Source organism: Chrysoperla carnea, chromosome 1 (genome assembly GCF_905475395.1).
Source record: "Chrysoperla carnea chromosome 1, inChrCarn1.1, whole genome shotgun sequence".
Lineage (NCBI taxonomy): Eukaryota > Metazoa > Arthropoda > Insecta > Neuroptera > Chrysopidae > Chrysoperla > Chrysoperla carnea.
The window spans coordinates 71,876,710-72,020,888 of NC_058337.1; the positions used below are offsets into that span (position 1 = coordinate 71,876,710).

General features: G+C 29.0%; 1 protein-coding gene across 1 annotated transcript; it reads right to left on the reverse strand.

Annotated features, from left to right (window-relative positions):
• Positions 1-22,300: 22,300 nt before the first annotated feature.
• On the reverse strand, positions 22,301-92,470 carry LOC123290736 (dopamine receptor 1-like). Its single transcript, XM_044871032.1, has 4 exons — positions 92,435-92,470; positions 86,873-86,963; positions 23,385-23,694; positions 22,301-22,349 (listed from the first exon to the last, which is right to left on the reverse strand). Exons 1-4 carry the CDS (start codon positions 92,468-92,470, stop codon positions 22,301-22,303), a joined length of 486 nt encoding a protein of 161 aa, XP_044726967.1.
• Positions 92,471-144,179: the final 51,709 nt, after the last annotated feature.

The window sequence follows — 144,179 nt, forward strand, 5'->3', positions numbered from 1 at the left end:
AGAGACAAATAAACAATATTATTATTGTTTATTATTATTATGAAAGTACATACAACGAAATTTTTTTTTTCCAAATGAAATAATATGAAACAAAAGTATCCATTGAGGGATGCGTATAAAAGTTAATAGATTTTTTTGACATGAAACATGTAAAATTTTGTAAATATTTCTATAATGCATGTTTTTTCATCTAGCAGACGTTAAAATATCAATAAACAACATGGTATGTTTAACATTGTGTCCAAATGTTACGAATGAAACTTTTGAATAAGAAATGCAAGAGTCTTTTGTCCAATGAAACTGAAAGACATATTACTAACATCTAGGTGACAAACAGTCTCTTTGTATAGAAGAGAACAAAAATTTTTTTAAATTTTTTATAAATCGTTGAAATAACTTCATCCTAGAATAACAAACTTACGAATTCTCAATAATTTTAATCTCAAAGCGGAGTGAAATTAAAAATTTGTCTGGCTTCGTACTTGAAAGTCGAAGTTTTTTCAAAAACTCAGTGTTATTAATGGACGGTGTATTTATGAATAAAATGAGTTCTATAACGTTTTCATTGTATAACAAAGACCTCTTCTCACTACATGAGCATGCCTACAATAGTTCTTTGCTCCTTAATTAGATGAAAATCGGTGGAAGATCACCATGTTAAAATCTGACCGGTTCATGAATCGTTTGAACCATTTTTGGGCACTATCACTGTTTGAGTAAGTCACAATCAGATATTTGATGATTGACAATGTTGAAATGAAAAGTTAACTATTCGGTTTTCTTTCAGTAATTTTCAAACGTTTTATTTACCTGTATTTTACATTTAGATTAAAAAAAATCATAAAAATTGCTATTACGTCAATTTTTTTCACGGGAAGGTTGAACAATATTGATCTAAGACACTTTGAATTGCTCTAACAGTTGAGATGGTGCAGTCATTTTTATACCATTATGAAAAGTAGGAAGGCGATCACAGGCATTTTGAATAAAATTTAAAAAGGAAAATGCATAGTATTTACCGTAACCACCACATTATTTTTCAAAAAGCCTCCTTGTTAACAGATTTTATTTTTTATTTTATTATTTGATAAGCGCTGGGAAGAAAAAACAATTTTAATTTCTATATTCGTAATTCTCAATATTTTTATGTTCCTTTAAAAATATTATTATCTCTAAATTATTATCACAAATTTCTTTCTTTTAAAACTATCACAGTAAGCAGTCATAAATGACTGACTGAGTCATCACAACTTATAACTGCCTTATTTATCGAAAAAAAATGAATATCCTAATCAAGAAAATTCTCGGAAAATTATTTATAGGTGTTTACTCACACATACTTAGAGTTGGAAACAAAATATTTTCTTAATATTGTTTAGGATTTCTATTGTCTATAGCCAACTTAATTAAGATCTATTTACTTCTGAATATTTCTATGGAAACAGTATCATTTAGGATGTAAAACAATACATATATATAGCAGAGAAAGTATTCATAATGTTGCTGTTGTATTCTAGAAAACATGTCACTGTAGAATTATAATATGTATTTGTAGGGAATAAGTAGACACAGCATTATATCAAGAGCCATCACGAATAAAAAGTAACTTCTAGCTAACTTGGTACATCGCTGGTGTAAGCGAGGCTACCTTTTTGCGTTTCTAATCCGTTCAATGAAAACAAAATGACAGATTAAATTCAGCGAAATGGCTGTTTCAAAACAAGATATTTACTAGAATGTTTTTTGTTAAATTTTTGTTGTAGCCGCTTTAAAGAACATTTGGTTAGTGGTAGATTACATCGCATTGTAATCCACCTTGCACAGGCGTGTAAGTAGTAACGAAATAGAGCCAAACCATTCTTCTTAACGCATTCGAAAAGAATATGTATATTTTAGATAATCATACATCTAGATAGTAAAGTATTCATCGAGTTGGTGAATTCACATACAAAGCGACAAGTGACGGACAACATGCAAATAGGAAATAAATTATATGAAAATGTGATCAAAAATTGAAAAATATATGAAATTATGATTGAACCATAGCTTTTTCAACAGTTAATAGTAATTTCATGCAGTTCAGTTGATACTCGCATGCTACTCTTTGCCCATTCTTTTGTGTTCAAATTCACCAGTAGTAACAACTGTATTATAAAATTTATACTATTAAATATTATGTTTGGTCCTTTAAAAGGTTAATAAATATCGAATTTAGCCATTTAAAAGGCTAACCGAATGAGCTCTTCATACATATACAAAATATTGAAGTTTTTGACAGGGCATGTTCGTAATTATTATGTCATAGGCAGCCGCTTTACATAGATTAAGTTGGTATAGCTTTACTTTTTTTCGTGCTGGTTCTTGGTTTATATGTAAAACGTTTTGAATGCCTCCACAATATAGACCGCTCAAAATGCATGAATATATGAAGTAAGAGAATCAACATTATCTAAGCCAAATTATAGCTTTTGATTTGTACAAGTTTTCATTTGCAAAAAAAGAGGGATATCGAAAATCGACGAATTTCTACGTTTTTCTGCAGATTTTTACAATTTACTCAGAAGCTTTGCATTTTAGAGAAGAAATAGCTCAGTCCAAAGTTGACGGACATCCTATCGTTTCCTATCAATTCGTATATTTTGAAATATTTTAATTTTCGTATTTTTGCAAAAATTTACATTTGTATACGATTTTCCAAGTTTTTATGTACGACAACTTCATACTGGTCTATTTTTGCTTTAAAATGTATAGTTTTTTATTTAATTTAAAAAAAATTTCAAAAAAACGTGGAAAATTGTTGGTTTTTCCGAAATCATCCTTTTTATTTTCTGTGCATATGAAAGTTTTATACAAGTCAAAACCCACAATTTGAAATAGGTGGCACTGCTGCTTTTTTACCTACGAAAACCAGCCATATTTCAACTATTTTGAATGGACTAATAATGATTAAGTGAAAATGAATGAAGTGTTTGTTTGTTTGTTTGCTTGTTTATTGTGTACACATACATTGGAACTGAACTGTTGAATTGATGTATGTATGTTGGTGTAGATGATTATTTCATGAAAGTTGGTTAAAAGGGTGTTATTGTATACAATGTTTTTGTTGTTAGAGTTATGCGTGCGTAGCAGTTGTTGACTAGGATAGATTTATAATACAAAACCCCACAATATTATGGACGAGTTTTCAACGCAAATACGATGAAATACAATTTTTATATACATTATGTGATTTTTAAAAAGTAGCATCAATAATATTAAGTAACGAGGAGCCATATGGAATCACAGGCAGTATAAAATAACATATAGTTAGTGTCAGTGAATAGTGATATAGATTATAGTAATAGTGATAGTGATACCTGTCTACATGGAATTATTTTGCCATGTATAATATCTCCAATTGTTATACTTTCATTAAAAGTTTTTTCGCTTGATTTACTCCGTTAGGGAATAAGTTTTGTCGCTTCACAACCGAAATAAATTGAATCCAGGTGTTTTCGTAATTTTAATCGCCTTCGAAGTTCAATGAGCCCTGGATTATACATATATACAGAACCAATGTATTAAACGAAAGTTTTTTTAACGAAAAATTTACCAAAATTTTAAACAGCTGTAACTCGCGAAAAATCATCGAATTTTGAATCGCAAGGTCTCGTTTGTAAACTTCTACTTTCTAGTATTGGAATCTATTTTTTATGTCTCATTTTCAAGAAAAATAAACAAGCTTTCGAGTGGTCTTAACCAATTTGTAGTAAAAGAATTTTTTAAAATTTTGGTTCGTTTATAAACTTTATATAAACTTTGGGCATAAGATTTCTAGCAATTTCAACCCTCGGTACAAAGAAACAAAGGATGATAACAATTTTTGAGCAATAGATTTCAAAACAAGAAAGTTTCCAAACGAGCTATTTCAATTCGAAATTCGATTATTTTTCGCAGAGATACAGCGGTTTGAAACTATGGTAAAATATATTTAAAAAATTTGCCTTTAATCTTTTGGTTCTGTATATTTCAGAGACTGGCATCCGTATTTTTTATCTTTTCTCCAGATTAGACTTGATTTGATTTATTTGTGTTGTAAAGATACTACAGAAGAAAATGTAAACGATTGTTTAATTACATCTGATTCTGGTTATATTTACATGCATGCGACACTTCCAACAGCGAACGTAATAGTAAAATGTACAGTACATTTTCTAATTATTTATTCATTACCCTAATCCTAAAAGCATTCCTAAAATCACATTTCTCTGTTCCTGAGTGTATGTATGTGTTTATATTTATACGATGGCGATATAATCCTTGTCTCATCAATTTTAATATACAGGTGTTCTATAATTGACTGTAAAATACTGCACTTTCTGAATAAGTTTATCAAGACGAACGAAAAAACTCTTTTGAAGCCAATTTTTGAAGCCTTAGTTCGATAGATATGCATTTTTATTGTAAAAATAAAAAAATTCACAGGGCACTTAAAGTCAATAAGCTTGGTAAAAACTATAAAATAATTAAATTTGACAGTTTTTATGAGTTTAAACAAACACAGTTTTCTGTCTTTATCGTCGCATTTAATTATCAAATTATCTCATTTATTTTAAAATTATTAATGTCAATTGTTACAATTTCTACTTTAATATAGAAAGAATAACTTTAATATAGAATTTAATATAGTAGATATTTGAGTTTGCAAAATGTGTGACCCGTATTTTATTAATTGATTCTTGATCAGAAAAGCTGATCAATTAATGTTTAAGATGTTGCCAGAAACCCTATTGTTCCAATTTTTGTATATCCACATCAAATGCCCCTATTTTGAGCCCTGTATAGCTAACCTAGCTATTTGAGCCCTTTCACGTAAAATGCCCCTTGTGATTTTTTCGTAAAGTTCGTCATTTTCAAGTTATTGACATTGAAAAATTTTTTCCAGATTTTTTCGAATTTTTCTAAGGGGTACTCCTTAAGAAAATTGCAAAAAATCGCGAATTTTTTTTTTTGCTTTCGACATTGATAGAATTCATTAAATAAGATAATTTTGACAATTGTCGTTAATCATCAAAAAAGTTTGATAATTTGATAATTAAATGCGACGACAAAGAAATAAAACTGTTTATTTCTTAAGTCATATATTTTACAGTTTTTTGGTATTCCCTTCCATGCAAACAAGTGCACGTTAAACAGCCTACGTACTTTCAATGCTCTGTATAGCAGTATATCGAGAATTGACCTAAGATTGAAATATGGTAAACGGCTTTTTCGTTCGTCTTGATAAGGTAATTCAAAAATTACAAAGTTTTGCAGTCAATTATAGAACACCCTATATGTCGCATATAGTGTATTTGTTTTGCTAAATACCTACTTAATTACAAACTAAAGCACACAGGCTAAGCGAAGGCAAGAGGAGTTAGTAGCAAATATAACTAGTGTCCTCTCATTGAACTCTGTTGAATTAACTTCAATAGCAGTGCCGGATTAAGCCCATCGGGGGCCCTAGGGCAATAAAATTTTCGGGCCCCCCTTTTTTGAATAATTGTAAAATTAATCGTTATTTGTGTATTCATAGCATTCGTACAGCCTATTCATATGATTCCAAGGTTATAAACGAAATAAAATGAACAAAATAATTTTTTCTGTTAAATTATATATTTTCTGATTTCAAATAATTAACAATAAATTATAATTATTTCGAAATTTGAAAAAAACAAGAACATGAAATTGAAAATTTTTGTTCAAAAATAATCATATCAGATTTTCGTGGGGGCCCCTGCCCGTCGGGGGCCCTAGGCCATGGCCTAGTCCGGCCTAATGGGTAATCCAGCACTCTTCAAAGTATAATTGTTTTGTTGAAGATAACAAAAGATTTTAAGGGTTTGTTATGATCACTTGTTTGGAATGTACCTACAGAATATATAAAAAGGACATAGTTGCACAATATTTCTATAAGTAAAAATAAACAATTGCCTGAGTTAATTGTTGAAATACCATGTATAGACAGTGTTGATTATTCTGTCACATTACACATACATACATGTCACAAATATATAACTGATATTCTCATATAAAACATACTATACAATTTGCGCTCTCATGGGTAAACAGTGATGTTTACGAAAAAATGTTTCAAACAAAAGTTTTTACTTTTTTATAAGAAACATTTTTTACATTTAAACTTTTGTTATATCTCTATCGGTGTATAAGATGGGTTCTACGGACCCAAGACCCAATTGACCTATGTTGCTCCTTTACAAACTCGACCTCACTTTTTACGTCCTAAGCACGCTATAAAAATTTTAGCTTGATATCTCTTTTCGTTTTTTAGAAAAGGTGATGACAGACGGATAGACGACAGACGACAAATAGACAGACAGACAACCGGAAATGGACTAATTAGGTGATTTTATGAACATCTATATCAAAATTTTGTTCATAGCATCAATATTTTTAAGCGTTACAAACTTGGGACTAAACTTAGTATACCTTGGTATATATCAATACACATGGTATAAAAATTATGTCGGACTCGTCATAATAAAACTACATACAAACACAATTTTCTCGCAAAAAGACTGAAGATAATAATCCAATATATACTAATGATTATTTGGGTATCTAAGCACAATTGGAAATTAATTACATTTTAATAAAAATCAAATTTTTTTTACATAATGACCCTTCTTTTCAACAAACAAAGTAATATCTACCCAAGTTTTTACTTACGTTCATATAAACATGTCAATAACATGTTTTTTCATCGTTATAGGTACTATTTATTTATACTTTAACCTTTTTTTCTACCATCAACCAAAAAAAAGTTGATTTTCTCTAAACCATGTGGATAAGAAAAAAAACAGGGTGAAAAAAATTTTTATATATATATATATAAATATTTATCCAATATAATACGTGATTCAACAAAAGGTAGAACTTAAAATCGAAATCAAATATTCAGAAGAGCCTTAGATATATATATATAGTACACAGTTTTTTTTTCTTTATTTATATAAAAGTCAAAGGTAAACTTTCAACAATTTTCTTACATTATACACACTTTTATTTGAATCATTTCCACACATAAATAAAGGAAACCTTTTTTTCAGTAAAACGGTTTGTAAAAATTTAATGTTATAAATAATTTTTAGTTGAATTGATATTAACATTTATTTCCATCAAATACTTTGTCTAATAAAACACGTAGGAAATTCGTTAAATATGAAAATATTCCTATAAATAAAAAGTCGGGAACAGACGTCCTCCATAGCTAAGGACACATTTTCCTTTATTAGATGCGCTCTTCTTTTTTTATCTGGATTTTTGCCTTTACTTTAGATTTTACTTCTTCCTATACTTAGCACCAACTTAATAAATTCACTTAATTTTCGCAGTGTTTCAAAATCGTTTGCGTTCAATAAGGTTGCTATCGTTGGATGCTATCAGATGTTGCCTTCGTATGTCATCCAATCACTGTAATCACAAAACACACCTGCCCGCACTTTTGTACCTATTCGAATCTTCCAGATCCTTGCATCGAAGCGGAATTGCATCCAAAATTTTGGTCTATTTAGCACTGTTCTGATAATGCGCAAGTTTTTGTATAAATAAGATTTTTATATTGCCCATAATAGTAAAACTGAAGAATTTGTAAAATTTAACAAGCACCGCAACTTATATTGTTTGGTATAAGGGAATAGGCGTGTATCCTTCTAGTATCTAGAAACGTCAAGTCTAACAGAAACCTTTTGATGGTATTTCGCCCAGTCACTGTAGTGAACCTCCTCAGTCAGATATTGTAACAACAGAAAGTGCAACAATGCATATTTTAATGGTTTTGTTTCACTTTTCCACAACGTAAAAAATATTTAAATGCGTGGATTTTATTTTTACTGAGATAGGCATACAAACTGTTTCAATTAATGCAGCACAGTTTGGTGCTATCCTACGTATTTGGAGATACCACTTGCAGAAAATGAAGCATATTTAATTTGTTTCATTTTCGTCGCCATAATATATGCTCCATATTTCACCATAACAATCCATACCTATAACAATCTGATACACCATAGTCTTCAAGACCTCTTATTGTAAGTTTTTGCGTAGTACATAGATACGCCTTTCTAGCCTTGCAATCTTCGATTTTAGTTGCACTAGAACATTGCTATTTCAGTTTAACATCACTCCTCCTCAGTATATGCGGTTATTAGTCACTATAATACTATCACTGTTTAACTGCCATTTAAATTTATTTGTCTTTTTTGTTTATTTTAGTTTATTTCATAGTTGCATAAACAGTATGGTCATGAGCGACTTACAAACAATATTATAAAATACATTATATTTTTGATAAGCAACTGGACAAGTCCATTGGAGCGGTCTTAAGTGGATAATCAGCCAGTATGTAATGTATTGTTAATTTTGCGTTGCATTTTGAGCACTTGTTGCAAGCCTACTCTTAGGCGGGCTATTATTGTTTGAATTTTGGCCAATGTGTAATCGTTGACTGCGTTTTTAAACTCATCAGGTGTGGCTTGCTCACTTTTTATTAAGGTACCATCAGTTGCAGAATATAATCAAAAGACACTTAGTTATTTTGCTCCGGCAGTACAAATAATTTACCTTTAATAATTCATTTTATAATTTCTTAGTGCAATGATGTGAGGAGGACATTAAATTGATAAAAAATTGTATATGAGTATTGTACATATTGTACATTTTGTAAGTATTTGTTTGTAGATATATTTATTACTATAAATTGCTTTTTAATGTAATATTAGGAGAATTTAATGACCACAAATACAAAAATTATATTTTTATGTGATTTAAATCAATCATATACAGGTGTTTCTTATGGAGTTACATGATATATAAGAGAAAGTATATTCCTTGGTTTTAATAATATAAACAGTACGTTTGTGTACATATGTCTAATTGTAGTTGTGTCCATTTAGAGTGTTATTATTTTCCTTCAATGTGCCATTAAATGTTGAGTACAAAAAATAAAAATATTCATCAAATTTTTTCACTTCCCAGAGGAAGTTTATGTAATGTGGTTGATTTTGAATATCTCCAGTTTTACATATTTCCGCGGTTTCAAGGCCACAATATCCGAATATTAAACCTTTTCAATGTGTGTGTGTGTGTGTGTGTGTGTGTGTGTGTGTGTGTGTGTGTGTGTGTGTGTGTGTGTGTGTGTGTGTGTGTGTGTGTGTGTGTGTGTGTGTGTGTGCGTATGTACGATTATCTAGCGTGAACCAGTTATGACATTAACACGTTACTGAGCTGATTCGACGCGTAATCGCGTATTTAAGAACTGGAAGAGTTTTCAGCAGAATTAATTGAGCCGTTTTTAATGGTAACAAAAAAACTGGAAGAAATTGAATATACAGAATATGAAAAGTGGATAAAACACACCATTTATCTATGGAGATAATGATCTTTCCAACATAAGCTGCAGTACATGTTTAAAGAATAATCTGTGAAGCCTAACAAGATCTTTTTTTTAATGTTTTAACCTCCTCTGGGAAGTTAGTTGTGTGGACTACAGCGATCGTACTCACACGACTCCCGTACTACGCCGACTATGTAATGCCGATTTATTTTTTTGTTAATATTTAAACAGTATCTATGATGTTCCCACGATTTTTTGTATCCCACTTTGTGGAAATATATAGGTCAGTTTTGAAATAAAGAAAATTGACGTTTTAAATGTGTTTCGAATGTCAAAAAATATCGTAAGCAAAATTCGACTCTCTTCTTTTTCTATACGAATATTTTCAATCATTATGTAGGATACATTCAAGCGAAATTGGCTATAAAGTCAGATATAAAATAAATTTCGAATTTTCGTGAGTATTAATGGATATAGAAAAATGTTTCATATTGATTGGTTTTGCGGAATTTGATTTTAACATTTTCACTATTACCCAGAAAAGTACTAGCTAGAAAAGTATTGTATAAAATTATCAGGAATTCTATAGATTCTCTCCATTGTATACGACACAAGTAACATGTTTACTAAATATTCTGTCATGTAACATTTAAAGGTATAAAGATGGGAAAACATAAAACCAATTACATTAAATATTCTCGTATTGTTTGCAAGAACAATTCATTTCTTATCCTTAAATGAAAATACGTGTGAATATTATTACACCTTCCTTATGATGAAAATAGACAATAGAAATATCTCTTTTGTGTAAAAAATTTAAGTAGATAATGATAAAAAAAGCATATACATGAAATATAAATTGTCATAATATAGTAATAATATATTATGTTTAATTCACCAATGTCACAAATAAAATAAGGACCTTTTATATCATTATTCTTATTATGATTATTGGGTATGTTCCGTAATATTCACCAGTATACTGGCCAGTGCTAATGACGCCATAAATCGACGCCATACTGACGAATCGTGTCTTTTTCAGACGCCATTATTCCTTCTTAATGAACAATAAATAAATAAATTTCTTGCACAAACACTTGGTGAACACATGTACACTATCATTCCCGGTTTACCAGTACAATATGGCGTAGTATACCAATATGGAGTCGATTTCTGACGTCATGAGCGCTGGCCAGTATAATGGTGAATATTACAGAACACACCCATTCTATTTAGTTATTTATTTTTTTGAGCTTTATATTTCGTATATATTTGTCTGAATTTGTGTGGAATCTACTAAGGAATAAAACACACATTATATTTATTATTTTTTGATCAAATTTATGTATAAGAATAATCTTTTATGATAAATTACTTGTTTTATGTATGCTGAACGATATGAGAAAGTAGTTAGTACTTATTTTTTCTATCGAAAGTAATTATAGAAAGCAGAAAGATTTGATTTTTTTTATGTTTGTTTGTAATGGACAAACTCAAAAACTTCTTCCCCGATTTTAAAACTCATGCAATTGTTAACATTTGTGCACAAAAAAAAAGATAAATGCAATGCAAAGGTGTAAAGTTTTTTTATTTTTCTATGATAAAAAATAACATTTTACCATACTTTTAAATTCATTTTTGTTTTAATTTATAGTGATTAAGTCCTATTTAACAAAATAAAATAACATATTTTGGAATATTTGGTTTAAAATGAATTACTTGATCTATCTCTTACCCATGCAGTAATATTAGGTAGGCCAGAGGCTTCCCAGGTATTAATGAATGGTTCTTCCAGCATTAATTACAACATTTCAACAATCAAACCATACATTAATAGTAATTATTTTATAATATATCACGTTTTTTAAAAACTATTATTTCCCGTTAATGTGCTGTGCTGAGCCTATAACCAACGAAATAATATGAGCATTGAATATACATTAAGGGAAATCTGTCTTTCTTTAGCCGCATATTATTTATGCATTATTCCTTCTGTCATTTGTCCTAATAAAATATTGAGTTGAATGATAAATTTCTGCTTGTCAAATGTTCAAGAAAAAAGGGAAAACAAACAAACAAAAACTCATAAATAAAACATAAGGGACTTGTTTATATACAAAATATATAAATAACCTATAAATTTTATTTTTAATATTACATAGATATTGTTATCCCATTGAAGAGCAATGGTTAAAAATTTGTACACATGTTATAAGCCTGAAGGTCAATCAGGATATTTATAAGATTTTTAATTTCTATGTTATTGCAGAGTTATTGTAACGAGTCTCAAAATCTTAATAAAATTTCGAACATAGATTTACAATTTACGGTCAAAAAATTATTGTGAACATTTTTATACAGCTATAAAAAAAATGTGACAAAATGGAATTTTAAATTTTATTATAACATAAGTGGATAAATTTAGATGAATTGTAGATATGCCATTTTCATTTACATCTTATGAAAACTTTTATTCACTATTAAATAATGATTAAAATAAGTAAATAAAATAAAATAATAAAATTATGATTTAATAATTAATAAATGAAATTACGATTTTTCCCTCATAAGCAATTTTTTTTATAAAAAAAACATTAAAATTATTTTCTACAAAATTCGATATAATTTTTTTTTTCAATTAGAGGAGAAATAAAAATTATTATAATTTAATTGAAATTTTTCAATGCAACGTTTTGATTGGTGGACATTTGTTTTAAAAATTTGTTATTAATTTAATACAAAATTTAATATTGTTTTTATTTCGTTTTAAATAAATATTTATGTGTATGTTGGTTAATAATTAAACATTAAACATACAAACTTTAATAAGCTATGTAAAACTGCATCAAACTATGTGAAACTATATTATGTTTATATCAATCACTAATCGAAATACTGAATTTAGTCAGCTTATCAACAGTACAACAAAACTATAATACTACAAGATGGCCCGGTGAATTTCGTTTCACCTACAATTTATTCAATTGTAACTATTGATAAGCGATTATTAATCCTTATTAACCTGCAAGTACACCCTTTGCTTATCCTGCCCGCTAAACACAAATTTTCTGCATTTGGCCCAGCTGAAGCTATTACTATCTCAATAGTACTTATTCAGATACCCGTTCACAATTCTAGATAAATATGATAGGAGCGCAAATACATATGGTAATGTAATGCATTATTTACATGCATTTCCACCGTTTATTGCATTTAATAGTTTGTCTTAAATTTTCTAATGTTCCGCTCAACTTGCTTAATTCTTTCTTTCATAAAAACCTTCTTTTGACATGAATTAATACAACGAAAAAAGAATTGCGAAATGGTTCCATCCGTTCTCAAGTTACAGCGAGAACAGGAGAAATAGCGGTTCATTTTTAAACATATAAATTGCCATTTTACACCTGCCATTCGAGCAACAGCCTTAAATCACAAGCGTTTAAGCTTTGGCCTGATATACTATCGTTATATATAATTAATAGTAAGAGTAAAGGTCCATTAAATTTTCACTGTTTCCCTTGATAAAATCAAAAATGTCGACATTGTTCGGATCAAAGGCAGTCTCAGCAACACTTCCTTCAAATACCTATCTAATTTCATATAATTTCTAGCTATGTTATAAAAAAATAAATAAATAAATAAATATTAAAATGGGCGGCATATTAGATGACGTAATAACAAACTAAAGATAAACCATATCTTTGTTATAACAATATCATTTAGAAAAACTGCAAATGTTATATTTTTAAAACAATTTACTTCTGAATTCAATTATCAAAGTCTTAGATCTATGTGTCCCAACTTATGAATCCCAATAACACACGAAATTCAACGAAATTAAGTAATAACTTTTGAATTTCAAGCATTTTGAGAATAATGATGTTGACATTCTGTATGATTGAACAACATAAGATTGATGCCGAAAGAAATCTTGTCTTATAAAACATTAGCGGCATGAAATCAAAACCTTTGTAATTGATCAGTGGGAAGAAAAGTGTTAAATACAAAGGGATGGGATTCGCTGGAGGAGACCTATTCATATAATTATTAAGATTTGGATATTGAATTTATATTTTCTATGCAGTGGGGATGTGACTTTTTCATTACCTGTAAATTATTAACCAAATCGAACAATCAATCCATGAACTGCATGATAAATTGGTAATATAGATACAAAATCGATTAGTTTTCTGGAAATGACAAGAACAAAGATAATTGGAAATTAGGCGACTTTGGTATAAAATTTGAACGACTATATTTAACTGTTAGGAATAATAGAGAAGTATGATTATTTGCATTTCTTTATATCTATAGAACTAGAAAATGATATTCATTGAAATCTATTGTAACCAGAGCAATATTTAGAAATCGATTGCCTAGGATATTTTTTCCCAGCCACGTAAAACAATACCAAATAATTAAATACAATACAATTTTTTTAAAGTACATTAGACGGATGCACCGACTCGTGAAAGTGACATGATTATGGGTATGCCAATTTCTTTTTTCTCCTGTTAACTTAAATTTCCGTCGAAATCCTTTAAATTCGTCGAAATTTAAAAAACAGAAGTAGTATACCTTAAATTAAAAAAAAATAAATAATAACTGAATTAAGTTTACCACGTAAAATTATAAGCTAGTGATCTAGGTTTCAAAGAAATATTCGTGATACTAATTAAATAACAATAATGTGTATAAAATTTTTGCTGTAGAGACTGGGCGTCAAGGGACGGGGCCATTTCAATGAATATTGTTACATTCAAACCTACATATAGCGATAATATTATATTAATATATTACTAAGAAACATAAATTATCAAGAAGTGTATTTATCAATTGAATTTCGAAAAACTCATCAGGCAAAACCCGATTGTAATCATTTGTAATTCAATACACAAATAGTCACAAAATCTCCCACCTTTAAAAAAATAATTTTAATATTAAGTACACTGTCAAAAGTTTATATGCAAAATTTTGGTAATATTTACTAGAGATTCCGATAAATTTTTGTGCATAAAGTTTTTTGAAACTAAATGTTGAAGAATAATTTTTTTAAATTTTTTTTTGCGCTTCGCGTATAGCCTATTTACGACTACTATTTATAATAATAATGAAAATGGCTTCGTTAATCAGTTTTGTAGCATAAAATTTATTTTAAATTTGAAATAATTTAGTTAAATTAGTATAGTTAATTTAACAATTGTTAGTTAATAAATTGGAAATAAGAGTCAGCCAGCCTTTCAATAGCAAATTTACGTTTTGAAATTATTATACCATGTATATATGAAATATACATAGTATATTAAGTTTCGTCCCAAGTTTGTAACGCCTAAAAATATTGATGCTACGAAAACAATTTTGGTATAGGTGTTCATAGAATCACCTAATTAATCCATTCCCGGTTGTCCGTCCGTCCGTCCGTCCGTCCGTCCGTCTGTGGACACGATAACTCAAAAACGAAAAAAGATATCGAGCTGAAATTTTTACAGCGTACTCAGGACGTAAAAAGTGAGGTCAAGTTCGTAAATGAGCATCATAGGTCAATTGGGTCTTGGGTCCGTAGGACCCATCTTGTAAACCGTTAGAAATAGAACAAAATGTAAAAAATGTTTCTTATAAAAAAATAAAAAACTTTTGTTTAAAACATTTTTTTGTAAACATCACTCTTTACCCACGAGGGCGTTAAATAGGTGCAAATTTTATAGTATGTATTAATATAGAAATATCAGTTGTGTGTGTGTGTTGTATATTTAAAAGTGATTATCTTTTGTTGTTTACGTGACGTCAAAAAAACAAACGATTGCACATCAACACTGTCTATACGATTGCGCATCAACACTGTCTATACATGGTATTTCCACAATTAACTCAGTCAATTGTTTGTTTTCACTTGTTTTTTAAATAAATTGCAGTTCATTCCAGAAGAAATAACAATTATACTTAGCGCTTAACATATTATACGTTAAAATGGCGGTGTAGGTATTTGTGTTCAGGTGGGATTGCCACATTGTATATGATAGTTTTAAAACATGATCACGGAATGTGAAATAAATTAACTACTCATTGAATAGTTATATTTTATGTGGGTTATAATAATGATCCGAGCCATCACAGGTTCAAGTATCATATTTCAATTAATTTTTCAACCCTCAAAAAATTGTTTTGGGTTTTCTGTTTGCAGTTAATAATCTTTATTTATCAATCCAACAGCACTTTGAATCTATGTAACTTGAATTCCAGACAATTATTTGAATATAAAGAAGACAACAATCGTAAATTATAATATGCCAATGAAAAATGAGAAAAAAGAACATAGTACCTATAGTATTTGAAAATCGACAATCGACAAGTCAACGTCAAAATGGATAACAGATTTTTGGTCGTATAAAAACGTTCTTTCTATCATAATGACAGTATAAATTACATTAAAAAAGTGTGGCATCATGTTCACACATAGCACCCATGTCTGTCATTTATTTCGTCGCTTTTCACATCAATGTGATAAAGATAGCAAGCCTTAACAGAATATAGTACAGTTCAACAGTTCGCGATAATCTGAACACACTGGAGTCTGGACAAAAGTAGTAAAATTTCTTTAAATCGTTCTTAAATACTAAGCTTTTATTTTTAGTAAAAATCAATTCTTCAGGCTACCACTATAGGAATCATTTTGAAATCTAAATAATTGATCAAAATCTCGCTTTCAAATCAATAATTTTGATTTTACCGTAGCTTGTCAAAATAGTTATTTTATTATTGAAAGATTTTTGAAAGTTATTAATTTTTGAATCAAAAATTTTAAAATATTTAAGATTTTATGCAATGCTCGGAAAGTGCAATACAATCATCATGAATCATGAATATCATTGTGAATTATCTAAATCAATGGATCCATTGCTGAAACTAAAACAAATTTCTCTTCTTAAATCTTTTAAAAATCTAGATAATTTGTTTTAATGTCATTTGGCATTGGCGTTTGGTGTACTAGTGCGTATACACGCAATTTACTCAACTTTAAGAAAGCCAGCCAAGGTTTATACAGTAGCTCAAGGAGGTATCCGAATAGCTAATTTATAGAATCAAATATAACAGATAATAATGAGTACATGGATAACCGAGCTTTGCTCGATATTTTTTTTAGTAAAAAAGACAAATTTTATCACTAATATAAGAATAGTTTTATAAATTTAAATTTGAATGTCACGGTAATGTACTTTATTTCGTTAACTAGGATATACGTATATATCACAACGCTTCTCCAGCAAAGTAAGCTTAGTTGACGACTAATTGCCATCTAAACTAAGATATTATCGATACCGAATACCCTCGTTGAATAAAAAAATTACAGGCCTTGCCCGTTGACTAAAATTTGATTTAAAAGTTGGCAAAAATTTTGAGATTGTATGCTTCAAATTTATGAAAACACCTCAAATCAGTTGCAGTGGTAGAATGAAATACACAAATACGTTCACAAATTTTATGACAATTTTTTCTGGGTTACATGTTAGAAAGAAATTTAAGTCAACCCGATTTGGGTTAATAAACATAATTAAATACAAGTAAACGATTATCATATGCCCCGTGAAAAGTATTGACTAATGCAGAAAGATAAAAAATTTTTTTTGTACGTATTTTACCAACCTACGTCTTAAGATACTGGTCTAATATTAGATAGCCTGGACGAATGAATACAGTGACCTTTTTATATCCTTTAAAACTAGAGAGTAGCATGTCTGTAATACATAAAAATGTGTCTTATAGTAATTTTGTTCAACTTTTTGTGAAAATGTGTTCATTTTAATAATTTTACAAAAAATTGGACATTTGACTTCATAATTATACCATGTTTATATGAAATATACATAGTATATTAAGTTTAGTCCCAAGTTTGTAACGCTTAAAAATAATGATGCTAGGAAAAAAATTTTGTCATAGGTGTTCACAAAATCACCTAATTAGTCCATTTCCGTTTGTCCGTCCGTCCGTCTGTGGATACGATTACTCAAAAACGAAAAAAGATATCCAGCTGAAACAGCGTACTCAGGACGTAAAAAGTGAGGTCAAGTTCGTAAATGAGCATCATAGGTCAATCGGGTCTTGGGTCCGTAGGACCCATCTTGTAAACCGTTAGAGATAGAATGTAAAAAATGTTCCTTGTCAAAAATTAAACAACTTTTGTTTGAAACATTTTTTCGTAAATTTTATAATATGTACTATACTTGATTATCAGTTATGTATGTGTCACATGTTTGTATGAAATCAACACTGACTATGCATGGTATTTCAACAAATAACTTCATTTTCCTCTCAGTATACTAATATTTATGTTATGAAAACAACAGAATAAAGTTATTTAATCTATATATATAAAACAAAGTCGTGTTAGTTACACTACTTATAACTAAAGAACGGCTGAACCGATTTAGTTGAAAATTGGCAGGGAGGTAGTTTAGAGCCAGGAGAAGGACATATTATTATCCCGTTCGACAGCATTCCCGTGTGACTTGACATGAAACGTCAGTCACTATAAAACGTGGTATAACAAAAAAGAATCAGACTTGGAATAACAAAACGCAAATGACAGCTATGTAATTATGCAATACTCAATGAATTATGACTGTTTTACACTTAAAAAATTGAAAACTTGGCATATATTTTAGCTGTGTAAAACAATCCTTTCGAATGTTATGAAAGGGGTATAAGTCAGATCAAGAGAGGTGGAAGATAAAAAGCGGTGGGTTTTACTTTTAAGTCCAGTGAAACGGGCGGGTATTAAGCTAGTATCTTATAACTAGCTTATTTTCACTCCGGGTGACGAATTCTTATGGTCGGGCAGGAAAATGAAGTTTGGTTTTGGATATCTTTTGTACTATGCAACATTTGAACGTTAAAAATTCCTAATTAAACAAAGAGACAAGTCTCACCATAGAAATTACATAGAAAGCATTGTTTTGCTAAAATGAGGTGGACAACCATCTTTGAATACTTAAAGCTTCTTCGTTTTTTTATCACTTTTAATTTCACTTTCAAATTTTGTTATGGTAGTATCAAGTCTAGTTTTAAATTTTTATTAGTATTATGGCAAATTCGACATCAGGCAACTACCGTATTATAAAGTCTGGAAATGTATATCGAGGCCAGTGTTAGAACTTCTATAAGTTCTCGTGATGCCATAATAATTTGTCTGAGATTTGTGTAAACGCGTACATAATTATGTACCCATAAACACGATATTTCGGGAGGATAAAATTGTTCACTGCAAGAACATCAAGATTTTCCCTCCTAGCTTCTAAACTACTTATCAAAATTTGACAAATGGTATCGTTAAAAGCGTTTTAATCATCTGCTGGTTGTAGGCTCTGTGACGGCAAATTAAAATGAATATGGCGCCCTTTAGAGTGTGAAAAAATAAATCCTTGAAAACTAGAAAAAAAAGACAATTAAAAGATAAAAAATATAAAACAAATCGTAGGAAAACACAGTCCGTAGAATCAAGATTGGAAAATCATATAAATTTAAGACTTTATCTGTCATAAAATATAATAGAGTATAATAAAATATATTTATTTAATGATATATGAAATTAATCTTTATATTTAACACTAACGGCAAAAAAATTTTAATAAAATAATATTCAAAAACTAAAACCCACACTACTAAAAAATCACGCTCGCAAAAATATGAAACCAAGTTTGGTGTAATTAACAAGAACAAATTATAACAATATTTGGTGTAATTTACTAGATAATATTATTGGAACACCGTTCTGTGGAAAAGTTTTTAGTCCTAGAGGTTCCCTAACTACTACTTTACCAATCATAACAATTCAGATGAGAATGGTTTCTTGTAAATTACACTATACTTTGTTAGAATGTTTTCTCGTAAATTACACCAAACCTTGTTTTTATTTTTTAGAGCGTGATTTAGTAATAGTCGGGACTTTAGTTTCTTAACTTTATTTTTTTATTCAATATGATTGATAAAATAAATTGATAAGCATAACCATATTTTATATAATTTTTGTTTTAATTTGAAGTTTCAGACCAAATAAACTTCGAATGAATCGATCGATTAAAGATATAATAAATAATAAACCCACATTATTATGACCTCCCTTTTTATGGCAATTTATTATTTCAATTCCAAACATATTTACAATTACATTTTTGATGTGGGTGGAGACGGTTACTTCGTTCCTATCCGCACTACCGCTCCCTGGATTCGAACCCGCAACCTAATCTATCAAATCTAAATAGTCCTACATTCTAAATCTAACGTCTAGACCGCTCGGCCATTTAGACTCTATAAAGATAAAAACCAATAAATAGTATTAACCATATTAAATTTGGCCACGAACATGCACAATCCTATTTAATCCTTCTACACATTTTAGTTATAATTACGTACACTAAATTCAAAGTTTTTATCCCTATACAGTGGATAACAAAATTCAACACAAGGTATTGTTGTTTAAATTGTTGTTTACTGAAAATTAAACAAAAGAAAATAACAACTTTTCAATGTAAAAACAAATACATATCCTAATGATAGATTGTGGGGTAATTAGAGGTTAACTTGATCTCATTAATTAAAACAATGCCACAACAATTAAAAGTTCTCGTATGAACAAGAAGAAGACGCAATCTATTATCAGCAGTAATGAAACAAAGTGTTCTACTACATAAAACGACATTCGATGGATGGATAGGGAATGGATGGATCATCATGATTTAAAATAACAAATTATATAGTGAAAACTTTCCCTGGGGATATAATACAATCCTTAACTATTATATGTATATATATGCCACCCACATACATCACATACACCGTGTATCAGAATTACTAGTATCTAAGTTACGTCCGAATTAATAATTCCAGAATCCATAGAAAAAAGGAGGCATATTTTTGAGGGGCAACAATTCCCTTACTTGGTGCTTTTTTTCTACATAGCAGATTTTTTTTTTAAATAATTAATTCCCTTAATCGTTATAATAAATAAACTTTTTGAAACTTAAATAGCTACTACAATTTTACCAAAACCATCATTTATTGTAAGTTTTTAAAACTAATGATATAATACTAACCCAAATAAATCTGGAAATGAGAGCAGTGTCGGGTAGCAGCTACTAATGACCAAATATTCATTAAAACCTTCGCACTTGCCGTGAAAAACTTATCAAGTGAAAAACTGATCTTATTAGGTTTTAATCATTTCAAAAATGTATTCTAGTTTTATTGGCCATTCAAATAGTTAACTTTTCTGTCAGAGGTATCTTAAAGAACTATCATCAAATAAAAGTTAAAATTTTACCATTTGACTATTTGATAAAAGGTTTTTGATCCCAAAACATTTATGAATTTGGACTCATATACCTGTAAAAACGAATTCATGAATTCATCTAATTTGAGGTATCGGAACTTGATTTAAATACATATATGATATTTTGGCAAGCTCACTGAGAGAGGTATATATTTTATAAATTATCCTAAAGCTACATGCATTAATATTGAGACACTCTATATAAATTATCTTTATATGTAGAAATGGTTAAATCATTAAAATAAACAGCATCGGATTTAATAATATGACTTTTACAATTGTTGTTGAACATCGCTCTAAGTAATTAAAGTAAATGAGAATTCCAGCAATTTTATTACAACAAACTAATTATTTTCGTTTGTTTTAAAATTGAAAATGAAACGTGTGTGGTTTTTATATTCTTGAGAAATTGAAAGATTTTCTCTTCTTCTCAATAAGACGCATGCTAATAACGAATGCTTAGAATGAGATTCACATGATCGTCAAATCAAACTTACGTTTCATTTGAGCGTTCTTGGGTCATCGTACGTTAAAAAAAGCTGCTTTATTTTTATCGCATATCATAGCTTTTAACAAAATGTAGTTAACACAAGGTTAGGTAAGATACCTTACCTAAGAGTACTTGTATGTCTTGAATGAAACAAAAAATTTAACTAAGAGTATTTTTATGTATTGAATGAATCAAAAAATTAATGACGAATCAAATTTTTTTTAGTTCAGTGGGCTTCAGATCTATCGCATTTTTTAAATAATTATGCATGAGTAAAAGAGTGAATCTAAAAAAATTGCATTGTGTCGGAGAATCAATTATTTTCGTAATAAAATAAGAAAAGAAAAAGTTAATCAATTGACACCTGTCTCCTGACAATTTCATATCAAAAATTTTCCGGGCCCATATGAATAATTAATTAATTAAGCTTTTTCGACAATTAATTTCAACCGCTAAAGACAATTACCCAAGTATTTTTATCACTTGACAAAGTATTTGAGCGAACATAAAATAATAATTTTTTCTCCAAAATTATATTTATTTTAAAAACGCATACAGTAGTAATGAAGCGTAAGATGTACGATTCATGACTAATGGTTAAAAGGTACTTAAAGGCCCTCTAGGTGCTTAGGCCAGTTTGTTCCAACACAAAATTTGTATTTGACTTATATATAAGTACAAATATTTCCTTTTGTAAGAGTAGTTTCGTATATAAATCGACATTTTGAATAACTTTTGTATGAAAAATTATTTTATTTAACTCTTTGATGTTGAGATATTTTGTTGCTGTTTATTATGAAAGGACCTTTTACACTCTTGAAAAATTTTTGATGGTTACATCTTCATCAGCATGAAATTTCCCTTGACAGCGCATATTTTTAAGGGTTAAGTTTTTGTAGCCCGTTTTTGTTTTTTTATTGCTTTATGAAGAAAAATTTTTAAGCCACATCCAATACCTTGATGATAGTACTTTATAATGTAAAAGTACTTTAATAATATGTTTGGTAGGAAACATTGTAAACTACATGTTCTGCTTGTATTTAAGTATCTAGAAAATTTCTTTTAAACAAGAAAATTATTTGCAAACTTAACGAAAATAGTAAATCTTCAACTAATACAGTACATATAGTAATTTACTTTTCTTTTCTGCGGCTTGCATTCTAAATCAAAAGAAATGATAAATTTTATAACAAAATGAAATCACGTACGAAAACAATTCTTTTGTATTTCAATGTGAATAAAAATTAAACTAAAAACAGAATGCCTTAGTTACAAAATTCGAACATTATTCACGCTTCGAATCAGGAATAGAGAAGCTAAAATGCACATAATAATTTTTTAGGGTGGATTTGTAACTGTAAATAGTTGGATTTTTCTTAAATGATTTACCGGATTCTTAAAGCATGTAAATAGCAACTAATTATCATTTATTCACTTTTTGGATTCGATTTTGAGTTTCTTAGAGAGTATAAACAGTGTGCATTACTGGAACATAAATGGCACAAAAGAACCTTTACTCCCTTTCCAAGATTTTTCCAATTATACCCACAACAAGGGGGGGGGGGTAGAAAAATAAAATTTTCTGCCAGTAAATAAATGCACAAATAAAAACAATGATCAAAGCGGTTTAGCTTGCAATGAATTATTTTCTGCGCATGCGAAATTTGATCAGAACAAAAAGAACACCATACTCTTATTTTGCCAATTGAAAAGTATTTGGTAAGCTGAATAGGTTTGGTGTTGGTACCCATAATATGCTTTCCATAAAATGCTTCTGTCTGTAAATTTTTCGCTTTTGTCTTTAAATTTTTCCGTTGATGACAAACAGTTCCAAGTTTTCAGATCATGGAATAGAGCCTGGAAGAGAACTAGAATATTTTCAAGAAATTATAATAGCAATTACGGTGTAATTGTGTTCCACTGTTAGTCAGTTTTAAAATCAAAAACACTTGTACGGATTGATTGTCATACATCAATTATACTTTATATCAATCAAAACCCAGATTTAAACAAGGATATATCCAAAAAATATATTAAATATATCAAATAAGATAAATGTCAAATATCCCTCAAGAAAATAATTACGTGAGTTTCCTATTTCTAATACCAAAATTATTTTAGAAATTGGGAAAAATTTTCAATTTATTTTTAAATGCAAACTATTTCATCACCAAAGTACAATAATTCACACTCACCTTAATGGATCCTTAATATGTATGTAACGATCCAGTGATATTGCACATAAATTTAATATGCTTGCCGTTGAACACATCACATCGAAAGCAACCCACGTATCACAAAATTGTGCACCAAATATCCAATATCCTAATAAATCATTAACCCCAGCGAATGTCATTACTAACGATGCAACAAATAAATCTGCGATAGCTAATGACGCTAAAAATAAATTACCAATACGACGTAAACCGCGATCCGTATATATTGCCACACACACTAGTATATTTCCCGCTATCGAGAAGAATATTAACAACGAGAGAAATGTACCTGCAACAGAAAAAACAAAATTAATTCAAGTCGGTCCTGTGTTGAAAGAGGGAGACGGAAATATTAAAAAGTGATTAATTAAAAAAAAAAGGAATGTCTTGTCGTGTTTTTTTTTTTTTGTTAAGTTAAGTGTATATAAATGTTTTTTTTATGATGCGAAAAGTTATATTAATTGTTTGGTGTTAATATGACAACGCTTTGTTTTAAAAATCCATCGTATCGCAAAATTGTTTTTTTAATCTTTGTCCCATCATTTAAAACTTGCTCGTTAGATTTTAAAAAAAAAAAAAAAAAAAAAAAAAACAAAAAAACAAAAATAACAAAAATATGCTTCCGTCATTATAAAAGTCAATTGTGCTATGAAACAATTTTAAAAAAAAACTATAAATATAAATTGAGATTAGCTCCAAATACTTTTTTTTTTTCAATATTATCTTCCAAATAACTCATTTAAATTTATTTGCTTAAAAGTATTAAAATTAAAAATTGATAAATTTTTCCCTCAGAAAAACATAAAGGTACTACTGTCAATGTGTGCTGACAAGAAACAAATAACAATTGAATCAGAAAATGACGAAGCATTTAATGTTCATCATTCGAGTGAAATAATCTCAACATAACATACTTTGAAGAAACTAATAGATTTCGTGGAAATGATAAATTTTCACAATTGAAAAACCACAACCAAGCTCTTTACATCTTTTTCCGATAATAATCATTCATTCTTAATTTAATGTCAATGATTAATAATACTCTTAGTAGTCAAAACAAATGAAAAAAAGTTATATGTCTTATTACATATAACGTTCTAGAAAGGTTCTTCAAAAGATAACAGCATTGCTTTTTCGCTGTTTTAAGAAAAACCTATCATTAATCATTCTTAAGAAACATTTTTCACACATATTATATTATTAGGTAGCCCACATGTACCTTCATTATATACAGCATAAAAGCGTAGGCTAAAAGTTATTTCAACAATTTGAATGCGCTGTATTCTGAATTTTTAAAAGAGATAGTATAATGCATTTTCAAGTATCATACCATAGCTATTAAACCTTATTATGATGCGAATCTGGATTTTTTTGAGTTTTTTGTTGAAATTTGTTGAAATTTTTCCGAATAATTCCTTTTTCTCAAAATTGAGGCTAAGTACCTTTAAAATTTATCATCCTTTTTATGATCATAAGTTACCTTTTTTTTTCAGAATTTCATCTCAATTCCTTCATTTATCGAAAAGTTATCAGAGATTGAAATTATCAGGTTAGAGCGGTTTTCTTGAGATTATGAGGTTATTTTACTATGTTCAGGGTTCGATGGACAAGGTCGATGCAGAAATTCCGGATCGTTACGGAACTGGAAAACTCCTTCTCTGTATTTTTACAAAACAGGAAACCTATTTAAAAAAAAATAGTCCTTTGCAAAAATTTATCGAATTCATTATCAAAATCCGGTAGATTTATTCAACTAAGTATAAAATTATGTGAAATTCTATTAACATGCAAAAGAATTATATAATTGATAATTAATAAACTGTTATTAATAACAGCACGGCTGAGATTATCCTGGCAGAGATTATCTACATTCCTAAATTATTTATATTGCTATTTTTTTCTAACAGGTACGTACATTTTTGAATATATCAAAAACGGAAAAAGTGAAGCCAGAAGTAAAGGAGAACACACGTGGCAAAGTATAAGTAGGAAAGCACGAAAACCCAGTGAGCCTGGACATCGTTTAATCGACCACGATAAAAGTTAACCTAAACAGACGATGGAGAGATGCATTGGTTTCACTTAACGGTGGTTGATTATAAGAATAAAAACAGAGGTGAACGGTAAAATTCCAAATTAAGGTCTTTGTCAAATCTTTGAGATAACTTCAGCCTTTATTGCTTTATTATAACTAATGTGCAGAGAATATAACAATTTAATTATTATTAATTTAGAAAAACCTCATGACATTAACTATTTTGATACAAGTATATGTACAATTGTTTAGTTTTTAAGCCACTTGGAAAATTGTTGCCCTATTGGACAATCCTACTGAGCAAGACTCTATCAATTTTAATTAGAACCCTTTTATAGGTCACTTTATAAATATAGAATATTAGTACATGTACAGCTTCGCCATAGTTATGATTGTTAATAATATCCTATTTATAGTGTTTATCTACGATTAAAAAATTAGGTTGGCGTTATTTGGATATATGGCATATTTTTGCTTTGTTTTGACAATCGATAAATTATTTTGAAAATCAAATAAAATGCCTTTAAATAGAATGTAATAACAGTAATATCAAAAGTATTTTTAAGAACACATACAAAACAAGCAAAAGTCAAAATTACAAAATTTATTTTAAAACTACATATGCGATTATAGGACAAAATCTACAAGAAAACACTTGTCAGAAAATTTCAAATATCAACAACTCAGGAGGGAAATATTTTTAAATAACGAAAGGAATTAGCTGACAAAACTTAAAAGCACGCTTTAAACGCAATAATACAAAATTTCTACAGAATAAATAAATATATCAACGCATTCTATATTCGTTCTATAATATTTTTATTCAATGAAAATGATCAGCCGGATGACCTAATGAAAAGTTCATTCTTTTACTAATGCGGCGCTGACATCTTAAAAATATACTCGGATAACATGATGTTTCTTTTGTTCAAAATATAGGGTCAATTTTCATTTTTGTGATTTATTGGCCTACATAAGCATCGAGCGACAGTACAAAACCATTTGAGTTTACAGTAAGTGGAATGGAAGAAATCTTGTTTCTTGGAAAAATACCCGTTTTTCGTTTTGTGTTAAAGAATAAACGATGAGAATCGAGACTTTGTTTTTTGTTTTCTAATATTCATATAACATGAATTGAATATCTAAAAATACGAATTGAAAAACTTGTTGTACCAATAGATTATCAACAAAACAGTAGTAACACAGGTGTATGGAATCCACTCACTGAGTAGGTAAATATTGACATAGTTCCATACCTATATATATATATAATTTATTTTTAGTTCAGATGAAAATGAGTTTATTCATAATATTGATTTGTAAACAGAATACATATCATATCATATCATACTAACTACATACGTCAATTTCAAACAACACTTTCAGAATGATAAACATATAATGATTTTGTTGAATAGGTAAAGTAAACTTTACACTTATTTTAACAATATATAATAATATTCATTTATTTCATAACAAAGTGGTCGCCCATCTTTTTATTCAATGTATTTTCAAACAAATAATATACGAAAAAAATCAAAAAAAATCCGTAGGCAAAAACTTTGAACTGAGTGAACCTACATTCAAAGTTAAACGTACTCTTTTCCCCTAAGACAATTGATAATACAGAAATCTTGTCGTCTGAAAATACGAGGTATTTTGCGTCAAATTAGGTAGTTCTGATTTTTTGTAGACTTGTTTATGATGTTGGTATAAAGAATAATCTAAGTTCGTGACCTCGAGACCTGAACGCAACTTTGTTGAAAAAACCATGAATATTTTGCTTTAAAAAAAAGTGGCTTTTTCACATTTTTGCGATAAAATTTTTGAGGACTAGTTTTTGACCTTTTCAAGACGTTTTTAAGTCGACTAAATTTGTTAGAATATGAAACTAGAATGAACTTTGTAGAAACAATACTTTTCGAGAAAAAGCCAATCCAGCCCAATTTATAATCCAGCTTTTCGATCATATTTTGAAAATTTTGACCATAAAAGTTTATTTTTTAACACCTTTTCTAGATATTTGAAGTAGACTAAATTTGCTACACTAAGATACTAGAATCGTCTCAATAGACCCAATAGTTTCCGAGATAAAGCTGTTCAAAATTTATCATTTTTTCTAACTTCGCAATTTTAGCTAAATTGCAGAGAATAGCCAAAATCAGAAAAAAAACGGAATTTCTTACGGTTTTTTTTCCATTTTTGACGCCAAAGTTGCGTTTGACGCTCGAGGTCACAAAATCCCTTGAGCCAACATCATAAACAAGGCTGTGAAAAATCAGGGCTATTGGATTTGACGCAGATTGTAATGTATAAAGTCACTGAATTATGAATACTTGCATTATAAAAGCCTTTTTTTTCTTTCAGTTTCTAAAATTTCGTACGGTTTTTTCTCGCGAAGAATGACATTATGAAAGACATTTAAAAAAATAAAGAATTAAAAGGAATCACATTCTGAAGTACTCTTGAATTGGAAAATGTAAAAACGAAACTTATATAGGATGAATATTCACCTGCTCGATTGTGTTTTATATTTAAATCCAAAACGAAATTAATTTTCCGAGATTGATTTAAGCGACCCCGATATAGCTGTAATGTATGTATACAAGCATTGCTCGTTTAAAGTAATAAGATGGTTGTTTAAAGTGGAATTCTATTTATTAAAAAAATTAACGAATTAACAACAAGCATTTATAAAAAATGTTTTAATATACCATGTGTGTATCAACCATCTTGGGATATAAATATGTCTGTAGTATGACTGAATACATAATACATCCGTTTAGTAATGCATCTAAGCGAGAGGTATTATATACATGCATTGAATTATTTGGAAGACACTTGGAGGTGGGAGTATTTTAGTTACATAGTTAATATTTGTATGCAACAAATCTCCCACTCTCTGCATGCATACAACAGCCTGTCGTATCTTATCTGTTTATCGTATCTGTAGTCTTACAATACATGAATAATACCTCTCGCTTAGATGCATTAGTAAACGGATGTATTCAGTCATACTACAGACATATGTATATCCCAAGATGGTAGTTACACACACGGTATATACACTTCAAATGAGTGTTATTGAGAGAATACAAAGTTGATTTTTATCAATTTTTTTTTCACGGTACATAATAGTATAATAAGTAAAAGGAATAAAACAATATTATCTGATATATATATTTTTTTTTGGGAATTTTGGATATGAGTGGAAGTAATGGGATTTATATTTAATTATGATCTGTTTCATGATCATAATTAAATACAAATCCCTACAATATTTTATTAATTCAATATTTTTGAATTGATATTCATAATTCACAAAATTACAGTATTATTTTTAAGTAAAATTACCGAGATAGAATAAATTGATATATTATCATAACATTTTTTCGAAAATCGTTAGCTTTTGGAAAAATGTGGCACTGAATGCTGTAGCCAAAAGTTGTCAAGCGCTATAGACAATATTCGCTTGTGTATGACCTTGAAATTCTAGTTTCAAGGTCATTTGACCTTGATCTTCAAATATCCATGAAAATTTGCCTGCGCTTAATAGTTAACACAGACGAATGATCTTTATTGTACTTTCGATAAAATGCAATAATGATATATTTTTAAGTATCATTTCTGAAAGCTAATGATTTTCGAAAAAGAAAATAGAAAATGTCTGCTATTTATGAGGATTAACTTTCTAGTTAATATTCTAGGATCTAAAATGATTATTCTCTAAAGCAACCCGGAGAACTAGTTACAATCTGATATCAGAACATGAAGTCCACAATTGAACTATGTTGCTTTTGTTTAAGTTATTTTATGATGGGTTAACTGAAATGCGAGCTGTTAGCCATAATAGATTAAAATGGCCCATCATGTATAGGTAAAGTATAGTAATAGTGGAAAAAATAATTTTCAGGTTTTTGTCATTATTCCATGTTTTGAGGATATAATCAAATTCATTAAATCAAATATTTCATAAATAATAAAAGGAAAAATATAGTTTCTTAGGATAATTAAAAAACAATAGAAACAAGTGAAAACAAACAATTGACTGAGTTAACTGTTGAAATACTATGTATAGACAGTGTTGATGACGCAATCGTTTGTTTTTTGATGTCACGTAAATAAAGAAAGATATTCACTCTTAAATAACCTCATAACTGATATTCCCATATAAATACATACTATAAAATTTGCACCTAATTAGCACACTCGTGGGTAAACAGTGATGTATACAAACAAATGTTTCAAACAAAAGTTGTTTATTTTTTTATAAGAAACATTTTTTACATTTAAACATTTGTTCCATCTCTAACGGCTTACAAGATGGGTCCTACGGACCCAAGACCCGCTTGGCCTATGTTGCTCATTTACGAACTCGATCTCATTTTTTACGACCTAAGCACGATATAAAATTTCAGCTTGATATCTCTTTCCGTTTTTGAGTTATCGTGCTTACGGACAGACGGATAGACAACCGGAAATGGACTAATTAGGTGATTCTATGAACACCTATACCAAAATTTTTTGTCGTAGCATCCATATTTTCAAACGTTACAGTTACAAACTTGGGACTAAACTTAATATACTATGTATATTTCATATATACATGGTATAAAAATAATTTTCCGTTTGCCATTATTTTCATTGTTCTTATCAATTAACGTTACGTTTGCGACAATTACTGAATATTGAAAACCCTTTTTATATTAGAAAAATATTTTTACAAAAATAAAGATAGTAACATTAAGGGAGATGTAAAGTAGAATAATTTTTATTTACAGGAAAAAACTTTAAAACACTAAACATAAATAAAGGACTACATATTACGTTATTGTAGAACATTAAAACCAGCGGCCACCAAACAAAACAAAAACACACGTAATAATACATAATAATATATATAATGCATTATTTCATATTATTATAAATGTTTATAAGGAAGATTAAATGTGCAACAAAATAAATAATAAACTTTAAGAGATGGTTGGTTGTTCATTCGTAAACATTACCAACCGTTTTGTTCCCTGTACTCTGTTCCACATCGAGGCATCACTTGCTACTTCTGTTTCCCTATTTATTTTAACAGCATCCATTATTATTTCCTTTACAAACATGTGTTATGTAATAAATTGTAGTTCCCAAGTATTTTATTATTGTACTTTTGTGCTATTAAATGCATTGCAAGTTACCGGAGGATATAATGATAAATAATGTTACGTATATCGATTTTTATTTGTTTGTGAAAACTTCAAAAGACTTCGTTTCTACCTAGTATAGTATAGACATTAAGCCACCGTTTATTGAAAATGTTTCGGGAAGACCTTTAAGATACAATTTTCCAATGTTAAAATTTCAATTCGATTCAAATTTACTCGGAAAAAATTAATGCTTTCTTGGACTAATAGTCTGAAATTCGGATAGTTTGTGATTACGCAGGTTAATGTTTTCAAGCAATTTTAACTTGCCTGGTTATTAACACCGTTACGATCGATTCATAAAGTATTTGAATGGAATCTTATTCATTTTTATTATGATCGGAGTAATTTAATTTTGCGGGGCTTACAAAAACGTTGATCAGTATTGAATAAGGAAGTAAACAAAGCATATTTTTTCAAAGCTTTGCTATTGAAACATATGCCACTCAAAATGTACAGATTATTATCAGTTTTTTGTATCTCTTAGGTTAGTTATACTTGCTGAATATGTTTGTCTCGGAAATAAACTAGTCTCTGAATCAAACAGTCCCTAACGAAAATTGAGTTTATAAATTTTACGCGTTGAAAGCGGTAAACGCAAAACTGTAAACAACTAAATTGTTTCGTATAACAATACGTTCGAGAAAAAAGATATTTTGAGTCAAATGATTTTCTGTTTTCTTAATTTCGCGTAGGAGTTGAATACGCCGGAGCCCGCATAGGTGCTTACTCAATTCCTTGACACAATTGACAGGTCAATATTGTCAATTCCGTGAGGATATCAAAATAAATTTTCATTTATGTTCATTGATAATATGTTTCAAACAATCAAACAAATTGATTGAAATGTAAAAAGTTCCTGGTCAATAATAAAAGATTTATTTTGTTGCATCAAAACTAAATTCATTTATCCAATTCAAATTTAGTGGACTCAACTCCATCTCAAACTCAACTTCAAATCCCTCGCGAAGTTGGTTTTATGAAGCTACATAGTTACTTTGATTCCGACAGACTGGTGTGAATCATAATTCTAAAGACTGGTATTCAAATTTGTCAACTCCGCGCGGAGTTTCCAAGGTTTCTTTAATTTTTCTCAGTGTGCGACCTAACCAACAGTACATAATATGAAAAAATAATTGGATCTTTAAAGAGCAGTAGTCCACCTTACACTAGCTACCATACTATTTGTGTCTGGACAAAATACGGTTGAATAAGAAAGAACTTTACGTATATAATAATTGACAGGTGCCAAACATTAGTGTCGATATTGAAAGGATATTTCTATCTTAATTTACAAAATTACGTGATTAAATGAGAATTATAGTCTTAAAAATACAGTTAAATCTGTATCTCACTACCAAGGTGTGTTAAATAAATTATTTCTTAGTATTTAAATGAACATTATTTATCCCCAAGTTAAAATCAATGCAATTCTTGGTTGCCCCCTTTGGACTTATTTTGTTGGAAAAAGTTGCAGATCTGAAATAGATCTCTCTCTATGATTATACTAGTTCAGGGTTTGACCCTTTGTGATTTTTTGCCAAAAGACTTGTATATTAGTACGAAACGTTTGTATATTCTGTATACACACACTTGCAAATAGAATAAATACATAAATACACCAATAGGGTACATATAATTGTTGTTACTGACATAGAACACATAGAACAGGAACCCAGGTTCAAGGCCCGACTTCTGTGTAATTTTTCGTTTCTTTATATTTGTTCAAATTAATTGATGATAAAACCTCTTTAGACAAATTCCAATTATAAAAACTTGTCAACATAGAAATAATTAAAATATACAACAGTTAAATGTTACATATTCTCTTGAAATTTTATTTTACTCGATATTTGGCATACTTATCAAGGATCGATGACAATACAATAGATTAATTAACAATAGATTCAGCGTATTAAGTTTTAAAACTTTAGCAAGTCTTCCGTGATTTTGCACCAAGAAATGCGAAAACCATCAACAATGATTGAAAACTATAAAAATTGGAATAGGTACTATGAAGACATTTCTCTGTAGCTCTTCGTGATTGCTTACATATATTTATAATATCTACACAAACATTTACAAGTGGTTGTTTAATTAATATATTCTGTATTAAATTTTGATGGTTTTTGTACATACTAAAATATCTTCATTCTGTACAGTCTTACAGTCTACAGTACACTACAGTAAATATATTATTGTTTATATTATAATGTTCATTACAAAAGGGAAACATTTCACCTTGAAGTGGTCGTCCAATATCGTTGTTTTATCAGAATACATCATCTACTTTGAGCTCATAAATACATATAAACTAACAGACATAGAAATTGGACCAGCCTAATGAGTGAGAGAAAATTATACAATACCACCTAATCATGTCAGGTGCAGAGATTTCAAAATAATTAGGAAGCTTAATTTGTAAGGGTCGAAGGAAAAAGAAAAGATATAAAAGGTGCGACATTTTAATCTATAACAGCTACCTTAAACAAAAATTGTGTAGTTTGATGGGGGACATCATGTTCTGACATCAGATTAGACCTAGTTCTTCGGGTTGCTTTAATAACCAATTTCTAAACAGTAAGAGATAGAATAACATTCGATAATTGGAGGTCAAAGTCATGGATACTGGTGTATTTTTTCTATTGCCCTTGACAACTTTTGGCTAAAGCATTTTTCCGCAGTTAGTATTCGTTTTTTCTTTCAAATCAATGACAAAGCTGACGTTTTTCGAAAAAAATAGTTAATATTAAAAATGTTAGTTTTTTTATGAGGATCAACTTTTTAATTTAAAGTGTTATTCTATCTCTTACCGTTTAGGGTCTAAATTGGCTATTAAACAAACCCGAAGAGGCAAGCCTGAACATGATGTCCCTATCAAACTCTGCAACTTTTATTTTAAGGTTTTTTTTCGATTGGTTTTTCAATAGTAATTTTTCAATTTAATGGGTATTTTTACTTGCACTTTGCCCTTTCAAATCGAGTATAGAGTATAATCATAGTATTTGAAATTAAATTATAATTTTAACCATTTTTATCTGGAAAGCCGCTTTTATTTATAAATTTTTTTTTTCACCAGTGAATATTGAAGAGGATTCTTAAAAAAAATAAAAAGTTTCACGTCTATCAAAGAATGTTTAAAATTTGTACGTAACAGCCTTAACCACAATTAATTAAAAAGTGACTAAGTTTCGCTGTTCGTTAGTATATTTTAGCACAACGGCAGGCTTCTCTTTGTATAGAGAATATTGTATTGTATCTGCTCCGTTCTCTGTATGTATGACCTCTGACCAAAGCACGATTCAGAAACAATAGGTACAACAACGACTTGTAATACATCCTTCTTAAAACATTTCGAGATGTGTTTACATTAATTACTTGTATTTTCAATAAGAGGTTTCTGTATTGAGTGATTTAGTATTATTGTATTGTCGAATATTAATTAATTTGACCTTACATAGAAAATTAATTACAGTGGTGTAATCGAAAATTTTCCTAACATGGGATCGAAATTGATGTTAAATTTTAACAAACGAATACTGACCTAAATGATGTTTATCAATCTAAAATCCTTCTTTCAGATTTTCCTGTAATAATTTCCAAATTATTTAAAAAAATTAATCACAAAAGATTTTAAAATTATTCATTCAAGATGAGTGAACCTAATTATGCTGGTTGAGAGGTAAAACCCAAAAAAGTGTTACAAATAAAAAGGACCCCAAAATCAGACATATAGGTTACCTAGAAAACTAAAACTTTTTTAATCGATTCAGCTTGCCCTATATTTTTAAAATATACAAAAATGTTTTGCAATCAATCTATTGGGTATTTACAAGAAATTCATTTTTCGATCTTCTTAACAAAATATGAAAAAAACCGTTAGCGAGATGGCAAAAAGTGAAATTAAAATTGAAATAAGCCAATAAATATGGATGATATGGGCATTTTAAGACAGGTATTAAACAGAGAGATCCGATAAGAACAATGACGTCAGTGTGTCTATCAGCCATATGCTATAGCATAGCTACATATGGTATACCATAGCTACTCCATGCTAAATTCTGTTTTGCTAGAACGAGATAAAAACAAAACCTTTATGGCTTTTATCTTGCTTGTTTTTAACAAAGCAAAAAAAAAATCTTTCAAATACCCAGTTTGAGTTATCAGAAGTTAAACACAATAGAGAACAAATTGTGGGTAATGTGCGCACATATTGGGTTGATTCCTAAATCAGAATTATGTCTTTTTTAAACTAATATTACAATTAGTTAATTCATAAAGTATAGAGTTAGAGTAACTATAATATTTAATTCTTTAAACAATAAAACAAGTATTTGACTTCTAAAATTAATACTTTAAATTTTCAGAATTGCCAATGCACAGATATGCAAACAGTATCGTGCAAGAAAAAATTAAAAAAAAAAATAAATAAACAAATTAAACCGAAAATTACCAACACAACGCTCAGAAATATAAACAGCAACGAGAAGAACCCTGCTGAAAAAAAATATATTTTTGGCTGCCATTTCTGTATTTTTCCGAATTTTCCAATTTTCTCGACGGCACAATCCAGCACAACTCTAGCACAATTTCATCCAATATTTTTTTTTTCGAAAAAACGAAATCACCCTGCTGACATAAAAAATATTTTTGGCTGCCATTCCTGTATTTTTCCGAATTTTTCAATTTTTTCGACAGCACATTGCAGCACAACCCTAATACAATTTTATCCAATTTTTTTTTTCGAAAAAACAAAATCACCCTGCTGACGAAAAATTTAATTTTTGGCCACCATTTCTCTATTTTTCTGAATTTTTCAATTTTCTCGACGGCACATTGTAGCACAACTCTAGCACATTCTAGCACAACTTTTTTTTTTTTTTAATTCGAGAATCATCACCCTGCTAAGTTCCACCACATAAATATATTGCCGAAAACTTTATGCCAATCATCTTTATCCAAGTAGCTAAAACATCAAAACATCAAAAATTGGAAATTATATACAGTTTCATAAAAGGTTTATATAAATATTTGTGTGAAATCCTATACTTTTATTATTAAATCTTCTGAAGATAATATTCCTTAAGGAAATCACAACACCCCATCACCCATCATAATACTTTAATGTATAAAAAATATTACATTTTTAAAAAGTTTTATAAAAATAATATTTAAAATTGATTCCAATTCCCCAATCATACAATCTAACTTATAATATGAATCCATCAAAAAGAATAAATGATATACCGTGTGCTACAAAATCATTATGCACTAGTTAATTTTGTCAATATTAAAATTAGAGTTTCATTCTGGAGATGGGGTTGTAGTTAATAATAAAATCACCAATTTTGCAAAAATAAAAAATAAAAAACAAATGTTGGTTGTGGTTTCCTAAGAATAGAGTTTTAGGAAATGAACTTCTTCATTTCAAATGAAAGCCTATCATTTAATAACTTTTTTTGAAGCATAAGATAACTTTCGAAATTTAATGAACAGTTGTATTCCAGAAGTAAGCATTTTCATTCAATGTTTAGATTTCGTAGTAGGTACGTGAGTGTCAATTTTATATATTAATTATAGGTAATTCGGAAGTTTACTCAAAAAATCTTTGTATCTTATTTTATCACGGTTTTGTAAACTATTTTGTAAAGTCTTGAATTCAAGATTTATTAACACTACTCCAATTTTAAAGCCCATTACGTGCTACACTACCTGCACTGGTTACTTGTATTTTTCGAAAATCCTGTGAATTTTCAATAAAAATAACCTCGCATTAAAATAATGAAAGTTATAGGTGGGAAAATTAACAAGATTTTTTATAAATAAAGGTACCCAAGATGATTACCTATAAAAAATTCAAACAAATTGCTAAAGTAAAGGAGATAATTGTGATAATAGTGCTTGAAATTATTTATATAAATATAAATTTTTTTTTGCCACCGATGAATATTTAAGAGGATTCTTAAAAGTTTCACGCTAATCAAATGTTTAAAATTTGAACATTAATAAGGTTAAAGTAAGTAATAACAAATTAACCTGTGTATAATGAATGAATGATCTCATAGCACTTTGTATTTCCGTATTATGAAAAACAGTTTTTTTTTAATAACAAAACTGAATGCCATCGCTTCTTAATATTTAATGAATGAAAATTTATTTTGACAATGTTGAAAATATTTATCAAAGAAAATTTTAAGTTTTAAACAATGAGTTTGTTTTTAGTAAACTTGTTCTTGCGATAGATAATAATATTAAGACTTGAATAAGTTAACATTTTGTTATTTATGAATTCCAGCAACATCACCGATAAAATAAAACAGAGAGTTTTCCTCTTCTATCACAGGAAGTTTAGTGTTTAAGGTTCTTACACACTATTATTTAATAGGTTCTATCTTTATGGTAAATTGTTATCTTTTTATTCAGGTTGATAAGGAACATTTTCGTTGAATTAAAGTTTCTACCTGTCTTAGTTTTATAACTCAAATAAATATTAATTATAAATGTTTTATGTACTAATTTTTTATATAACGTGGGTCTTTTCAAACTATACACCTAAATATCTCGTTTTGTAGTTAATCAACCAAAAAATAACTTGAACAAAAGCTTCATAGTCATGGGGAGCATCACGTTCTAACATCAGATTGAACCTAGTTCTCCGGGATTCTTTAATAGCCAATTTCAATCCTTAATGGCAAGGGATCAAATAACACTTTAAATAAGAAAGTTGATCTTCATTGAAAAAATCCCCTTTTAATTTAGACCATTTTTTCGAAAATTGTCAGTTTTTGGAGGAAATTTGACATAAAAATATGCCATTATTGCATTTAATTGAAAGAAAACACGGTAACCAGGGAAAAATACTTTAGACAAAAGTTGTCAAAAAGGGCAATAGAGAACATTTGCAAGAGTCAATGAATTTTTTTTATTGGAAGGGATATGTTTTCATAGTGATTCCTATAAAATCATTTTTCAGTGACTTTAGTGCTTCCTGCAGATCACGTTTAAATTTGGTGGTCACGTTTAGATGTATCTTATCGATGGGTAGATGTGGATTTTTGAAAAATTTCAAGTTTTAGTTATCGTCATTGAGGCATACGAAGGTATTCGTGCTAAACTCGCTTAAAATACGAAATTTCTATTTTTTCAAAAGTTGTAATGCAAAAAATAATGCACATAAAAATAAACTTAAACGTACAAAATGTCAACATTTTCTTAAAATTTTAGATTCCTATGCCAATCTGTTTACCCCCAGCAACTCTCATGTTTATCGTTTTCCAACACTTGTTAAACATCACAGAATTTATTCAATAAACATCACTGTATCCTCAATCTAGCTAAAACTGACCTTTTTATCCCCTTTCGGGATAGAGGCAATAAAATGAGTCATTATGACATGTCATTATTCTACGGTTTATACCTCAACTTCTTATCAATCATTTGAAACTGAGAGAAGAGTGTTGTTTATAAACATATCCTAATAAATAGAGCTCATTAAAAAACGTTGTTTTAAAATTATAATGAAGTTGCAAAGGAAAAGTTTTTTTTTTTTTTTAATGGTTAAACTGAATTATATTTATAACAGACAAAAATTGTTTGTAAACTTACAGACCCTATTTAACACAATCAAAACATGTTTCTATGTTTCGTTTGAAATATATATTCAATGTTTCATATTCTCTTTGTGGTATTTTTAGAAAAAAAAAGAAAGAAAAAAAAGGTTATAAATAATGTATATAATTTTCTTCAATTTTCCTCCTTCTCTTTTTGTTGAATAATAATGATCAAACATTAAAGTATCGCTTGAAGAAATTACATGGTTTGATTGCTGTATACTGTCGAGTAAAAAAGAAAAGTCAAACAGTTATTGAGAGAAATCATATAGAAATTTTTCCCTTTCACACAATTTTACCAGTTTTCATTCATGAATATCCGATTTTATTTAAGTGAAATATAATTTACATTAAAGAACTCACTTACTCACATAAGAGAAAATCTTTCTCATCATATAAACATTGTATCAAAAGAAAATAGAAATTAAATATATAAGGTTTCTTATATTTTGTGGAAAAAAGGATTTTATTCTATGAATTCTAAAGCTTGCTTTACATTGTCTGATTTTTGGTAGTTGCTACATCACTTTAAAGATAAGGCACTAGGAAATATCTAATCTCATATTCTATTTATTCCAAAGTTTGCTACATATACATCAATTCTTTCGAACGAGTAAGCTGTCCTTTGAATCAGCTTGTTTAGATTCACTGGTACGGCCAGCATGTTGACGTTTCTTTTCTATCCATTATTCTTATAGCAGAGTGATATGATAATTAAGATGACTGATGACAGGTCACTACTATGCCATGTATGTTATAATTAAGGTATCTTCAATTACTTACCAGCAACTAGATTAGTATGGCAAAGAAAGGTATGAGAATAGTTATGTTTGAAGTACATAAAAAGCTCCTATTTCATCGATGCTTAATCATCCAAAGTATAAACAATAAATTGTAAGAGCGAACAACATTTACTTATTTGTAAAATAAATTTATTAAAAATTTATCTGGAATATAATTAATCACTTTTATTATTTTATCATTTATCTGTGTTAACAATTGCAAACAATAAAATAAATTAAATAAATTTTATTTAAACAAACTGTGTACAAGTTATTTCATATATTACAACTCTGAAGACCTAAACCTCGAAGTCTTAGGAGCTAACAACCTCCACGAAAATTTCATCAAAGTATCGACTAGAAGTCAATTTTATCAAAGAATCGACTAGAAGGGAATCCAATCATAAACTTGTTCATTTTCTTTATCTGTATCTAAACGACCTTGGCCATCGACGACGAGGAGCAAAAAAATATTCACAACCACTATTCTCAAGTAGGGAACAACCTTTGTGACTCTCTTCTATTATTGTCCACCACTGGAATAGAACCATTGGCGTTACTTTCGTACCTTTTCTTGCCTATCCCTACATTTAATATAATTCATTGTCAAACTTCTGCAGCACCCAGATAATGGTCAAAGTCACTTCTACCACCTGTCGACCGTCCCACCATCCACTACCAGTAGTCCCAAACACAACAGAAAAGCCGCTCAAGGATATTCTCCCCTCAAAAAATTTTAGCTTTTTGTCATAGTTCAACAGTTCTTTCTCGGCCTCAAATGCTCAAGAACTGCTATCAACGAACACCGCTACACTTAAAAATTGGCATAATGTTTGAAAAACCACGACTCCGGAACCTCTCGTTCATAATACCGCCCTGACGTTTTTTCCCTTTGATTCGATACAATAAAAGTATCACTGTGAAATGAGGGTCATGTTGATCAAATCGTCGTTCTATTTTTTAAATTATAATGCGATTTTACACATGACATACTGTTTTCAGCTTTATAATTCATCGAAAGTATACACAGCAAACATAGTTTCATTTTATATTATGAAAAATTTTCTTACAAGAAAAACTAAAATGAACAAAAAAAAAAAAAACTCTTGGGAACTTGGACGGTATCATAATAAGATATAAGATTTATTTCTTTACTTTTTAGATATAACAATAAAATACTAAAATGAACCTTATCACTTTTACGGAGATATAAGCAAAAACGAATCAATCAGCAACTCCACTCAGCCACCTACTTTTCAGGACATTTAGTGGGTGCTACTGTAGGTTTGCAAGAAGAACATAATTATTACTGCTTCTTTTTCCCCTCGTACCCAAAATACCATATAGTTTGTTTAATTTGTCATATTTTTTTATGTATTGTAAAATTGATTGTTATGCCAATAAAATCGTTTGAACTCACAATATTTATACATGTTCAATTAACCAGAAATTTGTAGTTAATCAGATCTATTACAAAGTTGAATATCTGTTGTAAAATATACGAAGAAAATTTTCTTTATACAAGATAACTAACTGCTTAATTCTAGAGACGAACGAGCAAAGACATAAAGAGGAAAAAACATACATGTGTCGAAAACATTGTGCTTGTTTAAATATTTCCTAACATCGTAAAACATTATGTAACGTTTCCAAACATAACCAGGAATCACAACGAGCAAAGGCGGATAAGTAAGTTACTTTTAGGATGCTGATGATGTAAATATATATATTGTGTATGTTGTGTATGTTCTCTTACTTCGATTGACAGGCTGGGAGGAGTAACGTTATGTATATGATCTCATTATCACTGTGCATACACACATACATATACTTTTGAAAAGTTAACGATGTTCATAATAATCATAATAATATAAACGACAAACGTTAGGTTCATTCTCTCAGCCAGTGCTCCTAAATATATGAACGATCCACATACATTTATACAAAGCCTGATTACATTGACAAAGTCTTCCTTTTATATTCTGAAACTTTTGAAATGTACAAGGTGCTTGGTTCATTAAATAACAATCGAATTAGGAACGAGTCTTACAAGTAAATTATAAAAGTGATAAAAATCGTGGCATTTTGGAGCTAATCATTATTCTAGTACAATCAAGATCCAAGCACCAAGTACAAAGGAGGACTTAGCCATTCCAGATATAGGACGAATAATCACAAAACCACTACACAATATCCCTTATTGCTGTCTATCATAAAATCCCTTTGATTTATTTCCCTTGAACGCCTTACAAGAGCCTTTTGACCTGACTTCAATCAGCCGACTTTGCTACCAGCATGATATGGGTATGTAGATTTACACTTCTAAAGAGTGATGGAGAAGGGAGAGAAAAGTCAAGAAGGCTGTTGACTTGGCGTCAGAGCTTTTCACTCGGGCAAATTAGTATATGCACTGTAAGAATGTTAAATAATTTGGAATCTACATTGCCATTATTCACACTTCTGGGCTTGCAAGGAAACATCACTGTAGAGGGGGTATTAAGGAAAACTTTTATACATCAAAAAACCACTGCTTGGACAAACCAAATATATTTGGTATATGACCGTTCATACGTTTGTAATCGTGTAACTTCTGGACAACTTGCCCGATCAATAAAAAAAAAAGTGACAGTTGTAAAATAATTTTTTTGGACAGGGGAATTTCGGTATTTAACGGCGTTTATGCAGTTGAGATGGTCAAGTTTTCTATTAAGAAATAATAATAATTTAAAAAGAAATAAAGAACAAATCATTTAACTAGACAAAAACGTGTTTTGTGTCTTCCTATTACATATTATAAATATGTAAATCACAGAACACGAAACCAGGCATTACATCTGTGTTAAAAACTTTATTGGCATAGATAGTTAAATAGCACACATAGAAAAAATTATAGTACTGTTCCCTGTTTTATATGCCAATCCTTTACAATCACCCTGTCTTCTAAATTTTCTAGATACACAATGAAGTACTTCATCATTACGATATCAAAGCTAGTCGATGCATACATAGTGTAACAGGAAAATTCTAACTCTTAGTTGTAATGTTTTCCTTTTTCCCTGTTAATTTTTAATCCCCGAATCAAAAAGAGAGGTGTCATGAATTTGTTTATTTGTTTGGGTGTCTGTCTGTGTCATCGTAGCTCCAAAACGGATAAACCGATTTCGATTTCTTTTGTTTTGTTTGAAAGGTAATTTAATCAGTGTTCTTAGCTATAATTTAAGGGCAAATTTAAGTTTCTGTACCAAAAAGATTTGTTTGTTTTTTAGATTTAGTAAGTTTCACTAGTTTATACATCAGTTTATGGTAAAATTTCTGGCAATTAGAAACAACGGTAAAAAAAATTTGTTGGTGCAGATGTTGAGATGAAAAAAAAGTTAGTAATTAAAAAACAAAGAGAGAAAGCATGCTAACATTTTTTGAGAGTTATTTAGTAGTGAAGCTTTAAACATCTTATGGTTACTTCGGGTATAATCATATGTAATTTAATTACGCTATAAGCAAAACCTTTGTTAAGTGCATTTTTGCAAGAAGCGATTTGTAAACGTTCTTCCACTTCATGTATGTGTTAAAAATTTGCAGTCAAAATAATATTCTATTCTATTTTTGCTAGCTAATTATATTATGGGAACTATGCTGATATTTAAAATAAACTAACGACTATGTATCTGTTAGCGTTCTTCTTTAGAAAGTAAGAAAAGATTACCATAGGAAAGAAAATAATTATTATTTATAAGTCCCAAGCCAGAGAACTTGTTTATATTAGACAAGTAGACATACTTTGAAGTTTTTGTATTTATTAGACATGGAGACACTGGTACAATATTTCAAGTAATTAATTTTAAGTAAAGAAATTAATAGTAGAAAATGTTGATCGAAGCGTTGGCTGTTGCGTTCCATTTTTCTACATGAAATTTCTTATATTTGCGTTGTCCTATAGCTTGCCACAACACTCAAAACATGTTAATTTTTCCATTGGTCAAAAAAATATTAAGACATGCTTTTTTATACTTAAAATTAAATAAATCTAACGTCTTTATGGCAATATGGCATTCCACTTTAGTTTTATATATTTATTAAACAACGAAAATAAAAGAAATGTGTGTAAGAAATCATTTGGAAATCGTAATTTATCGGATATGTTTGATTAATTCGACCTACTAGAGTTACCATACTTGTAACAAATGCCAATTTTAATAAAATCATAAACGCAAAAACAAAACTATCAGCGGACACACTGCCTGTAAATGAATGCATTACAGAATAGAAACTTGTAATTCACATCTATACATAATGTGTGATAATGATAAAATAACTTATGTGAGAAAGTTTTAACAACAGTGTAGCGTAGATATTTATGTCTGTATGTACAATATATGTGTATATTCAAAGATAGTTTTAAGACTAACATACCTACTCGTTATTTGACTTGGTATTACAATTAACTTCAAATAATAATGGGTCTTTCAGTAAGAGATGTCATTTTAAAAATAAATTAAACGTAATAGTTTTGTGAAAAAGCCTGATAATTTTATTATAATCCCAAGTTCAAAGTCTGAGTAAGTAATAAACACTTATCGGAAATGATAGAAGAACAGAAGATCATTTTTTCTTAAAGAAAATTATTGTGAAGAAACTGATGCAGCTCATTTTCATCTGTCTGAGAAGAGAAATAGTCGAATAACCTCCCCTACACAATAAGGGTCAGTTTGACACATTTTTCGGGGCGGCGGTGTTATGGCACTTATTTTTTCAAAAATGATACCGAATGATGTTGGCTGCCTTTCTTTGGCTTGAAATTGAAGACTTTGATTAGAAAACATTAAAGACAAAGTCTACGCTAATTCTCCAGCAAATATTAAAGCTCTCAAACGCAATACTAAAGGTGTTTTTCATGAGAAACAGCCTCCATTATGTAAACTGTGATGAAATTTTCATCATTTCATTAAAAAAATGGCCATATGCAATGAGGAACCGAGGTGGACATTGTGTTCCATTGCTCAGATAACTAACCACAGACTGAGAGTACTAACTTCAGAATTTGTATTTTAGATTCAAGTAAAAATATTAGCTCTTATCACAAAAATATTGCATTTTTATACCATGTATATATGAAATATACATAGTATATTAAGTTTAGTTCCAAGTTTGTAACGCTTAAAAATATTGATGCTACGAAAAAAATTTTGGTATAGGTGTTCATAGAATCACCTAATTAGTCCATTTCCGGTTGTCTGTCTGCATGTCTGTCGTCCGTCTGTCATCACGATTATTCAAAACCGAAAACAGATATCAAGCTGAATTTTTTTAAGCGTGCTGAGGACGTAAAAAGTGAGGTCTAGTTCGTAAATGAGCATCATAAGTCATTTGGGTCTTGGGTCCGTGGGACCCACCTTGTAAATCTTTAGAGATAAAACAAGAGTTTAAATAAAGAAATAAACAACTTTTGGTTGAAACATTTTTTCGTAAACATCACTGTTTACCCATGAGAGCGCAAATTATGCGCAAATTGTATGTATGTTATGGCTATATTAGATATATGTGGGACATGCATGTATGTGACAGAGTAATCAACACTGTCTGGTATTTCAACAATTAACTCAGTCAATTGTTTATTTTTACTGGTTTTTATTTAAATTTTAAATGACAACTCTTGTTGAAAGACCGTTTATGTATATTATGTTGTGATTTATAAACATAAATAATTTTAAAAGGAAATTGAATGGTATATACTTGTTACCCATAAATTTTATAACAACAAAAGCTTAACTTTTGTGTCACATACTTGGAAATGTCATTACCAATCTTATATTGATTTATAAAATAAGTATATAAATAAAATCATTGGAAAAAAAAAATTAATTGAATAAGTTGTTGAAATACCCTGTACAGACAGCATTAGGTATGGTGAGTGATTACCTCATTATTAAAAAAAATGATACTTTTTTAATTAACTTTTTTAAGAAAGTACTTGTAGGTAAGAGCTACATAAAAGTTGTTCTTTTGTATAATTTACTGATTCGGTCAGTGCAGAATTTAAGCGAGGGGAACAGGGGCTGAAATCCAGGTCCCCCTCAAAATAGAGACTTTGCCAAGAGCTCGTCAGAGATATCCGTACTCAGCATTAAAAGTTAATTATTTTTGTTTCGTCGCCTTTCGCGCGAACAATAAATGATATCGACTTTGTCGAGGTGTAGATTGAAGCGAATTAACAGAAATATGATCCGAAAGGAATTGCGTAACATTCGGCAAGTCATTTCGAGTCGGACGAGTTTTAAAAAAAATTCTCTCCTGATCGATATCGTGCAATCAAAAAATGATATGGACTTTGTTGTGATGTCGATCGAAGAGTATTAACGGCAATATGAACTGAACAGAATTTCATAATATTCGATCGAGTCGTTTCGAGTCGGGCGAGTTTTTTTTTTTAACTATTTATTACGGTGGGAAGTTATTTGTTTGGACCTCAAGGGTCACACTAGACTCTATCCACGGCTTGTTTATCATGTTTGAAATATAATTAGGAGCCCCCTACTTCTTTATCGTTCTAGAGTCTCCACATATTTTAATACGACACAGCATTCGGTTTGGATCTGATGCTCAACTACTTTTCCAGATAATTAGAAGAAAAATCAATTAATCAATTAATAAAAAATCAGTAAGTGTATCCAATTACGTTCATAGATAGCAAAAGAAAAAAATTAAAAATTAGAATTCATGAAAATTGGTTTATGGGTTTCTAAGCAACTTCTATACTTAATAATTTTTTTCGTTATCTCCAACCATCTCTGAGGCTAAGCAAAATATTAAGAATTGGCATTATTTTACAATTTGTAGTAGGCTAAGTGCAATGTTCAGATTTCGGTTAGGTATCTTTAAAAATGTGAACAGTATATGCCTGTGCGAAACTGCAAATCGATATTCCTATAAATAACGAAAATATGAAGGTGTCCTCATCGTTGAATGCGACACACTGTATAAGAACATGCTATTCTATACACTAATATACGATGTACCTCCTGTATCTAAGTGCTATGTGATTGGATAAATTTATTGATTTTTTATTAATTGGTTTCTTAATTATCTCAGGAAGTACGCATAAGCATCAGATCAAAATCGGTTAAAAATCTCGTAAATTATTCGTTGATAACCTTAATTGAGTAGTGTACTTTTATAATATCAATTAAAGAACAATTTTTATGCAGTGTTTAATAAGTACACCTAAAACAAATAATTTTTTTCCTTTGTTCGTGCTATATATATAAACTAGCTGGGAACTACCCGCTTTGCTGGGCAACATCCCCACTTGCACCCCTCCCTCCACATTTCCTTGCGTTGGATAACAGTTTTGTAATGTACACGTCATGCTCTTTTATTTGATACCCCACTTAGGTATATTTGTAAATATTCGATATTTCCTTCCCACTTTCTCGCTACACCTTTCTACCCTCCGAAGGTTAAAAAAATTTCTAAAATGTAATTTAAAACATTCTGACCAAGTTTTGAACTATTAAAAGCCATAATTGAAAAATATGAATTTTTTATTCATGAACACCCCCGCAACCCCCCTTGTGGGTGGAATTTCGTAAAATCCGTTCTTAGCTGACCTCTACTTGACAAAAGGAATATTCCTGCCAAATTTCAAGTCTCTAGGTCTTATAGTTCCAGAGATATCGTGATGAGTGACTATCTATATCTATAGAAAGTCTCCTATATATTTATAGATGAAATATGAAATTTAAATTATTCCATCGATTCTAATAACTTTTTAATTAAGTAGATCCCAGCTATTCAAATGTAATTGATAAGATTCATCCACCTGGAAAGCTTAAATGGTTTACATTTTGAAATTATATTTTTTTTAATCATTACTACCATAAAAAACCAATAAACCAAAACAAAACAAAAACAAACAAAAAAACAAAAACGAAAATTTTTTTTTTTTGAAGGCTATAACCACGAGCAATAGAAATTGACTCATTGTTTAAAAATTTTAGGAACTTTTTAAAACTTTCGTTATAGGTAAGTTTAAAATTACATGTCAATGTTGCTGTAACGTGGTGCGTTTGCAAGATTGTTGCAAATGAATTTTGCAATTGACTTCAAGAATTTGGAAATCACGCGCTACCTGCAAACTGAAATAAGGTTACTATAAAAGTTATAGCTGACTTAATTTTTTCATTTTTTATTCAACTTTTGAGCAAAATGCCTGAGATATGCTCCTTTTAAAATACGCTACATTTTAAATATATTTTTCATGTAATTATATGAATTAGCGTAAAACTCCAAATTTTTCCAGTTTTCGACTCCATGTGTGATTAAAACATGAAAAAAAAACCTACCGTAAAAAATAACATATCTCAGTCAATTTTGATTCATAAAAAACGAATATAAAATTAAACTACGTCAGCAGATTTCAGCAGGCATTGAATAAATACATTAAGAATCGTGCCAATTAATCACAGCCGTGAACCGCTGTCCCCTTCCGAACGTAGGCAACGGATAAACCCAATCATAAAAGATTTTTATCGCGTAATAAAGTGGAGATACTATAATTTAAGTTTTTGAATACGATTTTTATAATGAATACACAATACTAAGACTTTGTGGATAAACGTATGGACTAACGAGTTTTTAAATTCGAAAGAGTATTATGTTTTGAAAAGCTTAACAGATGATAACAACTGGTCAAATAGTAAAGACGCTGGCGCTGGGCCAATAGTTTGGTTGGGAATCATTCGCTGCCTAGTCCATGAATAAACTATTTTTAGAATCTTTATTAGGTAAAGATTGATTCAACGTCATTTGTTTATGTAGTATGTATACATTGTATTATTAATATAGATACTTTTAATTAGGTAAATCATAGATTCTTAATACATAGTAGGGTTGGGCCGGGCTAATTGTGCAATGGGGAAAGTTGGTCAATTGAAATATTGCCGAAACAACGCATCATAAGACAAAACATCTAAGGAATGAGAGAGAAGTTCTGATGGGCTTCGTTCATCACACCAACATTAAACAGCTAGCTTTTTGTTAATTTTAACGGTTAAAAGTAAAAGAAATATATTTTAGTATTTTCGGATTAATACAATGTAAAATAAACATTTGACAAACAGGTAAATTGTGATGATAAATAAATTTAACTAGCTATTAATTTTAATACTTACATTTTGAATAATGCTTTTTTTCTACATTTTTATAAAAAAAACTTCTGACTCTGTCCGCTTTTTACGATTATTTTATGAAATATTGACGAAAAATGAAATACCTTTTTTGAAAAATTGAAATAATTATAAACAATTTTGAGTTTGAACCAAATTTTTTCATCAAAAATTTGGAAAGATCATTTATAAGTTTTATAGTAAAACTATTTTTATTTTTTCAATCGTGTAACGTCATAATGTTAATTAATTATTGTATACAGTGTATACAATTAACTACTATTCAATTAACATATTATTACGTCACAACGATGTTTTACGAACCTTTTTTTTGTCGGACGTTTTCGTTTTCTATTTCTTTTGAAAAGATCTTTTAAAACTGTCTGTAACTTTAAAATTATCATGAAAAATTATATAATAAAAACAGTTTTTATAAAACTTTTTTTATAAAGTTTTTATTAGACTTATATATTATCTATCCTTCCATTTTTGTCAAACAAAAAATTGGTTCAAAATTTTTTGTGTGCTGAAAAACACTTTTGACACATTTTCCTAGACATCATTCCGAATCCAAAGAGCTATCACACGTATTTTTACGATCATTATTTCTATATTTCACCAATTTGAACTTGCCGTCTAGACTACATTCTAAAACATAGAAGATTAACATTATATTTATTTTCTCAATAGTATGAAAACGAATTGATTCAAAACTAGTGGCCAATATAGTCAGTCGACAATGCATTTTTAACAAAAAAACAATATTGACTTATTCATTGCTTTTCAAGGAGTGAAATAAAATATAAAACATTCTTAAATAAATATTATTTTAGATTAGACGGTAAGAAAACTTGTACATTGTCTTTTTAAAAAAAAAAAAAAACTAACTATAACTCGCTGGTGCTAGAAATAATAAGAAATCAGTTGCGTTACTTCTTAGTACAATAAAATTAAATATCTCAAAGGAAAAAAGTGTTGCATCTTGGAAATTTGCTGCAGTTGTTTATTAGGTTGTAAAAATTTCGTAATGAAAAATCGACTACTCAATCTATTTGAAATTTTGTAAATGTGTAATGCTTCTTGCTCCAACTTGAGAGCTAAGATAAAAAGGTAATTCCAATAAAAAAAGTATATACTTATGTGTTATCTTTCCAATCGAAACCTAATAATCGTCATGTGGGCGGTCTCTATTAGCCATATCCTTTAGATACAGTGTATTAGTCTATATTATCAGAGAAGATTGTTTATTGTTATTAATTTAACATATAATCAGTTTTTTCTTTTACCTCATATCAATAAAGTATATTAAAATTAAAAAAAAAAAATGTATATGTTACTAGCTACTAATAGTTCAATGCACTTACGTAAATCGTAGAGGGGTGACCCAAAAGATTTGACACTAGATTTTTTTATTTTGTGTTTTATCTTCAAACCTATTTATGTAAAAGCACACGCTACGATTGATAGAAAAAAAGTTATTCGTGTTCAAAATCAATAATTTTTACGTGAGTTTCTTTTTGTAAACGTTTTTTGCAAATAGTTTTTTAATAGAGCATCGCACATGTTGAACAAAGAAACGTTTTTTGAAAAGGGATGAATTACGTGTAATTTATGTAAATTGGTTGATTTGTGGCCGAACAATCCAAGCTCAAAGTCGAACTTTGAATATTTTCATCCGCGCTCGGAGTTGTAATTATGGCGCATGTTTCATAAATAACGATGCAATTGTTATATGCGATTATAAATATTTTTATTGTCATTATATAACATTACATTTACATAAACTTTTCATCTTTTCTTCTTCATTTTCGGCTCTTCGTATTTCTCCTTGTTATCGCTTTCATCTACGTCTTTATCTACACCATCATCAACGATGGATATTGAATTATTTTTTGTTCTTTTGGTTGTTTTCGGCAATCCGGGTATAGAGACCATCGTTGGTACGTTCATCATGTGCACTTTCTTTCTATCAATCGTAGGGTTTACTTTGACATAAATGGATTTGAAGATAAATCCAACGACACCTGATCATCAAATTTGAAAGAATAGAACGCAAGATACGGGCCAAAACTCAAAAAATCCATTTTCCAAAATGGCGGCGAAAGGATTAATTTCCCGAATACGATAAATCATATTTAAGATATCCGAACAACCCCATATGGAATGAATGAATAAAAAATCAAGTGTCAGAAACTTTTGGGTCATTCCGTAAGTGCACTGTACTATAATAAACAATAAATAAATTTTATACGTAGCCTCATTATCGTGGAAAACATTGAATATTGTAAATGAACGAATGAAAAAAAATACTAAAGTTAGAGGATTTTATTTTTGCATTGTACTAACTGATACTAGATAAATCAAATTGGCAGATAAGCAAACAATGACATGCAACCTGTTTTGTTTACGTGACGTTTACAAATTTTTTTTGTTTTTGTTTTAAATGCTATATGTGACAGGAGTTTTTCTCGTAACAATATATACAAACTTATTTATTAAACAAAAAATAAATATTCATTGTACTCTCAAACAAAAAAGTATGGTGGTACATCGTTTTATTTTGTTGGTCTTTAAAATATAATTGGTAGAGATGAACCTTAATAATAGTCTGTGGAAACGATAGATGAATTAAAGATATCCTGCTTTTACATAAAGTTCTTGATTGTATTGTATTTCGCATTCAATTTCAAGTCGAACCAATTTAGAGATACGACAGCGGTTTTTAATCGGCTATTTTATCAAACTATATAATGTTTCTAAGCTAATTTGCGCCCTCACGGTTAAAAAGTGATGTTTACGAAAAAAAGGTTTCAAACAGAAGTTGTGAATTTTTTTTATCAAGAACATTTTTAACATTTAAACTTTTGTTCTATCTTTAACGGTTTACAAGGTGAGTCCTACGGACCCAAAACCTGACCCATGTTGCTCATTTACGAACTTAGCTTCATTTTTACGTCCTAGCACGCTATAAAATTTTAGCTTCATATCTCTTTTAGATTCTGAGGTATCGTGTTCACAGATAGACGGGCGGATAGACGGATTTAATTAGGTGATTTTATGAACATATATATCAAAATTTTATTCGAGCATCAATATTTTTAAGCTTTAAAAACTTGGGACTAAACTATACCTTGATATATTTCATATATTCATGATATAAAAATAGACAACTAACTTTTTTCCTTTACGCAACATTAAATGGCCGGAAATTTCTTCATGTGGGTTCAATTTTCACTTTACTGGTTTTTTAGTAATAAAATTATTCATTTCGTAACTTAAGGAGTAGCTAAAAGCACAATTAAATTGACGTATGTGTCATGTAAGGATATAAAATATTCTCTCTCGATTCGTCCCTCTTCCCAGGGAAGAATAAAATGAAGATTCAAATTGGTTCCAAGAAAACAGGTCTATCCGATAATAAATTTTTACCAGAATATTAACTATCTAATCACCTACTATATCGACAGCATTTATTAACTCACAACAGTTGTCACAAATAAATGAATTTTTAAACCATTAATACCTACTCTTTTAAATTTAGAAAGCTTTTTTCATGGTCTAATTAGCTTTAAAATGGGTTATTTTTTTAAAGGTTTATAATTTAATGTACCTACCTACTTTTATGAGTTTCCATATCATTATCCATTATTATGTATTTCAAAATGTAATAATTAGTAGCAATACACATGGTATGATTAATCTGTACTTACTGCCTTGTCGACAAACAATTTTAAATACAGGGTAACTTTAAAATACAAATTTACTTGACAATCCCTTTAAATTTTCCTATAAAACGATATCAATCTTATTGTTAATAGATAAATATTAATGTTTGCTCTAATGGATTTGTCCAGTTCCCTAAGAAACAAAAAGAACGTTCAGGAGGTGCTAAATACATTAAGGACACTAAAAATCTTCTCAAAAATATAATGTTGTTTGGAATATTCAATATTGTTTGTAAGTCGCTCATGACCATGCTGTTTATGCGACGATTAAATAAAACTTAAATAAAAAAATAAAAAGTATTAAAGATAGAAAATTAAATTTCGATTCAAAAGTTTTAAATAATATTTTTTTTCCCAATGTGTTTGTCATTATTTGAAAAAACATCGGACCCTAAAAGAAAAAACTAATTATCTCTATCAAACTTTACGATTAGGCGAGAGCTTGTTCTCAAATATACGGAAGCCTGAATGGCTCACAATCAATTTATTAGAAAGTGGCACTACACTAGCTTATTTTTTAAATGTGTACTACCCACAAGTATAAAACCAACTTTTAAAAAGCCACTAGTTCACTCAACAAGTGCACTTGTGACTTGTGATGTTATGGAAACGAGCTTTTTTGAAGAACGAACTTGTTGAAAGTGAACTAGTGACTCTTTTAAAAGTTGGTTTTATACTTGTGGGTAGTACACATTTAAAAAATAAGCCAGTGTAGCGCCACTTTCTCATAAATTGATTGTGAGCCATTCAGGCTTCCGTACAAATATGATGAGAAAGTTCTAAAAATTTAATTTAAAAAAAAAAAAATTCCTTGGAGCAATACAAGCGTATTTTCTGTAAAAAAAGCAAAGTCTCATCTGTCGAATTTTTATCATAAATGTCGTTACAACAATCAATTTCTAGCTTATTTTTGTGAATTATCTTATTTTCTTGTGTCGCAGCTAATATGACGCACATAAAATTTCAAAACAATGTGCAAATTTCAGACAGTGTTATATATACAGTGCAAATTTACATATTATACCTACATTGAAAATCGATGTATATTGTGATGGCAAACATTGCTTTTTCATTTCTGTGATAATTTTAAAAAGTTTCGTAAAAATTATAAAATTAGCAAAGAGAGTATAATAGAACCTTTCTGCCTTTGATAACTTGTATTCATGAAAAGAAGTCTGTACTTTGTGCTAATTATTTCTCGAGAAAATGTATGAAATATTAATATGTAAAAAAGTTTAGAATTCAAACCCAAAGCAGATCTCTTTTTATATATAATATTTTAAAGTTTGTCTATTGGATATAAATCTTGACGCTACATCCTAATATATCAAGTACACTTTCATCCAAATTTAATCAATCTCTTATTCATAAAATATCTTTCTTGGTAATTATATTAATATGTTTATTAATTCTAAATGGAATAATGTAACATTTTAAGTAGTTACCTTTCAGACCGGCTTTTATTATTAACGAAGAACCTAATTGCTATTTATCAAAATACCGTTTAAACATTATTGTCATGGGCAACCATTTTACTCATTAAATCCCAACTAATTTCTGCGAAACATATGAATGAAATATGAATAAATACTCTCCAATTAATAAATTAATATAATGAACATATTAAAATAAAATAATAATAAGTTATGATATTTATTGGCACAATATATAATAAAAAGTGAATGAATAATTTATTTATAAAATTCAGTGATTCTTGTTATATTTATTGTTCATTGTCTTATTGCGTTATAACAATGATACAGTCCTTAGTATATATTCAGCTTTTAATGAGGCATTTTTTTATAAAAAAAATGTTTCGAGTAAAAGTTGTTCATTATAGAGATGGGCATCACTCCGGCATATTTCATATGTCAGTTAAAGATGTAAAGGTTATTTTCCTCAGCACACTTGAAACCTGTTCAGAAGAATGCAATGTGTGCAGTTGAAGGTACGATTGTACTTATACGTACGATTGAACGCTAGAGTTTGAGAGTCGGTGAATCCCTTCCCCAAAATTACTCAAAAACTACAGGTCTGACTGAAATAAGCCCAAAATTTGCGCCTGATTGACTTTAATTTCTGAATATTCGTTTTCAAAGCTTTCAAAGACAAACAGCTCAAAATGTGTAGCGTAGCATAATAATACTAAGTCTTTTCAAGAAATCTGCAATGGCCCAAAAACATATCTTTTAAATCGTAAAAGGAAGGAAACAATGTACAGTTAAGAGATATCATTTTTTCTAATAACTATATATTGTAACCATAAAAATTATTATATTTTTCTTTAAATTATAAACATTCATATTTTAATATCAGGCCTATACATTATTTCGTGCAGTATCTACACACTGTCGGGAATTATCCTCACTGCCCTGTTATGTAGGTTTACAGTCCTGTCATGTTGCCACTTTTAGGACTGGCCACCGCTACTGTCTCCTCTACGTACATACACATGATCATATACATACAATAAAAATATACAATGATCATATACATACATATATATCTTCAAATTTTTAAGAATCGTTAGCTGTAAATAAATCTTGTCCGATTCGATTGTAAACTCACGATAGAACTAATAAGATTTATAATCTAACGCCTTTATTTTCGAAAGTTTATAAGCTAACATTGTTTACCAGTCAAATCGTAATTTAGCCCATAAAGAAATGCAAAGTAGTTGCAGATTTAATAAAAACCTTCTGTCAAGTTGGGAGTTGTACTTGGAACCTAGATTGAATTTTTATTGTTGCTTCAATTATGAGATTTATTTCCTTTTTATTGTTATAGTTGTTGCTATTTCTATTGTACGTAAATTAATTTATTAGACAGCCAAAATAGAAAAAATAATATCGTAGTACTTGGATTAGAAGAAAAGGAAATGGGCAATCTTCAATTGGAAGAAACGATACAAGACATTATTGGTAATAAATTAAACATAAATATAAATAACACATATATTAATTTTGTATCACGAATAGGAGAAAGAGCGAATCGAGCAAGACCAGTATTAGTTGGCTGTACAACTTGGAGATTAAAAAAAAGAAATATTGATTAAAAAATGGCTTCTAAAAACTTCTGCAATTATTATTAAAGAAGACTTGCCCAAAGAAGTGAGAGAGGATAGGAAGAAAATAGGAGCAACTATGATTCAACTTAGAGCAAAAGCAAAAAGGATTCAACACAAAATAAAAGACAAAAAAGTGAAGAGAAACCCGACGAAATACAGAAAAGGGGAGAAAATCAACAATTTCCAAAAGCTATAAGACGCCAAGGAAATGATATAAACGAACAAAGAACACCAGATAAAATAACGGATTTTTTTACGGCAAATCGGCTTTGGAACTCAAGAAAACTAAGTCAATAAATGAATGCCAGAAGCACAGAGGTAACGTCCGATGGAACGCAACGGCAACCCACCATCGTACGCTGCCCAGGAAGACTAACGAAATGAAAAAGGACAACGATGAAGATAATAAAAATATTTCCAGAAGTAATGAAAAGAATATTCTAAGCATTGCTACCTGGAATTTGAGAAGCCTAAACAAAAGTGGAAAGTTGGAAAATTGAATAGAAGAGCTGAAAACTTACAAATTAGACATAGTGGGACTTAGTGAGGTGAGATAGACCGGTAGCGGTAAGATATTAAATAATGGATATAGTGTGTACTATTCAGGCGGTTCATCGCATCACAACGGTGTAGGTTTCGCTATCAGAGAAGAAAAAGACAATTTAGTAACAGCCTGTATTCCAATATCGGAAAGGATAATAATAATGAAACTAAACATAAAATGAAATAGTACAAGTTTAATGCAGGTGTATGCACCAACAACAACGCATCCTGAACAGGAATGCAAAGAGTTCTATACAGAACTAAAAAATGTAATATAAATGGTTGGCAGCCAAGAAATGCTCATAATTTTAGGGGATTTCAATGCAAAAATAGGATGTGGGCGAGTTTCAAATATAGTTGGACTGTTTGGGATGGGAAAAAGAAACGAGTGGGGGGATATGCTGGTAGACTTTTGCACAGAGTACAATTTAATAGTTTCTAATACCTGGTTCAAATAACCCATAAGACGTCTGTATACATGGAAATCACCAGCTGATTCAAAAAAGCATATTGTTAGAAACCAAATAGATTTCATATTAATTAACAACAGATACAAAAACAATATACTAAATGTTTATACATACCCTGGAGCAGATATCAACTCGGATCATAATTTGTTGGTTGCGCTCATGAGGATTAAGCATAAAGAAGTTTCTAAATCACAAATTAATCCGAAGCTACCTATGAAAGAGCTAAAAAAAGTCAAATAATGAAATATTTATCGAAGAATATGAAAAACATCACATTCAAGGAGGCAATGAATAGTCCATTAACGAAATTTGGATCAATATTAAGGATAGCTTAAAAATAGCAACAAGCACCGCAATCCAAGCACCACAAGAAAGCAAAAAACAAAGTTGGATGACAAAAAAAAAACTCGATGTGATGGCGGAAAGAAAAATGCATACAGAGACAAACCCCATTAAATACCATGAAATTCAAAAACAAATCGAACGAAGAATAAAATACGCAAAAGAAGAATGGGTTAGTAAGAAATGCGAATTAATAGAACAACTCATAGCAACAAAGAACGACCAGAAAGTGAATAAAGAAATAAAAAAATACTGTAACTTGGATAACAAAAAGGCCTTGTGTTGTTTGCATAACGAAAATAATGAATTAGTCCATGAGAAAGATGAAGAAAAAAAAATCTGGGAAAAATATATCATGGAGAAATTTAAAGGTGATCACATACAAGATATTCAGAAAATCAGCATAGAACCAATAACGGAGGATCAGAATCAGCCAAAAAAAATATTGTATGAAGAACTGGTATGGGCAATGAAATCTATAGGAAATGATTAAGCATTGGGATATGATAGAATATCATGTAAAATGATAAAAGCCTTATAAATAATCTGAATACCATTCTTAGCATGTTCAATGATATATATGAAAGAGGAAATATACCTGACGACTTCTGCAAATCCCTATTTATACCAATTCTTAAAAAAATAATTCCCGCAAATGTGAAGAATTTCGTACTATAAGCCTAATAAGTCATACATCGAAAATATTCTTAAAAATCCTTCTTAATAAAATACAAGCAAAAATATCAAATCAGCTAAGAGCTTTATAGACTATGAAAAGGCGTTTGACAGCATCAACCAGGATAAACTATTTAAAATGCTTCGGGATTTTGAAATCGAAAACAATATAACCAACATAATAATGCAACTCAATAACTAATAATTCCTGCAATAAAAGCAGGAAGCGGCTGTAGTCACAAAGGAAGGTAGCACGAATTGGATAAAAATAGGGAAAGGTATTAGGCAAGGATGTATATTATCTCCTCCTTTATACAATATTTATAGTGAAGTGATTATGGATGAGGCTTTAAAGGGCTGTAATATCGGAGTAAAAATTCATGGACTCGTACTAAACAACATACGTTATGCTGATGATACAGTGTTGATGGCAGAAAACCCCCAGAATCTCCAAATATAAGTGGATAAAGTAGTAAATGCAAGTGAAGAGTGGAACCTTAAAATTAACGAAAAGAAAACTAAAGTAATGGTATTTACACGGACAAAAGTGACCTCTTTCGCAATAATAATAAGAATATTGTTGAAATAAGATCAAGGATAGGGCAAGCAAAGAGTGCATTTTTGAAGCTAAAAGTAGTAGTTCTTAACGGATAAAAAAATAATCAAAAGTATACGTGTGCGGTTTCTAAAATATTACGTTTGGTCAGTTTTTCTTGACGCTTGTGAAACGTGGCCCTTGTCAACAAATGTAATAAAAACAATAAATTCATTTGAAATGTGGTGCTATTAAAGATTCTAAAAATTTCATGGAACACATACACAATAAATAGTAAAGTGTTTAAAATTATTGGACTTTCAGCAGAACTGAGCAAGACCGTCAAAAAAAGACAATTAAGCTACTTTGGGCATATTATTAGATCGAACAAATATAATATGATCAAGGTGGCTTTATTTGGTAAAATTCCAGCTAAACGAACAGTTGGATGGAAAAAAATTTGCTGGATGGACAATCTAAAAGCTTGGACTGGAATGACATTAGAAGAAATATGCAGAGCCCCGGAAAAGCGAAAAACATGGACTAAAGTAGTCTCTAACATCTCTTAAAGGGATATGGAACCATACATTTCTATTAAAGTGTTCATATTATTATTGAATTAGTATATATTATGGTATTATTGTTAATTCTATATAATTGTTATCAAATTTTAAAAACTGTAATTTTTGTTATTGATTTGATAGATTCAAAAAGAAAAGAATAATTTTTCTCGTTATCGAGTAGTTATTTTATACTGACATTCAAATGATAAATAAGTAAGGTAATCTTGTAATCTTGTACACGTTATTATTTAGTATTATTAATAAATAACATTTATAGAACAAATTAATATGTTCCTGCTATATATACTATCCTAAATTAATATTTATACTGTAAATTCATAATAAATTTAATTCTTAACAAAATTGTTTACAATGAATGAAATCAGAGATCAGATACCTGGTAAAATGAGGTCTAGGTTTGTTCAGGGAAATCAAGTGATTAATTATCGTAGGTACGTTGATAAACAAATAAGATAGAGCTACAAAACAATTTTAATGAATATAAAGAAAATAAAAAGAAGTTTCAATGTAGAAGGGAATCTACTAAATCAAGAACAGAAGATATACTTTTTTAAAGTTAACAATTATAGAATTCATTATAATATCATAAAATATAATAATTCAATAATAATATTAACACTTTTATACCAATAGCAACAACTATTGTAATAACAAAAAATTAAACCTCATAATTTAATCAAAAATAAAAATCGAGGTTCCAAAGTACAACTCCCGGCTTGACATCAGAAAAGGGGCCTTGGTTTGATCGGGAAAGTTAATAATAGAGTGAACATGGAAAAATATGTGAAATGAAAAAGTACAAATAATATCATCTTGCCAATCCTTCTTTGCCTTCAGCAGCAGCACGTGATTTAGAAATGACCTCTTAATTATACTTGAACGTGTGCTGCTGCTGAGTGGTTTGTAAACGACCTCATAATTATACTTGTACCTACTTCAATATGTGATATTAGAAGTGATTCTATAATAGGTTTAATTAAGCTTTTTAAATAATTATTTGTTTATTTTTTATAATAATTATAAATGTGAAAGTAAGGATGTTTGTTTGCTTGTTTGTTTGTTAAGCTTTCACATAAAAAATAATAAATGCATATGAATGAAACTTAACAATAATATAGCTCATACATGAGCTATAATTTATAAAGATATAATTAAAAACAAAAAAAAAAAATTTAAAAAAATTGAATTTAATCTGACATTTAAAAATCGTAAAGGTAAAAAATTTATGGCCATCTTTTCTGATATACTCAACAAATTATGACTATTTTGTTTAAAAAAAATCTAAAATTGTTCATATTATTATGGAAGTTATGGACGGAGGATAAGCGGTGGTCTTTACCACAAACCCAGCGAAAATATCGTTCGATTATAAATCGACAATTGATCATAGAGCGTTAGATTCTAAATATTTTTGATCGTTCACAACCTATCGTCAGCTTAAATTTATAAAAATAACGATTCTTAAATAATCCGGTAACAAATACAATAATTTCTCTATGGAAATCTATTGCATTGTTATTTGTATTTTATTATATTGTTATTTTACTACAAAATCTTCTCTTTCAACTATTTAATAAGTTTTACCTACAGAATCCGTCTAGTTTTAATGCAATAATTCTGTATACATTATATAATATTATGATAAATCTAATTACTTGCAATACTACACTAGAAGAACTAACTTTTGACTTGTATGGAGAATTTGGATCGTTGAATTATTCAGATTATTATAATTTATCAGGCATTCCGTACCAAATCACGAATTTTCTTCATATAACTGTTTCAATAATTTAAAGGTAGCTTAACTTTAATTAATGTGGATCACACAAAATATTAGGTGTAATTTTTACGATCTTAAACGATAATACTCAACCACCAAAATGCGACAAATACTTGAACTGCATCTACTTGAAATACAAAAATGCGACAAATACTTGAAATGCAATATAAACAGTATAAACAAACAAATTGAAACACAGGAAAAATGGACAAGGAAAATCAAATCAGAATATTACATTTGATCCATCCAATTGGACGTTTCGTTTCTTTATTGAGACTTCATCAGCAACTACAAATTATCATCATTAAAACTACAATTTACCGTGAATGGTAGTAATCATAGGTTGCACCGACTACTGTTATTTTTAGCCCCCGACAATAAAGAGATGTGTTATGAGTTTATCTAGCCTGTGTATCTATGTATCTGTTTGGGGTATCGCAGATACTAAGCTGGATCGATTTTAATTTTTGATTGTTTGTTCGAGAGATAAATTTAACCGAGCATGTTCTTAGGTTCCAAGTACGAATTTGGAATTCCGTATCGGAAAAAACTAGAGAAGAGGTGACGATCTTCAAATTTGAATGGAGCACATTTAGATATAATCGGTGGAGATGATTTCAGGGTTCATAGGGGTGTGAGTTATCATCTCCTTTTATGGTTCAAACGTTTTTATCCATAGTTGTTGGAATAACTGTGCTATAAACAGGAACATTTTCCATTGTCTTAATTTAAAAAATGGATTTATAACAACATCACACAAAAATGTATATTTTGATTCAAAGTGTCACCTTTCTGTACAGTTAGATTCATACTTAACTGAATTTTCTGAACAATAATTTTGAAATAAACAAATACCAACAGATATATTTTCAGAATGCAAATTTCAAAGCCTTACAGAAGTGGTTGGTTTATATTCAAGCAATTGTATAGTTAGTAATAAACATAATTTTTATTTTTTGTGGACTTGGAACAAGGACGAAAAAGATTTCTAGGTTAAAATATTTATGCCTATTCAACATAAAATTACTCAGTTTATTACGAAGGTTTTGCATTTGTGTTCTTCTAATTTTCGAGTATGTGTTCTAATTTTTCGCCGGTTATTTAGTATTTGCAACAAATTTATTTTAATTTTTATTTATTGTAATTAATGCACAAAACATACAAAAAAATCAGAGGTCCATAACAAGAGTCACATTTCTCTCTCATTTAATGTTTTTTACTGTTATGCTTGTGTTAAAAAGGAGTTTCTGTATTTTTCCAAAAGGTTACATCTCCGCAAAAGAAACTGCTTTAAAAATATGGTTTTGCTGTATAAAAATGGGGAAGAGCGGCTGAAATATTTCCACTCGAAAAGGCACATCCTTGACACTTACTCAATACTACACTCTCTATCCTAGTTTGAAGGAACTATGAAATTGTGAAAACCTGAAATATCGAGAAAAAATATGATTTTGCTGTATAAAAAGAGGAAAAATACTTTATAACCTTGGAATTTTATAACCTTGAATGGTGGCAAATCCTTGTTCGCATGCCAGATTTTAACTCTTTGGTTCAATTTGGAGGAAAAAACTTCATTTCCTGTATAAAAAAGTGGGAAGAGGGGCTAAGTAAACCAACTAAATCAATTTATTTGTAAACATTTCAAAAAAACTTTCTAATATCCTTATCTTTGCAAAAACTGTTGACCTTTTTCCTGGCATATGATCGGCACTTTGGAAGTCCATGATCGCCAACTTTAAACCATCCATGTTAACTAGCGGACACATTTATGACAATACTAATTTATGCTAATATGGATGGTAAATACCAAAAGAGGTTTACCAATTTCAAGGCAAACGTCTAACTAAAGTCTCATGCAAAACTTCCTAATTTTGTGATTTTTTTAGAATTTTTAAAGCGTTTGTGTACCAAAAAAATGTATTGCCTTTGGTATGTAAAATATCATGAGGTTCCTTTTCTTGTCTATTTAGACAGTTCCTTTTACTCGAATTATTTTAGCAGTAGAACATAAGTGTAACGCCTCTTTTTATCCACACTATAAATGAGAACATACATTAATAGTCTTTTTCTCCTTATTTGTGATTTATAAAAGGGAAATATGTGCAAAACGATGATTATATTAAACAATTTACTCCCATTTACTTTAAATTTACCTACTGAAAGTGGGAATCAATTATCGGTAAATAGACAAATCCACTTCTATAAAAACCAAAATATATAAAATCCTGTTTAAAACAAATATAATTTACTTAAAATTAAATATCTTTATGAATTTCATAATTTAATTATAATGTAAAATTAATCAAATTGTACGCATTTTCAAATATAGCTTTATTCTTGAAGATAATAAACTTTTGTTTTAAAGAATTAATATACCGTATCATGTTGTGGTTTAAAACTTTACAAACAGTTTTAAACCTTCAACATTAACTAAGATTATAATTGTACTTAAAAAGTCATGCTTAAATAATAGTATTACAACCGAGTTACTCAAATGTCAGCTATGATTCTTTAAGTTTATAATGAAAGAGCCAGGCCAAAAAAAATTCATTGAATTTACTAAAGCTGATCATTTCAGGTTTGGTTATAGTAGTTGTGTACACACACATACTGTATGTACACAACTACTATACCCATCCTCTAATTATCAGCTTTAGTAAATTCAAAGAATTTTATTTGGCCTGACTCTTAATCCATTATTGTTCTACTCAAAAATAATAATATAATATGTAAAGACCGATAAATGGGTTGAGAATTGGATGTTGACACCAATCATATTAATTATTAGAATCCCTCCATAAGCCATGCATACATATATCGATAATGAAATAAAGATTTTTTTTATAAGATCACTTTGATCATGGTTTGGATCTTGTGTACACTATCGATAAAAAATGAAAAACGGAAACAAAACTGATAAATGGCGTCAAAATAATATATGGCGAGACCGGATATTAAGCAAAAGTCTATTAAATCACATTTAGGCTCTTTTCGAATCGGTTAAGATATGTTTAAACATTCAAAACTGAAATTCTTGAAATATATAGGTTTTTAGATTCAATTAATAATATACCTTTTTAGGTTCAATTGAAACCGCACTCTGAATCACAAACATTAGATGGACGCTAAATAAGAAAGTTGTTCTTTGTAAATACGCAAACATTTTTTGTTTGTAACATTTTTTGTAAGCCGAATAGTTTAGACTTTTATTGAATACAAAATCTAGCGTTTGTGCGTCAATTTGATCAAAAATGGCCTTTATTGGTCTTTATAGAAAGACAAACTTAAATGGCGCACAGATTCAAGGAATAAAATTTTTTTTGTAATAAAATGTAAACGTAAATAAGAATCATCGGATTAACTATGATCTAAACGCCAATCACATCAATTGTTAGAATTCCCCAAAAAAACCTTAATAGCTTCTATAAAAGTTCTCACGTTTAATTTGGAAAAAAAAAATCCGTTTAACAATTCTTTTAAACGGTTTTTCAACGGTTAACGTAAATTGCATCTCTTGACTAGGCCAAATGGTTTTAGGAGGTAATAACAATTCATGTTAATATTTTCCAGATCAACTCATTTTCGTCTCTAGCCTGTCTAGTATGCGTGTTGAATTTTTTAATAAAACTTAATCTTGGTAATGAAGGCTGCTGACATGAAATTGTAATTTGTGAAAAATTATGATAAAAATTTGTCTGGCTCACCCAACAGTCAGAAATCACAATTTGACGTTCTCTATCCAGAAAATAACATATGTATATAAAGGTCATGGCCACGCTTATGTGAATATACATAATGGAGCCCTTGTGTGCAAGCTCAAACACTATTTTTATTTTTACATGCTTTTGACGGAAATCAAATGAATCTTCTCCAGCCACTGGTATGTCAAAAAGGGCTAATAAGTAACTAAGTTCCCTTTTTTTTAAACTATTAAAAGATACTGCTCTTGAAAAAAGCTATATGGGCACAAAGACTCTTTCAAAGAAGTCTTTCTTAGTATTTGTTTCATGTTTCTTACCCAAATGAGCTTATAATAAATTCTCTTGGAGTTTGATATAAATATTTCAGATGAATTTAGGAAGTTTAGTAAATAGATTCACAAGTATACTGACTCAAGATATAAATGAAAGATAACTTATTATTAGTTTCAAAAGATATCTTGGAATATATTCATTTGATCATATCCTTTTCAAATTCGTATGAAATGAATTTCTATGTTAAAATTATTAACTTATATTATCAAAACGATAAATTTTAACATACCGAGTGTTTAAAGGAAAACGAGGGGATTCTAATTAAAAAAATAGCTTTCTTTCTTATGTTTTTTTCTGTTTTGTTTTACAAGATAGGTCGTACGGACCCAAGGTCCAATTGGCCAATGTTGTTCATTTACGAACTCGATTTCACTTTTAACGTCCTTAGCATGCTATAAAAATTTCAGCTGAATATCACTTTTCGTTTTTGAGTTATCGTGTTGACAGGCGGATAGGCGGCCAGGCGGTCCAACCGGAAACGGACTAATCAGGCGATTTTATGAACACCCATACCAAAATTTTGTTCGTAGCAGAAATATTTTTAAGCGTTACAAACTTGGGATTAAACTTAGTATACCTTGGTATACATTTCTTATTTACATGATATTAAAAGCGTGGAGTGTATATTTAAAATAGTACTAGCGGCCCCGACGGACGTTGTCCCGTAAAAACGTAACTCCAATTCATGAATACCTATACTACGTTTAGCCTGTCCGCTAAACCCATCCCGCTAAACCCCAATTTAACTCCTATTTATTGGAGTGGCCTGACCTTTGATAGTAGAGCTCGCTGCGCTCGCATATGGCTCTAATAAATGCCTATTGACAATACCTGAATACTATTAAAAATACATAGTACACATAGTATACATAATGTGATATGATTTATATGCGCTCCCACCATTTAATGAAATTTCATTTTTTTGGTACGGAGCCCTCAAAAACAGTTGTACTGGACCAAATTGTAAATCTAAACCATTCTCGAATCTCCACGAACACACACAAAAAATTTCATCAAAATCGGTCCAGCCGTCTAGGAGGAGTTCAATTACATACACACGCACACAAGAAATATATATATTAAGATTTGTTTGAATTTAGGTTTTAAAATGTATTCATCATATTTCTATAGCTTTTATTGTCATCATAACGTATTGTCATCAGATTTACAGATATCTTATCATCTGTCGTTTTCCCTCGGGAAGTAATTTTACATCAAAATAGCGTTAGTAAAAAACTAGCAAACAGGAAGGCCGATAACAAAAGGAATTAATAAAAGGTAAATGTTTGATTTATATAAAATGAAATTTATTTGATAATAACAAAAATATTTTAGACCCAAAGCCGTATTCGATATGAATTTTGCTTAGTGTTTTTTATGAATTCATTGAATACAAAAATGATTTGTTTTAAAATCAATTTTAGAACTCGTAGATGAAAATATATTTCTCTTAGAAAAAGTTACATAATTCAAATCCAAATCCAAAATTCAGAATAGAAACTTGCGTGGTATAATTTGAATTGTCCTTCTGATGCGGGATGTAATTGTCACACGGTATATAATAAAATGCTTACATCTGGGTGATATAATTCGAAACACGTAAATTTCAATATATCATCATAACAATTATAATTCTAATCTAAAGGTATGATAATTACTATATGCTGTAGCTAGTACCTACATATCCTATATATAAATGATAATTTACATAGCTATTATATGTATATGAATCATATGTACAAAGTGGCCTCCCCTACTATGCGATATAAAACTTGATCAAATCACTACATAGTATAAAACAAAGTCGCTTTCTCTGTCCCTATGTCCCTTTGTATGCTTAAATCTTTGAAACTACGCAACGGATTTTGATGCGGTTTTTTTTAATAGATAGAGTGATTCAAGAGGAAGGTTTATATGTATAGTAACATCCATTAAATAGTGGAGCCGTACTGCTAGTTTTAAGGTTTCTAATGTGATGTCGTAAATAATTACATTTTTATATACAACGTTCACAGTTTTTCTGTAGTGTATTTAGTATCAGCATTGCACCCGTGCGAAGCCGGGGCGGGTCGCTAGTTACTCACTAAATGTTAACTACATTCAGATTTTAAGAACCTTGGATAATTACCTACTTTTTAAAAAAATAGTTTTCGTATGAAATGAATAATAGCTTCGTGCTTATAATTCCAAAGTTTTATCTTCTTAATTAACGGGTAGCCTAAGAGGAATCCTTAGCCTTAGGAGGATCACCTTAATCCGCCTAAGAGGAACATGTAGGTACTCCGTTATTTAACTTAAACGTAAAAACAATAGTTACTCCACCCAATAAGGTACATTTCTTCCCATTCAACTAACATTTTGAATTCCAGTTTATTTGCACTGAATGAATGTATGTTTGTAATAATGGTACCACGAACCCACATAACCAGGACGTGAAACTCAAGGAGAGAAGGTAGCACGAAAACAGGCGCTTAACTGGTCAAGGTTAAGTCCTCGTTCGTTGCGTACTTTGTACTGCGCATTAGGCTGTCTATTGTTTTCAATTTTTTGTCGTTTATTTTCAATCAAAGTACGCAACGACCGAATACTAGATTCCGCAAATGGTAATTTGCGATAAGCAACTTTGTTCTATAAATACCACAAACAAAAAAAAAACCGATATTTGAGGACAATTCTATTTTTATTTTTGTAAATCGTTTTTTCGAACTTTTCAAGTTGTTTAGGAAAAGTTTGCCGTCTTTGATCGAGTCTATCAAATACAAATCTTTCTTAAAATTTATTTTTCTATATTCTCAGAACATGATAAGGTATGAATGCAACTCTTCATTCTTCTAACTATCCATTAGAGCAGAGACCACCAAACTTTTTTGCCTCGCCGACCACTTGCTATGTTTTTCGATTTTGTATGGATCCCCTGGTTAGAAAATATTGCATTTTTTAAAATTAATTGACTTCCAAATTTATTTTTTTACTTGTTTCTAACTGTAGTTAGGTGTTGCAAAATTTGTTTTTTGTAAATCAAAATAAAATTAAGAACTTACTCAAATGAAATCGACTATCGAAGACCCCCGTTTTCATCTCAAAGACAACCAATATTTTTTCCGCTTGCATGGACCCCTGGTAGGTCAATGTGAACCACCGGGATTAAATATGGACCACTTTGGGAGAATCACTTCATAAGAGGAACACTCATATACGGTATCATGGGGTTTTACAAACGTGGAGATCTCTGACGTAGAAATTATTAGACTTAAAAATACAATAATATTGATCTAAGTATATTAATGTAATATTTTTATTTAAAATTTACTGTAATAATTTTATTTTAAATAACCTACTTTTGTTGTGTTATCCTAGATAAGCTTTTATAATCATAAATTAACATTCTTTGATATTTGGTGTACCATCTTATCCGAGTGTATAAACATGAAGTGCACTTATATATAATTTAACGATTAATTGATCGTAGTAAACTTAATTCCTTCATAATATAATACACATGCATTTGTAGCTCTATTCCGTCTACAGTTAGAGTTGATAAATATAGTTTTGTAGATATTTATGGTTTTGTATTACAACAGCGTGCTCTCTATATATTGAGCTCTCAGGCTATGATGTCATTCTAAAGAGAATTTATTAATTCACATGTTATTTTATAATTAATTATTTTATTATTTAACTACTGCTAAGTTAAAATGGATAAAATGTTATTATGATTAAAGTATATTTTAAAAACTTTTCGTTTATTATGTTTATCGTTTATGTCTACATTAAAACATCAACGGTGTAATCACGCTTCAATTAATTTTTAACATAAAGGTACTTAAGGAGATATGCAAGGATTCATTTTTCAATTAAAATTTATAAATACATTTTTTGATTCAAAAAGTTTCCAAAAACCACAAAAAATTCCTAGGTCACCGGGCTTTTTATTATTATTTTATCGTTCAAAGTTGGCTGAAAAAATGATGAATCATATAGGTTATACTTTTCAATTGGATATTTCTATATCAAAAAATCTCGAGAGGGAGATAAAAAACTATCTTAAATATTTAGAAAACCTTGTAGTTTATAATAATACCACAAAAATATAAGGTTGCCGATGGTATAACAACAAAATTTTAATTTAATTATTAAAATTAAAATTAAAATTCGATGATCCATCAATTTATGAACAGAGACGACTATAGTTAGAGTATTGATGATTGAAGAGCGATATCTATATTATCAAGTTATAAGGATCACTTGCGCACAATATTTTATATATCTTGGTAGTTGCGTGGTATTTTAAAACAAAAATATCTCCTTACTTCACTCCAAACCATCTATTCGGTTTAAAGGTATGTACCGTGCAATAAACCAAAACTTTTTTTACAATACTGTAGGTTTACAATCACCTTATTTTTTTAATGAACGTTTAAATATACAGAAATATTTCTATTGACAATAAGAATAAAGAAGCTTTCAAGTTGCATAATTTAGGCCCATACTTAACATACTTTTTTAATAAAGAAGTTATGGAGTCCAATTTGATACAAATAATAAAGTTTCGTTTTTAACATACCAAATACGATGTTTCTCGTATTGTAAATTTTGGTCTCAAAACATGTCGATTTCGAAAACATGTCGAAAATTATATTCACAAGCAAACTTTTTTTCCAGAAAATATTTGCCAAAGATTTTGTGTATTATTTATAAATTTTTTTTTGCATTAAAGATCGATAAATCAATAATTCAGAGCTATTCCTTTACATTAGGATATTCATTTAACTTTCTTGAAAAGTTTACTAATTTTTAATACTCAATAATAATTACTCATGCAGGTAAATAAAAAATTAAAAGTAACTTTCATTTAACTGCTGATTTTAATACAAAGATTGTGTATTGTATCACCCTCTTAAAAAGGGTCGAGTTAACCGCAGGATTTTCAATCTGATAATATTTTGGGTTCCCGCAGGTATCATATACGGATCATTGCTCATATCTAACAATGTGTAAAGATCCATAGAATAAAAATTAAAATTATGGTACAGAATAATAAAATATTCAACATTTTGATATGTGACCCTTGATTGGTGTTGACGTACTAAGAATCAAACTTGAAAAGGTTCCAAAATAAGTAAAATTTCTGATGAACTACAACAACACTATACGAACAACACATTGATCAAATATTTTTTCGCAGAAATATTTTATTCAATAATCCTAGTACGTGTTCACAAATCTAACTAGAAGAATAAAAGATATATATCTTTGTATTATGAGATATGTGGATTATTATTATTTTTATTTTGTGATAAAGATAACATTCCCTGAGGACTTTTATACGATATTATGCCTTATTCTATTTCCCAATACTAAACATGTCTTCATGATTACCGGATGTTACCTTTAGATATTCCATCATTAGTAAAGTACTCCTTCTAAAGTTTTAGTTTAATGTTAAGATAAGCGTTTATTAAGCGTACCTCGTGTTTTGAAACGCGAATCTTAATATTATTGTCACATACCGTTATAAGGATTTAATTATTTATCTACATATTAACAAAATGGTGTTCCTTGGTTTCTATGTTTGTAAAAGGTATAAAGTATTGCTTATGATACAAACCGCACTTTGATTTGGATATTATTGTCATTTTGACATCAATAATTATATACTACTTTAAAACATTTGAGTAGAGTTGATGGTTCAATGCAATTTTGGTTGAATATACCACTTTGATTTAATATTTCAACGTTTATTTCCCCTTTCAGAATATCCATTGTAAACGTTTTTCTAGGTATAATTGACTGAAAATTTAGAGCTGTAGTATTTAGCATGAATAATTCTTATCCGAGGTTTCACGGTACTCATACAGAACTAATCTAATTTTAGATGAGATACCGTATAACGTCATCAATTTAAAATGTATACAACATTAATTGATGGCTTTATACAGTTATATCATCTTAGAGGGCAACAATAAGAAAACTGTACCAATCTTTAGCTTTAAACTGATCTTAATAGCATAACTCGTCACATATATACATTTAAGAACACAAACCAAGCAACTTAGTTTAAATACGTAATACGTTTTGTTACGTTGGCTTAAATTTATAATAACAAAAATAGAACGAAAATTGAATGCGATTGTTGTGACTAAGATCCAGTTTCCATTGAGGTTTAATCTCCTTTAGAACGACCATACGGAAACTTCCGACTGTTAGAGCAATTTGCTGGGTTTATTCTCGAGTTATTTAACAATTTCAAGTAAAATTTTTTCTGTTCGGTATTGATCCTGCTCTTGTAGGTATACGAATTTCATCACAAACAATTTCAATTTACAACACTAGCTCCAATATTTAAATGATTTGATTATTCTTTTGTTTTTTCACTATATTTTGAATACGATAAACGTCAACAACCTTTCGATTAGTAATAATGTTTTATTATGAAACAAAAGCGTACACAATTACAACAAATAATACGGTTCGAGTAAATTTTACTGAATAGAGAATAGATAAAAATACACATATTACAGGAAAAAATACACATTACCTTGATTTGTATTGCACAGTTTTGGAACACCTAGATGTATGTACAATGTACATGGTTTATGAATTACATAAGTAACCTTCATTTTCAGATAAAAGTTAAAAAAAAAGGTTAATTTTTTCATTCAGCATAATTTTGCCTGCAATATGTATATTTTTTAAATTACACTTTTCTTTATTGTTATATTTTGAGACCAATTTTCTTATTAAAATATTGAATTTGAACAAATATTTAGTTTGCATTCTAATTGCTTATTGGATACCGATGAACTCACATGAAAATTTTTGAAGGTTTAAATTAAGATTAACATGATTTCGTTTGACAATCTAGTAGTTAAAACTGAATTTAAAAAAGTAGACGTTAGAAGTACATATTTAAACGAACACTCTATATATTTAATAATCAAAATTAAATAAATAAAAGTAGGTACTATAAAGACTTTAATTAAATAACAATATTTCCTGAATACAAAATATATAATGGTTAATTAATTTTCGATAAAATTATTTTTGGAACCTTTTTTTACGTTTTTATTTATTTTCATTCGTCCATGAAGAAAGCCACTGACAGCACGATACGTTCAAAAACCTGAAAATTTATTATGCAAATGTAGAAAGGATTGAAAATGGGAACTTGTGCACCCACAAACAAGTGCAGTAAACTTTCAATTCCAAACGAGAATTTAGCCAGAAGTACGATGTTATTTTAAGAACTGAGTAACTTTAAGAAAACGGATTTAACCAGATGCAAAAAAAATTTTTTGTAAATTTTGAATTGAGTGTAAATTATTGTTTCAATTTATAGTGAAAGGATTGCATGTGAACATGTTCTTTGTTCAAAAACACAAAAATACCGTAAAAGTTAGGTTCATTTTTATCACTCCAATAGGAATTAAGTGAGTACAAGGAAATACGCATTATTTATTATTTTATTTTGTTTTTGTACTATAAAAGGCCTAAAATGTTGGTATATTCAACTGTATCTACGATCTAGAGTACAGAATGCTTTAAACAAATAAAAGCAAGAATTGAGGTCGAAAATTCGAAACCTTATATATACTCTAACGAAAACATTTCAAATTATAGTTAGTAAAAACAAAGGCTGCGTTATGCTTTCATACATTACCATATTTTTTAACGGTTAAAAAATGAGTATTTAATTTAAAATATCTCTCCTGAAGAGTATTAGAACCTCAATAAATTGGTAATCTAGCTTTTAATTAGAGAGAAAGTAAATGACGGGTGCTAGATCACCAAAGATATAGCATCCGCTTTATAAAAGTGCAAAGTAGTGGGTAAGGACGTATAATATTGCATTTCGTCTATACATTCAGGTATCCAGTTCAAATTAGCCTACAATAAATTGAAATTTCTAAAAAATAACGTTTTAACCGTGGCCTAAGTGTCGCATTCATTGAGATCTAGTTTATCATTTAACTAAATTTTCGTTGATTTTTTGTGGCCACCAAAAATTTTAAAATAAATTCTTTTTTTGCTTAGTGAAGCAAAACAAATTTATCGATTTTCCCAATTGGAAACTTCTTGCCACTTTTTAATGTAGGTATTGAGTTGCCAATGCCTTACAATAACATTGTATAGACCAAGCAACATCTCGTGGCCTATGGACTTCAACGGCCAAATCAAAGTTTTTCTGACGTAATTAAATCATAATGACCGGTTTCTAGTTACATCTAGTTTAACATATGGAAAATTTAATAATTACTAATTACTAATACCTCTGTTTAGTAGGTACTTCGTTACTTTCACATGTATGTTATATCTGTTTAATGATAGTTTCAGTTTTTCCATATATTAATTAAACTGAATATATCCCGAAAATCGTCAACTTTAGGAAAATGACTTTCTTGCATAATATATAAAGCATAAAGTCTAAAAAAAATTATAAACCCCGATCAAAATTTAATTTTTTTGTTTTTTATAATTGTTTATAAAATTTTCAGTAAAGTACTTTTGGAAGTTGAAATTGAAATCAGGAAAAAAATACTAAAGAATATATACTTAAGAAAAACTTAAGCTAATTAATAATAGTGTGTTGGGACATCTTGTTTTACTTTATCCAATGAAATTCAACTTCAATTGTTTTATCAAATCAATAAATTCATTTATTTGTTTTGTGTGTAAATGAAGAATTCGTAAGTGACCAAAAAACAAAATTAGCAAATTTATTGGTTAGCAAGAAAAGGATATTCCTAAATCTGCCTTTGTCGTCAAAGTACAGTACAGTATTAAAAAAGAATTGTTAAAAAAAAAACGTTTACTGTACATTTAAAGACATTTAATGTCGTAGGAGGGCTTTGCATTAGACCTAATAATTTTGAAACTTGAATACGAAATGGAGTATAATGATTTTCCTAGTTATCCGTTTTGATGAATAGGAAAATTGAGTCACAGATATAATGATTTGTCGATAGAAGCGAATATTTCATTGAAAGAATAAGAATTACAATGTAGAACAATTAATCGTAATAAATTTCTACGATTAGCTAAGTTAAATTTTTGGTTTTTGTTTGAAAAGTGCTATTTATTAAAAATAATATAATGTATTATCCTGTTCCGATCTGGTATAAAATGCAAAAGTGGGCAGTTATTTAAAGGGTGTCGGTTGGAGGTAATAAGGTCAAATTAGAATCATGGATATAGGAATATTTTAAAAGGAATGCAGTATAACCGAGGGGGGAAAGTCACACTCAGGGGAAAGAGGCAGGGTGCCATTGTGTCTACTTTCTATTGACTGTTAACTTGGCGCGTGCTGAAAGTAAGCTCAAAGCCTTCTTTAAGTGTTTTTGATTCGCTTGTAAGCATGAAAACATGTTTGACATAAGGTTGACGTTTGTGGACAACATAAATAAATAATCATATATTCAAAAGAAAAGTAAAATTTGTAAAGAAAAATAAATATGTGAAGTATTTATGCTTGTTTTAAAACAATTTTTTCAACGATATAGGTAACCTAAGCGAAACAATATTCTATTCAATTTAGTGAATATTCAATCTTCAATCCTGGTGTTACAACTATTATAAGATAACTAATATAATTCTTAAGAATGTCTCGAAAATACGTCGATTAATTTTCAATACTAAATTTCAACGTATTATAGAATTTTTTAAATATAAAATTAATGTAAAAATTTATTTGGGGAAATTATTACTTATTTATGTATTTAGTTATGTACCCATGAACCTAATCTAAATTTAAATAAGTGAAGTTTTATTTTTCTTATTTTACGAATTATTAACGATATATTCTTTAGGGTAAAAGATTTTACTTTAAATAGAAACATTTTTTGCTCGGACCAATCTACAACACACACAGAATTCGCGACCCATTAAAATCTTCCCGCAATTGGGAGTGCGAACAGCCGCAGCCAATCAAAAGCAGGCATATTGCTTGAGGCAACCTAAAACCATGGATATAGAAATATTAAAATCTAAAACACACGAAGTATTATCGTTCTATTTGAATTTCCCGCAAATGAGAGCCGCAACCAATCAAAAGTATTCACATTGCTTCCCCCTTGAGTAATACACCTCCTCGTCTAAAGTAGGATTTTATACTACATCCCTACTATAATTACTACATCCGTGATCAGAATTCATTAGACTTAGGTTACGTTACGTTTCAGCCCCTACTTTACTGGATAATTTAGCTATCAGAAGAATTGTGATACCTAAAGAAACAATCGCCTCGCAATGAAATTCTGTTTTGAACCATTTAAAACTGTTTAATATAGCAGAACCGATTTCATGTTTATCGCTGTCAACTCCAAGAAGTTGTGAAAGAATCAGAAGTGTTAATCTCATGTCATCGATTCTTATTTCTATATATTTCTACTTTTGACCACTCCTGATGTCGTGTACCTTTTACTACTATATTGTATATAAAAGAAACAAGATTTTAAATAAATTTGTTTACAAAAAATATTTTACTTTTAATTATCGTATTATAAACTGTTATTTTTTTATTCCAAACGTCCAAAAGTTTTATATTAATAATACACGTAGGTATATGTTGCTATTTTGTATTTAGTTTTTATTAGGTTCAAGTACCATTTTTTAATTAATGTTCACACTTCGCTAAATTTTTTTGTGAACATATTATTTAAAAGTAAACGAAAAAAAAAATTAATTAAAAGTTAATTTTTTATATCACACAAAATGAAAAAAAAAAAACTTCAATTAAAAGACCGTCAACAAATAACATATGTACCACCCAACAACCTGCCTATATGTGGACCCACATCATATGCATGACGTTGGATAACGGGGTAATGGGTTTATAGGAAATTAACTGATGCATGTAATTCTTTTTTTTTATATTTACTTTTTTTCTATAAAATTTAGACAATTTTATTTCCTACAGAAAAAAGCAAAACTTAAAATTACATATAGTATATTGAACGTAGATTAAGCATAAATGTTTCCAGAAATTGTGGTTTTGACATTTTTCGTACATCATCTATTCCTATACAAGCTCATTCCCTCCTTAATGTTATTTTTCAATACTAAATTTACACAATGATTTTATTATGAGCTTGTATAAACATGAAATTTGTTTTTTACAACTTTCAATGTCAATTTATTATTGAAAATAAAGTTATGTTATCGTATGACTTCTCTTAAAAAAAAACGCCATAGGCTAGCTATGCTGAAAAACCCTGTATAAAACTATTGGCTACAATTCTACTTAGAAATAAATTACAGTTAGAAATAAATTACAGTTAGTTCACACTTATGAAATAGCATCATGGTTAAATTTAGAATCATCGATATATTACATCAATGATATTAAATACTTTTTTTTTATTCTAGCATTCAATATTTTTTTGTTCTAAAATGAACAATTCTAGATACATTCATTGAAAAAAGTAGCACACTAATAAATTTATTCAATAAAGAGAAAGACTTATACATCGCCATTTGAATCGTACCACTTATAAATTTTTTACAAAATAATTCAATTTTAAAACTGCAAATTTTAACACGCACTATTTAATAAATATTAGGTATAGTAGAATGTGTCGATGTGCCATCGTTCAGTGGGTGGTACGGCTCATAGTCGATATATATATAGCTTAAAATATAGTTTGATTTTTCGTCTTCCATTTTTATTTTTTAGTAAGTAAATATAATACAAATACATATGGACCACTTTGTATATGACTATAAAGCTTTATACAAAGACACTAAGTGCAGCCAACAGTTCATTATCACAACTAAATTTCATGGTAAAAGATATCTCATTATCAAATGTGATTTAAATTTTTAATTGATATTCATGGCACATACAGCGTCACAGCATCATAGCAGAACATAGTACACAAATTTTAATAAGAGTTTATTACAAAAAGCTACAGTTCAGTTTGTGTAACAAAATTTTAAAAACATAAAAAAGTTTTTATTTCTACACAATGCAACAGAAACAAATATAAAATAGGTTTTTAAAAAAAATGGTGTTTATGTTTCTGATGCCTGGTTAGCATAAAAATTTTTAAAACTATGTTCCGGCACAAAAGTTTTTTTCCTTGTTTTATCCGAAAGAAGTATGGAAACAAGCCATTGTTTGTAAATATTTTCATGACTCAATTCTCATCAGGAAAGACAAAATATTTCAAGTAAAAATTTTTCCTGCTTTCAAGTTGCAATCAAAACCATTTTATATTTTAAATTTTGTTTTGTCTGAAGCGGTGATTCTGGAGCGGCATAGTTATTTAGCGGCTGTAATATATAAAATCAAGAAGTAAACAAATGTATCTTATAAAATTTTTTAATGCCAATTAAAACTTTTTTTAACTGAAACTAAACTTTTAGAGGTAATTGGATGAAAGCTCACTTTAACATCATTAAATTGTTTTTTAAAAATAATAATAAGTTTTTATTTTTGAATCCGACGCGACGTCTACGATATGTTTGATTTCGAAGATCCGCTAAGGGAAATCAAATTTATACTTGATTTTTAGGTAAAATGGTAAATAATCTTCAAGTACAAATTACGAGCTGGCAGATCTATTTGTTATCAACGTATTATTATTTATTCTGCGAAAGTTGCTCAACACACAAAAAAATTGCTTACCGTGTAAATATTATATGCATCACTACATGAAATTTAAAAAAAGTCACAATTTAAAAATAATCTTGACCATCTGTTTCACTCTGTATATACATTTGTAACAGTAGAGTAACAATAGTGAAGAGTATTTTTAATGAGTGGATTTTAAAATCTGTTCGAATGATAACATTGAGACGAAAGCTAGATCCCCTTTCATATGCAATTTCATTCGGTTTTTGTGTATAAATTTATACACTCAATGGCATGTAAAAACGAATGAAGTTTACTTTTATGTTGTATTTCGAGTTGAGTTGAGACTACAGATATTTGAAAAATATCTCGAAAAAAATATTTTAATTGCTCTAGAAAAATGATTTGAAATTTGCACCTTCTGCATTGAATTTTTTTATCTTTTTTTCGTCGACCATAACCAGATCTTTGCTACGTAGATTTTTTGAGGGTCGATTCAATGATATAATTTCCATCTCCATAAATTTAAGCGTTTATGCCGCCCTTGCGGCATAATAATAATGTTCATTTATTAGGTTTATTCTCATTTTAAGTGAAACATTTATTGTTTTAACAAAATATATTATTGAATTTCACTGCCACGAAAACAAAACTTAAATGAAAATGCAAAATGCACTGAATACAAATATTGAAAAAGTTAAAAAAACATACAATTAGAATTTTGAAGTGAAAACTTTTTTTGGCACGTTAAACACTTTTTGGGTGAACGAAAATCATAGTGTAACTCGAGTCGTCAGTATTTGTAACTGAACTCCTCAGTTACAAAATCTGTCCACCCGGTGGACAGATTTTGATGAAAGATGTGTGTTCAAGTAGATGCAATCATCCACTACAAACTGTGTTTGAGCGTTCCGCACAAAAAATTAAAATCCATGAAATAAATGGTGGAAGCGCAAAAAAATTAATATATATCATTACATCTTGCTATTCAAATATATTTATTTGCGCTCCTACCATATTTATTTAGACTTGTGAAAAGTTATTTGAAAAGTATTGAGGAATTATTTATTATCATTCAGGTATTGTGAATAGATATTTATTAGACCTACATGCGAGCGCAGTTATTCAAAAGTTTTAATTTTTAATTTCCGTCTTTTTTTCTCTTTCTCTACCTTTTTTTTTTTAATTTACCTCTCTCTTTTTTTAATATACCAACGTTACTTCAAATGTACATACGTTAATGAGTCTTGTATATAAACGCATTCACCGAAGAACCGGACGATATATACAATACATTTAGTAGCAATTGCCACAAGAGTTAAATTGACAGTTGCGGAAATTTATTCAATTAGTCCTATGAGGTACCGAAGTACCTCGAGAAGGATGAAGGCAGAAATAATCAAAGATGAAACAGCTAAGGTTGATTTCTGATATGCCAATTATAAATTCACCCGAAATTTGTTTGGGTTTTTTTCAATATAATTTTTCCTTAGATCATGGTTTCATGAATTATTTTTCGTTGATTTTTCGATTGAGCTTCATGCGATTCATGTTATATGAAACATAACAATTAAAATAATTTAAGAACGATTTAAGAAGATTCGTTCTTTAAAATTTTTGCTAAGCTCATTGTATGTGAGAACGCATAATGAAGCGAAATAAATTATAGAAAAGTGATCGATTTATGGATTCGGTCAAAGTTCTTATAACATTTGTTTTCTTTTGAATTAAAGACTTTAAATTGAAATTTAGTCATCCAGAATACAATATTGGGGCAGCACATTTGAAGCTGACTGACTGATCTATACAAATTCTAAGAGACTTCTAAACATGCTAGAAAGATGCGGTTTTCGGAATTGAAAGGGAAATTATTTGAAATCTACGGAAAAAATCTAAAAACTTAAACTTTTCATGGCAAATATACATGCTTAAAAATAGAATTTTCACCAGTCGACCAGAAATAAAGTCAAATGAACAGAATACTTAGAAAAATTTCATAGCTCACATAACAATCCCCAAGAAAATCGGAAATACACCCCCAAAACTACCTCTTTTCTTCCGCATATGCTTGAGAGATTCGGATTAGCGTTTTTTTTTTCTTGAAATATTCAGATTCTGTACTCAAATTGAAATAGTCAAACTTTCTTAATACAACTAGCTTTTATTATTTTAGATTTATATGTTCGCCTATTTATCGTGACTCTCTCTCCCATCAAATATCAAAGTTCACGCCATAGATAGTCACTTTGTATTTTACTTTGGAAAGTACCTACCTAAGTTATAAATTTACTATCTTCCAGTTCTTTTTTACCAGGTTTCTAAACATAGTGTTCTATATTTTATGACATTCAAATACATTATACATCTAAATAGATTATTTTTTGTTTGAAAGTTCATATCATTTACTCTTCTTTTGTGTTGCAGTTGTTGCAGAGAACATTTTTGCATAATAATTACTATCTATATGCAAACTGTAGCAAAACTATATGTATGTAAGTATATGAATAAATTGTATCTGTACTGTATAATTTATCTTTCATTGATGAAGGAATAATAGATATACTGGACTGGTCTTGTGTAAAATTTTTAACAACAAACGTTCAGTTGTTGTTCATTACGGTGATATTTAAAACATTGTAAACGTTTATCATTACAAAATGCTTTTCAATTTAAATTTTATTTACTTTTCTTCCTCAAATACTTTATAGTTATATGCAACAAAAATACGTATTTAATAAAATGTTCAAAGATAGTTATAATAATCAATTAAATGGAACTGTCACCAAAGTAAATTGTTTTAAATTTTGTATTCCAAAGAATTTGAAAATGTAGCTGAATATCATTTATAATTGTCCAAGAATCAGTGTACTACTGTGCCCAAAAAATAAGTTTACTTTGTACTTATTTAGAAAATTCTTTATTTATTATTCCAAATTTAATTTCATCCCCTTTAAAGTAATCCCGTCCCGATGAAATGCACTTATGCCAACGGATTTTCCAATCTTCGAAACACTGGTGGTCCCCGGAGCGGTCTTTTGAGCTTGATGAATGCGGTGGTTGCGGAACGATATGAGTTGAGTTTTTGACGAAATGATCACGAATTATGAGTGCAGTATGGGATGGTGCATTATCGTGGTGAAAAAACCATGAATTGTCTTTCCACAAATGTCAAAATGTCACCTTATTTTTTGACATAACATATAAGTTGCTTCTTTTAAAAGCGCTATGCTGCTTCTTTTAAAGCACTACTAATTCGAAGTGACGAATAGATCGCATCTGAAGAAAAAATTTTCGCATGTTAGTTTTTAATTTGTATATTCACGTTCGAGAAAATTCTAAATAATAAACGTAAAATACTTTATTTCATAGAGTAAAACAATAATTTTTACAATAAAATGCAAACGAGGCCAGGTTGTGTGAAAAAAATCCAGGTTGAAATTATTATATCTCGCTCAATTTTAACCAAAACAATTTTCAGTAAAAACCATTCAAAAGAAAATTTAACCTTCTATCTTTTGCTTACTGAATTCTCGATACCTATCTCTGCCCACAAAAATAAAGATACAGGCGAAAAAGCAAAAAATCACAAAAATCGATATTTTGTCTTTTTTTCTTAGTTGTTTCAACTGTTTTGGCACGAAAAATTTTTATTTTTGAAAAATACTTATCCGAGGTAAAATTTTATTTTCTACAAATGATTTGTTAAAAATTCTTAAAATTTTACTTAGCTTACGCGATATTTCAAATAACCTGGCGAGTGCTTTTTCACACCTATTTTCAATTTCACCCTCTCATTTTATAGCACTCCGCGGTTTTTTTCTTTCTTTAATAACCCATTAAACGATTCGTGCAATAAAAACCCGTGAACGCCATAGTTCTTTTCTATATGACATGTATAATTTCTATACACTTTATAAATTTAAAAACCCAAAAGTTTCTTGCGAAAATGTTCACAATAACAAATTTATTCTTACGATTTCTTACGATTAATCAAATTTTATAGTCATTTTAGAGATTATTATTATGTGAGCACAATTAATCACAGGTGTTAAATAATAAATCTATTTCACATCGAGTTGTTATATCTTAAGTAGACTATAAACGAATTAGAGCTACATTATTAATAATATTATAACAAATATACCTACAGCAATACCAGTATATGTCTGAGATGTTTTAATTAGAATTTATGAAAATTATGAACACCCAAAAAACCAACACAGAAGCAATTTTTCACAATTTAACTTAATAATATTACTGTCGGAGAGTCTAGACAAAAACCAAAAAAGATACATTTTAATTATTCTAGTGAATTCAGTATAAGATTACAAGAGCACACCGAAAATTCTATTAACGTTAAGTAAAATGGTTTGTAATGCAAGTCAAAAGAGATTTAATGAAAATTTTTAACATTTCATTACTAAGTGGTAAGCATATTTGAGATTTATTTTCTCCCGTTCTTCAAGAGGGTTATCTAAATTTTATTTAATTATACTGACAAACACAAATTCTAAAAAAAAATTTCGGATATTATTATCAATTGATACATTAATGTTACATGGACGTCATTTTTATTTTCTTTGGCGTAGTTTTGTCTATTTTCGCTTGGTATACCCAAGATAATGTTTTAAAAGGTAATACCAGGAATTAAGGGCTCTCGAGGCCCTATACCAGTTGTTGGCTTTTTTTTAGACAATATTGACTGTTCTACTGTTATTATTTCTACGTGAGTGATGGAAACACTTATTGAATTATGAGATATCAACGGTTTGCGATCTTGCATAGACTTTAGTATGACACGTTTCTAAATGATATTTAAAGGAAGATGTACTACTTTAACAGTGAATTCGTGACAGTTCATGAAAGTCTTTTTCACAAAAAAATACTTTTCATTAATTTTGGAAGAAAGTGGTATGTCTTACATTAGGTTAGAAAACAGTTAATTGAAAGAAAACATATTTTGACAGTTATTATATTCGGTTCACAATCAAATAACAGAATTGGTACAATGACTACTTCAAACCAAGTATTTTATTCTATATAAGGAAGTAAGACAAATATATTGTTATAACATATGTGTATGACTGAAATGAGGATATGATAGAAAATAAGGTTGTATAAAATAAAATATAAGATGCTCCATTTTAATTGTCCAGCTGAAAATTTCGTGAAACGTTTTATGATAAAATCTCAGAAATAAAAGTCACAAAAAGGTAGAGGGCTAGGGTGGGTTGAATGGAGGATGAAATTCTAGGTCGAGAAGCTCTTTAGTCTTTTCAATGTGGTACATTCTTAGCGATATAAGTCGAAATGTTTTGAATGTAAACAATTTTTAGATGAATAGTAAATGCTATGTACCAATTAAATGGTGTTTCATATATTATGGCTCTTATATATATATAAAACAAAATTAAATCCAATTAAAAGTCTAAATTACAAATAAATTAATTTTAATAACATAAACAAAATTATAATTAACCGTAAATAAAATTATATTTCATAAATAATTACCGAACTTTTAAAACATTCGTTATGGAGTTTTTTACACGTTGGTATGGGTGGTAAATGATAATGGTGTGTTTACAAAATAAATATATATACTGAAATTTTTACTGGAATAAAATAATTCAAAAGGATAGTTGTCCCAAAAAAGTGTTTCAAGCAGAAATTGATGAATTTAACAAAAATCTTCTATAAAACTATTCAATCATAATTAGTAATCTAGAAACTGTACTATACTGCACCTAGATATCAATCTATCTAGATACTTTTGTAATTTCAGTATCTGTGTTGATTTTTTTTTACTTTAGATAGGTACATGCACGGAGATATTACAAATGTTTGTACGATAAAATCTTATACAATTAAATTCTTTTATGAAGTATAACATCATTTTTTATTATACATTAATAATTATAAACTAAGAACTTATAGGTTTTCTTCCAATGCGTCAGTGCATGCGCCAGAAATGGAGAGCAGTTTTAGTTTATCAACTATTTTAAGTTTATTAAGTATATCTTAGTATCGATATAATATTTATCCAGGATATCTTTATCTATACCCAGATACAATTTCGGTCTCTAAATAATTTATTATCCAGATAGGGGCTTAAAGATATCTGATATATTTAAACGTCAGAAAGAGTCCTATATTGCAGTCCCAATCTGGTCACTATTAATTGACCTTGTAGAATTAGTTATACTTAAAATCCCTGGCTCAAAATCAAATAAAACGGTCCAACTTGTGAATAACATTATATCCAATTCCAGTCTGTATTACATAAAATAATCAATATATAATTGAAATTATATGTCTGTATTTATTCTCCTCTAATTAATATCAAAATATCATGTTAATGATCATTTAATAATAATTATTTCCACATTTTACCTATATGTAGATAGATAAGGTATTTATAATTGATCATAATTTAAATTACCCAAGGTATTAACAAATATATTATAAGATGTGAAACATTTATCAATTAATCTATAGAAAACCATTTCATGTTAACCAGATGACATTATGTATACAGTCTTCCAATAAGAATGGTATAATATATTATATTAAAATGGAATTTAATTGGCTAAAATTCGTTTGAAACTTCCTTAGGAAAGTTAATTCCAATTTCATCAAATTTTTTTTTATATTTACCGAAAATCGACAAAGTATTATCCAAATTTGAGCCCTCACGGGTCAACAGTGATGTTTTTGAAAAAATATTTCAATCAAAAGCTATTACTTAATTATTTTATAAAGAATAACTTTAACATTTAAACTTTGTTCTATCTCTAACGGTTTACAAGATAGGACCATTATCATTTGATTGAAGGAGCCAAAAATTCACAATTTAAAAAAAGGCATATATAGGGCAATTTTGAAGGTAGAAAGTCGATAACTCGGGATCTTTAATTAGAACTATTATTTTATTTATAATGCATAGTTTTTTTGTAATTTGTAAAAATCGCCAACTACCCCTCAAAAAAGAGGATTAGCCCCTCCCCTCTCTTAAAAGCCCGATTTTTTTAATGAACTTTTTATGAACTGTATAAAATCAACTCAAAAAAATTTTAGTATCATTGAATTTCATATTCAAAGTGGCCGAACGGGCGGTCTAGAGCGATAGACTCGGACCGATTGTCAACTTAGATTCGAAGTTGCGGGTCCGAATCCAGGCAGTGGCATTATGAGTAATTATTACATAATGGGTTGGTAGAATTGATCCCAAAGTCGTCGCTTGGATAAGAACAAAGTAACCGACTCCACTCACATCGTAAATGTAATCGTATATATAAAATTCTCGTGTCACGATGCTTGTGGTTAAACTCCTCCGAAACGGCTTGACCGATTCTCATGAAATTTTGGGTGTATATTGGGTAGGTCTGAGAATCGGACAACTTTTATTTTTCATTCCCCTAAATGTTAAGGGTAGTCCACCCCTAAATTTTTTTTTAAATTTCTAGATAGATTTTTGTTTTTATTTTTATTTTTGTATGATACATCATTAGAAAATACATACAACCTTGAATTTTCAACCCTCTACTATCAACCCCTATTTTTCCATCCCGATTTTTATTCTTAATAATTTCTTTCAATTATGATTTTTTTCTAAATTCAATTTGATCTTCCACCTTCGCCGGTCGATAACCGATTAACTATCAATCGATCAGTTATCCTCGCTAGATGTCTACCGTTGTCACCTCTCATCCAGCAAACATCACGGAGTTGAGATGAGAACAAAGCCGGTCTCCTGTCTTACTCACTATACAGTTTTCGGCCATTTTCTTTAAACAGTAATTTATTACCCTAAATAAAGCATACTTTTATTGTTTATAACGCTTGTAGATCGCCGAACACTAACAGTAGATAGTTATTTTTATTGAACTAAAAAAATGTTAATTAAAGAGAATTGAAAAATCTCATTGAATTTTTATTTTTTCCTTGTTTATTCACTTGTTTATTATTATTACTTTTTGTTATTGTTTACTGTAATCATGTATACGATATTAATTTTTCATCATGATCTCTCGATTATAATTCCCCTACCTGGTAGGGCGCTTGACATGAATCCAAGAAGTAAAGGTTCGAGTCCCGGTTCGAGTGTATTTTTTTCAATTCTCTTTAATTAAGATTACTAGACAAGATATTTGTCAATTTAGTTTAAATTTAGCTGTATGTATCATATTAAAAACATCAATTTTAATGATGAGAGACCATGATGAAAATAAATATCGTATACATGATTAAAGTAAACAACAACAAAAATTAATAAAAGAATGTTTCCTAGAAATAATATACATGGCAAAACAACGTTTGTCGGTTCAGCTAGTTGTATATATGAATGTAATTAAATAAATAAAGATCAACAAATAATGATGCGGGTGGCCTCTGTTACAGGCGTATATGTCAGATAACGAGGTTAAAACCCCAAATTGTTCAATATGATGTATATATTATAATAATAATTATTATTATTTTCGTTATACATATGGAAATATAATAATGCAAAACATTACATATAAATTATATTCAGTGAAATATAACATATAACCACAAATATTCATTTAGTTGTAGGGGTTTATTTGTATACTTTAATATATAGATTCTTTGTTGATATATATATAAATGATATTCAAATAATTGTATTTTAGTGATTCTTATAATTTCTATATATCGAAAGTAAAATAATTAAATGATATAAATATTGCAATGAATGAAGAAGTTAAAACGTATTTTAATATAGACATTAGAAGGGAGGCGCATGGTTTGAAATAAACAGTTTTTTAATAGACCTTTTCATCGATTTGCTTTTGTTTCGGGCAGTTGTCAAAAAAATATTATAGGAAAGTTAAATATATTTTATCTTTTTCAAGCAGTGCTTTTTGACAAGGAAAGAAGATATAAGATATGTCTTTACTTGATTGAAAACAGTCCGAAACAAAAAAGAATCATTTTGTAAATGAAAAGCCCTATTAAAGATGAAATTTAACTGAATCGAAAATACCATAAAATGGTTTTAATTAGTATTAAAACTTTCCTTGGTCTGAGAATTTAAGGACTTTAAAGGAAAATCACCAAGGTAAAAGTTTTTGGATTCGAAATGGAGAAAACGTTTCAAGCCTTAAAATAAACCTTGGTTATTTAAAATATTTTTAAATAACCAAGGTTTATTAGTATTATGGTTTATTATATATTACTTGGTTATATTTCAACTATTGTTGTTTATTTCATTAAGGTAGTTCCTCCGCGACAGTCCAGTCAAAAAGTTTTGGATTAATACTATCATTCAGCGCATTAACTGTGCTATGACTACTATGACTATACCATATATTATTTTCTCAAGACTGTAGTTCCTCACTACTGTATCTCCTATACGTATAAACACACACACTGTGATATATACCTTTACCATTAGTCTTTATATCCTCTCCACAAAAAATCATCGCTAAAACGAGTTATTTATTTAAGTTTTTTATCGAAACTATATGGTAAATAATTTTTATTTTTTTTTATATATTTTCTAAATATAGTATTCTACATTATATTAGTTTTTCATAGAGATGGTGAACGTCATTCATTGATAAATAAATATAATATTTGTAAATTTGTGTATTTTTATACGCTTCTCCCATGTACACGTACAAATTGCGTCACTTTTAATTGCTAATATCTCATGTATGACATGGTAAATCATCTTCTAATTTTAACAGCATGTGTATTATGAATTAAATATTTTATATTCTGAGTTTTGAGAAATTCTTGAAATATCACTTTCGTGTAGGTACTACCTTAAACACGTTAACTGTCTGTATAAGTGTTAAAACTGAGCTAAATTTCAGTATATAACAGATTTTTAACATGCCTAAAAAAGTTTCGGTTTTTACCGAAACTATGACAGATACCCAAGATTCGGTTTCGGGTATATGAATAATTGAAAAATTTCTTAATAACTCTAACCGATATCAGTATTTTAAACCCTAGAGTATATTAGAAACTGTTCATTCGTGTAGATAAAGTTTATTTTTCTTATGGAAGTGAGGGAGTGTTTTGAATTAATTAAGTAAGTAGGTACATAAAAACTATCTAAAAATAATAATTCAATCGACAAAATGATCAAAAATATTTCAGCGCTTAAAATTTTTTGAATTATTCAGATGTTTAGTAGAAAAACCTAACTTTGTTCAAAAATAAAAAGTACTAAAATAAATTATAGTTAACGAAATGTTATTTTTTGATACGACCATATTTCAATATTAAAAAAAATAATACACTCTTGGTTGTAGAGCCTGATTTTCGGAAAATTTTGAGTTGACAACTCTAGGCTTAAATAAAAAATTTATGTACAAAATAGAACTTACCAACTATTAGTATTGATAGCATTGTAACTGGATCACGAATACTTTCATCTTCGACGAATGTTGTATTTTGTTGTTCATCAAGCATCAAAATCTAAACAAACATATAAAACAATCTTTAAATCTTCACTGCAAACACAACACCGAAAGAAACACGAAGGAATGTGAATTTTTTAAGTAAAGTAATAAAATTAAGTCCTTTAACCTTAACATATTGAGATATACACGTATTTAACAAGAAAACATACTGAACGTCCTACAACTTGTTTTTTGGATTTTTAAACCAAAAAAGAAGGTATGATGCTCTATTTTATGAGCCAACAAGACAAAACCAAATATTTTATTTGACTTTCGTCGGTATTTGGTGTTTTATCCAGTTCTCACGACCTGCTTTGATTATTTACTTGAATATTTTGGCTACTATTGACATTAAGACATTTGTTCAATGAAACAATAGAGGTCAATATCAATAATATTGATTATTTTATAGGGGTCAAAAATATTCCTACTTTTAATATTCTCTAAAATGAACGTGTGATTTTTCAAATAAAAAAATTCAGATAAGTTTATATACTAAATTTTTTTTAATAGGCCTTTTATTTTTCTGTATTTTTAACTCCAAGCGATCATTATCTTCTTCCTGTAAACGTCACCATATATTATCAAGTATTTCATCAAAAAAGTTTGTAAAATAAAATTAAGAATTAAATTTTTGTAATGAATCAAAAATTGATAATGATCAAATAGTGGAATGGTACAGTATTCCAATGTTACTCCAAGCATTATTATGCATTCACTATTCGACCAGTCGTCAAATGCACCCGATTTTTGTAATTTTTGGGTCAAAATTACCTTACATACTGAGTTTTATCGAAATTTTAGATAAGAAAAATTTCTCGATTTTTTTGCTATTTTTTTAAAGGGTACCCTTTGGATAAAATCGAGAAAATGGCAAAAAAAAATTTTTGTTTTGGAATTTGATGAAACTCGGTGGATGGGGTAATATCGATCCAAAAAGTATAAAAATCAGATTTATTTAATGATTGGATGCAGATTTTCTGAGATATCGCAATATTATATCGATTTAAATTCGTATCTCAAAAACTATTCGACCAATCGTCAAATGCGTTTTTGTACTTGGTTCAAAATAATATTCTATACTGAGTTTTATCGAAATTGCAGATAATAAAATTTCTCTGATAATGATCAAATTGTACTGTAAAAATAAATTCGCAACCGCAATTCTGTTTGCCCTTTTAGTCAATTTTAGCAAAATGCCCACATAAAATTTTTATTTATATAATTCCTTTTTTGTTGCAACCTTTGGCTTTTTGGCTGGCGACGCCCCTGTGTTGCTTCTGATAAGTGTCTGCGTAAATAGTCTAAAAGTAATGACGTTTAGCATGCAAAATCTTAACATTTTTTTTTTTTTTTGGAGGACCCCTATGACCCATTTTTTAAACTCTAACTACACAGGTAGAAGAAAAGTATAAATACAAACATATTCCTTATGAATAAATAATAATAAAACCTTCTTTTGTTAGAAATATGTTTTCGTAAATATAAATCGAGCGTTTTCCCTTACGGAATATTAATTAAGGCAAAACTTTACAAATCTTTAAATTTTAAAATTATTTAAGGTTTAATAATATAATTTGAGGTATACTATCTATTCAAGATTCATAATAATATATTTAAGAAATAAGATTGAAACTTCATTCAAGATTCATAATAATATATTTAAGAAATAAGATTGAAACTTTGTAGGTAGCTTTTTAGAAGAAAACTTAGGTAGAAACTTTATAGTAGCGAGTCCTTGATTCATAGTTTCATTTCCGGAAGGCCCCCTTTTTTTCTATATAAATGTTTGAATTTGTATTACTTATTTAATTTATAAAAAATTAGACAGGGACCGATAATCAACACTGTCCAACCTATTTTGAACAAAATAATAATATGAAAAATAATTTTCCAAATAATATTGTTTCTGTATTCGAAAATTGTTCACTTTTTCAATGGAAATACAAATAATCTATCTACAAATATCGCCATCTAAATCCACTAACATAGTAGAGATTGTAGACAGTTCTTGTTAACGGTACAAATCCATTATTTATGAATGTTTCCTAATAATACCTGTTAACCAAGTTGTGGGCCAGTCTGTAGAGCGAAGATTCACATTTTCCATACACTGTAGTAAGTACACATCAAAAAAACTTCTGAGAAGATTTATTACACACAAAATAAAGAAAAAATGATAATAAAAAAACTCTATGTACAAAATAACTTGTCAATTTTTTATTATAAAACCTACATTTTCATGTTTGATTTTCAATTTGATTTATTTACCAGAGTTTTTTATGTCGTAAATTGATTAAATAGAAAATATTTTTGTTTGATGAAAAATAAAAACACTTTCACGAGTATATAAACACTAGGTTCATAAATATTTTTTATCGAATATGTAGGTAACGTGCTACGTTTGAAGGGGAATTTGATTGTTTTAAATGCTTAGTTAAAATTTAATATAAACAGGATATAGTTTATACTTCCCCTCTTTGTCAATTACATCAATATCACCTCCATATATAATAAGTTTTATACAGGCTGTGCTAAAAATGTTAGAACAATGCTTCACCAAGTGCAGCAGGTACAGCACAGTATAAGTCGACTTAGCTTAACTTACATTAGTACAAAGTTGCTCAGTTAGGGAGCTAGGATATGTTTTCCAATTTCGAAAATATCTTTAAAAAAATTAAATACTTGGGAAATATCAAACAACTGTATCTCTGAGCAAAATTGGTCCAATCGGGATAATCTAGTTCTAAAGCTGGTACTTTTTAGTTTTTGAACACGAAGCCATAAAATTTTTCCATTCCCCACTGCTTTGTTTAGAGAATGGGAAAAACTGTATAATTCCTCAGATAACTCTAAAATAAACCAATGAAACAGCCGATCTTCTTAAAAAATCCAAGTGAAGTTTTTTCACCGGAATTACCTTTATTTGGATACAAGAACTGACCTATGATCGGAAAACCTTTCCGAAACATCCTGTATGGTTATCTATAGATGCTAGACTTATCATCGTATTTAAATTCATTAATGGAAAAAATATTTATTTAACGAATAAAAAAACTTCATTTCAATTCCTCATTTGATTTAAAAGTATCAACCCAATGTCGATAAACCAAATGGAGAAAAAAAATATTGTAGATAGTTATACTTCAATCTTTGTATCAACTTTAAAATTTTTCTTTCCTTTTTTCTGAAGGTAAATAAATATAAATTGTTTTACATTTCATTCGTGTGTACGAATTTTATGAATGAATTAAAATTAACTGTATACGTTATATTATTAGGTACGTAGTATATATGTTCATTTTCTCAGAATATCGCTTGAGTGCTGCAATTGATATCACAAAATTATTGAATTAATTATCTGCATAGAAATGTGTTTTCTGCTTTTTGATAATTAAATTAAGAAAATGGAGCTACATACAGCAGTCTAGACAGTATGAATCTCTTAGTAACCTTTGAATTAATAGTCCATAATCAAGAGATGGTAGCATGTGTGTAAAAATAAATATATTTAAAAAGATACAGGTTCCCTTGTGTTTTTGTTCCTGGATATAGATACAAGGTACACACCTACCCATAGATAAGAAATATTTATATTCTACCTACTCATGAGTAGGACTATAAAATGTGTTCAAATATATGATACCATTTTCAGCTACAACATGCAAGTACAATACGCTTTTTGTATTTTTTATCACAATTAATAATTTATCATTTATATATTCCTATTCCTATTGTATAGACAGTGTTGATGAAGCAATCGTTTGTTTTTTGGGTAAACAGTGATGTTTACAAAAAAAAAATTTCAGTCAAAAAATAAAAGTTGTTTATTTTTTTATAAAGAACATTTTTTACATTTAAACTTATGTTCTATCTCTAACGGTTTACAAGATAGGTCCTACGGACCCAAGACCCAATTGACCCATATTGCTCATTTACGAACTTGACCTCAGTTTTTAGGTCCTGAGTACGCTATAAAAATTTCATCTTGATATCTCTTTTCGTTTTTGAGTTATCGTGTCCACAGACGGACGGACGGACAACCAGAAATGGACTAATTAGGTGATTCTATGAACTCCTATACCAAAATTTTTTTCGTAGCATGAATATTTTTAGGCGTTACAAACTTTGAACTAAACTTAATATACTATGTATATTTCATATATACATGGTATAAAAACCACTTCCATAACTTCATTTCCTTCACACATTATCGAATAGTATATATAATATCGACTAGTATATATAGGATGATCTGTTATTGACTGCAGATCGTTGGCCTACAGAATAAGCTCATAAAGACGAACGAAAAGGTTATTTACCAATTTTGGATATGAGGCCTAATTTGCGAGATATGACTGTGGTACAAATCAAAAACAAAATGAGAGTAATCAAAAAATTTAACCACTCACAATGCCAATGTCTTAACAAATAATTTTTCTACTCTCGGAAATAGTAACAAATAAATAGTAATCAAACAACAAGTGACACAAGTAAATAATTAAATGCGAAAAATAAAAATAACAAATTGCTAATGTATTGGATTTTTATTGTCCAATTAAAATTTATAGTTTTCAATTGTCCTTTCCATATAAGATAGTGTATGCCTACCAGGTTCACTGACATTGTGAGTTTTTAATTGTCCCTTCCATATAAGATAGTGTATGCCTACCAGGTTTACTGACATTCTGAATGGTTAAATTTTTGGATTACTCTCATTTTGTTTTTGATTTGTAACATAGCCATATCTTGCAAATTAGGCATCAGATCTAAAATTGGTAAATACATTTTTCGTTCGTCTTTATGAGCTTATTCTATAGGCCAACGACCTGCAGTCAATAACAGAACAGCCTGTATAATGCATAGAAAAAACATATTTACCTACAAATTTGCAACCTTCTTTTGTATTATCGTTTCGAAAAAGATGAAGGAAGTATATATTACAGTGAAATTTTATCCTTATTTTCCGAATTTTGAGTACAAAACTTGTAACTGTACACATACTAATGAAGTGAAAATGTTTTAAATCGAAATGATTATAAGTATTTGTATGGAGGATCATTATCCAAAATGTCTGTAAAAAAATTAAATTGTTTACCTAAATATGTTAAGGTAGCCACAGTGTCAGTTTTACCTTCGAAATAAGAGGTTTTATTAACGTTTTTATTATAATCAACAGGCGTCTGTTTTTATTACAATCACATTATTTTTTATTGCTTTATTTACTTAAAACTTGAGTAACGTTTTCAAAGGTTTACTTGTGTTATCACTTAATTGATAAGTTGTATAATTATAACTTTGTTTTAATTTATGGAGTTTTTTTTGGTAAGGAATCGTGAGCAATGTCTACTTTCTTTACAATGTAAAACAGCCTCGAGAAGGGATACTGCAAATTATACTTATCAATAAAAAAGGAAATTGTATCTGTGTACTCTAAAATAGTTTTATTTATAGTAAACATTAAAATCAATCATACCAAAAGCTTACCTCATAATCTGCATTCGTATTGCCACTGTCATCCATAATTTTGTTTTACAAGTATAATTCAAGAAATTTGTATTTATATATAATGTTATTTAGAAATCTATTCCCTATACTGGTGTTCTATCTTGTCTATTTGTCTGTTAGTCTGTCGATTAAAAGATGACTAGTAAATATAGCTATCTATAGATATATAATATCCTTCTGTATTTTTTTATTAGTTATTTTATTGATATTTAAAAATTTTTCTATTCTACTAAGTTCCCAACACATCATATTCTTGATAATGATTCGTTATATTTTTATTATTTCTCTGCATTTCTTCAGTCTGTTCAGCTATTTCTGAAACAATAAAAAAAGATTAATTCAATCACAGTATAATTTTCAAATAAATAACAATCATGTCACTTGCGACATATTCTCCTTTACATTTTTGCAACTAAAGGTAATAAAATGTAAAATAAAAAGTCTAGTGAGAAGAAAGTTTCTATCTAAAGTTGGCGTATTTTCTGTACAAAAATTTAAAATGCGGTTCACACATTTTGTGTCTATAGTCTTTTGTATAATCAAATACTTCCTCTGATATGAAAGGCGGAGTCTTAATAATAGTATTTGTTACTTGGAATAGTCAAACTATCATAGAAGTGAGATAATTTGATAATTAAAGAAAACAAAATATAAGTTTTTAGTATTCCCCACCCAATTAAATCAATTTACAATTAATTATGGTTTTATAATAGTCCCCTCTATATTATTAAGTGATAGTTAATAACACTGCAGCTCCAAATCATTAATAGCTTTAATATAATTAGCCTACCCGCTAGGCCCCGGTTATATAACGGCTAAATAAATCCGTCATACAAAAATTACAAGCCCCGCAAAAATAATTTTTGATTGAACACGAGCAATATTTATCTCCGAAAAATAATCCTACAAAGGTAAAGAAACTTCTTTGGGATGTATTTTAACCTCTTTCCTACGGTAAGTAATGTTGTTAGATATGCCAAAAAAAAAAAAACATTTAAAACAACAATTTGTTGCCGTACTTAAGAAGGTGCGTCGTGATCTCAGAATCTCGTAGTCTTTACATAGACGTTAAGATATTATTTGTATTTCGGATGGGATTTTTGTTCTACCATAAAAATTGAAATCCATTCAATAAACTGTCAAAGAATAACAAAACAAACAAGGACTGTATAATCTGCATTATTGTCAAAAAAGTAATAGTGACTTTTAAATACAGACTTTTAACATAAATTTTCCAATGAATAATATCTCTTTTATAAGTATTGACATTATTTGATGTATATTGTATGAAAGATTGTTGTGCATGAACTGTCATGAACAGTTTTAATACAAGAGCAAGCGATTCGGTCTAAGCACATTCAACGCACTCTTTTCTAGTAAACTTTTGATAAGTTAGCAAATGCTTGTACGTCAGAGATTAATGAGTATAAAATTAAACTAACATTTCTAAGCTAGTACCTACTAAGATAGCAAGCAACCGTACCGTGCGACACGATTCTTATAGAAAAAAACTTTCGGTAAAATTAATTCCGGTAGTTAATAATACAATAATTAAGGCACATATTCGAATTTCATTTCACTGGAATAGTTTTGAAAGTCCCATCCAAATACCACCCCTCCCCCCCCCATTTTAATATTAGAATAAATTTTAATCTTTAAAATTATGAGGCAATAATTTTAATTTTGGGAAGTTCATAAGTGAGGTTGTAGAAATTTTGAATCGAAAGCATGAACTGTACGAGTATTACCCACAATATTTTAGTCTAGTACGATTCACGTTATTTCATATGGCTATCATGTAGTTTATAACCAGAAATTGCCAATGATTGTAAAAGTAGTAGTGGTATTTTTGGACACATAGTGGTATGAAAGGCTGAGTACGAACATTGAAATAATCATGAACACAACTATATTCTTTTCAGATTAACTGCTGTCGCCCTATTAGCTCAGTTAGTTAAGGCTTAACCAATTCCGTCCACGGTATACTTAGGATAGCGGGTTCAATTCCCGCCGTCGCAACAAAATTAATTTATTTAATAGTTGTGATAAGTTGGTGTAGTGCATGGTATATGCATGAAGGATGTGCACTTAGGTTATGAAATCGAGGAGTTGATAAATGGAATTATCAGCGGAAAGGTGGTAAAACACATACATGGTATCACAATGAGCTCTATAGCCTAAATGTGTCCTTCGTATATTGCCAGAGAAATTTTTTTCAAGATTTTTTCGGCCATCTTGTTATGATTTGAATTAATCATGAGTATTATCGAATCGATTTAATTGTTCCAAAAACATCATTCAAATTTCATTTGTTAACTTTAATTCAAGAATCGATTATAAAAACAACTTTTTTTAAATACTCCGATTATTTCTATCGAGAATGAACGAATATATTTTTAAGTAGTAATTTTAAGTCGTTGCTTTCTATAAAAATTTCATAGTAATTAATTTTGCATCCATTCAAGGATAGGTCTATTAGGTTAATCAAGTCAATTATTTAAAAAATTATTGAAAAAAATAAAAGAATTCTAATCAAGTAATTTTTACTTTATTGAAAAAATGATTTGTACAATGGATTGTCTACAGAGTTTCAAAGTAATTCGTTTTACAACCATTCTAGGAGAGATCAATTGGGTTAATCAAATCAATTAAAAGGGTATTTGAGTATTAAAGTTCCCGGGGGGAACAACTTGAGGAGAACGTTTAGCACGGACATTTCTAGAACTTTCAGCAATTGATTCCTCAATTTTGGTTTCAACTTGTTCTACACTTTTGTCAGCATCACGTACAAAACGTAAATTTGCAACGTATGGGTAGCCTACATATGAATAGCCATAATAGTGTGGGCTAATTAAATACGAAGAAATTGGTGCAATACCATCAACTTTTCCTTCAGCTACTTTTGCTTCAACTTTTGATTCAATTCAACTGGAACAGACGGTACCACACCTCCCAAACCATAGAATGGGTAATATGGTGGGAAACTGTAACGGTATACTGCTACTGCTCCTTGTACTGACGCCAAAACAACAAGGCTTAATAAAAAAGCGACAATGGACTGTAAAAATTCATAACGAAATTACTTTAATATAAGAACAGCATTAATAAAGATTATATAATTTTGACTACTTACGACTTTGAACATTTTGAAATTTTTGATTTGACTTGTTTCATAACTTGTGTCTTTTATATGAAATTTTATAATTGATAAAAGAATCATTAAGTATAAAAATATCTCAAAGGCATATTAACAGACTAATTTAGTGTGTCTAGTTCAATATTACAAAATTAAATTTTGGTAAAAGACAATCTGGGAAAATTTTCAGTTTTACTTACACTTTCTGACTTAGCTTTACTAAAAATATGATTTTCTATTGAATTTTGTGATTATTAAGCTTCCTCGATTTCCCTTTAGATAACAGAAACCTTTTTCTAGCTCGAAAGCGGAGATAGAAGCCCCAAATATGGAAAACTTTCGACTGAAAATCGATCTTGCTCTCTATTCAGAATAAAGACCATTGTATGTAATATTGTATACCAAGATAATCAATAAGAGCTGCGTTAGTTAAGCGAATTGCCTCAGAGATGACACATTTTTCTCAAAGTCGTATAGCGCATTTTTGACTTTTCAAGAATTTTTATTTCGAAAACTAGAGAGAAAATCGCAATGGTATTTTTTTTTTGCTTATAACTGATTAAAAATTACAAAAATATACTTTATTTTTAGAAAATTCAAAATTTTGTACTTTGCGCATTTTAATTTGAATACTCCAATTCCTTCAAAAATTCGATAAAATTGAATAGCTTTGTCGATTCACTTAAAGAATTATTTTATTGAATTAAAAAATAGACTAGTTGTTTATTCGAATGCCAACGTGTCCAAATATTACACCAGTCAAATTCTATATTAAAATCGAACTTTTTCAGATTTTTACGAATAAAATAGGTAGCACAACTTTTTTTGCTTACAAAACGTAGTTTCACGCTCCCCTAACGAGTCTAAATAACATACCGAAAATATAGCTTTCATGAGATTCACTAGTTGAAGCTATCTGCAAATATTCATATCTCTATCTTTTATATTTTTGGAGAAAATGGGACAGCAAAGTCTTGCCCTAATTTGCCCGTTCATGGGAAAATGATGTTTACGAAAAATAACGGTTTAACATAAGCAAAACTGAAAATTTTAACATTTCTGAAAACCTTACAAATCTTTCAAACATCATATCTGATATACTATTAGATATATGGAGCTGTGGGTGGGTTGGCTTCAATTATTTAAATATACTATCTAAATGATAGTAGAAACTAATGTCAACAGCTCATCTTAGTTTTTGAATTGAATTGAAATAACTGAAAGAAGTCCGAAAATTTTGCAGTTTTTCACGGATAACGCCAATAGCCCTTCCCTAAAAGATCCAAAGAACATACCAAAAAAGCAGCTTTATTTAGTTGTTTTTTTTTTGTTTTTTTTTTGTAAGATTGTACTGGCGTAAATAGTGTCATAATAAAAACTTAATTGTAAACTTTGAGCGAGAAAACATTTTCGCACGTCATTTAATATTTTATAGGATCACTTCCTTCACCTAATAGATATTAGCATTTCGTTACGGCAAAAAATAAACTTTTTCGTTACTATCAGTGAAGGATATTTCGCAATACTACATCAGTGAAGGATATTTAACCGGAAATAGTTTTCTAATGATAACTTTTTTTTTGAAACAGAGAGTAAATTTAATCAATATATTCCCATTAAGTCGCGGCAATAATTATATCTAAAAATGCTTTCATTGATACTTTTTTTAGAGCTCAAATGCAAATCGTACTATACTTCCGGAAAATTTTTCTTGTCCCTATTACGTATTTATTGAACATCAAAGTCCAAAGTTTCATGTATTCAGTTACTATAATGTAATCAAATGATTTATAATAATAGAAATATGAAAATTATGTTATAGTCAGAATCAATACCATATAGAAATATGAAATTCTTGTATAATAAGTTTTTCCGAAATGAATGGTCTATTAAAGACTTTGGTCCATTTTTTACTTTTGAAGAGGATGGCAATATCACTAATTCAAATTTTTTACACATTCACTTCAATTTGAATGAAAATCAATACAAGCTATGGTAGATATGGCTTTTAACGAGCAACAACTTTTTGGTTAAGGAAATAATTGTATTATATTCATGCATTGATATATCACGGTAAAATTTATCAAACACGTTAGACATAAAAATTTTTCATGTTTGTTGTTTGATGGAATTGTTTGACAAATCCGTTTGGCAAATATGTTTAATGACATGTTTGACTATGTCCAGGGCTCATAACGTGTGAGGAACAAAATTAAAATTGTGTACACACTGGATTCAAAACTCGCAAAATTGGAAAATCGTATTCTGCCAAAATTGGTAAGGCTTCAATATCAAATTTTTTTATTCAAACTAGCCTGTTTTTCGAATATGGCTTAGTTTAAAAAAAAAAAATTGTCAGATAGATAAAAAACTGCTCGCTACTTGTAACAGAGAGAATGTGACTTGTTTTGTGCTTAAAAATGTTAAGAAGGATAACAAGTAATTCATAATATTCTTTGACCAAACTACCGGGACACTAAAAAATCTAAAATAAATCAAATAATTAAAAAATAAAAATAAAAACCCGACTGCGTAAAATAAAATCTGTAAAGAAACAATTCTTTTCAGAATTTAATTAGCGTCGGATTATTTATTTTTTTAATAATTTTTTTTTTTTTTTAAATACCTAATTTTTTCTATATATTAGGAGTTCAGAACTAAAGATTACTTTATAATACATATTTATAAAAGAAAATCTTATTTGGAAAATTAAACATCAATAAATTAAACAATTACCTAATTAAAAAAATTAAAGAAATTGATGAAAAAAATTAAATTGTTTTTTATTATTTAGTACTTGAAAAGTAAATTTTACAATATATTGTGTAGCAATATTTCATAATATTTAATTTTGCACCCCTTCCATGATAGATCTATAAAGTTGCTAAAAAAATGCTTATACTATGGGTGTTTGTGTTTGATTTGTTTGATTATTAGAGACTCTTGCTGGCTTCTTCTTCTTGGGAGAACGCTTTACACGACCTTCACTAGAATTTTCAGCTATTGGTTCTTCAATTTTGGATTCGATTTGCTCAACACTCTTATCCGCATTACGTACTAAACGTATACTGGGATAATATGGGTAGCCTGCATATGGATAGCCATAGTAGTGAGGATCAATTAAATATGAAGAGATTGCTGAAACACCTTCAATTTTTCCATCAGCTACTTTTGATCCTACAACTGGAACAGTCGATACTACACCTCCCAAACCATGAAATGGATAGTATGGTGGGTAACTATAACGGTATACCGCTACAGCTCCATCTACTGAAGCCAAACCAGCAACACTTAAAACAATGGCCACAACGCACTGTAAAAATTGTGATTAATTACTTAAATATAAAAATAGCATTAGTAATTTAAATGTTTAAGTTTGATTACTTACGAGCTTGAACATTTTGAGATTTTTAATTTGTTTCTTTAGATTTGGTGCTTTTTATATGAAATTTTAAAATTGATAAAAGCATCATTAAGTATTTTCAAACTATCTCAAAGACATTAAATAAACTAGTTTGGTAATTATAAACTGGTTACAGTGCATAAAACTAAATGGAAAATTTTCTTATTGTATTCTTATTGTATTTGAGTACAATGCTCTAAAAATTAAAAAAAAATAAAATTTCATTAAAATAAATTATTGTCGGATTTTGAGGAAATAAAATTTCTAATTTACGTTGTTTAGTCCACTATATTATTATAGTCCATTTTGATCACAGTCATTCCTTCCATTGATAATAATTGTGTCTGACATGGATTTACTTTTCAACGGAGAAAACTAGCTGTTACTTACTTCTATATTTAAGTACTCTGAAAATGTTTAACACCAACATCATAAAGCCAAAACTATACACCTAGAACCGGAACCGGGGTTATATATGTCATTTCAGACCAGGAATCGAATCATTTAAGTTATCAACGTGAATAAGTAGTGTCTTTTTTATTATTTAAATAATATTACGTGGACGCAAGTTTCTCAATCTTCTTTGATTTTGCCCAGTTTTGCTTTAGATAGTAGAAACATAGTAAACTTGCTCTGCAAATCACCTTCAAAATGCTGTGTATTCCAAATAGTGTAGTGTATATTTAATTAAATAGGGAAAAATGGAGTAACTAGAATCAAAATCTACATTCCTGTGTTTCTACAGTATATTAAAATACCACGATCAAAATTGTCTCGGTTTGTAGTACAGTTATTCCTCAATAACTGTGTATTTGTTGTTGATAATTTAAATATTAAACAACTATTGGTAAAAACTTTTAAAATATGGCACAGATGTGTGAGCTATAGTACAATATCATAATGTATCATGGTTCATATCCTTATATACCAAGACCAACCGTCACTGATTGTACATGAAGGCGACAGCCTCTCAACATGCAATTGTTAAAAGCCAATCTCGGGAAAAGCATTAATGCCCGTACAGACATCCACTACTTTGAGCGTTCAAAAACTGCTCTAACTGATATTTTTAATGCCAAGGCAGTTATAATTAATTAGTATGCAATGAATATTCTCATCGCTAGTTTGTAGCGAAGATTTTCAATTTACAAATGTAAAAAAATGTTTTATAACTAGACCATTTTCTGTCTTAAGTCCTTTGTACCAGACGACGATGTTATATCGATGTATTTTCTTAACTATTTTTCCGTTCATAATATGGAAGTATATAAACAAATTCAAAATTCAAATTTACAGAAACGGAGTTGTCTTTACAAGAGCTAAAAGAAAATTTCACTTCATTAAACATTTTTATTTACAAAAGCATTAAAGATATTTTCATCACATGTAAGTAATATTTATTTTCTTTATATGCAGGATAAGTATTCTTTTTTGTACGGTTTTCGGTACGACAAGTACCTATTTGGTGTACTCTGTGGTTATTTAACAGTTTGTCACTGGACGAGAAATTTGTCAAGAAGCGAGAACTAATTCTGCATTCGTAAAGAAAAACAGCGTTTATAACTCGTACGGATTTTCTATTACACACTGGTTAAAGATGGTACTTACATCGTTCTAACTACTCTAGCTCCCCTCTCGTGTGCAATTGAGAATTCACTTCACTAGCTGTGTAATATATTATTCCAACATCAACGAATAATTTTTAAAAGGAAAAGAGCAACGAATATATTTATAATGTAAATCTTGATCCATTTATTCATCATACCGTGTATTTGATATAATTCATAAAGTATACACAATTTTTTAAACTTATAAGATAGAAAGTTATCAATCCGAAAATTGAAATCAAATTTTATCTATAAGTTTTCAGATGGCTACTGGACACATTGCAAGCATAAGTTTTCAAATATTCGCTATATGAAAAGTGCATAGCTATGTGTTTCATTAGTGTATGCTTCATCAATAACTGAATGAATCGCACCGTAACCAGTGGATGAAATTTGTATTAAAACAGTAAAACATTGAAATTATAAAAACATTCTTCAATAGGGTATTGTACTATATTTGAAAAAGTACTTCAAAATGTTGATTTTGCTAATAAAAAGCCACCAAAAATTTATTTCGGAAAAATACACACGCTTTCTTACCAAAACTTAAATTTTAAACCTTTTTTAAACTGTCGAAAACGCAGGCATTCAATTTGGTGACATAATATCGGTATCATTATACGAAATAACACAGATAAGTTTGACAGATATATTCATAGACAATTAATTATAATAAATATAAATATTTATTATCTATGGATATATTATACCCAGCTGTCTACACTGAACTAACTGATGGTATGTGGTTCATACCGATATGACATCACATCAAGGCATGTCCGCGTTTTAAGTCACGTGATATACAATTTAAAAATTACGATTTTTAATTTTAATATTATAAAAGAAAAATGTGCTTTTATGACTCGAAATCAGAATACTTTAGTATATTTTTACATAAATTTTAACTTTTTCCAAATTTCATAATTTATTTTTCACTACCGAAAGTACCCTATTATTTGATATTGGTTTCTATTGTAGGATTTACGTCGTTAAAACTGCTATGATTAAGGACTTGCATACCTCCAAATTGAGCTATAGTGTTAAAACTGTATGCTAGTTGAGATACTGTTAAGGAAGTGTCTTTTGAGGGTGTTGCCCTCTAAACCCTCTTCTCTTTTTTTATGATGAAATATCATAATTTTCGCTATCTTTATGGTTGTTTTATACAGCCATATTCACCAAATTGAATTGGATGGCTTAAAAAATTGTTTTATGAATAGAGCTCTTGAGGAAATACCTTTTGGTATAATCCTCTCACATCTCCTTCCTATCTTCACCAAATTTACTTGGACATTTTTTGAAATATTGTATGTATCAAACAAAACACGATAAGATGAAAATGCCATTCCAATAAAAATTTTAATAGGAAAAATAATCTATGAATGATAGAGCTCGCATAGTAGCAATTTGTTGCTATAATTATTATACGTAATAGCAATAAATGAATAATTTTCATCTTCACCCGAGTACTCAAAAGTTTTCAAATTGCGTTTATTTTTTGTTGTTCTCTATTGTTCGTGCTTAGGGGTTTTTATGAGACTTCGAACTTAATTTAGCAATTTAACAACAACCGGGCAGACAGAAAATTTTGAATCCGCTTTTGTCGACAATATATTTTCCAGCTATCAGACAGTTGTTGGTTTGCCTTTATATGTCATATTGACCACATCTTGCTGACGAAGCTTTTGTAAAAATTTAAATTTTCATGTGTATAAAAACAGAAGAATATTTTCATATAAATGAATTCTTTTAATGTTAATTAGAGTTTGTTATGTTGATCTGTGCTTTGAAGATGTAAATATTTTAAATAATTTTACGATGAGTTGATGTAATCAATTTTATGCATTCGACGATGCGATAAAGAAATTCATTAAATAAACTCACAAAATATAGTCATTGAATTATTTAATCTACGACCTTATCACATGGGATAAGTTATAACTAGCATCAAAAGTTTTTTTTACCAGTAGTTTTCAAGCTACGGCCGGTCAAAGCTACACATATATTATAGTTATACTATATGACTACTCTGTGTGGTACATGTGTATGTATGTGTGTTTCTGTATAGTTATATAATGTTGTATTGTTTTTTTAGTTGGTGTGTTGTACGTTGTATCATTATTAAGATGGTAGTCATATACTATTAATGTAATAGTATATGTGTAGCTTTTATTGCCTGTAACTTGATAACTATCCGTTAAAAAAATTTGGGATCCTGTGAGCCTTTGATCAGAACGATACGAAGAACATTTTGGGGGTGGTTTGTAAAAGTTTTACAGATAGCTCTTTTCCTAGTCATATATGTACTATAACTATAAAATATATGGAGCTTTGATCGCCCAAGCTCGAAAACAACTCGTTAAAAAGTTTTATGGCAGTGAGAGTGTTAGATTAGGACGATTCGAAGAATATTTTGGGGACAGTTTGAAAAATTTCACTGGAAGCCATTTTCTTATCTTATCTTGCGGGGTCCTTTCGCAAACAATAGAAGAATGTTAAGTCTATTTGATCAAAGTGGTTAACACCGACCGACCGACACTATTTTATAGTTTATTATCTTGAAATATTAATAGTATTCTCAATGAAGCATCTAGGAAAATCGTCTGAATGCAGCAGGTTATTTAAAGAATGCTTTAAAATTCCGTTAAGTATAAAGCTCCCTTACAAATAATTTAAAGATTACTGAAAGCTATTGGATGTAATTTTTTCTGCTTTGTGTATAGAGGTAAAAATGCAACCATATGGTTGTGGTCGTAATGAATTATAATCATTAGAAGCTCCATGTTCTTAATGCTTTATCAAATTAAATTAATGTTTACTTTTTATTTCCATGTTGGTACATAAAAATCAATGTTTACAAAGTTAACCTATTATCCATATAATAATATTCTTATTTCACTCTTAAACGATCACATCGAGTAGCTAAACATCATTTTATTTATAGTTTCTCCTTAAAATAGAAATTCTAGAGGATTTATGGTTGCCATTGAAACGAAAATTCCTTGTAAATATAAATAAATACAAATTAAAATTAAAATTTAAATTAAGAAATCTTTTGCATATACAAGGCGCAAATTTTCGAAAAATTCCGGCTGCTTTTTGAGATTTTCACATTTTATAATTCAAATTTGTATTTATCGACCTCGACAAACCCCCCGAACAATATCTCCGAAACCCCCAGGACAATATTAAATGTGCTTTAATCATATTACCAGAAATCGAAAAAGAGCTTATAGCTGAAAAATAAATTTTCCGGCCGCCATATTGAAGTTTCAAATTTTTCAAGTAGATATTTGGATCCAGAGATCAGGGAAAACTACCAGGTAGCAGGTTATTTTTTAATTTTTTTTTTGTGTTATGTGCAAAAATGGGCATTTTTGTCTGAATTTTCCGGCTACCATTAATAGTTTTGAAACTTAAGATTCAGCAACATCCAAACTTCCAGAGTAATAATATTTTCTTGATTTATTTGTTCAAACCGAGTAGCTAATCGCGGGATATAACATATTCAACCAAATGCAGTTAAAATAAAAACCTCACATTTACAGTATGTCTGATAAAAGTTTCCGTCTCCAAATATTTAAAGTGGTATAAATATTTTCAAAGATAATAAATGAGAACTATAGGATATTTTAAAATTAACTTCGATTTTTGCCCTAATACCTAGGTCAATTTTTTGTATTATATAAATACGTATTTCGACTACCAATAGTCATGATGAGTGCTCAAGCCCCAGTTAAGCCTCTGGTCATGATGACTACTTGGTAGTCGAAATACGTATTTATATAATACAAAAATTGATCCAGGAAATTGGGGCAAAAATGAAATTTATTTATAGTGGTAGGCAATGATGGGATATGGCCATTGTTAACCGTTCTTTAGCGTTAGTTCTTCAGTCTTGCTTTCGAAATAAGTAAAAGCAATTGCGTAGGGGAAATAATATTTAATATGCCATGTATAAAATTACAAAATTTTTAATCAACTTCAAAATTTTAATTATTTTTTTGTCGAATTAATTATTTATCATTTAAATAACATTCGAATTTAATGTAAATAAATAAATTTACCGAAATTATTTTCACCTTGTATGGTGAAAATTGCTTGTAAAATAAATGACATGGTTTTTTTACTGCGCAAGTGATGGCAACGTTTTTGGCAGTGAATTTTTCAATCTGAGAAATAATTTTTTTTTAAATTGTCTTAAAATGATTTTAAAATAAGCAATTTTCATCTCTAGAGAGGGGATGCGAACCAGTAAACGCATTTAAAGCAACCACTCTTACCTGTCGGCGTTCTTTCCAAAATTTAGTCACCTTAAAATAATATTTTCGTGACTGTTTCCAGCTCTCATACCATTTTGCTATCGATACTTAAACTTCTTTACAAAATATTTTCACTGTTTTTATCTCAATTTAAAACCAATAAAACTTTTTAACAAGAAAACTTTAAAACTGGAAAATTTCATTATTTAAAAACATAATTTAATTAGACTGACTCGTTTATAGTAAAAAATATTGAATCGAATCTTTTTTGTGGTTTACTTCATACAATAAGTTTTTCTGTATACATAAAAAGAATTTAGGAGGAAATGAGATTTTTCAATTATGTAGTAATAACTCAAAGCAAATTGTTTTTCACGTTTTACGCAGCAAGTGTAGAGTGAATTGTACGTTCTTTTCAAATACTACAGTGAAACTTGTTAAAAAAGAAAGTAATTTCTTGTTTAGTCTTAACTTAATTAAATTTTGATCATGTGATGGAATTGGCTTTTTTAAGAAAATATTCTAGTTCTTCCAATTCTGGACAATTTCTTTCATTAATTAACGGTCTTTTAAAATAGATAGTTCTACTCTGGGAAATAAAAAATATGTTTTACGTTTACGTGGCATATTTGTTTTGAATTAAGGGCTCATTGATTGGTCTTGCGAATACAGTGTGTCGCATTTAAGATGAAGACAGCCTCATATTTTCGTTATTTATATTAACATTGATTTGAAATTTTCACAGTGATACAGGGTGATGAGTCACACTTTTTAAGATACTTAACTCAAATCTGAACTTTCAACACAGCCTACTACCAATTGACAAATAGAGCCGATTGTTAATATTTTGCCTGACGTCATAGATGGTTAGAGATACAAATTAAACTTTTATAACTAGTGTGTTATGAAATGTAAAAACTGGTAAAATTGACTATTTAATAGTGTTATGTATTCAACTATTTCAATAAACTTGTAATAAATTTGAACACAGACCAAAAAGAAAGAAAAAATTAAAAATGCAAATTTTCTTATGAAAATCGGTATATGGGTATACAAAAATATTCTAAGCAACTATTTCTACTCTGACGCTTGGCAAAATATTAAGAATCGGGTTTTTTGTCAACTTGTAGTAGGCTGAGTTTAAAGTTTCTATTTCGGTTAAGTATCTTCTAAAATGTGACCCATCACTCTGTATGACTGTGCAAAATCGATATTCCTATAAATAACAAAAATATGAGGATGTCTTCATTTTAAAGACACATTGTATATTAGAGCAAGATTAAAGTATTATACCAAAAATGCCAGACAGAGACAGTTAATTATAAAAGGACAAAGACTAACACATTTACCATGTATTACAATTTTGTTCCATGGACCACGCATATTGATAAAGTATAAATGATTTTTATCGATAACTATTTAAAACCAAAAAGCATCGCGTGTAGGCTGAAATGATGCAATGAAAAAAATTTTCACAAGTGTGTACAAACAGATTTAAAAAAAGTTTTAATACATTGCTCTGATAATTAAACGTAAAGATGTTGAAAATTTCAATTTAGAATTTCGGACCGATTAAAAGAACTTCTCTATTTTGGGAAGTTCAAAAAAGGCGTTAAAAAGTATTAATATAAATCCAAGGTATTATATTCTCTGGGCTCATGTAAATACTAACTCATTGTCAAATAAAAATATTATGAATTTCCCTTCAAAATTAAGTTAATTAAATAAATAGCCTTATCTAGTGTTTTAAAGGAGCTAAAAAAAATTTTAGAAAATGTTATATAAACTAAAATTTGCTATAAACTAAATCATTTTGTAGAAATATACTCATTCAGTCATTGTATTATCAACTTATAGTTACTAAAAGATTTTAATTAATTTTTCTTCTAAAAATGTTGTAATTTGTTTCTATTTTAAGTCGTGAAAAAAAAGTATATTTTTTATTAAAACAAACTTTGAAATAAGCAATTTCTATAATTAAATCTTCTTATTTTTTGTTTTCTAGGGTTCCGTCATCATAAGTGAAGAACAAGATCCCTTATTGAATCACTAGAATCCCTTATAGAAAGTCTGTCCGACTGTTACTGATTTTTGGAGCTAGTTTATTGAAATAAGTAAGTTTGTTAAAAAAAAGTGAAAACAAACAATTGACTGAGTTAATTGTTGAAATACCATGTATAGCCAGAATTGATTACGCAATCGTTTTTTTTACGTCATGTAAGTAAAGAAAGATTGTCACTCTTAGATAGTCGTGTATAATATAACACGACTGTGGTATCAGACACAATTTCAGTTTGGTATCTCTTTTCGTTTTTTTAGATATCGTGTCCACACCACAGAGAGAAGGACAAACGGACAACCTAAAATGGACTAACTAGGTAATTTTATTATCTATACCAAAATTTTGTTCGTAGCATCAATATTTATAAGCGTTATGAACTTGGAACTAAACTAGTATACTTGATATATTTCATATATACATGGTATGAAAATTCTTTATTTATAGTTTTCAAAATGTTAGTGTGGTACAGATAGTTTAAAAAAAATTTGCGAAAATTTACTATTCTCCTGCTCTATACCAGAAACTTTTAGATGTAAAATTTTAAGAATGATACAGAGTATACGGCCTCTCTTAAACTTCGCTGGAGAAAATAAGCAAAGTTTTAAAGGTTATACATAGTGTAGCACGTGAAATGTCTACTACAAAAAAACTATTATAGTTTTATTATAATTTTAAAGTATGGTTAAAGATATTGAATTTTCTAACATAAAAACTTATATCTAAGATAAAACGACAAGCCGGAATTAAAAAAGTGACGACACATACAGCAATATCCTCTTACAGTTCAGTATCATACCTAATTTACCAAAAAAATTTGAATCAGATTTCACAAAGAGTACTCATGAGAGATAATTGAATGCGAATGCCTCTTTACCTGAGTTCAACTCGCACTTGGCCAATTTTTTTAAACCGTATATATAATTTGTACTTGATTCAATTTATTTTATTCTCATTAAGTAACAGAAATTAGAATAGAAGGTGGATAGAAGTTAAAATATACCTTGATAAAATGAAATAGTTATAATATAGGTATTACATATTATATAAGTTTTGATAACCTCATGAGATAATTATTATATTTTATGTCTACGACGAAAATATCTTTTTAATCCTTAAGCGATTTTGATATTTGATAGAATTTGTAAATGTAATAAATGTTGTCGTATTTTAATGTCTATTCATTTAATAAAATTTTCTTTAGAAAGCATAATTTTATTACGAATTTTAGCTATAATATAAACAAACAAGTCCACAAAAATTACATGACGCGTTTTTGTTATCACTGCAATTTTTGTCAAAATATGTCAAATTATAGTTAAATGATTTGATTTAAAGCATTAAAGTTTAAAAAAAAAGTTGTGCTATAAGTTTCTATCTGCTTGCCTGTGGCATTGTAGCTCTTCAGTGGATAAATAATGGAGAGTGTTCTAAACAATGTTTCAATTCAAGGGTGAGTTAAGGCTTCCTTTCCAGAAACAAACTAAAAAAAAGGCGATGATCTTCAAAATCGAGTTTGGAAAGGAAAAAATTAGACAAAAAAGTAACTTAAGGGATAGTTTTCGCAACATTTGTCGCGAGTTTTTAAAATTTTTTTTCACTTGTTGTGTAAATCAAATATGAAAAAGTTAATTTTTAAAGGAAAGTTATAGGGGGGGGGGAGAAAAGGCATTAAATACACGTGATCGTTACGGTCTGATGATCGAGACTAAACACTTAAAATTCCATTCAATATGAATTCAATTTTCCTGTGGGTCAGTGGTTTTTTAATATAATTAATGTATCACTCAAACTTTCAGACACGAACCAATATGTCTCTGTTTTGATGGCACATTCTGTATACATTTTCACTCACCAATTAACTAATTGCTTTGCTTATTATTTATAAAATATATCCCACTGTCTGTTTCAAATGACTATACGTCATTAAATTTGTAAAATTTTACATAGCTATTATATATACATCCTTTGAAGAAAATCGGATCCATGTGACTTTTCACTCGAAAGCTTTTAGTATTTGTACCCCTCAACCTTGACAAGAGGCTTTGCGAACTTATCAGAAAGTGAATGAATGACCTTTTCGACAATTTCTCAAATTTCTCCACTAGCTAAAATACACGACCAAAATGTACCCTGATCTTAAATCATGTATGTATTTATCTTACAAAAAAATAAACAGTTGAATGAGTTGATTCTTGAAATACCCTAAATAGAAAGTGCTTGTATAATTTGGATATGTTTAATTTTATGTTTAAAAACACAAAAAATGCATGTAGAATTAAAAAATTGAGGCCATTTTTCCCCCAAAAATATGCCGAAGTTTTTTTTTCGTGTTTGGAATTTTATTTCAATGCATGTAGAAACAAATTTGTAAATAAAGAATTTTTCCTCGAAAATTAACCTCTTTGACTTCCTTAATAATATCGGATAGATTTCATATGGAATTAGAACCTAAAGACTAATTACTATATGATGAAACCTACAAATTTTCAACTTCCTATCTTTTATGGTTTTTTGAGAAAATGGAAACTCAAGTTTTGCCTTATCTAGATCCTCATTAGAGACTAATGATATTCACGAAAAAATGTTTGAAACAAATGTTGTACTTTCGGATTACAAGACCCACTGCACCTTGGTTGGTCATTTACAAACTCAAACTGAGTTTGAGTATGCTATAAAAGTTTCAGCTTGATATCTATCTCATTTCGTTTTCGGGTTATCGCGCTCACGGACAGGCGGATAAATGAGAATTTTGTTTGTACCATCAATATTCCTAAGCGTTACAAACTTGAGACTAAACGCAATATACTCTGATATTTATGGATATCGTGTATAATAGTTATGGTTCATGATTATAGTGGGCTATCGCAGCGTATAACCACTTTTACGCAGTAGCGTAAAAGTGGTTCAAATGAATCTAAATACTAATACTATTGAATAAGTACAAAAAGTTGAAAATCTGCAGCATTGATAGATCCAAGCTTTGCATTTCAAGTGGCGACATAAACATATAAGCTCACCCGTTTTTGCATATTCTCTAAAGGCTAGGTTGTGCTTTATCATAAGATATTACATATACTTCGGATTTAATTAAATTGAATAATCATAATAATTTTATAATTGAATTCAAATATGATGATAATTTATAAAATATTTTAACTGAAAAATTAATTAAGTATGAATTTCTTACATATTATTTACAAATTAAATTAAATTTAATTGCACATTATTCGTATTATCAAGATCCAATTCTTTTGAGACGATTCTAACAAGCGAAGAAAGAGTTATTTTAATTTCGATGCTTGTATTTATTTTAATAGTATTATATTAATAGAAATTTTCAACATCTAAGGAGCAAAAAAAAAATATTTCAGGGAATTTTAAACCAGAGAATTAGTAAGAAACAGCAAAATGATCAATTTTTTCTAAATAAAATGAATGTTTCTGATTATATTATCGAACTACATAATTGCAGAACACTCGCTTTAAGAAAACTAATGGTATTTGATACATTTGAATTTAAAAAAAAGTATGTGGAAATAATAAATTGATTGGGTTAATTGTTGCAATACCCTGTATAGACAGTGTCGAATACCAGACGTTATATTGTTTTATAAATTAGATAAGTTTAAAAATATAAAAACTTTTATGTCAAATAAATTGGAGATCTTCCTGCCGTCCTTTTCAAATTTCGACAAAATTTTTTTTTTTTTTTTTTTGCTTTGTGGGTTTTGGTTTTTGTTAACGTATAACTATTTTGCACACCTTTTTAAACACCTGTTTAGCGACACTTGCTCTTTAATCAAACGATACCTTAACTCTCGAAATCCATTCAGCCGTTTGGAAGATACGAGTTAATAAAGAAATTTACAAACATACAACATACACTCGAAAAACATAATTAGTCCTAAAAATATATTCCTATTTCATTTAAGTTTTCTAATTTGAAGATCTGGCAAGGCAGAATTCAACAAAAGACACCGCAATGAGAAAACTTGCAGCTGTATCATACATACTTTTTTGTTATTACAAAGTTTGGATCATTTTTCCAAAAACATAAAGCATAATACAATCATTTATAACGAAACGCTCTTCTTTTTTGGACATACATATTTTTTAGTCTTAGTGCAAGAATAACGCTGACGCTTTATTATTAACGGAAAAACAACCTCCTCAAAATATTTTTTGTTATCTTTTGTTCATATTCCAAAGTTATAAGTAATTTGCACTTGTTACACAGTATACTTTAGATTTTTGTCAAGTATCGACCCTGCCAACAAAAAAAAAAACTAATCTTATTTTTCCGAATGTATCAATTACTAAACAGATTTGTCTGAAAAAATTTCCGTTTTTTACGTAAATAAATAAAATGGATGTGGTGAACTATAAAATAATAACTTCCAGAAACCAATGTTAAAGACAATTAACTTCCTGAATAAAGTAAGTGATATGATAATATATTATTTACCCAAGTAAACTTGAAATGAAAGCCATATTATGAACAATCTTATCATGGTTTTAAGGTATATCACGTAACATAATATCTGTGGATTACCAAACAACATTTTAGATAAATTACATATGTGACATTTATATGACAAACTCATGACAAACTATCCATCTAAATTATTTATATCTTCCTATGCCCCAAACCACTTAACACTTGATTACTGGCATGGCAGGTGTATAGTTAATATTATTATCATAACATAGAAGCTCGGAAATGAACTCCCTAAACAATAATAATATCCTTCCCTATATACTAAATCATAGATTGTGGACTGGTTTTTCACACACAAATAACGTCACCAGGATATTTTTTAGGGAAGAACGAGGAATTTCACAATCTTATATGTCAATATATTTTCTCATAAATGTTTCAACCATGTGACTTTTACCTGTTAATATTTTCGTAATATCGTAAAATATTTGAAAATATCATAATATGACCAAAGACCGAAATCGCTCGATCACTACAAAAACTGGCATTAAAGGTACGCTTGTTAAAATTATATATTGTAAAACAGAACTATAACAAGCTTAAAAATTGACGCACATTGATAGCGTTTGCCAGTTTTGATGCTAATGTAACCGGACCGAACTTCAAGTAGTAGGAGGTTGCTTAAAATCTGTCAGAACTCGCGTCAATCGTTCGGTAATCTTTTGGTGCCTGATGAGCGATTTTCCACTCGTTCAGCGCACGCGTCAATTATTCTTTCAATTTGAAAACCATAACCTCATGATTTTATATAAATTTATTTGTAATGCAGTATCTAATTAAAAATAGTAGATAGATTCTTCATCATCGATTAGTTCAAGTGGATTTAAAATATCTTGGTCAGGTATTCTTTTTTCAAATTTGTTCGACGTATAAAAAACCCAAAGAAAGTTAGCGAATCTACAATAAAACAAAAACATAATGAAAGGTCTGCAAAAAACCAGCTTTTGGAGTAAAACATCATTGTCATATGTTACCATTGAAATTAAATAATCCAGAATTGCAATTTTACTGTTTTCGTGTATATTCTTTTGAATTAGAGAGAAAATAAAACACGAGATGGCGTTCTATTTTACTAACGTAACAATTGTACTGTAAATATTTATTGAATGAATGAATATTTGAAAAGATCAAAATTCGAAAATAGATCAAATTATGTGAAAATAGAAAAAGTTGAAACTGCATGTACCATTTGAAAAATAAAAGTTATTTATGTTTTAAATCCAACGTCAGCCAAATGCTCATTTGCCGAGTGCTGGCGGGTCAAATTGTAAGACTTAATATACTAGAGTCAAACTTTCACTTCTTCAATAGAAGCGGTTGTTTTAACAACATGAGTCTCTACAAAATAAAATTAAATTATCGTTATTCATAATCTGAGTATACTTTTGTGTAGAGTATTAAGGACCAACTGACTTTACTACAGAAAAAATATTTAATTTACTTAAATTTGTTTATGTTTTGAACGTATTTTTATGCTTTTTATCGAAAGCAAAGATTTTTGCTGATTTTTTGCTTGACAGTTTTGACAGTTGAGTTTTCAGGCTCTGTTTTTTTTTTTTGATAAACAGTTTGTTTATTAAATTTTTACAAGAAATTACACAAACAAAAATTTCATCCAAATCAGAAATTTTAAAATACCGTATACTACAGCTTCTTTTAATAACTTTCTGAAAATGTGTTTTTTTTTATTTATGCACTAACTCGATCTTTGGTTATACTGTATTCAAATCATCTTAGTCGTTTGAACCACAGGTGTGTTTAGTCCCTATAAATATATATCCTCGTAAAATGTGTTTTTGTGCTCGTTTACATAACAATCTCAATTTCTCATAGCATAACAGTTTACCCACTTTTAGGTTTTTGTAGAAATAAAAAATACGTTCAACCTTTTTTTCTCTGTTAATCTTTTTTTTAGCATTCCGTACTGAATGTATACACGATTTTCCCAAATTCAATTTTTTATTGAGAAAATAGTAAAATAGTACTATAGAGTGTCAGTTTGATTCCAGATTTTGACAAGCATGATTTTCTAGGATGAGATTTCCTGAGCTTTATATATAAGGTCGGTCTTTACTTTTACTCAGGGGAATGAAGCTGAAAATAGGGTACAACCTCCGAAATCCAAGTAACTGCATCGATTTTGTTGAAATTTTGGAAATAAGCTCTACTTACCATCCTATTCAAAATCTATATCATGCCGAAGGGCGCTTTTTATCATAAGGGGGTGAAAACTACCCCTTAGTGCAAAAATGCAATAAAAAGTGTTTTAAGGACTTTGTAAATGTGGGGAATGATAAATTATGTTGAATATGAGTTGTGCTATGATTTATCATTACAAGTATAATTTTCAGAATGTTTCAACCCTTAATAATTACCATAAATTACATTGAAAAAAACGATTTTTCGACATTTTCACAAGATTCAATGCTTAAAACACATGGAATTTTTTGAAATTTTGTAATTAAGCTCTACAAACCATCCTCTTCAAAATCTATATCATGCCGAAGGGCGCTTTTTATCATAAGGGGGTGAAAACTACCCCTTAGTGCAACAATGCAATAAAAAGTGTTTTAAGGACTTTGTAAGAGTGGGGAATGATAAATTATGTTGAATATGAGTTGTGCTATGATTTATCATTACAAGTATAATTTTCAGAATGTTTCAACCCTTAATAGTTACCATAAATTACGATGAAAAAAACGATTTTTCGACATTTTCACAAGATTCAATGCTTAAAATTCATGGAATTTTTTGAAATTTTGTAATTAAGCTCTACAAACCATCCTCTTTAAAGTCTACTCTATGACGATGTTTTATTTTTTCAATTAAGGGAGAAAACTACTCCTTATTAGAAAAATGCAATAAAAACAATTCAAAAGTGTTTCAAAGTGCTTTGCAGGATTGAGTATAATAAATTATGTTAAAAATACTTTGAAACATCATTCAATCCCAAAAAACATCCTTTTTATCCGTAGATCATCCCTTGTATTTATCAAAATGAATAAAAATAACAAATTTATCTTATTTATCGTTTACTTTTTTTGCAATTTTGTAATTAGGCTCTACTTACAATCCTCTTGAAAGCCTGCCTCTCCTAAAGTGTACTTTTTGCCCTTAGAGGGAAAACTATCCCTTATAAAAAAATGTATAAAAAATAAATAAAAAGTGGTTTAAATTGCTTTGTTGGATTAAGTAATAATAAATCTTTGATTTTTAAATAAAGATGCAATTGAAATTTCACATAAAATTGTGTAACTTACGAAGGAATAAGATACACACTCTTATGTGAAATTTCAATTGCATCTTTATTTAAAAATCAAAGATTTATTATTACTTAATCCAGCAAAGCAATTTAAACCACTTTTTATTTATTTTTTATACATTTTTTTATAAGGGGTAGTTTTTCCCTCTAAGGGCAAAAAGTACACTTTGGGAGAGGCTGGCTTTGAAGAGGACTGTAAGTAGAACCTAATTACAAAATTGCAAAAATATGTGTGTGTGTGTGAGTCTGTGTCCATGTGCTGTGTGTTATATGAGTATTATACTATGTGTTTTTGTACCATCTAGATATATGAATATCACTAGTATGGCAGAATACATGCGTTAAGCAATGCATCTAAGTGAGGTATTATATACATGTGTTTAGCATGTAATTGCCTCTACAGATACGATACGACAGATCTTCTGTTGTGTGCATGCAGAGAGTGGGAGTTTTGTTGCACACATATGTACAATACCTCTCACTTAGATGCATTGCTTAACGCATGTATTCTGTCATACTAGTGATATTCATATATCTATATGATACAAAAACACATAGTATACGTTTTGTCATCATATAGGTGCTATAAATTTACTTTGCTCCAAAAAGCTTAAAAATTTTTTTTTTGTTTTTTTGCGATAACTTCTGTAATTTTTTATCGATTTTGATTTTTTAAAAAGCATTTGGAAGGTAATTTTAAGGGCAATAACATCTGAAAGTTTCATCTTTTTATAACCCTTAGTTTTGAAAAAGTGAAGGGTCAAAAGGCTCAAAACATGGGGTGTTCACGCGGGTATGCGGACTTAGAACGTTAATATCTCCGTTAAATTTCATCTTAAAAAAACAAACAAAAAACGAAAATGTTTGTCAAAAACAGGCCTACATTTTTGTTCCCAAATATGTTTTTCGTAACTGCAGTAGTTTTATAGTTATTTCGAAAAAAAAATCAAATTTTTTTTGATATTCGAAAATTTTAAAAAAGTTGATCGTGCCTATTTCTAAAAATAAGCCTTCAAACCCAGTGTTACTTGTTGATCACATATACGAGACTCAAATGAAGTGAACTGTGCAAGGAAATTGATTTATTACAATTTAAGTGGAAATGGTACCCATCCTATGTGAGAATTTTCTTGTAAAAATTTGAAAAGCCCACGTTCTTTCAACTGTAACTCACTCAATTTTTGTCCGATCGACTTTTAACACAGCTCATTATGAAGGTATTTTCAAGCACTACAAAAAAGATTCTGCTTATAAAGCTATAAAATTTCATTTTTTCCTCGTTTTTAAACATCAAACACCAAAAAAAAAATAATGATTAAAAAAAAAGATTTTTTGATACGGTATTACTTACTGATCGTTGTATTTAATAAATCGATTAAGCAATTTTTCTTTTTATTTTTTTATTGGCTACAATTTTGTTTATTACAACTATGGTGAAAAAACGCCTAGTTTTTGAGTAATTCACGAAAAATCAACTGAAAACGTGCTTTTTTTATGTCAAATCTGTACGCTTTCTATTGCAAATAGCTCAAAAAGTATTTGGTTAATAAAAAAGTGTATATGACATTTTTTGCTCAAAATTGGTCACTCTATCGATTCCAGGAGTTATTTTGACCAAAACTATTTTCACCCCCGAGAAGGGGTGGCAACCACCCCCAGGAAGGAAGCGCCCTTCGGCGTGATATAGATTTTGAATAGGGTGGTAAGTAGAGCATATTCCCAAAATTTCATCAAAATCGATGCGGTTACTTGGATTTCGGAGGTGAAAACCTTCATTCCCTGGGGTATTTTGTTACCGACCAGATATAATCGCGAAATTTTGTTCTTTTTCACTCCCTTCCTCCCTGTTAGCGTTAGTTATTCTTTATTTTACGTTCTTATGACGTGGCCAAGGAATTCTAATAGTGTCTTATGAATACATTATAGTAGGTATTTATTTATTTATTCCTTTCTCTACATTTTTTTACCCGACTGTCAAGGGGTGGCTATGTTTTTCGAGCATATCTTGTATGTATGTATTTTTGTTTGTAAATTTTTTATTATCTCGTATCTACCTAACGAATTGATGGATTTCGACAGTTAGGGAATCGTTATATTTGTCTTAAACACCAAGTATCCATAGATATATTTGAAATAACAAAAACAAAAGGATGGTTTTTTGGCGTAGAAGAATAATACTTTAGTAAAAAAAATTATCCAAAGAATTGAGTAGGGCATCAAAATAAAAGAAATTACTAGGGATTATGAGATATGTTTTGGTAAATTTAAATAAGAATAATAAATTGGTTTAAAAATTTTTAGTTAATAGATAGTATAAAGCAAAGTTGCTTGGTCGACTGGTCAAAAGGAAGCCACTCACAGAGTTTCGTGTATGTATTCGTCACTTAAGAAAACCGTGGCGTCTCACGGTCTAATAAAATCTGAAAAGAAAGAAACAAGTTCAGTAGTTTACAAAGCGACTATAAATAACAGTTGGGTTCTTTCTTTTCTGATTTTATTTAACGCAGTCAGGTTTTTGATTCTTTAAATTATTTATTTTAATAATTTCTAAAATGCCACTTTGGCAAGAGTAATGCGATTGTTATAAGTTTTGAAGATATATTATTCATTTGTCGAAACAATAGTCAAACTACCAGAACCACTTGTGCTGTTAAAATTCCGACTTAATCGATGCTGTTTGCCTGCTTTATTTATTATTTCTTAAAAAAGATTTTATTTTTCAAAAATAAAAAGTGCTTAGTAATGATTGCCCACATAATATGTACCTTTTTATTTCTAGTGTGTATCCATATATGTATAATAGTTTTAAGCAGGGTAATCTCTTTGACATTTTGAAATATATCTATTGCATTTAGCAGGATATAATTGAAAACTTTGTGCTTACAAACACTAATTATTATAAATTGTTTTAACCATGAATAAGCATTTTAAATTTTTTCCAGTAGTAATTACGAATGTAATTACATGAAGATTAATTCACATTAGAGACATTCACAAGTGATTTGCAGCATGACCTTTTTAATGATATCTATGACCAGGGCTGAATTAATCTATGCATTTAAAGTAAGAATGATATATGTATAAAAAGGCATAAAATTCAGAATGCCTTTTTAATTTTTATTCATTAAATTATAACTGTTCATTTCCACAAAATCAAAGTTAATTAAACATCCAATTACATTACTTTAATCATAACATAAACTACCATATGTATATATCGTCCCAGATAAATATTAACCTTTGAGCTCCCAGTTCGCTGATGCATGGTGATGCATGAAGAAAATGTACTGAGCCGCTCAAAATAATTGAAAATCTGAAATAATTAGTGAAAAACATGGTAAAACACTTATAGGGTAATTGGTTACTTATATGGTAAAACACTTATAGAATTGGAATAAAAAATTTGTCTTCTATTATTTTTATAAGCTAAGTGATTATAAAGACAGCAACTGGGGCTGCCATGGTTTCGAAGCTTTTATCAAGTGGTATTTTATATTATTTTCACTATCCTTAAAACATTGAAAGTCTTTATCAGACGTAATTAAGTTCACGGATGTTCATTAGAAAATTTTCTCCATTAGTCGTCTTTTTAAAAGGTAATTTTTATTTTATTTTAATATATTTTTTATTATTATTTTTACATTATCTTTTAGAAATAACACTCAAGTAATGAACCAAGTTAATTGACATGCATTTTAAAAAGATATAGCTTTACAATATTAATAACTTCGTAATACTCTCTTAATAAAAAGAAAAACTATTGTCAATTATGCAAATAGCATTTGAATTATTTTTATTTTTCATTTTTCCACGTAGGTAGTAGAATAAACTTCTCCATAAAGTGAAAAATTCTAAAAACGTGTAAAAATATTTCTTTTATTTTTACATTTGTACATATTTGTTATTATACAGTAAACTTTTTCTGTTACATCAGTTTAAAAAAAAAAAAACTTTGTAGAGGTAAAAAGTGCAAAAGATTAACACAAATACCTACGGATAAATAAGTTCTCATGTAACCATCATGGAATTGAAACTACAAACAATTTAATGAAAATGTTAAAAATATAATTTAATAAAAATGTAAAAAAAAAAACTGTTTTCACCCTCAAAATTTAAATAAAAAGCAAAAGTTATTGAGTAACAAATTTCCGCCCAAAGTCAAAGTTACAAATAGTTTGAATTTGACGTGAGCCAAAAATTGTTATTTCTTAAAGAACGATTGATGTAAGCTACGAAAATAAAATTAACATAAAGAAATTAAAGATAAGAGTATTTAATTCACAGGTATCTTACGAATGAATAAATTATAGTTAAATAAACTGTACCTACTCTTTTCTTTTTTCAACTTAAATAACTACACTAAAAGATGGGTAATAATTATAATAGTAAAGTTAAAAACAATATTAAAATACATAAATTATAACGAAGAGAACGTAATTTCTACCAGGAGAGTATACGATAGGGATGGGGATACCAAAATTTCAAAATTCCCGGAAAAGTTTTCGATTTTTTGACGGTGGTCATAAAGACTAAATTCACCAATAGTCAAAATACAACTTTATTAAAAAAAATTAAGCGGCTACAAAAATTCATAAAAAAAAGAGTGTTTTAAAATCAATATTTTCGTTGTGACCAATTTCGTTTGCCAATCATTAGTTTGAAATCGAATCATTGATGTTGACTTCAAAGCGTAATTTCTCACAAAGAAAATATAACTGGTAGTATTCAGTCGTATCTATTTTTGCAAAAAAGCTTTTGTTTTAATTGATATGATACCAAACAATAATAATATTAATTAAGTTTTTTTCTAAAAACCAAATAATATTAAATAAGTTTTTTTCCAGCCAATTTTAAAAAGCATTAACAAAAACAATTATTCTTCATCAAGCTTTCGTTTCTCATTCTATGCATCTTATGCTGTTATTATTCCAAACATACCTTATAATAAATTCAATTTTCATCTTCTTTTTCATACAAGTCATATATTCCCTATTTTGCATATTCAAAATGTAATGCATAAAACATTGAGGTTACAAAATAAAACTTGTAATTTTTTCAGCTGTATTTACATGAAAGTAGAACTACTTCTTCTTTTAACATAAATAAGAAAACGAAAAAAAAAGCTCATATTTTTATACCATGCATATATGAAATATACATAGTATATTAAGTTTAGTCCCAAGTTTGTAACGCTTAAAAATAATGATGCTAGGAAAAAAATTTTGTCATAGCTGTTCATAAAAACACCTAATTAGTCCATTTCCGGTTGTCCGTCCGGCCGTCTGTGTTCACGATAACTCAAAAACGAAAAAAGATATCGAGCTGAAATTTTTACAGCGTACTCAGGACGTAAAAAGTGAGGTCAAGTTCGTAAATGAGCATCATTGGCCAATTGGGTCTTGGGTCCGTAGGACCCATCTTGTAAACCGTTAGAGATAGAACAAAAGTTTAAATGTAAAAAATGTTCCTTATAAAAAAATAAAAAACTTTTGTTTGAAACATTTTTTTGTAAACATCACTGTTTACCCACGAGGGCGTTAATTAGATGCAAATTTTATAGTATTTGTATGTTGTATGTGTGTTATTTAAAAGTGAATATCTTTTGTTATTTACGTGACGTCACAAAAACAAATGAATGCGCATCAACACTGTCTATACATTTTATACATACTGTCTATACATGTGTTATGTGATAAAGAAATCAACACTGACTATGCATGGTATTTCAACAATTAACTCAGTCAATTGTTTGTTTTCACTTGTTTAAAATAAAATATTGTTATATATGTACACTGTATTATACAACAAACAAACATACAAACAAGCATTTAGAAAAATGACGAACCAACTATACGGCTGTTGGCTATTGCTGTCTGTCTGACGTTACAAATGTAAAGATGAAAGTGTATTACCATGGATGGAAATTTATATTTGTATTCTTTAAATTCATTTAGAAAAATATAACAACGAAAAAAGTTTCAGATTTAAGCATTATTATTCCTTCACATCATGTAAATATTTTTGAATATTATACAATTTAATATTAAACAACATTGACTTCGATAAATCTTATGATCCATGGTACCTACAAAATTTGTGATACGTGGTACAGTATCATTATATTATTAGGATTATTCCTACAGATTGTACTTCATGTAGTGTATGCGATTGAAACATTTAAAACTCTAAAACGTCTTGTTAAGTGCTTCCTCTTCTCAAAGCGTTCAGTAACGGCTCTAAATGGTATTTTTGTTACCTCGAGATGAATGAAATTGTTATTTTACTACTCTAGCGTTTAGATGGTAACCTATAACAAAGAAGAAACTAATTATAAAAGTGTGTATCATGTGCACCTAATGCCATGTAACAGAATATTTATCAATCAGTAATATTTCAGGTAGAATGTGAAACCAGAATCTTTATTTTTAAATACTTGAAATGTTATTTCTGTTTTACATGAAAACAAAAGCACGTTTAATAACTTTAACTTTATCTTCATTTAAGCCAACATAAATCCAATGGCCAGTTCATTTCATATTTTGTGGGCATATCACAGACAAAAATTCAACCCCACCTATACACAAACAGTGACATAATTAAGTGAGTGCATATTTCATAACTTGTGAATGTAAAATAATTAAAGAAAACTAATTGCTCAAGTAATTACATGAATAAAATCGATTGATAAATACCAAGGTACACATTTCCATTTGGTAAATAGCTAAAAGTACCTACATTGCAAAGTTAAATCCAGTAAGAACATTAAATCGATGCTTAAAACTTACGAAAAACATAATAAAAGCCATAATAAATTACAAAATTTAAAACGTTATAAAGTCTGATGAGGTGAGGTAAAGAATGATTATGTATACATTTATGTATTTTGTTAATTAAAAAGCATTTTATTTTAATATACCTACCTACAAACTAAAATTTTATATAATAATTATAAGCATACCCTCAACAGACAAATCCCTTATCAATAAACATTTTATTAATAACTGTTGCAACATCAATTTTATTGAGAGGATCAGATATAAAATTGTTACGTGTGTCCTATGTTCTCTGCTTTTTTGGTCTATCTCAGCTCAATGTACACTGATACGGAAACGTTATTGTAGGGTATTGTTAGATAAACAACATACAAATATTTTTATTTAAAGATACTTAAAACCAAAAACATAATAGATGCTATAATGAATGAATAACTCTTAAAATTAATTTTAATTAAAAAGAAATATTAAAAGAAAGATGTAGTACATAATTTATCAACAGATTTTCTGTTTCGTTTTGATAATTTCGTTTTTTTATTTATACAGATATTATATATTTTGGTTAAATTAATAATACCTAGAGTAACATTTTCGTATTCTTTAAAGGTTAAATTTGGGATATACTAACTTTAATGAATTGGAAATTTGAGGTTCAAATAAATATTAATATATATAATGTGAGATTATTAATTTGTTTCGTTGATATTTTCTTCGGTTTTTGAAACTAAAGAAAATACGATAACTTTCAATAGATTTTCATTTATATTATAAAGGGCAAAATGAATAGAATGATGCAAGTTTACAAAAATACAATATATAAAATATTAATTCACTGACGCTAAAATAAAACGAAAATAAAACTTTTTTTAAATGCATACCATAATCTAGAAAACTTTGGTTGTTTCATTCATCACAATAGTTATTAATTAACAACTATCATAATATATGCATGCATATAAACGCATGAAGCTATAAAATCTCAGATGAAAATTATAAATTGTGGTTAGCCAAGTATTAAACTGTTAATATCTTCACTGATGGTGTCACAACAGGATAATTGACAAAAAAAAGTTTCACTACGTTCAGCTACAACTTGTGTTGACAACAAATGCTAGTGTAGTTTGGTTTTGAGAGCAATAAATTATTAACAGGCAGCGACTAGGTAGAAATGTTAATTTTGGGTGTTAGTAATATAGTAAAAACCAATTAAACTCGAGACCTTTGAAAATGGTGAAATGTGGGGTTGATTGGTGTGGAAATCGTTTTTGATTCGATTTAGAGCGAAAATTTTCTACAAAAAATAAGATAATAAAAGAATTAAAAATCGTTTTTCGTTATTAATTTTCCTTTCGTGCAAAAAAATTCAATTTTCATGAAACTTGGTGAACGTATTCCTTTTTTATTACAGGATATGTATAAGATTTTTCAAATTTTTTGAAGAAATTGCTCATTTTTCAACAAAAAACTCTCCATTTTGCTGGATTTTCAGCGGTTTAATAAAAAAAAACCAAAAAAGACCAAATGCCAGTACATCACTACATATTATAAAACAAAGTCGCTTTTTCTGTCCCTATGTCCCTTTGTACGCTTAAATCTTTGAAACTACGCAACGGATTTTGATGCGGTTTTTTTTATTAGATAGAGTGATTCAAGAGGAAGGTTTTTATGTATAATACATCCATATTATAGTAGAGTAAGGGGTTGAAATAGGGGTTGAAAGGGATATGCTTCAAATACTAAAAAAGTTTTGCATCGATTAAGCTCAAATATTGACACGATATACAACCAGCTTCAAAGATCTATTGTTTTTATCTACTTTTAACCTTCGGAGGAAAGAAAGGTGTAGCGAGAAAGTGGGAAGGAATTATCGAATATTTACAAATATACCTAAGTGGGGTATCAAATAAAAGAGCATGACGTGTACATTACAAAACTGTTATCCCACGCAAGGAAATGTTGAGGGAGGGGTGCAAGTGGGGATGTTGCCCAGCAAAGCGGGTAGTTCATAGCTAGTTTATTTTTAAAAAAAAACTTTTATTTAACTTAATAAAAGGTCGGCGAATTCCAATATTTATCTTCAATCACAAATAATATACAGTTGACGTTGAAGATGATATACATAGACAGTTTGTTTGAAAATTATTTACAAGTGAAATTGTAATTGATTGGAAACTCTATTGGCTAAACTCAAACACATAATTGAATTGAGATTTAAAATAGAGAAAACAACATAATATAGGGTAAAGTGAGTAATATATATATGTAACTTTTATAATAGTTTTTTCAAAGTTGCTTAAAATTGTTTATTAGTAATAATTTATACTATTATAGTTATATTTGTACAGATAGAGTCCTCTATTAAGGGCAACTAATATCCGCACCGTCGATGAATTTTTTCGGCGTTACTATAAATACTTTTTACGGTGAGTGTAATAGTAAAATATGGTCTCATCACAACTGATAGCTCTGTAAGACTATAATAGAACTATCCTTTTCCACTCAGTGTATTACCTCTATACAACAAGAACAAAAAAAAGTAATAATGAGCTTGTAACGACCTGGTGACCATTATTTCTTTGTAATCTTATGCAAGATCATTGAGATCCATGCTAACCATCTCGCATGTATTTCTTTGGCAACGCTTACAACAATTTACCCTCAGAAAGTGGACTTCAAGACATCGATCAAGTTGTTCTAATTTCTCTCTAAATATCAGGATTTATATGTAAGAGCAACCTCTTACAAGCTCATATCGTGATCATGAGTCAAAATACCAGCTTTACCTCTGTAGGTATATACCATATATTGTATTTCTGTGGTAATATGATAAATATAATGATATTGGTAAAGTTATTAAATAAACAATAGCCGTGTTGTACAATACAAGAACAATACATCCAAACCAAATAACATAACCCTTCCTCTTAACGAACTAACTAGCTGTAATCTCCACTTACTCGTCCTCAAGTAATTGTTATTATTACTGTAGTTGGTGTTGTTGTTGTTGTTGTTTTCTATTATACACTTTCCTATATCCTTTTTAAACACAAACATAGGTAGAAATATATGAAAATGTTAGAACTTCTATTAAAAGAGCTGTTGTTAATTAAAGAGTGAGCAAACAAAATTTAAGTACATATATATGTACGAATTTTAATTTTTACATTAAATAACAAATAAGATGGAAGTAATGTTGAGCAAAACTATTCTCGCAAGACTTGCATGGAAAAGGCTAAGTCTGCTATTTCACCTCATTTAACATGGACTTTTTTTAAAGTGATCAGAACATAAATAACAGAATATAAGAAATAATGTATGATAAATTACTTATTGTTATTATTTTGACTGCAAAATTTAAAAACAATAAAACAATCTATTTTACTGTACGTCAAGACGAGATTGAAGTTGTTCTATTTATTAGGCGCTCTGATAAGATTATATTTCTGGGTAGGTCTACAATTGTTAAACCTCCCGGATTATATAAGATTTTAAATATTTTAAGATGGTATAATCATGAAGTTAGAATTATAAACAGGTATTAACACTCTCTGGTTGCATTTATACTCTAATTTACTGTAACAGACATACTTGTTACGACTTCCAAACAGAGTATTTCTATATAACAGGTTGCATGTAACAAAGTCAGCATTAAGTAAAAATTAAGAGGGTAAGTGGAAGACCAAGACCAAGTGTTCAAGACTAAAACCAAAATTAAGGAAAAGAAGACTTTTGGTAAAATTAAAACATAAAACGTAATAGTTCACAGTTTAACTGTATACAGGTCGTTAGAAATTTCCTATAATAGCACCCAAATTTGGAAAATAATGATAAAAAAAAAACTCGAATACGAATATATAAAAAGTTATAAGTATGATCTAAACTTCCAAGGTTAACTTCCACTGAAATAGAGCAATTTACGCTTAAACGAGTAAGATACATAGAAAAATGTATCAGTTCTCTCTCATAATAAATCCAACAGCTTCTGTACGGTTCAAAATTCTAGTATCTATTCTTATAGGAAATAAGTGTTTGCATTGAAATTCTTAAAATGGAAATGGATAGAGGAAATTTCTTAATAATAATGTGGGCTGTTTAAAAGCAAGAAAGTATTTGGTTGTATGGGAAGGTGTTGTACCCAGGACAAACATTTACATTTATTTATTACGTGTTTTATACCCATATATAAAAAAATTTCACAATGTAAATTGTTTCTATTTAAAGCACTTTTATTCCTCAGCACTACGTATTTTCTTTTAATAATTGAATAAACCATATATTCAACAACTACCGATAAACTATTTTACCATGGCTCACACCATATTGAACCTAGAATCTGCCTATTAAATTCAAATAGACCAGGACATTCAAATTGGTATTTGTCTGGAGACATTTTAAGCAGTTCTTATATAAGTAATAAAATTTGTCTTTTTAACAAGCAAAAATATCAAGCAAAGGTCATCGGTCATCCAGGTACTAATTTAGAAAACAGTATGAAGTTGCCAGTTTGTAGTTATATCTTTCATCTTTAATAATCTTCTACCAGCATTCGCATAACATACCCTTATTTCAATACAAATGCTCTTTAGTAAATAGCAAATTCTATCCAAAAACTACAGAAGATACAAGGTATATGACTCTAAAGACTACAACTTCCCCTATATATTTTTGGAAAACTAACCAAACCTTTCAAATATTATTCTGCTTTTTCGACATTTTTCTTACATCCCGTATATAAAAATACTAATAATATAGTTGGTTACCTATCTATACCTGAGCTCTGTGGCAATAACTTTTTGTACTATATATACATCTGTATATGATGAGCTACAATCGTTACTCTTGTCATACAGAGAACCTTTTAATAGATTTCTCTTCACGTTTCCTTCTTCAAACCTTCAGTGGCCCCATCATATCTGTCTTTGTTATTGTTTATAAATTAAATTGTAGGCAATATTGTTCATTATCATACCAGGACCGAAGTATTCCTCGATCAAACATTAATATTTACAGTACAGAGGTCATACAAATTTTTAAATTTTATTTTAGGGAGGACTTTTTTTCCCTTACAGATGGAGTAACGAATATGTAGAAATAAGTCACATGCACACACTCGCGGGTGTTGAGGGAGACTGGAAAGATTAATTGCCTTTTAGTTCCAACTTTTTGTATTAACCTAAACACTTTATGCCTGCCAAAAATAATCTTAAGGAAAGTGAAATGAGGTCACAAAAATATATACTTCAGTATATACTTTATTTAAATATATACTCCAGTATATACTTACAATGTGCGTTGGTGGCGAAAAACTGCACTTTAAGGAAGGCATACAAGTTCACCTGAAATAGTGTCACACCGCTCAGAGATGTCGAAAAGACCACGGGCAAGATTTGCTACTATTTTACTATTTAAAATAGTTCGAATATACATATAGCTTAAAAGGGAATGGTGGCTAGAGAAAATTCTGTGGGCTTAAAATATAGTGGATCATATGTCTTATAAGTTTTTTTATATTCTTAGCGATTTGGAAAATATAAAAAAAAAAAACCAAATGCAAACAATAGACTTTCGTCTTATTGCGGTTGAATATCACAAGCAGTTTACAGGTGAAAGATTGTGAGCAGTTACGCCAACGCCTAAACCTAATATATCAACGACTTGAAGTCATTAATGACTTTCCCTATACACGATAAGGCTTTTATACATGTATTAAGGTATTAATTATTAAATTCTATATACATTTTAACTAAGAGTTTTCACATAACTCAAAAACCTTTTATTATCTGATTATTGCCGGGTATCTAGAAAAATTTATTAGTAAATCCAATTCTGTGTCGTTCACTTTCACACATTAATATATCTGTGAGTATATGTCCCTTGTTACAAGTGTCATACTTCCCTGTGCACATGAATATTTCTTGATAAATTGATGATTTAAATATGCTATTCGTCTTAATTATATTTATCTGAAATTTTAATTAATGAATATTATTTAAACATTTTGAAATAATCAGTTTTCGCTAGTTATAAATTATGTTAAGTTTAAATTAGTTTAAAATACCAAAAATTTTATAACGCAAATAATGTTAGTGAGAAAGTTGAAAAGCTATGTAAACAGTCGTTACATCTTGCCCCACCATAAAATGAAGCATATTCGTTTCATTGAAAAAATTTCAATTCTTTATGGGTTAGCCATGGGTGAAGGTAATAATACACACCTTCGGGATCTTATATCTGGCAAAATAAATTACCGTCATGAAAAGGGTAACAGGAAGACCTCTTTTCTATTTTCAAGATACTAACCAACAATACTATTTATGAATAGTACGGGGTACTATCATTGTATGGAGCAAGTAATTAACTGTGAGATCCTCATTGTTTATTGTCATTTCGGATTCTAAGAATGAATCGAGTATTGTTTTAGCATCCTTAAAAGAAAATTTATCTTGGCATTTTTTATATTTACGTAGATATTTACATTTCAGACAATGTTTGGCATGCATCTGAAAATCTCGACCGAAACGCCATCTTTTAAAAGTGACTTCAACAAAAATTGTAGAGTTTGATGTGGTACATCATGTATTGACAACGGATTGGACGCAATTCTTAAATGAGAAAGTTGTTCTTCATAAAAAAGTAACAATTTTTGTCATTTTTTCTCAAAAACATTAGCTTTCGGAGGAAATGCAATAATTTTAGAGTAAAATGTAAGTTTTTTCATTAGAATAAACTTTCTAATTCAAAGTGTTAATCTGTCTCTTGCCGCTTAGAATCTAAACGGGCTAAGAAACCCTAATAATTAGGTCAAAGGTGATGTCAGTACATTACATGCTCCATCAAAGTCAACAATTTTTTTAATATGTGGCGCCTGTGGTGAGCTATTCAGAAGCATAGGTTTAATGGCCCAACTTCTATATGAAAATATTGAACGTAAATATATCCGTAAATAAGCGTAAAGCTAGAAACAATTTTTTGAAGGATAAAGACGCGAAATTTTTGTTTGATTTGAACTACCGACCCGATTTTAGTTTATACGGGCAAGTAAAATTTAGAGGCGCCATAATTTTCTGCCCAAGTTAGTATTGATTAGCGTCTTTAGGAAAAAATGATAAGCACGCATAGCATTTCACACAAACAGGATTATTAATAAAACTAACTCTATTAGTTGTCATTTGCACAGAGAGTTATATAAGATATGTAACGTTATAAAAATTTATTGAAAAATTTATTTAGAGTGAATATTTTTTAAATTACTTTCAAAGGAAAATTTGCATAATGAAAGTTTAATTCAGCGTGTATATCCATCCACAAGAGCATAATTTTCTTTTTTTAATTTGAATTTTTTTTGAAGAATAATAATATTTGTATAAATCTACACAGTTTGAAGTAAAGGTTTGAATATAAAAAAATTCCAATTGACCTGCGGTATTGCAAACAAATGATGTTTCTCATTAATAACTAAGGTAAGGTTGTTTTATTTTCCAATAACAACAAAAACTCAAAAGCATACCTGAGTATAACATAATATAATAATTCTAATTTATTAAAATTTCTGCATGGAAGATTTTTTAATACAGAAAAGATTTTTGATTTTCCGTTGTTTTCATGTAAATGGTATAAAGAATGCAAAATTAAAATTTTTGAAAAATAACAGTTGATTAAACTTTGCATAAGAAATTGTGGCGAGTAAAAATTGCATAAATAATATTTTTTAAATGTAAATTAACATAATTACTTATTATGTTAGAAAATAGTATTAAATTTTTAAAGTAAAGCATACATGTAATACATAGACTTATATGTGCGTCCATAAAAATATATTAAGAGTAACTTGTCGTTTGGTATATAACTCCCTGAAATAAAAACCATAGAACGAATACTACTTTTATATAAATATCCTTCCATTAAAGATTAAATAAAATTGTTGAAAAGTTGTATCAAACTAGAAAAATCCGTTTTTGATATTTCTAAGCGATTTATCTTATAGAATATGATTTTATTATACTTAAGATAATTTTAATTTTTAAGATAAATTTTAGTATGCTTAGATTTCGCTAAAAATTGACAGGTAAAGAGCGTGATTTAGGAGACCGATACACAGTAGGCAATTCTCCATTTTAAAGGCCAGAAAACTTTTTGTTTTATTACAGTTATTCAATTTTGAAACTAAATTTTGTATTGAGAAAGTTTCCGATTAAAAGTCGTGGTGCGAATTGATTATATTTTCGAAATTTTACTATGTTTATTTCAAGTACTTAGTTAATCTTTAATACTTCTGTGTACCTAGGTTCACTAACCAATTTGAAAGTACCTTCCTTCATTTCCAAACAATAACACTCAATTGCAAGAGAAAAATACAAGTGAACATTAGAAATATAAGAATGGTGCTTCTATTCGTTAATAACGATGTTTGCGGCAATTCCGACTATATGTGAATATTATTTCCTCTCTTAACATAGAAAATATAAATAAATTATAAATAAAACTGATAGCAATCATGTTTAGATGGTATGACCTTAAATCAAAATAAATGGCTAAATCTTAATGGTATCTACTTGGCTTACAATGTTTTCAAATTTGAGATAGATAAATAATGATTCTGTTCGAAAAAAATTTTCACAGATTGCAAAAATTATGACTTATTCCTGTTATATGGTAAAAATGTGGCATGAAATTCGTGCATCCATTTCTCCTAAAATAGACACTAATGATAACAAACCTTTCGTTTTAACGCCTTATTGGGATTCTGAACAAATATTAAATTTGGTTGGCAATATTTGCAACTATGTAGTGGCACTCATTACAGACACTAATCCATACTGTTCATTAGCAGTGCAAATACATACAAGCCTTTCTTTCTCCTATTAATTTGCTTTTCTATTTATGGATAACAATTTTTCATTGTATCGCCTATAGCAATTTTTCTACCTGTACAGTTTGTGTTCATTTTTTTATGTTCATGCCAGATATCTAGGCTGATATAAAAATTTTAGTGACTAATACAAGGAGCTTTGTGCATGTTGGCAATAAGCACAAAAACCGTTTAATAATTGTATTAAATTATAATTATTCCAACATTAAAAGTGCAAAAATAATCCTTATACAATGTGAAGTGATTGAAATTTGTACGAATGACGAATATTGGTTCAATCTTCATTGAAATTTCTTCATTCCCATTTGGTAGTAATAATTAAATAGAAAATATATACCAACAGTTCATTTGAATAATTTTATAAAGTTTTGTTTATTTAATTATGTCATAAACTTTTAAGCTCTCATATTTTATGCACTGATAAACGTAGTTTAACCTATAAAATAGTTTATCAAACTAATTAATCACAAGTCTTCTATAAATTATATAATGGATGATAAAGGTATACCTCTTTAAATGTCTATTATAAAAAACGCGATTCACAATTTCTTCCAGATATTTCATTGCCCAAAAAAGGAATGATAGCAATGACAGTAATTCTATATAGCAAGGACAATAATTATTGACAATAATCTAAAATGACAGTAATGTCTGACAGGAGACTTTTATGGATTAGACCAAGTTTGCATCATCTATCATCTTATAACTTTCGTTTTAAACGCCAGGTACAACGCCAGTGGTATTCAAGTTGCAGCTATAAGTGCACCTGTCTACAACATTAAGTTCGAGATTTCGGCTCAATCCATTTTCATATTTCTTAGAATGCTATACTGAACTGAAGGGTCCCAAGATAAGACGAATATTTTGGTGCAGCTTTTATTTGTGAGGTATGTTGATGTCCAAATTATTCCTTATTATTTCACTCGGAATCGGAAACAGCTCGCCCTGACGTCTCAAGACTATTTTCTATTTTAACAACAAATCAAAAAGAAAAAACATGAAGTCTGACGGTATTTAATTCCATGTAAGAAACACTTCAAAAAAGGCATCTCACATCAATAAATTCAGGAAATTGTTTAAACCAGAAATAACCCAAAACCATTTATTTGGCTATTATTTGTTAACAACAAGTCATCCTACAACATTTTGGCCTCGGCTCACGTTCTCCCTTCTGATGCTTTTCTTGTCGCATGTATAGCCTAAGATCATTTTCATCAAAATGCTAATTTTACACTGATTTTCCGGATATCACAATTTATTAATTGTGATAGCTGTAATATTCCGTCTGTTATGGTGGGTCTACACGATACAAACTATTGTTTGTACATATATCAATACAGACTGAAAGTCTGAGTAAAAATGTTCATGTACATATGATGATGAAATGTATGTGCAGACTTATCATTAGTATGGGAATACTTAAAACTTCCGTGATCAGACTTTTTTAACTCAGACTTTACCATCATACCGACTTTTGCTTGCACTGATTTGTTGCGCAGACAAAATTCTATCGAGGTCTGTTTGAAGTTGGTATCGTGTGGACCTACCATTACTGCCCAAGTTTGGGTGCGTTTTGTTATGAAGTGTTATTTAAAGGAATTTCATGCATTTCAATACAAACTTCCCAGGCAGACCTAGGCTGATTTTTACTTAACAAATTAAAGTTAAAATTTTCTGAAAAAAGGAATTTCTTGGGAAAACTAGAGGTCCAATCGGACCAGGAGTAGTTTTATGCACAACTATTCAACTTGCAATGAACAAAGTATACGGGAGTTATTTTGATCGTCAATTAATGTTTAATTTCTATTGTTAAAGATTATTTGCAGGCTGTTTTGTATTGTCTTAGAAGTATCATTTTATATTTCTAAGAAACTGTGAAAAGCTTCAAGGCTGCTCAAGAACAGATGCTTTTCGTTGTGTACCAAATGTACTACTATTAACATATAATGCGACCAATCAATAATTGAAATCAGATCGAATACAAATAATAGATATTTATTTCATCAACTTTGATAACCTTCTTTTATTATTTATTGATATAATTATCTATAAACATAATATTACATATATTCTACATAACAGTTGATGGGATTTTAACATCAAATAAAATATAAAGGATTAACCTTGTGAATAAACGATTATAAACGCATGTAACTTTATTATTGTGTTTGTAACTAACACATATGATGTTACATATTATTTTATGTTTATGTTATAAACATAATATTATGTTCCTTAATTTATATATAATGATCTCTTCTGTCGTAATAATGTTCATTCAACTGTTCCTCTGTCTATTTATGTGTGCTATGACGTCATTAATATTGTATATGGAATATTGACAACTTTTTTAACAGATTGTCGCAAAAATATGTTTCATAGTTTAAAGAAATAACCGTAAGAATAAGTAAACATGAATTATTTTTTGTATTACTATGTTTATTACAGGTTATACAGATGCTAGTTTCTCTTGTTCATAATGCACTAAATTTCAGGAGTTATTTTTTTATTTAAATAGGTTCAGCACCACGCACTGAATGTAAATGCATAAAATCCTTACAAAATTAATCGGGGGAAGTGCCTCCATTTTAAGGATACCCGTTTTAGGCTATACCTCTATCATGGTGTACTTTAGACCAAAAATGGTAATAACATTTATTGTGGATAATTAAATTACCTGCCTTTTTCGTAAAACAATTTCTTTTGTGTCACTAACCGTTTATGACATACCACTATGACGATTTACTTTTTGACTATTTGACCAATATCTCTTCTAATATTTGTTTAAACAAGAAAAAAAAAAAAACTTATCTTTTAAATGTACGAATTTCTTAATTTTTTATTTCTTTATTACTTTTATTTTTAACTTTTTTTTCTAAAATTAATATTTATGAAGTTATAACACGTTTAATGTTGCAATCACCGGCATTTTATTATTTAAACAAATATTAGATAAGTAAATCGTCATAGTTGTATAAGTCATTAACGGTTAGTAATACAAAAAAAAAATTTTTACAAAAAAGACATTTAATTATCTAAAATAAAAGTTATTACCATTTTTGGTCCAAAATGTACGGTTATAGTGATATAGCCTAAAACAGTTTTCCTAAAAATGGAGGCACCTCCCCGCCTATTTTTGTGAGGATTTTGTTTATTTACAATCAGTACGTAGTACGTGATCCTGAATCTATTTAAATAAAAAAATAACTCCTGTAATTTAATGCAGAAAAAAATTCTCTGTAGTCTGAAGTATGTACCTCCATGGTATGGTAAAGTTATATTTAAATTGCTTTTCATTTAGATGTTTATATTAAAGGCTCAATTCACTTTCAGTCAACAATGACAACATTTTATTTGAAAATCTGATAAAAAATGACAATTATGAAATTTGGATTCATGTTACTCGTCGTATGTAAAAAATCGTATGTAAGCTCAAATTTGTATTGTTAATTACTGTATAGTTATACTTACCATCTTCATATACCGTGTGTCGCATTTTAGAAGACACCCTGATATTTTCGTTATTTATAGGAATATCGATTTAAAATTTTACACAGTCATACAGGGTGATGGGTCACCTTATTTAAGATACTATTCTGGGCTGATATCTAGGCTGAACATTATGCCTAGCATCGGAGATGGTTAGAGACATTGAAAAAACTATTAGAAAAAGTTATTTAGAATATTTTATAGCCATTTTTCATTATTTTGGTCCGCATTCAAAACTATTACAAGTTTGTCCAGTTGAATATTGTTATATATCCAAATATTTCAATAAACTTCTAATAATTTTGAGTACCCACAGATTAATATCGAAAAAATTATTTTCTTAACTTTACCACCTAATAAACAAATGAAACTTCAGTTCAAAACACATTGTACAACATATGTTAATGATTTGCAGTATTTATTATTGGAAAAGCTTTCATCATTCGGCGTATATTTTCAAACCATAACAAAGTTTGTTATAAGGGGAAAAGCTGCTTCTAACCTCTGTGCATGCATGATAATCATAGGAAGTAACGAGTTTATATGATTATTTGTAATATCAACCGGCTTCTAACATCTGTCTATGAGCTGTTCGCTTGTTACCTCTATGAGCTACACATTTATTTTCCCGCCCTAAGCCTTCAACTCACTGTTTATAGTTAAATGATAGCAAAATAGTTTCTTCTTAAATATAAGAAAATATACTATGGTAATATTGATACTAGAATCGCACTTAGTACAGCGTATCCAACAGTTGGTACCAACCAATAATTTTTCCCAACTCACAAAAGCGTAGACATCACATTTAGTACAAGCCATAAATCACAAAGCACTGTAACTAATACCTGAAGCAAGGACATAAAAATAAAAATTATTTACCATATAGTTTCGATAAAAAACTTAAATAAATAACTCGTTTTAGCGATAATTTTTGTGGAAAGCATATAAAAACTAATGGTAAAGGTATATATCAAAGTATGTGTGTGTATACGTATAGAATATATAATAGTGAGTAACTACAGTCTTGTGAAAATAATGTATGGTATATGTATAATAGTCATAGCACAGTTAATGCACTGAATGATAGTATTAGTCCAAAACTTTTTGACTGGACGGTCGCGGAGGAACTACCTTAAATAGCTTATTAAAAAATTTTATGTTCGTTTCAATCGAAAAGTCTTTATATTGTAACGTTATATAATACGTTATATTTCTATCTTTTTCATTCTAAATTTAGCGCTCTTCTTTTTAACAAGAGTTCTGTATTTTAACAAATTTATTTTCTGTAATGATATCTATGATATCTTCCTCAATAATGAGGAAAAAAGACTTTTAACCCTTATGATGGCGAGGGTTGTGTTTGACCGGTTTGAATGCTCATCTGCTCCCTCATTACGTCTAAATTACTTATCATAATTTTATTAATGACTTATCGTTAAAAGCATCTTGGTCGTCCGCTGCTTGCAGTCTAAGTGACGTCACATTAAATAGAATATGGTAAACTCTATAGGGCATTTATACCTGGTACTATGACTAAATATATTTAGGTAAATTGTTTAAAATATATTTATTAATCTGTTCCGAGCTCCTAAACTACTTATCATAATTTGACAAATGAGGTATCGCTATAAGCATTTTGATCATCCGCTGGTTATAGAATATGTGGCGTCACATTAAATTGAATATGACGCTGTCTAAAGAACATAAAGTCATGAACTGAAAACAAATCATGTAATGATATAGTGTTTACCGGTGTCAAATGAAAGGGTGTAATTAGCTTTTCTTGTATGACTATTGTAATACCGAAGTTGGCAAACATACGATGCTTATGTATATTATATGAATAAGTACTATACTGTAAGAAATAAAGCCGGAAAAAGGTCATAAGATTGCAATTCTATATGGAACAATATGCCTTTTCATAGGAACGGCTCAAAATTGTCATATGAGTGTGTAAAACAAAATCATATTGATTAGAAAGTGGGCTGTTACAATGCGCACTATGATTTTTCAGCGGAACTAGCGCGGGCGAATTAGTAAAAGCACTTTTTCTGATCACTATGACTTTGTTCTACACATACACACGAGCATTTTGAGCCAAGTGCCATAAAAAGTTATATTGTTCCATAAAATTGTTCATAAAATTATATTGTTCCTTAATTGTATCATTTCTTACAGAACTAGTAAGAAATGTATGTAAATTGTTGTTAATAAATGCAAGAAACGATTCCTGATATTCTGACGTTTGTAAAAACAATTAATTTTAATTAGTTGTTGCCATTTGTAAATACATTAATTTTAATTAATATGATTGAAATAAATGACTCAAATTTACGTATATCTTAGACATATTATTATAAAATTATAACAATTTACTGGCAATCATTAGTTAATCAAAGTTAAAGTAATTTGTATTAAAATATATTAAACAGCATTTATATATATTTTACCTATACTTCAAAGACATATTGAAGAGAACTTTTCTTTTCACTAGTGTTATTATGATGAACATATTGTATAATGATGAAAATGAAACATGATTTTCCCATTTTAAAATGAAAATGAATGATTTAAAACAATGTATGATGTTTGAAAATGATAATAGATGGTATTGTCGGTTGTATAATTTTACATAACGTGGTTTGTTAATTTCCGATGTTTCTAATATATATTCCATTTGTATAGTTACAGCGTATAAATTGGGACCTAATGATTAGGAAAATTAGTCAAATACTTTGGTGTAAATAATAGATGGAACAAATATGCGGTAACTTTATATCCACTTCTTCAATAACATTGGGCAATTGGACAATTGTAAATTTAAATAAATTACAATAACATACCAATTGTGACCCAATATGGGTAGTTGAAAATTGCACGCTGATTATGTTGGTGACTATAATAATTTTCCCGAAAGATGAAGAACCATTAAAAAGTATCACCCTCTCCAAAAGTAAAGAAACACCTCCAACCAAACTAAAAAGTCAAAATTTTCAACCAAAAGTCTTCTAAAATAACTTTTTACGTACAGCACGAGTCTAATAACTATAAAAGAAAAAAACAAGGACAGTTTGTTACCGTTTTCCCGGAAAATAAAAAAATCTATCATCATATAAATTAAGTAATTAGGTACTTCTTGTAACTTATTTTTTGGAAAAAATTGTAAAGAACAAAAATAGTATCTCAGGAGCTCATAACACTTTCAGTCATTCGTCTTTCCATCATAATTTATTCATTGGTTAATTTAGGAGCGGTCAGCATGAAATATCAAGTCTTATAAAAATATCCATATCGGGACGGAGAAGATCGACGCAACGACAGATCCACCGCAACATCAAGCCAAGCTCGACATTTTACCCATAAGGAAGGAGTAATTGTAATATAGATACGTTTTAGCCAGATTTTCGGTGAAAAATTTTCCTAATATAGAAAATAATTTCTTATAATGCAATCTCAACACCCAAATTCAAGTCTCATACATTCAGTATGTATCGAAAAGTAGTATTTGTGATGTTGCATGATGTGTTATCTCAGTAAGTCTACGTTTGCTAGAACCATCCTGTTTAGTACCCTAAAAATCAATATCGGACTGAACCACAGCGAATCGTAGCTAGTTGAGTATAACCTAATAGTGCGGCACAGTATGGCATTACAGTTTAAATTTCTTTAAAATGGCTGCGACTCCAAATTTTTTTATTAACAAACTACCTGTAGCAGTCTTGAAAAGGCAAAGAAAGAAGTCCTTATAGGCTCACAAGCTGTAAAAATTGATGAATGAAAATCTTAATACTCTTAATCGACAAATATTTGTTTTTGTTTTTTACGAAAATTTTCTTTCTGTTTTTTATTTTTAAATTAGACAAATATAATCATCAAGTTTATCAGTGAACACACTGTATATCGGATCCTGCATAATATATCAATGAGTTGAACTGAGGATGCTTGTGGTAAAACCCTTTTTGTAAACATTGAAGAAATTTTACAATAAATTCAATCATGGATTTACTTTTGTATGCTTAAATAATAGTTCTATAATAGTTGATAGACTTTTACACGTCTAGACATTTGAAAAACAATAAATTGTATTGTTAAAATTTAAAACATTAAAAAATTGTCAATTAGAACATTAGTTTAAAATCTGGTGGGTTATATTGAACACTTCTGAACAATTCATTCACATTAGTTTAAAATCTGGTGTGAAATACTCATCCAAACTTTATCTATATGTAGAAATAGCCCTACGACTCACAAGTCTGTTAAAGCTAGTGAAACAGAGGATTGTAGAAATAGCCCTATTACTCACAAGTTTCTTAAGGCTACTGAAGCGAGAAATATTGCTGGATCTATCTATATATTACGATAAAATTGTTTATAGAACCTATATGAGTAAATGTCTCGAAAATAGCTTTTGAAATGTAATGATACGTGGTATGCACAATCAAGAAGAAGAAGAAGAACAATAAGGTACAGGATGAAACAAAAATAGTTTCTCCTTACATTCAAGTGATCCATTTCTCTGACGGTTCAGCAATAGGTTCATCTAGTATATTTCGTGTACTTAGAAACTCATAAAACACACATATAGTTATAAAATTAAACCCGTATATATTACCACTTACGTTTAATATGTTTTAAATATGGTCAAATAATTTACTCAATAGCCAAAAATTTACCAATAACCAATAATTTAGCAACGATTGAGGCTAATTCATAAAACAATATGCAACCATTATCTTGTAAATTGAACAGAAAATCAATTTTTTTTTTCTTTTTACCCAAAAGCATTAGTTTTTTAGTTCATTCGAAAAAAAAACACATTGGCAATTAATGTTCAGCCTTCCTGTATTTTCATAAAATCAGGTTTCTCTGATTCTAAGCCGTGTTGTATATAGAGGTAGACAGACAAAATAACCTGGTGTTTTATGTTTGGATAAAAACTTTGAGAGAAAATAAATGATACCCGTACATTTGTCTATAAACTTTTCGAAAATAGAATGATTTTATATATTGACAAACATTCCTGACATTTTCAATCACACCCTGTCTTGTAATTTACGATTCAATTTGTTTATTCAAATACAAATATCTTTACTGTGAATACTTTATGTATGTTTATATCTCTATATATTATAAATGTGAAAGTAAGGATGTTTGTTTGTTTGTTTGTTTGTTGCGCTTTCTCGCATAAAACTAAAAATTGGATTTGAATGAAATTTAACAATAATATAGCTCATACATCAGAATAACACATGAGCTATAATTTATAAAGATATATTTTTTATAAATGGCGACCACCAGACGCCATATTGTGAAATGTGTGTTCCTATGTGGCCCACTAGAGATTAAACGCGTGTACTGATTTTGATGATTCTGACGTCAATCTATTTGTCTTAACTTTGTGAGTGCTACTGAAGAACTAGAAGTCATGAAAATTCTGTATAGCGACCACTGGACGTCATATTGAGAAAAAATTGTATGTGTGTTCCTATGTTGCGCAATTGAGAACACACGCATGATCCGATTTTGATGTTTCTGGCGTCAATCGATTTCTCTTAACCTTGTGAGTGCTATTGAAGATATAGCAGTCATGAAAATTTTATATGGCGACCACCAGATATTGTGAGAGGAATGTTTTTTTATGTCAATCGATTTGTTTTAACCTTACGAGTGCTTCTGAAGATATCTCAGTACCTAATGAAAATGCAAAATGACGACCAACAGATGCCATATTGTGAAAGGAATGTATGTGTGTTCCTATATGACGCACTAGATGCAAAACGCGCGGGCCGATTTTGATTCCCAACGAACTATGTCAAGCGGTGTATCATTGAATAGCTGTTAAACAGACTATTCGACTGACGTTATACTCATTAAAAAAAAAAAAAAACAAACAAACACAAAACAAAAAAACAAAACAAAACAAAAACTGAAAAGGAAAAGAACTTATTATAAATATCGACTATATTATTTATATTATATATTATTTATTAAAATATCGACTATATAGTCGTTTGTATAGTGACTTTAACAATCGGAATCGATTAAAATCTAGACCGGTTGAAATCTTCCCAACAATGGGTCCCGACTCTTATTACAGGGAATGTGTTTATAAACCATTATGTTTATATATAATTAATTGTAGGGAGCTTCACTTTATGAAACTCCATAATTAGGGTTTTAAGAAATTAAACTTCCAAAACTTCCCAAGGCTGTTTATGTAGAATTTGGTGCCAAAATTATTAAGGACAATGTACCTAGAGTAGGAGATGTACCTGGAGTAGAAACGAACCATTGACGACTGAATTTGATGTACTTCGTGGTCAGGGCAAAATAGAGCAAAAATGTTGTCATTAATATTGTGTTGGGGTTTTACTGCACATAAATTACAAGGAACTACTTTAGATTCAGGTGTAATTGATTTAAGTTCACGTATTTTTGCGAATGGTCGAGCCTATATAGCGTAGAGCTGGGTTAGATATCTAGATGGACTAATAATCAGTAGTTTAGATCACCGTAATCTACTTAATAAACCCAATGATATTAACTCCCTCAATGGAATGACAAGATTGCGAAATTTACCGCCTTAATCATATCTAAAAAGGGAAAAATAAAAAAATAATTTTAAAAATTCAAAAAACCCGACTGAGTAAAAAGTAAACCAAACTTCATAAAAAATGAACTGAAAAGAAAAAAACAAGTTCCAGCAGTTTACATAGCGACTTTAACAGTCGGAACCCATTAAAGTCTTTACCGGCTCAAATCTTCCTAATAATGGGCCCCGACTGTTAAAGTCGCTATGTAAACTGCTGGACTTGTTTTTTCTTTTCAGTTCATTTTTTATGAAGTTTGGTTTACTTTTTACTCAATCGGGTTTTTTAATTTTTTTTAAATTATTTTTTTATTTACATTTTAAAAAACAGAAAACCGTACATATATTTTACCATTGTAAAACAATCTCTATCATTATTTCGAGTGTTATAAAAAAGGGATAAGTGAAGCGGGTGGGTATCACGCTATTATAAGTATATGTTTGTTTATATGTATGTATTTATGTATGGAACACTTTTTAAATTTCTCTCTTGGGACATATTTTTCTTAAAAATTTTAATTCTTATTTCTAAACTTTCAACTTTCTTGAAAATAAAAACTATTGTTGAGTGGATTAAAATGGCGTTTTTAATTAAATTAAAACAATAAAAATATTTTATTGTGTTTCTTGTTCTAAAATCTTGGAATTGTAATAGATACAGACAACAATGACAATTTTTGCGAGGTATTGCTTTTGCGAAGAAAGCAAGAAAATTGTTTCTAGTCCTTTTTTTTACTCGTTTTCGTCGTATCGAATATAATCGTTTATTTTATGTATACTACTTAAGTTTAATATTCGGTAACTAAAAAAGTATAAAATTCCTATGGCGTATTTTTTTTGTTTGTCATATGGCTACTCTTTAAGCAGCTTCACCATATTACCAAATTAATAGGTACTATTAACAAGCAAAAAAACTAATTTAAACGCCCCAATTACGGAAGAAAATTCCTTTTGACTTTAATATCAGAGGTTACTTAAGTAGTTCTTAAATCTTTAAAGTCGTTTGAGTTATCAGATTTATTTGGTCTCTCAAAAACAAGAATTTGTATCGTTGTATGAACGTTTTATTTTTATGGAAATTATAGTATGCAACCAAAATGTTTCATATGATTTTATGGATGGACATATAATTCAATGGCTTATATTTAATAATATTTTCAAACAAATTTAAATCAGCAATTATATGAATTAACAATACATAAAAAACAATATTTATACAATTTCGTATCTTATTTTCACATTTTCTAATGCAACAAGTTAAATTACTTGCTATTTTTCAATAATTGTAACTTGGCATTTACTATACCATTTACATGTAAAGAGTTGAAAATTAGTCATAACAGCCAACTTCTTCAAAATTTAACTTTACAAAACTTAACTTTTTGAACAATTTTAATCACTATTATAAAAAAAAAAAATAAAAAAAAATCAAATATTAATGCTCTGCTGAGAAGTCCAATAATAATTATCCCATTTTATTTTAAAAAATAACAAAAATTAGTAATTGGATTTTCACTATATGTAGATTTTCACATAAATGATCATATATTTTTTTACATACTCCAAGAAAAAAAATACATCATTATAGTTTTATTTTTAGAGTAACATCAGACAAAGTTTGTTTTAATACATTTTCATATAAATGTCTTACAGTCTGCGTGCCAATTCTTACAATGAAAAACCATTCAAGTGTAAATTATGACCACTTAACTGTCACAGTACAATAATTATTTGACGTATTCATGTAACGCAAGTTTTATTTGCAGAGGAAAAAAACACATAATACAGACCTTCAATAAATTTTAATGAACACCAATCGTAAAAATACTGGGCGGTGGTGTAAATCGATTTTATCATAAATTTTTCATTATCATGTTGTAAAATAATTTTCGTTTTTCTTCTTTGTACAGAATGGTTCGCTAGATGATATTTTTTTGTTAGTTTCAAGGTTTTTTTTACTGTTTACCCACGAGGGCGATAATTAGGTGCAAATTTAAATAGTATGTGTTAATATGGAAATATCAGTTATGTGTGTAATGGATTTAAAAGTGGATATTTTTTTTTACTTACCTGATGTCAAAAAACAAACGATTGCGTCATCAACACTGTCTATAAATGGTATGTCAACAACTAACTCAGTCAATTGTTTGTTTTCACATGTTAAAGTTACTTTCAAAAAAAATTTAATTTTCGTGACGTTTTGTAAAGACACGTTTAACATTAGATTTCTTTTGGTTACATATTCCAGAAACTGTAGTCACAGGATAATATTGTCTTCCTTAAAACTATTCGTTTCGAAATTCAGTTCTAAGTTGTCAGAAAACCGTGATTCATATTTCTACATGAATTTGACTAAATGCAAGCAACTTCAGGCATTTAATGTTCAATAAAAACGTATATATGCTCAATAACCGTCTCAAACCATTCATTTAAGGATTACCTTTAAAAAAGCCATATAGGAGATAATTTTTGTGTTCAAGTATTATTTAATAAGCGGCTGAAATTATATAAATTTATACTTGAATTATTTTATCTTCTCCATCCAACAAATAGAACTTTTATTGTCACCCTTCTAGTACGAGTTACAAAAAAAACCAATCAATGCTGACTGGACAAAAGTGACTTTTTGAACACAGCAACATTACCGCTACTACGAATAATTTTTTTAAACAATGAAACACTGGGCAAAATCATAATGAATATGGAGCGAAATTAGATAGTCGTACATCATCGCGGGATCAAAATACACAAAAAGTAAAATTTTTCTATCTTGTTAGAATAGAAACAAGTATAATTTATTTTGGATTTATTATGCGTAGACCGCCAAGTTTGGTTGGTAAAAATAAAACAGACCATTTGTTTAAAAAAATTGTAACCCTTTAATCTAAGATTTTATTATATTTTTCCGATCTCAAAACAATGTGGATTTTGTTGAAAAATGTAGGTACTACCTGGTCTTTTTTAAGTATTTATTAGATAAACTTCTTATACTTCAAAAGCTTTGAGTTTTTTTTTTGTAACATTTTAAGCTTAAAATCATAATTTATGGACCTCCCTGTATATTGGCTAACATTAAAAATAGATTAAATATGTAATATTTTCCATATTGAAAAGTCTGTAAAAATTTATACCACATTATTATAATTATATTTCAAAATTCTTTGATTTTTCTGCTATGTTAAAGCGATATAAATTACTGTACGATTGACTGATACATTTTTTCGCTGTAGCATCTCAAATCCTTAAAATTTAGTATTAAAATAACTCGAAAACGAACTTTATGTTGAAGCAGAAGCAGAATTTGCGATTCGCATCTTAGAACAACATTTTCGTTTGATTTGAATAATTTTCTATACAACAGATGATCATTTTGCAATTTTATGAATTTATCATCAAAATAAAAAGTAATAACTACCTATCAAAACATTATCCAGTTTTCGAGTCCTGGTTTCGTTGTAAGAATATACTCCAAAAACATAGCGGAATTAACTACACTAAAAGTCATTTTCTTCACTTCTGCCAGAAAGATTATTTTAGTTAGGATTTCCGTGAAGGTAGCTGTCAGAACTACAAATAGTTAAATTTTTTAACAGCCACAATATTATATTCGCATTGGAAGGTTTAAGACGCAATATTTAAAACTATCGTGGTAATTTTAGTTAAAACTATCTGAAACAAGTGAAAACATACAATTGACTGAGTTAATTGTTGAAATACCAAATATACATACTATATATTAATACTTAATATTAATACATACTATAAAGTTAATTA

Excerpts from the sequence above, each read along its gene's own strand:
- LOC123290736 (XM_044871032.1), bottom strand. The coding sequence starts at position 92,470 with ATGGATGACAGTGGCAATACGAATGCAGATTATGAG. Across the intron at positions 23,695-86,872 it reads GCTATCAATACTAATAGTTG|GTACATTTCTCTCGTTGTTA; the intron begins GTAAGTTCTATT and ends TTTCTGTTGCAG. Across the intron at positions 22,350-23,384 it reads CATATTAAGGATCCATTAAG|AATGCAAGCCGCAGAAAAGA; the intron begins GTGAGTGTGAAT and ends CTTTTGATTTAG.